Source organism: Choloepus didactylus, chromosome 2 (genome assembly GCF_015220235.1).
Source record: "Choloepus didactylus isolate mChoDid1 chromosome 2, mChoDid1.pri, whole genome shotgun sequence".
Classification (NCBI taxonomy): domain Eukaryota; kingdom Metazoa; phylum Chordata; class Mammalia; order Pilosa; family Megalonychidae; genus Choloepus; species Choloepus didactylus.
This window is the reverse complement of record NC_051308.1, coordinates 39,005,074-39,142,274: the sequence shown is the minus strand read 5'-3', so window position 1 is coordinate 39,142,274 and position 137,201 is coordinate 39,005,074. Positions and strand designations below refer to the sequence as shown.

The 137,201-nt window shown below is 42.2% G+C and overlaps 3 protein-coding genes and 1 pseudogene across 6 annotated transcripts; all 4 read left to right on the top strand.

Moving 5' to 3' along the window:
• The first annotated feature begins 15,723 nt into the window (after positions 1-15,723).
• On the top strand, positions 15,724-46,067 carry MTARC2 (mitochondrial amidoxime reducing component 2). Its single transcript, XM_037823450.1, has 8 exons — positions 15,724-16,148; positions 23,896-24,069; positions 30,064-30,226; positions 31,220-31,360; positions 39,828-39,889; positions 39,978-40,049; positions 41,287-41,429; positions 45,194-46,067. Exons 1-7 carry the CDS (start codon positions 15,868-15,870, stop codon positions 41,408-41,410), a joined length of 1,017 nt encoding a protein of 338 aa, XP_037679378.1. The 5' UTR covers positions 15,724-15,867; the 3' UTR covers positions 41,411-41,429; positions 45,194-46,067.
• Positions 46,068-47,812: 1,745 nt separating this feature from the next.
• On the top strand, positions 47,813-112,908 carry MTARC1 (mitochondrial amidoxime reducing component 1). Of its 4 annotated transcripts, none has more exons than XM_037823433.1 (8): positions 47,813-48,297; positions 50,907-51,080; positions 56,332-56,494; positions 57,342-57,482; positions 61,410-61,471; positions 61,552-61,623; positions 78,129-78,201; positions 111,951-112,908. In XM_037823433.1, the coding sequence occupies exons 1-7, from the start codon at positions 47,879-47,881 to the stop codon at positions 78,175-78,177; spliced, it is 1,080 nt and encodes a 359-aa protein (XP_037679361.1). In that variant the 5' UTR covers positions 47,813-47,878; the 3' UTR covers positions 78,178-78,201; positions 111,951-112,908. The 4 variants fall into 4 exon arrangements, with proteins under 4 accessions (XP_037679361.1, XP_037679364.1, XP_037679368.1 ...); XM_037823436.1 differs by lacking the exon at positions 111,951-112,908 and adding an exon at positions 109,533-109,876; XM_037823440.1 differs by lacking the exon at positions 111,951-112,908 and adding an exon at positions 78,323-78,520.
• Positions 112,909-120,818: 7,910 nt separating this feature from the next.
• Positions 120,819-123,044, top strand: LOC119524804 (annotated as a pseudogene).
• A 6,781-nt stretch (positions 123,045-129,825) lies between these two features.
• Positions 129,826-136,332, top strand: HLX (H2.0 like homeobox). Its single transcript, XM_037823426.1, has 5 exons — positions 129,826-130,799; positions 131,556-131,735; positions 132,521-132,705; positions 134,551-135,392; positions 136,185-136,332. The coding sequence occupies exons 1-4, from the start codon at positions 130,190-130,192 to the stop codon at positions 135,067-135,069; spliced, it is 1,494 nt and encodes a 497-aa protein (XP_037679354.1). The 5' UTR covers positions 129,826-130,189; the 3' UTR covers positions 135,070-135,392; positions 136,185-136,332.
• Positions 136,333-137,201: the final 869 nt, after the last annotated feature.

Below are 137,201 nucleotides of genomic sequence, written 5' to 3'. Positions count from 1 at the left end.
ATGTCCATAAGAATATATTTCAACTCTCTAGGAAAGAAATTCATAATCCTTGGTACAATGTGAAAAGTCTTCACAAGTTGGCCTCACCCTTCCTGTTAGCCTTTTCTCCTGCAATTTCCTATAATGCCCTGCTTATTTTCCTCCAGGAACATTTCAGGCCTGTTTAGGACATTCTATTCTCTATTGCCTTTTCTCTCAAATTTTTTAAGCTCCTATGCAATCTTCAAAACCCAGTTTACATGTTACCTCCTCTGTAATGTTTTCTACCAGCCTTCAGGCATAGTGAGCTGCTCAGCCCCCAACCTGTGTTGTCGAAGTTCTATCTCTAGTAGAGCCTCTATTATATATTTTACAATAGAATTATTTGTTTACACACTTTTTGACATTGGGAATCTACCCAAAGCTGTGCTCTGTCTCTGGCAGACCACAGAGCTTTTAAAACACCTTGTAGATGGGAAGCTGGTAAGGTAGGTGTACTAGTAGTCGGAGTTCTCCAGAGAAACAGTACTTACAGCAGATATATAAAATACATATATAAGATTTATTATAGGAATTGGCTCACACAACCATGGGGCTTGGCAAATCCAAATTCCATAGGGCAAGCCTTAAGCTGGAAATTCTGATGAAGGTGAAGTTGAATTCCCCAGGAGAAGCTAGCTAGCTGAAGTAGAGGCAGAAATTCTTCTTTCTGACTCATGAAATCTTCAGTTCTGATTTAAGACCTCCAACTGGTTGGATGAGGAATCTCTCCACATTGCTGAGGGCAACCAGCCATAGATGCAATCCACAAGTGTGGATACAAATCCTTGTATGAAATACTCTCACAGTAATAATCAAGCCAGTGCTTTCTTGACCAAACAAGCAGATGGCATAACTTAGCTAAATTGACATCACAGTAGGTTTGCTGTCTGTCTTGTTCACCCAGAACCTAAGATATCAGCAGACTCATTGTAGGTAATAAATTAAAAGTATATACTTTTAAAAATAATTTTATTTTTAATTTTTTTCGAAAAGGACTGATGTTCATGATTCAAGATTCAAAAGGTATAAAAATGTGTACAAGTGAAAAGTCTCCATCCCTTTCATATTTCCAGATACCAGTAACCCAGTTTCTCTCTTGACTGGTAAAAAATGTTACTCATGTTTTATCTGTCCTCTGGGTAAAGTCCACATTCCTTTACACACCGTGTAATGCTTTCTGCCATCTGGACTTGTTTACCTCCCCAGCCTTCTCTCTCCCTACTCCTAGCCTTTGCCCTCTGCTTTCCTGCCCACATTAAACCTAGTTCCTCAAAATGCCATGCTGTCTGTCACCCTCTCCAACTACCCTTCCATCATTTAGCAAATTGTTTCTCATCACACAGGCCTTAGCTTCCCCGTTGGGGCCCCCGTCGTCCAGGGGACTGCTGCAGCCCCCTGCCTCCACCTCCCCTAGCCCTTCCACACTGTAAAATGATTGCCTGTTTACTGTTGTGTATCCCCTGCCTAGTAGCTACCAAGAGCTGAGACTCTGTTTCTCCATCATTACTAAAGTACTGGAGCAGGGCTTAAAAGACAATTGCTTACCCTGTAAACAGCAATCGACCGTTGTCCTAGTTACGCACCTGCCTGCCAAGCTCTCAGTCATGGAAGTTCTGGGACTTGGAGCAGGACAGCTGAAGCATTACCTCCTTGGGATCTCAATCACAAACCCCAACTCTTAAGATAATCGGAATGTGTGTCTCCCGCGTGCAGCCTAAAGGAGGCGGCTGACTAGCACACAAAGAACCCCCTTGAGCAGGTTTGTTCCTCCACCCTCATCCCCCACCATGCAATTCTCACTGCAGGAAGAGAAAGCGCCTGTTACAGTGATGTGTGGGCATGGGGGTCCAGAGATATTTCCCATCAGAATGAATAAAATGGCATGGATGTTTTGATTACCAGTCTCTTGTGACCTTATTAGCAAAGATTAATGTCCCTGAGCCTAATCAACTCTTGGACACTGAACTGACAAGTTAGACTTTGTACCTTACAAGGCTGAGAGGTAGTACCCTGAACTGTGGCGAATTTACAGTGGTCAGTGCCTCTCCATGGGACCTTATGGGTGGACACCCATCCTCTTTCTCCTGGTGAAATTACTGTGTAAATTGTAAAATGCAGGGTGTTATTATCATTACCATTATTATAATTTAAACCCAGATTCTTCCTGACAACCGTAATTTATATATACTACAGTGATCCTGAAGTGACACAAAAGCCCACCATAGTTCTGTTTGTACAAGAACTCAAAGGCCCTAAAGAGGCTACTTTGGCTTTTTAAAAATTGGAATTTTACTTACTAAAGATTCAAATTCAAAAATCTCCTTAAAGTTGTAAGCTCATTTTACATGATTTATTATTCCCTCTTTCTTTTAATAATTATGTTTTTAAGGGGCCCTTTGATTAATGTTTGGCCTTAAAGACTTTTGAATTGCAATTATAAATTTAATACATTTGATTTTCTTTTTTAAGTACTTAAATGTTTTGACTAATAAACAGACCTTTCCATGTATTTCAATAACCCCATATAATCTAATTATTAACCTAATAAATATGGAAATTCTTAAGTTCTTTTACATTTTGCAATACTGTCTAGAAACCTAGAACATTATTTGGTCCTTTAAACATAAATAGTCACAAAATTTTTTTTGTGAGCAACAGCATAATTTAAGTTGCAATCTTAAGGTTAATCTTTTAGATATTCTAATATTCCCCACTGTTGTCTAAAATATTAAACTCTCTTAATTGTTGTAAGGATTTAAAATACCAAAATATACAAAGATCATTTCCATACTTATATATGTTAATATATAATGCCTTTTACTTATTTCCTCATTATCTCTATAGTTAATTGTAAATCTTGTTATGTCAATGAGTAATTTTGGGTCTGGAGATAATAGCTCCAGGTGGATGAGATTATAAATTGACAAAGATTTTGATTGAGTGAGGGGTCTGAGGCTACAGACATCTGAAGTCTAAATACCCCAGACTACAAGGCTGAGTCCTTTTAGAAACTATTATGCCACTAGGGAGCTTCAAGTCCATGTCCTACAAATAAAGTGGCCTTTAACCCATGGGATTAAAGGTACATACTAGTTGATTATCACTATTAATGGATATCCATCCCAGCCACAGCACTTGATTGAGTTCAGATAATCATTTACTGCTTGATTCCACTTTGTATTCTTTTCAAATTCTTCCTCACTAGCAGGACCACAACTCTTACTGATATTTTAAATGGTACCCCTCTTTTCTATGTAATTTATGCATGTGCTTCATTCTGATGTTACAGTTTTGATGTCATTCTATGACAACAGGCACAAGATCCAAACCAACTCTGCCCTGTTCCCCATCACCCCCACACACACCAAATTCAAAGGAAGTCAGGAAACCCACCTGAGATAAGTGTCAGAACATGTCATGGAAGGGGAGTGGCAGGTACCCTCTCTCCCTAATCATTCTCCAATTGTCTAGAGGAAAAACATTATAAATATAGAAAAATGAAACACCATTTTCCCTATTAAGATTGAAACTACTACCCCATCTATTGCACCCCCTAATTTAATTTTTCATCAAACTATGGGGATGGGGAATAAGTGCTCATAGTTCTGTTCAAGATGCAAAGCTGGCTAATGAAAAGCAGCTGTTAAAGCAGTACGGCAAGCACTGTTCTAAAGGATTTCTAGGTACAAGCTGGAAGGATTTATTCCATGGCCTCAGTTGAAGGGTAAGTCTGAAACATCAAGGCTACCTTCTGTGACAAGAAAAGTCTTAAAACCCAGAGAAGAAAGCTTTAGAGGTTGTGGATTCAGGTGTGAGAGCATCATGATGGTGGGATACAGGTAACGACAGGCCAAGTTGTAACAATGTCAATGTAATATTATCATGCAATAATACCTAGATGCTAGGTGGGGAGGAGACTGTGGGTTTCATATCTAATGGAATGGCCTGGGAGAGTTTAGGGATTGAGGTGGGTGTGGAACAGGTAATCTGTCCTGGGGCTTAGCTCAAACGTAACTGTGACCGGGAACCTACCATTTGTTTCTCAATAGTAGTTGAGACTTGGGAAACAAGGGCATGTCACTACTGTTATTGGACAAAATAAAAAAAATAGAATTTCTACAGTGACATTCAGAGAATGTCCAGCTTCTCCCTCTCCAGTATTAAATGCTAAGCAGCATAGGTTAACTGCAAGTTTGAGTGCTGTGAGGACCCAGGAGATGGTCATTACTAGGTACCCAGCTCCAGCATTCGCTGGGGTCATCAGCAGTGTTCTCAGAGGCCCAGGACCATTCCAGTCAGATACCCACAGCTATGGAAACATGGGAGCCAGAACAATAGGCACTCAATAAATATTTGGTGCTCCTGATCCTGAATGTCCATAACTATTTTACCCAGGTAACTGGAACAAACTGTAGCAGTTTTCTTGAAGGGAAAAATCAGCTTCATCAGTTTCTGATGTCTGAAAGTGACAACAAACAGGTCTGGACCATTTGTTTAAAAGTTTACAGATAAGCAAGGGAAGGAAGCTGGAATGATTCTTGTGGTAATAGATTAGCGTTGGAGACAGTAATATAAACTTGTTTTTAGCTTAATATAGATGCCGATGGCTGCATACAGAAATATTTATAGACATGTGTATATATGGGTTAGTACACACACATCTGTTTCCTTGCTCTACCAGCTGAGAAGGTCTAGAAAAATTAAGACCCAAGTAGCAAGAGTACATCCAGCCCCAGATCTTGGTTTCTAATACCATTCATTCTTCAATAAAAGGAATCAGAACTCCTTGAAGAAACAGCTAATGCTAGGACTGGGACAGGAAATATACAAGATGAGCCTTGAGCATCTGTGGAGCCATAAAGTAAGGAAGTACTCTTAACAAAACATACCAAAAAAAACAAAAACAAAAAAAACAAAAAAAACCCCAACCCACATTGATGGAGTATGTCAAAAGGACAGAAGAGCCAACTGAAAGAACTTCTGGTGGTCAAAGCTGGGACAATTTGAGCAAAAGTAAAGTCGCACTGACTATAACCTAAAGTGTAAAATAAATATCCGTAGGTCCATACTGTCATAAAGGAATAATTGAATAAGTGAATAAATGAGGAAGAAGAGATGAATCTTCCCTGCAGAAGGATTCCAGATAATCTATACAGGTACTCTACCTTCAAGAAGGTGGAGTCTAACTCCTCCCTCCTTAAGTGCAGGCTCTGCATAATAACTTCCTTCCAAAGAATTCTATGTGGAAAGGGGATTGGAGGGAGAGTAACTTTATGGTGGAGAAATTTGATAAACACTTTCTCAGCCAGCTGATCAAGATCATCATCAACAGTGATAAGTCATGTTGAAGTCTGAGAAACTGTCACAGCCAAGAAAAGCCTAAGGATACAGGACAACTAAATGTAATATGATATCCTGGATGGAATCTTGGAACAGAAAAAGGACGTTAGGTAAAAACTAAGGAAATCTGAATAAAGTATGGCCTTTAGTTAGTAATGTGTATTATTGGTTCATTAATATTAACAAATGTATCATAATAATGTAACATGTTAATAATAGGGGAAACTGGGTGTGGGGTATATGGAACCCTTGACACTTATCTTTGCAATTTTCCTGTAAATCTAAAATTGTTCTAGTGGGGTGCTGAGATGCAAATACCAAACATATTGGAACAGTTTTTGGTAACAACAAGTGGGGTGCTGCCATATGCAAATATCAAAAATGCTAGAATGGCTTTATAAATGGATAATGGGAAGATTCTGGAAGAACTGTAAAGTACTTGATAGAAAAAGCCTCGATTGCTTTGAAGAGACTGTTGGTAGAAATATGGATGTCAAAGGTACTTCCAATGAGGCCTTAAGCAGAAATGATGAATATACCATTGCAAACTGGAAGAAAGGTGACCCTCATGTAAAGTGGCAGAGAATTTGGCAAACTGGTGTCAGATGGAAGACAGAATTTGAAAGTGACAAGCCTGGATATCTTGCTGAGGAAATTTCCAAACTGAATGTGGAAAATGCAGCTTGGCTTCTCCTTGCAGCTTATAGTAAAATGTGAGAGGATAGGAATAAGCTGAGAACTTAACTCTTGAGTACAAAGAATCCAGAAATTGATAGTTTGGAAAATTCTGAGCTTTCAGAAAATGAGTCCTCAGAGAATAATGTCCCATGTGATTTATCCAAGCATGGAACCAGCCAGCCATTTCAGTACAAGTCAGTATTGTAAATGCAGCTATCCAGAAAGGATTTGTGGAAAGTCCTATTGTCTGATGGTTGGGAGCCCTGTATGCTAGATGCAAAACTGACAAGATTTTTGCAAGATCTGTACGAAGTGAACTACTGCCAGCTTGGACTAAAAGGGACAAAAAAAAAAAAAAAAAAGGACAGATTGAAGGAAAAATGACTTCAGTGGCAGAACCATGGAAGCCAAGGTCTAGAACCAAGAAACCTTGGACCAGGAGAGCAGACCTACTTCTGCACGTGGAAAGGGTGAGATTCCCCCAGAGTTTGCAGAGGGTGGGCTTTCTCCTCATCATTCAGGAAGAATGCTGCTGTCCCGGGCTTCAGAGAGGGTACAGCACATTCCCTGGGGATTGAGGAAAGTCTGGTTGCCACCCCACTTTTCTGAGGGTTTGGGACCTGTGCCCTGGAGATGGAAGACAGTCTGGCTGCCACCCAGATGCATGAGGAGGTTGGGGCCGAGAACATGGTCATCTCCCCAATGTTTGGAGAGGTTGGAGCCCTCACCCCAGTGTTTGGAGAGAGCAGAGCTGTTGCACAAGCCCTCGGAAGGGTGAGACTGCTGCTCTCTCAAGCCCTGAGGACAAAATGTTATTCTATAGATGACTTTCAGATCTGGAAATCTAACGAAGTATGCCCTGCAGGTTTTCAGAACTATGCGGGATTTTGACCCTTTTCCTTCCAATTTCTCCCTATGGAAATGGGAACATTTATCCTATGACTGTCCCTTCTTTGTATATTGGAAGCAGATAACTTGTTCTAAGTTTCACAGGCTCACATCCAGAGGAGAATTTTGCCTTAGGACAGACCATGCCTATAACTGATTTTGATGAGACTTTGTATTTAATATTGTTGCTGAAATTATTTAAGGCTTTTGTGATATTGAGATGGAATGAATGTATTTTGCATATGGAAAGAACATGTCTTTTGGGGGTCCAGAGGGTTGAATGTGATGGTTTGAAGCTGCTAGTTACCCCAGAAAAAGGCCATGTTTTTTTTTAACTCCATTCCTGTGGGTGTAGATCTATTGTGGGGGGATGCTTTTGATTAGGTTGTTTCAATTGAGATATGACTCACCCAATTCAAGATGGGTCTTAATCCTTTACTGAAGGCTTTTATGAGGACAAAAACCAGAAAAAGCCAATAGAGCTCAGAGAGAAACCCAGAGAAGTTTGGAAAGAGCCTAGAGGGAGAAAAGTCCTGGAGATGCCAAGAGAAGACCCACAGAAGCTCAGAGAGGAGGCCACTGGAACCAGGAGCTGAAAGCAACAAAACCTAGGAGCAAAGGACAAGCAGACACTGGGCATGTGCCTTGCTATCTGACAGAGGAACCCTGAATGTCAGTGGACTTTCTTCAGAGAAGGTATCTTCCTCTTGATGCCTTAATCGGGACATTTTCATGGCCTTAGAACTGTAAATTTGCAAACTAGTAAATCCCCATTGTAAAAGCAAACCCATTTCTGGTATATTGCATTGCAGCAGCTTTAGCAAACCAAAACAGCTTACTTAAAGAAAACTTTGCCTTTGGAAATTAGCACACATCTAGATATTGGTTCTAGAAGGAAATTATTGCTAATTTTTAAATTGTGATATGGTAAGTATGATTATATTTATAAAAAGAGTCCTTAGCTTTTAGAGATATAATGACTTAATTCATTTTGAGTTGATAATTGTTGAAGCTGGATGATGGGTACAGGGAAATAGGAAGGCAGGTCATTTACTAAGAGTGAAAGGAGTGACAGGAGTTGGGTTTAAGCAGAGTGGGAAGTAATGGACCTGGGAAATTACTGATAAGAAAACATGGGTTTGCTGTTAATTGCCCAGGGACCCTCCTTTCCTGTGTGCATCTATCATTTTAGTTTCTTAGATCTAATTGGGACTCTGTCACAATTCAATGGATTTCTCTTACTTGGTAAAGTTTAGGGTCAAGTCATTTCATAGATGGTTGGCCCCCTTATTCTATTACCTCTGGTCCTGTGGCCAGGGTAGTAAAAATGGATTCATTCAGCCTCCAAGGCAAATATAATTGCACATTTACACAGAAATAATAAGCCCACAGAGGCTTTTCTCAGAAGGATGCTGTGGGTGTGACATCAGCAGTGGTAGAGTTTGCTAGCATTATAAAGTTTCAAACTCCCCTTTTCTTCCTAAGGGCACAGGTAGATGCTATTTTCCAGACCCAGCTCCTTCCCTTACAGATAGATGTACTGTGTGACTGGGTTCTGGAGAATGGAATATCAGTGGAAAGAATATGCACCAATTCTACGACCACCCTAATATAAGATCTCCCACACGAGCCCGTCTAGAGTTCTCCTTTCACTGACTGAATGGAGAGGTCTCCCAGTGTCTAGAAGAAGGAAGAACAACCATCTAGAAAAAGCCTGAGTTCTTGAATGACTGTATGGAGCCGGGTTTCATTGCAGTCTGCACTGCACTGGAATGGGAATGAGAATGAGAAGTAAACATTTTTTGTTAGGTCATAGGGATTTTGAGGCTGTTAGAAAATTTTAGCCTACTCTGACTCAAATGGTTTGTTATATGGGTCAAAAGTTGATGTTCTAGTTTGCTAATGCTGCCAGCAGGCAAAACACCAGAAGTGGATTGGCTTTTATAAAAGGGGGTTTATTTGGTTACCAAGTTACAGTCTTAAGGCCATAAAGTGTCCATCAACAAAGGGTACCTTCACTGGAGGATGGCCAATGGTGTCCGGAAAACTTCTCTTAGCTGGGAAGGCATGTGGCTGGCATCTGCTCCAAAGTTCTGGTTTCATAATAGCTTTCTCCCAGGACGTTCCTCTCTAGGCTGCAGTTCCTCAAAAATGTCACTCTTAGTTGCACTTGGGGTATTTGTCCTCTCTTAGCTTCTCTGGAGCAAGAGTCTGCTTTCAATGGCTGTCTTCAAACTGTCTCTGTAAGCTGAAGCTCCTCTCTCAGTTCCAGTGTGTTCTTTAAAGTGTCCCTCTTGGCTGTAGCAAGCTTGCTCCTTCTGTCTGATCTTATATTGTGCTCCAGTAATTTAATTCATACCCACCCTAAATGGGCAGGGCCACACCTCCATGGAAATTATCCAATCAGAGTCATCAACCACAGTTGGGTGGGGCACAAAGAATTACAATCTAATTAACACTGATAGGTCTGCCCACACAAGATTGCATCAAAGATAATGGTGTTTGGGGGGACATAATACATTCAAACTGGCACAGTTGATTATCATCAGACTCTGATAATCTGATTTGTTCATCTCCACAGGAGAGAGATACTGCTGAGTGGCCCTAATTAATTTGTCTGATGGCTGCCGGGCACACTTTCTCCTGGTGTTTGGCCAGGCAAGGACAATATTTGCTTTTTTAGATTCTTTTGCCCTCTGCTTCCTTGGTTGACATTCTAATTGCCAGAGTTGAATTTAGACACATATATATATGTCTAGGCAGGCAATGATGTCTTATTGGTCAGAAAGAGAGATCCTTTCTTTATAAGCAGAGGTTGCCAAAAATGACTAATTAGGGGGAAAAAATTAACAACTCTGAAACACATATGATAAAAGACTGATTTTCTTATAAAAAGCTCTTGCAAATCAAGGGAAACAAATAGATGAGTCCATCTTTCAAATGTAAAGGGAAAAGAAAAGCAAATAGCCAATAACATCCTCAACCTCCCATCACCCCTGAAGGCTTCTACAAACGAAGATGCTAGGGTTGCTAATATACACACTATTGATGAGGATTTTTCCTGTTCCCCTGAAATCATCCCCTCCCCAGCATTGGTGAAATGGCAATCACGGCAGGCCCGGTGATGAGTAATGGTGGGTGAGGATGGCAAGTCCTTGGCATTCACTGGGGCAAAGTTCCATCCTTGTTTGGCTGCTGGAGCCTTATGCCTCTGTGAATTTAGGCAACACAGAATTTAGAGCTGATACCTTAGAGATCAATCCCCATCATTTTACAGATGAGGAGATGGTGGTACAGAAAGGTTAAGTTACCTGTCCAGGGAACTATTTCTTCCTTGATGCCCCACAAATACCTCACACTCAATGTCCACAAAAGAGCAATTTGTCTTTCTCCCCAGACTAGCTTCTCCTCTTAAAATCTTTATCTGAGAGAATGGCACCACCCCTCACTAAGACATCTATGCCAGAGAGCTGGGAGTCACCCTGGACTCCTCTCCTTCAACCTCAGTGTGCCATCCATCACCATCTCTTCCTCTTTCAACTTCATCTCCAGCCTGAACTAGGGCAGTCACCTCTCCTCAGTGCTTTCCTTCCCAGAGCAGCCAGGGTGACCTTCCTAACACCCTCACTGAGGTTCAGAATTCTGCAGTGTCTCCAAATTGCCTCCCTGGTTAAGTTGAGACAAGGGGCATCTGGATCTGGCCCCTGACCACCCATCGTGCCTCAACTCCAGCCACCTGTCCTGTATACGTGTACATTCTAGTGAAGCTGAATTATTGGTGGTTGTCCAATTTCTTACTTCTTCCATTTCTCCAGGTCTTTGCATGTGCTGCTTCTTTTGCCCAAAACCCCCTCTTCTGCCTCCTCCTATCCCTCTTTATCTTCAGGTCTCAGCTCAAATGTTCCCCCCTCTGAAAACACAACTGTTCTCAGATTTAGTTGCCCTTTCTTCCACAGCATCTTGAATATACTTCCTATTATCCTATGGGCCTACAGGTGTGGCCTCAGTCTCCTACCTGCTCAGTAAGCTCCTCGACCTAGGGGTAGCATCTTCTAAGGTTTAAATCCCCAGTGGCAATCTAGGACAAAACCTGGTGAATGATCAATAAACATTTTTTGAAAGGATAAAAGTAAAAAGGTGTTTTCCCTGTCTGGTTGAACACCTCGCTCTGATAGCAGGCTTTTGTGGAGGGAGAGAATTAGCACAATTTTACACACCCCTCATTCAAGACAGCTTAAGAAAGTAATCCAAAAGTCTTGGTTGCTGAGCTTAATGAGGATTTGTGGGTATTGAAGAGGTTGATTCCACCTGGCCAGGATTACAAACAGGATCTGTTCTAGTGGAAATTCTGGTCCAGTTTTGACTTTCATATCTCAAGGAAACAGCTCCTCCGATTTCCCTGCTTCCCTCCTCCAAATCTCTTCTCAAACTCTGGAGGTGTGGGGTTCCTCCAAAGGATGAACATGCGAGTGCCCCGTTGGTTGCCTCCTTAAGCTCTCCTAGAACAGAGCCACAATTTAAGATATGATCTTTTGGAAAGATAAACGAAGGCCCTTTAATCTTAACTAGCATGTCTACGAAAAACCCAGTTGTCACAGCCCAAGAGGGCCATGCCAGTCCAGAGGCCAAAGAAGACCACAGCATTTTCTGATACATGAACTTTTATTCAGGGCTTACTTACAGGGTGAGAAGTTGTGGAGAGATCATGACGGCTCTCTCAGGCCGGGGAGGGATCGGGTTCACAGGGAAGATGACGGAGCTATACAAAGAGGACAGACAGCCTTTTATAAGGGTTTAAGACAAAGACCTTCCTAAGGGTGGGGGGAGCATAGATGTGGGAACAGATCATTCTGACCTGAGAGGTGGTGCAGGAAGGACTAGAATAACACTTGAACAATTACATTTTGCTCTTTTTGTGAGACTAAGAGCCTCTCACTTCCTGCCTGCTTGCATAAAGTTACATTTTAAGGTCAATTTACCCTTTTTCTCTTGACTGGCTTAAAAAGACAATAGGTTAAACGTTTAGCTACCTAGGTCATGCAGACTGCTGTGCACCAAAGATCTGCAGGCCTGTTTTGCTCAGGCCACAGGTTGCCACAATCCACCCCTGCACAACAGTTTGCACTGACCATAGGACAGACTTTACATCCATAATTCACAACAACAATACAATAAACAACATAGTAATAATATACTGGTACAGAAAGATAATAAATCTATTAGCAAGTGGTGCTATGGCCAGGTTAATGAGTTCTTAAGCATTTCACAACATATTATTACTAGTAACATTACACTTGTTAGAATGCTAAATACTCAAAACATTTAAGTTAATGCATTACTGAAAAAGTACATATTTTTTTTTAACAAGAATAAACAACACATGTAAGCATTAAATTGGACACCTGAGTGGTTTAACAATATATATATAAACTGAGTCTTCATAGTAGATAGAAGGGTTCCAAATGAGGGGGTTTTAAATACCATGTTTCCTCCACCTGCAGGGAGTCCTTCAGTGTCAGAACTACAGTTTGTTTCCTACGTAATTCTAATACCCATGGGCTTAGGATTCTCAACCAGCGTGGCTGCATGGGCCAGGACCAGAGCCAATTGACCTTATTTTCCCCAATTTCTAGTGTTTGCGGCACAGGCAAGAGAAAGTTATTATCATGACCCCATTGTGACTTGAAGGCAGCCAGCCTCTTTATCTGGAGTTAATGCTGATACAGTCCTCAAGTTATTGTTTCTATCATTCTTTAAGTGTTTAGCCGTATCCACAGCAGTGGAGGCATATTTTGTCCCTTTGGACAGAGGAAAGGGGCCAATATAGTTTACTTGCCACCAGGTGACAGGAATCTGGTGTCCTTGGTGCCCAGTCTTCTGGCACAGCCATTCAGCCACTTCATGCATCACTGGTGTTAGGCTGTGGAATTTCACCAGGGCGTCCAGTTCTATGTTACCTGGTAATGAATTGGTGTTGTGGGCAGAGACACCAAAAACGATTACCTTGTATTTGTGGCAGGCAGTCCAGATGTCTTCCCACCAGATAGTATCAGTACTGGGCTGGACAGTCATGACTGTCCAGGTAGCAGGTTGCCCATGTGCCAATCCATGCAGAGTCAGGTGTATTTCCTTGTCTGTCAGTGGTGGGCATGGGAGGAGCCACCTCAGGAGGATCAACAGGAAACAAGGCATGCTGCTCTTTCAATAGGAGGCCAGTCCTAAAATTTCATGCCTCTGTGTACTTAAAGAGCCATTGTTAAAAATGCCACATCATAGGAGGTAGACTTTCCATTCTGTCAGTGTGCTCACCTGAGCACTCCCCAAGTGGGGCTTATTTATAGTGTCCCATATCTGCATATCTATGTGCGTATGGTCTTCTGTAAGGTCACTGGGCATCTGAGATAGACCTTCAACACTTCCAACAGAGGATTACCAACTGCACAACTGCTCTTTTAAAGGGCTATATCTGAGTTCTGTGCCCTTCTATAGTTGGGACCGGAATCTAATAGGTACACATTTAGCTTGTTGCCTTTGTCACAAACCCCACCCAAAGCCAATATTGGCACTGGCCACATTCAAATCACAGGGTTTATTGGGGTTCACCCCCCCTTAAAGCCTGTGCTTGCAAAATAGTTCACTTAGTCTTTTTAAACACAGCCTGCTATGGAAAATCCCATTCCTACACTTTTCTTTTTCTAATTAGGGTATACAAAGGTTTTAAAATTTGTACTAAATAGAGTATAAACACTATCCAATAACTTAACAAACCAAGAAAAGCCATCAGCTGTTCAGAAGTAAGCAATGTGGGATAACTTTGCATTTTAACAACAACTGAAGGAATAGCCTTAGTTTTACCCAACCAGACAATACCCAAGAACTTGTTCGAGTTGTCAGGCTCTTCTGGAGATTTTCACATTTGAAGATATCCTTGTGGACGCACAGCAAATGTCCATTGTTGTTTTTCTCACATGAAGCCTAACACAGGTTGACTGGAAATAATCTAAAAATATTCTAAATAACATATTAGCAAGGTTTAATACAAAGTTAAACAGGAGCAACCAGTTCGCTAATGGCTCCCTAGGTTTTTGTCAATATTTGTTACTAATATCTCCTAATTCCCCTGGGGAAAACTCCCAGGATGAAATGAGCACCCTCCGATCAGAAGCTGCTGCTACTGCCCCACCTTCCTCCCTCCCTGGGAGATCAGGGTGCTGAACTTCCTCTGCTTTAAACCTTTGTTGGAACAAAGGTCGAGTACCCCTACTTTCCTTAGTATCGATTTCCCAGTCAGACAGGGGCTCATCACCTTTTGATGAGGAATCAACAGGGTCCCACACTTTACGGTTCCAGTCAGGGGAATCCAGGATATGCCTAACTTGCCCTTTGGGCAGCTTATGCCCTCTTACTCTAGTGGGCTGGTGTGCCAATATTTCTAAACATTCATCCAGAGCATCTTTCAATCCCGCTTGTGCTAGGTTCATATCTTTTTCCTAGCTTTAATTTACCTCCCAGGTGGCTTACAGCTACCTTTGCTGCTAAAGCTCCCTCAGTAGCGGCGCATACAGCCTCTAACAATGGCCAACCCACCGCAGCTGCAATCTGGCGGCCCTTTTTTTCTTTCTGAATCCCCAGTGGTCCTGTGGCCTGATACAGGATGGCTATTTGTCCAGCCAGAGAGTTACAAACATTTCCATACTCCCTCTGCAGATTCCACTCATCTAGGAGGGTAGCCAGCCCTCCCCCATAGACATCCATTCCTCTGGGAGGGGGGACAGCCCTTCCCACATAGACGTCACAGGCCTCCCCAGTATCCCGCCCAGGGCCTTCTCCTTTCCGCTCCCCAAGTTCATGTCATCAGTGACCGGGATCTCCTTAGTCTCCAGCTGGCGGCTATTTAATTCCCAGGCTGGCTCTGCCAATTGTCACAGCCCGAGAAGGCCATGCCATTCCAGAGGCCAAAGAAGACCACGAGCATTTTCTGATACATGAACTTTTATTCAGGGCTTACTTACAGGGTGAGAAGCCAGGGAGAAAGCATGACGGCTCTTTCAGGCCGGGCAGGCATCACATTCGCAGGGAAGACAACGCAGCCATGCAAAGAGGACAGAAAGCCTTTTATAAGGGTTTAAGACAAAGGCCTTCCTAAGGGTGGGGGGAGCACAGATGCGGGAACAGATCACTCTAACCTGGGGGATGGTGCAGGAAGGACTAGAATAACACTTGAACAATTACATTTTGCTCTTTTTGTGAGACTAAGAGCCTCTCACTTCCTGCCTGCTTGCATAAAGTTACATTTTAAGGTCAATTTACCCTTTTTCTCTTGACTGGCTTAAAAAGCAATAGGTTAAACATTTAGCTACCTAGGTCATGCAGACTGCTGTGCACCGAAGTTCTGCAGGCCTGTTTTACTCAGGCCACAGGTTGCCACATCAACGTTAGCCAAACAGTTTGATCCGAGTGACCTGCCAGAAAAAGTAGCTCCTGGACGTTTTAAAATCTTCAGTTATGCAGGGCTCTTTGTGCTCCTATCAAACAACTAAGCGCCCGGTATTATAACAGAGCTATGGGGGTGCGCAGGGGGGTGGAAGGTTACATAGCGTGGGTGACCATCGCGTTGCAGGGGACTGAGAAGAGGACGAAGTAAAGCGAAAGTGACCGCTCTAGGCGGTTATTCGAGTGCATTAGAGCCGTCAGGATCGCCTCCCGGAGGCACCCAGTGTAGCACATCCCTCCCCACCCCCCATCACTGTGTTACCCCTAGTACCGCCTTTAGGCACTCCCTCCATTTGTGCAGCTGGTCCTGCCACCTAGGCGGGGAAAGGGTGTCGGGGCCGACAGCGGAGCCAGCTCTGATCCCTCCCACCCTCCGGGAGGCTTAAGCACTTCCGCGCGCTTCCCGGCTGGGACTTTGTTAGGCCAGAGCCCGGCAATCGCTGGGCCATGGGCGCCTCAGGCTCGTCGGCGCCGGCCCGCCTCGGCCTCCCCGCGCAGCCCCGGCCCGGGTGGCTCGGGGTCGCCGCGCTGGGACTGGCCGCGGTGGCGCTGGGGGCCGTCGCCTGGCGCGGCGCGCGATCTTGGCGGCGCTGGCGGCGCCGGCGGCTGCAGCAGGTGGGCACCGTGGCGCAGCTCTGGATCTACCCGATCAAGTCCTGCAAGGGGGTGCCGGTGAGCGCGGCCGAGTGCACGGCCATGGGGCTGCGCATAGGCAATGTGCGGGACAGGTACGCGGAGCCCGGGCCGCGAGATCAGCGCCCGCCTGACCCAGGAGGGCGGGGGATGGGGTCTGCCCGGGGAAGGAGAATGGAGGTTTGCTACCTGGGTTTGTCCGTGGACCCTCTCTGCCTTTGATCCTTTAGCTGGGGAGCTCTAGTTCGTGCCCGATTCCGATTTTGGAAAAGTAGACAGGGCCCTACCCTGCCCCTCTTTGGATAAGAGTTTCTTCTTCCATAAAAGGAGGGGTCCTGACCTGGTTATTTCCAAAGCTCGTTAGTTCTAAAGATTCTGATATTTATCTTAGAGTAGCACAGTGGTAAAAAAATAAAATGCCAGTGGCGTTAATGGCTGGTCGGGAGCAATGTGGAAACCCAGTGTGATTTAGGGACACTGGCCCTTGCTGGGGCTAGTTCCTCACATTCCCCTATCCTGGTCTGGGTCTGGGAGACCTGACCCACTTGAATGAAGTCTTTGGGGGGAGTTGGGGGAGGGGGGCGGCAGGGGGACTGTGAGCAAGAAGTGCCAGAGTGGTGATACTGGCCATTAAGGGAATAATGTATCCCAGAGGCAGAGTAGTTGCTAGCAAAGTATTTTGGGTACAGTGTCTCACCCAGCCCAGGGCCTGGCCCATAGAAATTTCATTCTTCTCTCCTCCAGAAAAGAAAAGGCACCATGCCATTTAACTCAACTTTTAGTTGAGAATGCATGCACATACTCACTGACACAGAATTATGCAGCTAGATATCAGGAAGGCTAAGTCCTAGGAAGAATAATCAAAGAAGGACTGGATCTCCTTCCTTGGTGCCTTAGAATTAAGATTCATTCTTTTCTACCTGGGATGCTTTAGCTGTTGTCCTGTGTTTAAGGGGGATGGAGATTTGCAAGTTGCCCATTAAGGACCCTCCTAGCAGAGGGCCACCTGTTGTCCTGAGTTCACTCCAGGACCTGTGCATGCCCTGTCCTCTGAAGACTGTCATACTCTCAAGGAAGTGTAGGTTTCTCATTGCATTGGAAAATGAATCTCAACTTGTTTTAGAGAGGTGTTGTGTATGCAGACCGTGTAACTCACGGAGAATTTTCCATTTTCCCCTTCCAGATTTCTAATTGTGGAAAGCTTTTTAAAGGTATAGTTTCCTGAGATTTCCATCTCAGACCTGTTGAATCAGAATTGCCAAGAGTGGAGCTTGCTATTGTATGGTGTTTAAAGCTCCCAAGGTGATTCTGATCCTGTATTTTTAGGGTTTTTTCCTGGGATCATTAAGAAGAACAGGGTGTTTAGAGCTTACTCAAGTGTGAAGGATTTAAAAGGCCTTATTGCTGGAAGGCACAGCAGTACTGGACAGCTTCCAAAAACCAGGAGAAGCAAATTCTAACAGTGCACTTACAGAGAAAATGGATTCGTGCTACTTTCTTCCTCACTTGAAAGACTGAAGTTATTTCACAGATAAATTTCTAGTTCTTATCTGTGATTCTTCTAATTAGCTGGATAACTGTTGCTTCCCCATTTGTCAGTGCCATTGTTTTGCTGTGACTTTTGCTTCCCTGGAAAGAAAACATTTGTCCTTTGCCTGTGCTTCTGTGCCTCTGTGGGGATCCTAAATTAAATGGAACTGTGTCACCTTTCCCTTGTTTTGAACAGTAAATGCTTGGGTTGGATTGGGGTGGAGTGGAGACTGGAGAGGAGGGAAAAGCAATGGAAGTAACATTTATTCACTGCTTTATAAGTAGCAAATGCTGTGCTAAATAATTCTGTATAGATTATCTTAATTAAGCCTTATAATAATCTTGTGGTCTAGATATTGTTTTTGCATTTTACAAGTAAGGAGACAGTATGAGAAGGGATGAGTATCTCACCCAAGATCACAGTACCCATATATGCTGGAAGGATTTGGGCTCAGGTCTGTGTGAGCCTAGCACTCATGATCTTTCTATGAAACCAGTGCATGAAATAGGAGGATCGGGATGTTCTGAGGGTCTCTGAGCCTCATCTTTCTCATTGCAAAAAAGAGTTTGTAATGATGTCTAAGACCCCTGTTCTAGTTTGCTAATGCTGCTGGAATGTAAAACACCAAGATGGATTGGCTTTTATAAAAAGGGTTTATTTGGTTACACAGTTACAGTTTTAAGGCCATAAAGTGTCCAAGGTAAACATATCAGCAATCGGGTACCTTCACTGGAGGATGGCCAGTGGTGTCCGGAAGACCTCTGTTAGCTGGGAAGGCATGTGGCTGGTGTCTGCTCTAAAGTTCCGGTTTCAAAATGGCTTTTCTCCCTCTCTAGGCTGCAGTTACTCAAAAATATCACTCATAGTTGCTCTTGGGTTGTTTATCCTCTCTTAGCTTCTCTGGAGCAAGAGTCTGCTTTCAACGGCCATCTTCAAACTGTCTCTCATCTGCAGCTCCTATGCTTTCTTCAAAGTGTCCCTCTTGGCTGTAGCTCCTCTTCAAAATGTCACTCACAGCTGCACTGAGTTCCTTTTGTTATGTCAGCTCATTTATACGGCTCCACTGATCAACTTAGACCCACCCTGAATGGGCGGAGCAACACCTCCATGGGAATTATCCAATCAGAGTCATCAACCACAGCTGGGTGGGGCACATTCCAAAGAAACACCCAAAGAATTACAATCTAATCAACACTGATAACATCTGCCCACACAAGATTACATCAAAGATAATGGCGTTTGGGGAACACAATATATTCAAACTGCACAACCCCATCTAACCTAGATTTTATTTATCAAAGGATAATTGAAACTTGAAGTTTGCTGGAAAGAGCTGTGCTGAATGACTCCTGTTCTCCCACCTTGAGATAACAATAATGAAACTACAGTTCCTAGAATGCAGAAGTCCTCTTTTATTTGATTCCATTCTGCTCCTGTGTCTTTGGAACTGTACTTTGGAAACTGGGATCTTCCTCTGTAAGTGCTCCATGCCTCACATTTCTGGAGGTATTTTGTTCAACGCTTTCTACATATTTGTGAGTGCTTTGCTGGAGAACCCTGCGCATGGAGGGTGTTTAAAGTCCACCCAGCAGAATGCTGGCATTGCCTGGCTTGGATCAGGCCTGGGGAGGGCATGAGTGCCTCCCTGACCTTGTAAATCCTTGCTTTCCTTAGCAAGTGGTTATGACTCTGTCATTTATAAATTTGTCAGACTTTTTTTTCTTAAACTTTTATTTTGAAGTAATTTCAAAATGACGGAGCAGTTGCAGAAATCGTACCAAACCCATACAGAAAATTCCAATATACCCCACCCAGAAATAGTATTAAACCCATACAGACAATTCTGACATATCCCACCCATATCCACCAGTTATAACATTTTGCCACATTTACTTTGTGTCAGATTTTTTTGAAGCCAACTTTTATTTCTTCTGCACTTTGTATTATCTCTTCAGGAAATGAACTCCCTAAGTTTATTATGAGGCATATAATTTGCTGTCCAATTCCTTTTGCCTGTCCCCTCCCACTCCCTCAGTGATGGGGACCTCTGCTCTCCCCGCTTTTAGACTCTGTCTTTCCTGCTTCCCAGGCCAACTTGTAATTTGAGAAATGAGAATCCTAAGCTGTCCTGGGTTCCTCTTTCCCATCACTGTTGGTCTCTTAGGATGCTGTTTGTTATATATTTGGGGAATGTGAGTTCCAGGCTCCCCCCAAACTGATCCCCACACCACATACTCATGTATTATGTGTAAAATCAAGGAACTGGCTTTTAGTATTACACACTAGGTTGTGATAATTTGGTCACAAAAAAAAATCCATACCCCAGACTTTTCCTTTCTTTCAGAACTGAAACAAAAGGCTAATTATTACTTCACTGCACATTGTTCGTGTGCAAGAGGTAAAAAATCACTACCTAGGTTGACAGGGATTTCAGAGGATAGTTGGTTTATGTTACTTCTACCTTTTTTCATTCATCCTTTGTCTCAGTGTTGAATTCCCTGCAAGTTGCCACTTCCCATTTCATTTGCAGTTATTAGCACAAAATCTTTGGCTACCACCTCCCACTGTTAACTCCCAGGAGTGCACTCCCATGTGATTATACAACAGGCTGGAGCTAAAGGCAGGAATTGTAAGCTAGGGTGCAGGAGGATGAATGGGAGATGAGAGCACTAAGCCAAAAGAGGGACTGACTGTAAAAAAATTGATGTGCAAACAGTGGTGTCACTTCTGTCTGGATGTGTATATGGTCATGAGCAGATCTCAGAGGGAGTCTTGCCTGGAGATGGGGCATATTGGAAGTTAAGGGTGCAGGCTTTGGTGGAGTTGATCAGAGCAGTGGCATCCAGACTCCGCACCCAAGGATGAGGCTGGAAACAGGGAACAGGCAGGAATTCCCAAGGTTACAGAACCCACCCCAGAGGTGATTGGGTCAGAGAACACTGGGAACCCAAAACACCTAGGAAGAAAAAGGAAGCCTCTTCAGAGAGTCAGGGGCCTGGTATTCCCCAGCATCACCAGCTCCTGGGAAGGTAGTAGCCAAGACAATTTCTAAAATGCCTTTACACTGTTGCAGCACCACAGCCACACCTTCACACCAACACACATGCCAGTTAGCAGGATACAGGCTGCCAGTTATCGTCTGCTGTCTTTGTGGCAGGGAAGGGACAGATTAGCCACCACTGCCTATTCCAGATGTGTAACTATATACTAGGGTCAGGAAAGGGCAGAGACTGAGCTTCCTGTGCTCTCGGATTAGATATTCTTGTAAGGTTAGCTCATACATTCCCACTTGGTTGCAGTCATATCTTGAAATGTCTCCCTGGCAGGGGCTGCCCCTTTTTCCAGAAGGAACTGTCCTTACCCTGCTCACACTTGGAGGGCTTTGAATGCTCTGGCTTTCAGTTGCTGTTCACTCATCAATGCTGCAAAATTCCTTACCCACTTGGCAAATTCTATATTCTGTCTAAAATGGTGATACTGAAACATACTTTCCCTAGGGGTAGAACACTTTTCTTTTGGCAGCCAAATCCTATGTGTAGCTGTGGTGGATTGAATTGTGTACCCTAGTTTGGACATGTTCTTGGTCTTTGTCTGCCTTCTGGTGGGTATAGAGCCATTGTAATTAGGATCTCTTGAAGATGTTACTTCAGTTAAGGTGTGGCTCAGCTGAATCAGGTGAGACTTTCATCTGGATTACAGTAGTGCTTTATAAGCAGAATGAAATTCAGACGTGGAGAAAGCCACAGGAAGAAGTCAGAAGTCAATGGAACCTAGAGGAGAAAGAAGACATGGCCATATGTATTACCATGTAACAGAAAAGCCAAGTACCAAAGATCACCGGCAGCCAGCCCCAGAACACCAGTCTTTGGAGAGAAAGCATCGCCTTTTTGCTGCCTCAGTTTTGGACTTCTAACCTCAAAACCATGAGCCAATAAATCCCCATTGTTTAAGCCAATCGATTATACAGTATTTGTTTTAGCAGCTGGGAAACAGATATTGTTTTTGGTATCAGAAAGTGGGGTGCTGCCTTGACAAATACCTGAAAATGTGGAAACAGCTTTGGAATTGGGTAATAGGAAGAGGCTGGAAGACTTATGAGGTACTTGATAGAAAAAGCCTAGATTGCTTTGAGACTGTTGTAGAAATATGGGTGTACGAGGTACTCTACTGAGGCCTCAGAAGGAAATGGTGAATGTGTTACTGGAAACTAGAGGAAAGGTGATCCTTGTTATAAAATGGCAGATAACTTGGGAAAGTTGTGTTCTGATGTGGGATGGAAGGCAAAACTTGAAAACAGTGAACTTGGATATTTAGCTGAGAAGATTTCCAAGATAAGTGTGGAAGGCACAGCCTGGTATCTCCTTACAGCTTATAGCAAAATGTGAGAGAAAAGGGATAAGCTGAGAATTAAACTCTTTAGCAAAAAGGAATCTGAAATAGATGATTTTGAAAACTTTCAGTCTATCCGGATAGTGTGCTCTGAGACTAGGGCCAGAAACGGCTCTCAGGGACCTCCCTGAGCTTCTGGAGAGCGAGTCCCCAGAGAACAGGGCTCCAAGTGAGGGTTTAACTGAATGATCCTTTGCTAAAGAGAGTGGGCAAACATGGATCCAGTCAGACATTTCAGTGGAAGTCAGATTGGAAATGCAGCTATCCAGAAAAGATGTGTGGAAAGTCCTTTTGTGTGATGGTTTGGACCCCCTCAAACTGCATGCAAAGCTGACAAGGTTTTTACAAAATTTGTATGAGCAGAACCACTCAGCCTGGATTTAAAGAGAGAGAGAAGAGACAGATTGAAGGAAGAATAACTTCAAGGATAAAAACATGGAGGCAAAGATCTGGACCAGAAAGGTCTCTTCGGCCCAAGAAGGCAAGCTCACCACATGTGTGGAAAAGGTGGTACATCCCTGGCTTGGAGGAGGCAGGCCTTGGGTTGTTTTGTTCTGGGAGAGTGCTGCCACCCCAGTTCTCAGAGATGGTGAGGTCTGGGCTCCAGTGTTCATTGAAAGCCTGGTGCCTTTCCGATGCTGGGAGAGGATGGATCCTATACCCTAGTGTTTGGGGGAGAGCATAGCCGCAGGGCAGGCACCTGAAAAGGGTGAGACTGCTGCTCCAGCAGGTTCAAGTACGAAACATCAATCCACAGATGACTCTCAGACCTTGAGATCTAATGGAGTTTGCCCTGTTGGGTTTCAGACTTGTTTGGGACCCATGATCCCTGTTTTCCTTCCAATTTCTCCCTTCTGGAATGGGAACATTTATTCTATGCCTATTTCACTATTGTATATTGGAACCAGATAACTTGTTTTCTAGGTTTCACAGGTCCACAGACAGAGGAATTTTGCCCCAGGACAGACCACACCCAGAACTGATTTTGATGAGATTTTGTACTTAAATTTCTTAGCATCACCTTGCTGATGCGTTGATTTTGGCTTCTCCTGGCCTCAGAAGTGTGGACCAGTAATTTCCCATTGTTTAAGCCAACCCATTGTATGGTATTTGTTTTAGCAGCTGGGAACCTAAGACAGCAGTGTAACCCAAATCTATGCTGTAGATAAAAGCATAACTGACCTGGCCAGTTCAACCTCCCTCCCAACTCTTCATCTCATCCCAGGCTACCCAGTGGGAATAGAAAGTTGTGAAGCAAGCCTAGAAGAGTAGAGTTTCTGGGAGATAAGTGGAGTTCTTATCTAACACATGGGTTCCATGGAGTTTTGTTTCCTAAATCAGAAAGTGTGCATGAAGAGGAAAGTGTGTTTATAGAGTCTGCTGATGAAGGATCTGCATACCCCAGCGAGTTAAATAGAGTAGAGGCTGGCGTGGATCCTGTTGGAGTCAAGAACATTACAAGACCTTTGTCTAAGGGTCCATTTTATTTAGGGCAGTTGTTGTTGTTTCATGTTGTTCCACAACAAAAATACCCAGAAGACATCTTGCTTCTCCCAGGGGTTCAGAGAGATTTTTAAGATGCCTGGGGACATTTCTGACTAAGGTTGACAGCCCAGGCAGTAAGTTAAGGTCCCCAAACTAGCCTTGTTTTCTGGGTTTTCTGGACTGTGCATTTTTAAACATTGGCCAGACTGTCTTTCTCAAGGCTGTTTTTGTCAAAGATTCTCCTTTAGTGGGGGGAGCACCAACTTTTAGACCCAAGGAATTTGGCCATTCTTGGATAATTGTCTAGAAAAAAAGATTGTTGGGTCCTGAGGTGGGGAGGGTGGAGAGTTTTGATGAATTAGAAAGCTGGAGGGAAGCTCTTGAGGGGATGGAAGAAGATTTCCTAAGTATGCCCTTGTATTTTTTCCTCTCTTCAGGTTTTGGCTAGTAATTAAGGAAGATGGACATATGGTCACTGCCCGGCAGGAGCCTCGCCTGGTGCTGGTTTCCATCGCCAATGAGAACGATCACCTGATCCTCAGTGCTCCAGGCATGGACCAGCTCATCTTGCCTAGCAAGCTGCCTTCTTCAAACATACTCCACGACTGCAGGTCCTCTGCTTGGGGTCTTCCAGGGACTTGCAGTAGACCTGCTTTTCTTTGAGGCTCTTTCCTGCATTCTGTCTTGCTAAGTTTGTACAGTAGAAGGTAAAATTGATAAAGAAAATATTTAAGAGAAGTCTAATCTGGGTTTGGGGTCAAGCAGTGGTCAGGTGTGAGTGGGTGGATAATGTAGAGTATACAGGGGGTACAAAGTGCTTATCTTTGGGGCTTGTCTCCTTCATTCAAGTTGGATGGACATTTATTCTGAATTGTCAGTGGTGTTAAGTGAAGTCTGTTTACCAGCTGTATCTCAGCACTGGTTGATAAGGATACTGGGGCTTTTCAAGGTGACTGCAGCATCTGAGGTCTTGGGCTTGGGACCAAGTTGCCTCTAAGAGGAGCAGGTATAAGAAACCAGTGGTAACTGGCCCAGAGACATGCCTCAGGTCTTACCTTCCTTTCAGTCTATAGGCCTTCCTGTAGGATGTCATGTTCCATGGCTGCTCTGGTTTTTCCCTGTGCTCTCAGTAAGTCTTAGAGGCTTAAATGCTTGTCATCAGATGCTTTGTATTCCTTTATAACCAACTGAGCTTTTTACATGTGAAAAATGTGTTGTACAAAAGTCCCAGTGGTCAGAGGAGAGCCTTAGATCGATCTCTGGGCCCTGTGCTTACGCTTTTTGAAACAAAGTGTCTTAGCCAAAGTCTAACACTCAAGGTTCTGAATTCTCAAAACACTAAAGCAATAATTTACTGAATATAATGTGTCTGTTAATTATCTTAACAATCTTATGAGGTGGATATTGTTAATTCCATTTTATAAATGAGGAAGCCAAGACTTAGTTCCATTGCACACAAAGGCAGTGCAGGGATTTGAATCCAACTGCACCCTGGGCTTTTGCCCTTAGCTCATATGCACGGGGAGAGGAAAAGCTTTTCCACCAATTACAGGTTTGGGGCAAGTAAATTCACCGAAGAGAAAAACTGTAGCCATCTTAATTTGATTGAAGAACATTCTAAGCTTATGGGTAAATGCTTAACTGTCATGTGTCCAGTGACAGATATAGATGTTGCCTGCAGACTCACTTTGTCATTGACAGTAAACAAGTTTTCCCTCAAGACTCTTTATCTTGCTAAACCGGCAGAATTCCAGGGACACACAAACCCTCCCTGGAAGGAAAGAGGAGGACCCAGTGGGGGAGCTGCACCAGGTCTGACAAGGACACCCGAATGAAACCCATTCTTGTATCAATTCCACTCCACATGTTAATTGTATTCCTGATTGAGGTGGGAATAGGGGGCCTAGAACCCTGGAAGTTGGGAGAAACCAGCCACAGGGAGCTGCACATTGGGATTGACAGAAAGGAAGGGGATATAATCAGCATATCACTCTCTCCAACTAGTGAGTTGTGCTATAACTAGTGTGTGCTGTATTTATAAGCTATTTGTAATGCATTTGTTGCCATGGAGGCTTTAAAAATTGAAAAAATGATATAAAGTAGATGGAAAGTGACAAACAGGTTACCATAGCAAGCTCACCAGAGCCTAAACTAAACTAAACTAAACAATAACTTCAGGTCAGAAAAAAAAGGAAAAGAAATGCCTTCTAAGATTGTTTAAATTTTGTCTTTTTCATTTAAGTCTTTATTGATTCTGAAGTTTAAATTTTGTATATGGTTTGAGGTAGCAATCCAATATAATTTTTATATGCATTAACAATTGTTCCAGTAATTTATTGAAGAATCCATGTGTTTACCATAGCCCTATAATGCCACCTCCATCCTATATCAAGTTTCTTAGGAGGTGTCAGTCTGTTTCTGAGCTCCCATTCAGTTGCACTGGTCTATTTATCAATTCCTGTTCCTGTGCTACACTGCCTTACTACTCTAAATTTATATCTTGGTATCTAGTAGGAAAACTCTTCCCACCCTGTTCTTATTCTTCAAGAATGTCTTTTAATTATTCTTGGGCCTTTGCATTTCCATACATTTCAGTATCAGCTTGCCGAGTTCCACGTAAAATCTTCTTGGGGTGCTTATTGGAATTGCATTGAAATTGTGGCTCAATATGGAGAAAAATTACATGAGTAGAGATAGATAGATTATGGAACATTTTGTGTCAAAATGGGGAAGAAAGTAAATTGTGCACAAAATTCTGGAAAAATTGAAGAAAGTGGAAAAACAGAAGGATATATGGAGCAAGTTGCTACACAGTAGCATCATAGAAACACAGGCTCATCATAACAGAAACCTTCAGCAAATGACTGCTTTATTACATATACAGCACGAAGGGTCCAAAAGAGCAGGGGAAGAGATTCAGTTGTAGCCGGTCTCCCAGAGAGGCCAACTCTCAGGTCAGTGTTGGTGGATGGCAGCTCTGCACACTATACTTTGTATTGGAGAGGAGAGACCCTGTGCTGTTTGAGTGTTGAGTATTTATCCACCCCAGGGGGAGGGGGCTCTGCCGCTGATAGTTTCTGCCATGAGAAGCAACTGGAATTGCTTGTTTTCCAGTTTCCAGGTTTAAGGTATGGTTAGGCTGCTCCGTAGATCTAACATCTCCCTTGGGCTGTGGAATGGAAATGTTGAAATATCTGCACACAATAGAAAAGGTAGGAGTAGGGGAGGGCTGGGAGATGGTCTGTAAGTTTGTCTTTGACTTCACCTTCAGGATAGATACTGTCGCTTTCATTGATGGGAGACTGAAAGATTAATGGAAAAATAATTTTCAGCAGTGGAAAAGGGCACTTAGAATAATTACCGTCTTAGTTTCCTGGGACTGCCGAATAACCACAAATTGAATGGCTAAAAACATCAGAGATTTGTCTCAAAGTTATGAGGCTAGAAGTCTGACATCAGTAGGGGAAAATCTTTCCTGGCCTCTTCCTAGTTTCTGGTGGTTTGTTGGCAATCCTTGGGCTTCTATCTCGGCCTTGGTCATCACATGGCATTCTCCCCTTATCTCTCTTTCTGTCCAAATTTCCTTTTCTTATGGGACACCAGTTACATTGGTTCAGGGCCCACCCTCATCCAGTTTGGCATCATTTTGTGAAAAAACATCTTCAAAGACCCTATTTCCAAATGAGGTCACATTCACAGGACTCGAACATGTCTTTTTAGGAGACATGATTGAACCCATAACGATTGGCATCCAGTCTGTTTGCAGCAGTAGACAAGTTGCCTGCATGTGCATTTCAGGGGAGAGGGTGAAGGCCAGGAGAGGACCATGAGATGTCTGTCGTCCCAAGAATTAACCGGAGGCTAAACCATGGCCCCAACACAAGGGTTTAGAGGGAAGGAAAGGCCCAAGAAATGTTAAAAGAACAGCGTCAAGATTTGACAATAGATGGGATAGGAGGTCAGAGAATGAGGAGTCTCTAACCATGAGACCAGGATGAGGGGTTGTGGAGGGCACAGGGTTTCAGCTAACCATGAGCACTACGTGTGTTCACACTGGGTTCCTTTACCTGTGTCACCTCGGGAGTCTCCCAACTGGGAGAAGCATCCACATGGGGGGGTGCAAACAGCTCCCGTGGTGTATGTAGGGGAGACTTTAAGGGAATCAACTTCCAGATCCTCCAATTCCATAGGTTCTCTTTCCTAGAGTTGATCAGAAACTCACTTGCAACTGGCAAGTTCATCTTTCCCACCTCGCCTTTTTACAAACAGAAGGCTTGCCTCTTCCTACCCGATATCCTACTAGGGAGTATTGCCCTGGGAGGAAAAAAACCTATGAAATTCCAAATGATTAAAAATTCTGGTGTTGATAGAGAGAATGACTTGAACGACAGAGTAAAACCCTTCTACGTGTTGGTATTTCCAATTCTCTGCCTTGTGCTAAAATGAAGGAGCCTCTAATCAAATTGTTACTGATAAATTATTACAAATACTGTTTGATGATGGATTAGTTTGTGGCAGATTTCATAGAAGGGGTTCAAAGAATGAGTGATACTACTATAACTAAGCTTTTTCCATTCCTGTCTACTTAGTTATGTGAAAAAGTTTCTCAGGAATTACTTTTGTAAAAAAGAAATAAAATTGCTGCTGAGCTCTGTCTTATTCCACCAACAAGGAAGATTCACTCCGAGATACATGGATACTCTATAGGGACCTTTAAGAAATCAATTTTTTAAATAAAATTTTACTTGTTATGTTTAGTAATTGTCTATAAAAATTTAGAACGTACTTACTTTGTTGTGATCGACTGGGTAGAAGTTAAAATTGTGATCACTCAATCCAGAAAAACAAATTCTCCACACTTGGAAACTTAAGAAATAAAGGAAATTAGATTTCAATTTATATTCATGTTTTGGTTAAAAAGAAATATAAGTACTCAATCATGATAAAAATGTATTAAGATAAAATTATGTAAGGATGTGGAACAAACATTTGAGTTTAAGAATTAAAAAAAGGAATTATGTAAAATTGGGGACTGTTAAAGATCTTATTCATATATTTTTAAAATGGATAGGGATAGGTATCAAATTGTAACAAAGAAGTTAGGATTTAAGGACTGCTTATGGATATTGAATCATTATATAGATATTCCTTTTTAATTTCTGGTATATTACAGTAGACAGAGGGAAATACCTGAAACCTGAACTGTAATCCAGCTGTCTTGGTCTCTGATAATGATGGTGTAGCTTCTATCTTGTGCCCTTGTGATTGTAAGAACTTTGTGACTAACTTTCACTTGTACCCATTTATCCAGTTTTTCGACTTTAAAGGATCACTAAAGACAGCCCCTAATGTTTATTAATGAAGGGTCTTGCGTCACCTTAGAACGAACCCACCCCAAATCCAAAGTTATCCTGATAACCAAAACTGGATCTAACCAAAATGGGCCGCCTGGCATGCACAGTAGCTTAAACTTTAACCTACAAGTCACCTATTCCTCATTGTAATACTAAAAATCATGCCCATCATCATATTAAGGCCGCCATTTCCTTACATACATTCTGTGACTAAGCATGTAGTCAGTGTGCACATACTCAATAATTAGATCACTTCTAATTACATCATCTGGAGTCGTACTCATTATCCTAAAACTGGCCCATCTTTTGATGCTATAAAACTATCAGAATTACTGCAGTTATGGGAGACAGATTTTGGATCCATAGGCTATGTGTTCTCCTGCTTTGCACCTAGCAATAAAACTCTTTCTCTCTTTGAAACCCCGGCGTCTCAGGAATTGGTCATTTGAACGCATCAGGCAAAAGAATACACTGCCTTAGTCCGGTAACAAAACCACTATGGTATTAAGAGTCCATGGCATAATTTTAAAAACCATAATGTAATCAATTTCATTTTAATTGTCAATACTTACAACTCAATGGAAATTATATCCGTTGCAACTAATTAAACATAATAAAAGATTTTACATATCAACTTACAATTCTGTGAGGGGAATAGCTTTTAAACATTCCTTTAGGGGTACTCAAGCAAAAAAAACTTCAAAACCCCTGTGTTATCTAAAGTAATCTCTGCCCACCATGTGGGCTAGGTACTATATTATTATCTCCAGTTGCCAACTGGAGACTGAAGGTCAGGTTAAATGATTTACTTAAGTTTATAGGACTAGAGAAATTGGAAAGTTCCAATTTGAATGGTATATTTGCCTCACCGCAGTCCCTCCCCACTTAGGAAAGTTTCTAGATCCTTAAAAGTGCAGTCCAGGGACCAGCAGACTGTTAGAAAATCTGGTGAGCTTGTTAGAAATGCAGCCTCTCAGGCTCCAGCCAAGATCTGCTGAACCAGACTCTGCATTTTAACCACATCCCCAGGTGATTCACACGCACAATAACTAACATTTGAGAGGCACCTGCCTAGAGCACATTCGTCTCCCTTCCTGCCTTCCCCCTTTGCTTTCTCTTCTGCCTAAAGATCTCTTAATAGCGCTCTGGGATAGCCAGTCAGGTTCCAGCCATCCAGCTGTTCCAGCTTTGACACTGCCTCTCTCAGGGTGTTGATGTAAGTAACACTGATTTCTCTTGTGATCCTTCCAGGTTATTTGGCCTTGACGTTAAGGGCAGGGACTGTGGCAATGAGGCAGCCCAGTGGTTCACCACCTTCTTGAAAACAGAAGCTTTCAGGCTGGTTCAGTTTGAGACAAACATGAAAGGAAGACCATCGAGGAAAATTTTGCCTCCTTTTGTACAGAATTACCAGGTGAGTTTAGAAAGTGTTTCCCTTCACTTCTACTGGTCAGCACCCTTTTCTTTCTGGCTTTATCAGAGTCTTTCTTGGAAGAACTGATAGGAAAGTGCTGTAGTGGCTCACATGAGTGGTAATGAGGGCACAACCTGGGCAGAGACACTGGTTATGGAGGGGAAGTGGGTACGAGAGATGTTTCCAAGGCAGGAACCCTAGGGTGTGTGGGAGATATTGTGGAGAGAGGAGCTGAGGGTGACTCCCAGGTTTCCATCTTGAGCATCCAAGTGGATGAGAACTCAGGAGAAAACTGGTTGGAGAGGTGAAGGTGAGAAGTTTGTTTGGGACCAAATCCAGGTTTCCTAAAACTACAGAACCAGAATTTCTTCAGGTCCTCTCTTCACAGTCAGCTACAATATGGTGATTTCAGCTATTGGGAAGTTATGCTTCCTAAAGAAAACTGCCTTTTGTGTCATCTAGGGCCCAAAGACAAAAGCCTTTGATTCTGAGGTGAGATAGGGTTAAAGTACACATACCTCAGGGAGTTTCTCTCCTTGGCCCTGGTTTTCTCTGCTTTGTTCACTGTTGTTTCCCCACCTAGAACAGTGCTTGACACATGATAGTTGCTCAACAAATACTTACTGAGTGAATGGGAGTTGTTGGTATAAATAATTACTAGAGTATAGCTGATTGGCAGCAGATCAGTGATGCAGTAGTGGGGCCCCTGCTGGGAATGACAAGAATGATGGGCCTGGAATGCGTCCTTGACCAGAGCCCTGGCTGCTGCCTTGGGTTGTGTGTGCACAAGGAAGGCCCTGACCGAGCCCTGGCTGGCAGGAAGAGTGCTCCAGCACACACATGGCTGTTCCAGTCCACAGTTTCCCCTCTCCCTCCTGAACACCACTCTCCTCTTTCCTTAATGGTTTTGCATCTGGACTTTGCCTAGTTTGGCAGTTGGTCTAAGAAATTTCATGGGGCATGAGACCTAATTGGGCTGTGTTCTTGGCACAGGTAGCCTACCCGGACTGCAGTCCGATTTTGATTCTCTCAGAAGCCTCCTTGGCAGATTTGAATACCAGACTGGAGAAGAAAGTGACAATGGACTATTTCAGGCCAAATATTATAGTGACGGGCTGCGATGCTTTTGAGGAGGTAAGCGGCCCACTGCGTTTGTGCATCATGCTCTCTTGTGCTGTTCGAGACACTAAGGGAGCTGCAATCTCCTTTAGTGAGTGCAAGCTCACATCCTCCAAGGTTGGCAGTGATGGGGGAGACTATCCCCAAGATTCACCTTAACTTGTGGAGGTGTTCCTTAGTGCTGATGCCACCACCTCACTGGGCCTCAGGGGGGCATTGCTCCCCCTTGAGTGCTCTGACCCCAAAGCAAATGGTTAACTCCAAGTTACGGCAAGTCGGAGATGAGTCTAAACCATATCATCAAAGCTCAGGCATAACTCAAGGGAAAGGAGCATGATGTAAACATGAAACCCAATAGCCTTACAGGAGGTAGGGCTTATTCATCTCCCCCTTTCCTGTACCACTCGGGAGTGTTCTCAAAAAGTTGAGACTCCTGGAAGCACTAGACCCCAAAGTGGAGGCCAAGAGGGTAGAGGAGTTCCCACTGTGAACACTTATTCCCCAGGGTTAGCCCATGCAGTGACCCGAGTCCTCTCCCAGGGGACACATTCTCTCCTATGTGATTGACACCAGAAGTTTCTATTCTTCAGGGACACAACCCTGTGGCTTTAAAGGGACAACATCAAAACCCAGTGCTGACCCTGATCCATACATGAAATACATATAGGTGGGTGTTGCTTTTTTATAAGCATCAGCTGTCATATTAACATTGGAGGTGAGCTAAACTTTCTGAGCCCTGAAGTAACATCAGCAAATGCCATTTATTGGGCATTTACTGGGTGCCAGGCAATGAATTAACTGCTTCATCTAAACTATTTTATTTGATCCTCAAGACAACCCTGTGAAGTCTGTGTTATTATCCCCTTTTGGTAAGGAAACTGAGGCTCAGAGGAGATAAATGAGTTGCCCAACATTTAAATAGTGAAGCTGGCATTAGGACTCAAGACCTGGAAGTCCACCTTTTTTGGTATTAAGGTAATTGTTCCAATTTAGGGTTTGAAGCAGTCAATTCTGGGGGCAGAGTCTGTCTTCACTCCCTTGGGTGACTACATTCCTTTTAGTAAAATATGCCCTTCTTTGCTAGTAAGTGTGGTCCTTTAGGATAAAGCTTTGCATAGGGGCCTAGTACAAACCATAGCATATGTAGTCATTTCATATTATTTGATAATTTGAAAAAAAGAACACTGTAGGTAAATAGCAATGTAGACAGAAACTGTCTACCTGTTAATGTTATCCTGCCATGTTATCTAGTTTCTTTAATTGCTTTTCACATTAGTTAAAAAAATTTTTTTTCATTGATCATCTATTATGGGCCAGACCCTGTGTCTGGAAGCCCTGGATACAGGGAAGAAAAGATGTGGATCATACCCTTAGGAATTTCCCAATATGGTGAGAGCACTCCCCATGAACAGTGCCACCCAGCTCCACAGTGCACATACTTGGAAGGTGCCGGGGCTGCCTAAAAGTGGGGATGCCCAACTCTGCCTGGAGAAGGAGAATCTGGGGGTGGGGAGGGATCAGATCAAGCTACACGGAAGCAAGTGGTTTCACCTAACCCCTGGGAGAAGGGCTGTGTGTGTGTGTGTGTGTGTGTGTGTGTGCACTGTGTGTAGTGAGGGTGAACGGAGGGCGGTGGTGGGTAAGGAGACAGCCAGTGGAAGACCTGGGAGCACATGAGGCCATGACATCATGGGGTGCTTGTGGGTATTTCATAATCACTGGAACAGAATTACTGGACTGGAGCTAGTTGGAGACCACCATGCTAAGGCGTTTGGGTTTTATTTGGCAGATATTGAGGAGCAGTAATGATTTTGAACAAGCAATTAATTATGATTTGCATTCATCCAACAAATGCCTACCGAGTGCCTATATTGTGTCAGACATAGGATGACTTGGTGAAAGGGAGGGAAACCTGAGGCAGAAATACTTGTGCTGTGCTTAATCACCAAAGGGTCTTTTTTTAAAAATATGCAGAATCCTTGGCGATAAGGCCTGTGACGGTGTGTGTAGCTTTCTTCCCTGGTGAATCTCATGCAAATGGTGCTGGAGACCACTGAGCTAGGAGGGTGTTGGGATGGTGGAGGTAAGAGATGCGGAGAGATGGGACTCTCTTTTTCTCCCCAGGAATGGATCCAGATTTCAAAGGACCTGAAGTTTATACAATTTATGGTACCCTCTTTAAGAAAAAAGAAAATAGCAAAATTAGGTGCAGGACCTCGACGGGGCAGACGCAGGTGAGGGTCCCTGATGCTTTAAGCCTCCTTAGCTTTCCGGGAAACCTGCCTGTTTCCCCTGTGTTGTAGGTCCCCATGTTGTCTGGTAGAGGTGCACAAATGTAAGGAGTCATTAAATGCTTATTAAACACCGAATGAAATTAGTGCTGTGTTCATAATGCATTGTACTAAAGATTGGATTAGAAATTAGTCCATAAAGCAGAAGTTCTTCCAAGAGAGTCCTGAAATCTGTCCATTATTTTCTGAGAGACTTTCTTGTAGGGAATAAAATTTCTCTTGGTTTGCCTCTACTGAAGGGTAAATTGTTTCAGTATTAATTCTAGTTTAAGATTTTGATCCAGGGAAATAATAAGAAAAGATTTTCTCATTCCTGGCTGAAGAATTTTTGTTCTCTATAACTTGCCAAACTTAACCTAAGGCAAACATAAGCCTAGTATCTCTCAGGCTACTTGAATGGGTAGAGTCTTGTCTTTCTCTTTTTTTTAAATAATAATTTAAATGACTTTATGCACCCATAGGCAGTGCATTTGTTGTTTTAGTTTTGTTTATCCCTGCATTGTGCTGGGTTTACACAGTGTACACGGTGCCCTTATTTTTCTGGAAGCTGCTTCTGGCCATGCACATTTTAAAAAAAACCCTCACTATACAATGATGCTAAAGTTACTGACTTATTCTCCCCTTAAATTCGGAAGCCCAGTAGTTAAGGGCCTGATGGTAGCATGAACTGTCTACCTCGTGCCATTGGACAACTATAATCCTTTCAGTTAGTGAGGCCCTGTTAAATATTAATATAAAATGATAATGGCCATAAATATTTAATAGATCTACTAATAAAAAATAGCAAGACTAAACATGATGCAAAAGTTCAGGCTATTATTTATTGCAAATTTACGGAGCAATGGGAGAACGCCTTGTGCAATATTTACTCTTTGTGACTCAAAGTCCTTTGTACTTTTTCCATGTACTTTAGAATATTAGGCAAATTAAAAAATTTGCTTCACTTGGGCCAGTATGGTATGTGTGAGTTCTGGGAATGCAGAACAGTGAAGTTTAAAAATAAAAAAATTAACCAATTATTCTTATCTCTGTTGTTAGCTTGCTGTGGAGGCAGTATTTCCTGAACTTTTGGTTGCTGTCTCATCTTTTAATAAGCAGGACTTGACTTTTTAATGTCTTGTTTATTTCAGTCCTCACTCCACATTACAAAAGAATTTTGGAAAGGCTTACAGCAAATTCATGTGTGTGTGTGTCCCTCAGGAAATCCTTCTCAAAGAAGCTTCTAGAGAGGCAGTAGATTTTGAAGCCAGATAGTTAGTTGTGGTTTGCTCATTAACTTCTGAGAAAATGGGTCTTCCTAGTACTATCTTTTCCAGCTGCTGAATAACAAAAAGTTTTGCAAATCACCATAACCAGATGGTTTTGTCCCTAATTATCTGAGTCAGCATGAGATAGGATTTTATTTGGATTCTTGGATAAGAAGCTTCTATCCCAGTGTAAGAGCAGCAATCTCTGCCTGGCTTCAGGAATTCTGAAGTAGCAATAATAATAACAACAATATATGAAACAAAAGAAGCTATGAAACTATAAACAAAAAACAAAAATAACAGTAACAGTCCTCACAATTATTGGAGGCTTACTATGTAGCAAGCATTGTATTGGCTAAGTACGGTACATGCATTTCTTCTCTCTTTTTTTTTAATTAGAGAAGTTGTAGGTTTACAGAAAAATCATACATAAAATATGGAGTTCCCATGTCCCATCCTGTTATTAACACTTTGTATTAGTACGGTACATTTGTTACAATTCATGAAAACATTTTTATAATTGTTCTGTTAATTTAACCATAATTTACAGTTGGATTCACTGTGTTGTAGTTACTCTTTCCAGACTGTGGGTCACAACCCATTACTGAGTTACAGTATTGGTTTAGTGGGTCATGACCAGCATGAAAATAAAATAAAATAGAATAGAATAAAAGATATCAGAGTAAACTACATGTGGAAAGGTTAAGTAGTGTTTGGCAAAACTTTTGTTTACGTTATATAAGTGGTGTGTGCACATGTGTGACAGTATTAGGAAATAGTATAAAATTTATTGTTTATGGTGGGTCATGGTGAAAAAATACTGATAACCGCTGAAGCAGGTAGTGCTTCATTCCTCTTTTACAGATGAGGACACTGAGGCTGACCTCAGGTCACGCAGATCGCGTGGGGCAAAATGAGGACTTGTGTCGCTCAGACCATCAAAAGTCCACGAGTCTAAGCCGTCTACACAACTCTGCCTCCTTTAAGCCACTGCCAGTCATTTAGCAAAACTGCACTGGGCCCTGTTCCATCCCAGCTTAGCCCTAAGACCCAAGAACACAACAGGCACGGAAGTGGATGTGGATTTATTTGGACTTAACTTACAGATGATGATCTCACGGTTGCAGCCCTGGAAAGTGAGCTTCACGAGAAAGAGGGAGGAGTCTCAAGGGGGGCGGGGCTTATAAAGGTTTGTGACAACGGAGTTTCTTGGAGAGTTGGATACTAACAGTGATTAGGGGAGGAAAGTTTTAATGCCTGGTCATGTAGGCGGCTGTGTGTACCTCATGATGGAGGAGGGGGTCCTGGGTCCTCACAGGTCCCCACTGTCTGTGGTGGGTCAGGGGGATCTCGTCCTGCCCTCTGACTTGACAGTTGAGGTCAGTTAAAAAATGGTGAGGAGAAGCAGGAATTGGCTTTGGCATGATGAAGATGAGCCCAAAATTCATGTTTATTGATTGTCTGAAGCAAGTCTTCAGAAATGAAAGCATCTTAAAGCTCCTTTCATCTCTGAATTAGTGGAAAGAACCAAGAAGGGTCTGGGGGTGCATGTGGTGAACTTCAGGAGCTCGTGGCTTTCTGAGCTTGCTATAATCATGTAGGGTCATTGATACCAAACAGAAAAACTGCTAAGGATTTAAAAACAATTTTGTTTATCCACTTATTACTTCTCATTTTATCCCTAACTAGTTTAAAATTGCTTCTAACAATTCTATTTACAAAACAACATCATAAACTTACGAGTAGCAATTAGAAAAACTAGGTTCAGGGAAAGGGAAAGCCCCAATTTTGTGACTGAGGTTAGGGAGGATAAAGGGCTCAGCTGGCTGGAGATCAGGCAGGGCCCAAGGAATATGTTCCCAAAGGCTCTCTGCTTGTTGACCTGAAGTGAATTGCTGATCTGATCTGTGCTCTCCAAGATAAATTCCATTTACAGCCCATTGCCACGACTTTCTTGAGGTCACTTGGGCTTTTGCCGTCTGTCTTTCCATCTTAACTCGTAGATGTCTTCTTGTCGTTCTGTGGGCTACTTGGTTTTTAAGAGCTCACCTTGGCCTCCATTCTTGCCTGATGCTCCCTCCCCTCCCCACTCTCCATTTATTTATTTTTTCATACATTTAATTTTTGCTTGGAAGCTGCAGATATGGTTTCTAGCAATGGTCTCAAATAAACAAACATGCTCATCTGTGCTTCCTTAAAACCCTGTTTGACTTCTTTCTTTGGGTGTTGCTTGTTAAAGAAAACCAGTAGTCTTAATTTAATGTTCATTGGATGAGCATGCAAATTCAGAGCAAATTCACAGGATTGTTCCATAGAGATGGGCCTGTTATATATAGTTCGTCCCCCTTTCTCCCTGCCTCTCTCTCCTTTTTTTAATTCTTCCACTTCAAAACGTCCAAGATTTTTATGTAAATGTCATAGGGCCTGGATTTTGCCAGTCTTCAGAGAGGTTGCTCACCAGCAGGGGGACAGTTAGCTCCTCCAGGTGTTTTTGTGTATCGGGAAGACACACTGAGACTTTGCTAAATAATGTATTTCACCAAGTTGTGTATGTCTAGTAGAATGTAAATGGAAATTTTGATTTCATAAATTAATAATTCTAATTTTTTTAAATAATTTAACATTACTATTTTCCTCTAGTAACTGAATTATTAGTTACATTTAAACTCCATTAGCTCAGCTTTATTTTACTGCAGAAAAATGATTGGATTAGGATGGGTGAAATTTTATTTTTTCTCTATTTTACATATTTTCTATTAGATAATTTTAATGAAAAATTTTAAAGAAAAAAATATGAACCAAAAATAATATATTTTAAAAGCCAAACATTGATTTTATCTATAACATTCATCCAAAAATATCCTGACTCATTTCACACTTAACTGATTTAGGAATCTTTCTCTTTTTTCAAAGGGAAAATTTACTTTGATAACTATGAAGTCCTTAATATTTTAGGAGATAATTAAAGCTAGCATTTGAGGGGCTGAAGACACAAGGAGGATCTTATGAGTTCATACAATTTGTTATTCGAAATTGGGTGCTGCAGTTAGTGTAAGAGCAGATCACTTAAATCTGTGTTGTTGAACTAGAGAACCTAACTGAACTTTTCAGACTTCTCTGCTTCATATCATAGTTGTGATGAGGCGTTTCTGCAGATGTGTGGCTTTAAATTCATCGTCACTTATGAAAAGGACATTGAAGGGGAGGAGCCTGGAGAAGTGGGCTTGGGCACTTGGCTGCCTGACCCGCACACATTACTGCAGCCGCTGCGCCCTCGTGTGGTAAAATTTGTCCAACCTTTTTGACCGCCTTTAGGGCAGGGCTTTCCCATCACCCATCACACCCCAGTACACCAGCTGTGTTCCTCGGGCATACGCCAACAGATGTCAAATCCCTCCAGGTGGTTAGCCACGTGCTGTGGTTGTCCTGCAGGTTCGTTGTTTGAACAGTGCTTGTAATAAGCCCTGGTGAGGATATGGAAATTCCATTTGTTACACAGTGTGTCCTTGATTTTTTCAAGGGTTACATAGTTCAAGTTCGTGGGTCAGCTGGTTGTTTAGAATGGGGAGTTTGTTTCCTTACAAAAACAGTTTCAAAAATGATGGTTGGGTTCCCAAAGTATTCACAGAGACCTCTTTACCCCAATTTGTAGCTGGGTTCATCTGATATCACATTTCTGAGTTGGAAAGGCCAAGTTAGGTGTTGGAGTACACTTTTGTTTTTTTGCAATGTCATCTCTACAGGCTCTGGAGAACAGAGTATGCTTGGAGGCAGCTCTGCAGCGTTACTGCGTTAGCCCTACCCCCTGCTGTACTCTTCTTGCCCCCTGAGGAGGAATGAGGCAACCACGTTAGCAAGAAGAGGCGCCCCATATCCTGACTCATAGAATCATTCTCTTGGCTGGAGATCAGGAGACTGTTTTTAAAGGGATGTCTCATTATAGATACTGCTGTTGAATTGTGGCATCTGTAATGATGCCCCATTGGCCAATGCCTGGACAAAGAATTGTCTTGTGAACTTCAACCTGTCAAATCAGCAGGTTTTGGCAGAGACAGCCATGGGCACCTTAAAGATGAACAGTGGCAGATGGCTTCCAGATTAGCTAGAGAGGCCATAACCTCCCTATGGCTCTGCATAACCCCTCTCTCATATATATTATGTTTTACTATATTAGTTCTATGTGATGGTATATTTATTTTGTAAAATCTTTATATAATCTCCATATATATTGAATATATAGCTGGATAGTTAAAACCCCTGCCTTCAGAATCAGAAAGATGATTTTCAAACCTAGCTGCCCTACATCTTCCTGGTGAGACCTTGGTAAAATTTTGTAATCTCTCTAGGCCTCCAGTTCTTTGTGTAAATGGGGATCATCCTAGTACTCATCCCAAAGTTGGGAGGATTGATTGAACCACTGAGGCAAACGTTGGCGGTGCCCATTGTTCAAGGGTGGGAAGTCAGGGTCGGTGGCTGTGGAATACCAGGATCCCTCTGGTAGGCTGCCTCTCTGCGGAGGTAGAAGGGTTAATATGCAAATCTTAAAACTGATTTCCCTTGGGCGATATCATGCTCATCAAAGAACCCTCAGATTTTAATTTGGTTCTGCTGTGGCTTACCCATAAGGAAAGAGTGGGCTTGTCTTGCAAACTGTACGTTTCTCATTCTGGCTAATTTATGATTTCGTGGCAAACTGCCTTCCTACAGAAGGTCTGTTCTTGCCGTGCTGACAGAATTAGCTTTCTGAAACTGTGAGTGGAGAGGCAGATCCTGGACTCACCAACATACTGCCTCCCTTTAAGCCCTTTTGGGAGGTACTTCTTGGCATCTAATATTCTGTGTTTTTTTAGCTAGTTTCGTCGTTAGAACCAGCCAAAGAATAAACTGCTATAAAGATGAATGAATGAAGCCTCGAGTCAAAGGAAATTTTTCCTTTTCTCCTAGGATACCTGGGATGAACTATTAATTGGCAGTGTAGAAATGAAAAAGGTTTTGTCCTGCCCCAGGTAAGGATTTCCACCACACTCGGCCTTTGGGGCATGGCCTGTCTGTAGGCTCTTGACCATCATTTAACCCTCGGTTATTGTGTGACAGGTGCATTATGACCACTGTGGATCCAGACACCGGAGTCATAGACAGGAAGGAGCCTCTGGAAACCCTGAAGAGGTAGAACACCCGTGTGTCCAGTGTTTTTTTCATTATATCCCCATCCTAGAACTACCTCTGGGCTTAGGTGCTATGTCTGGAGCTATTTAAGGTACATATGTCCTTCCTACTGGGAGCACCTTCTTCTCTGCCTTCTGGATGGATTATGCTTATGGGTTATTGTAGGTGGGTACTTGTTGCTTCCTTTTTTTTCCCTGGATGATCGTCTAGTGCTTCTGATAAATTTAATGGTATAATACTATATTTTGGAATTTTAATCTCTCAGATTCATTTTTAATAACATTTACATGTGCATTTCCAAATAAAGAGCTCAAATACTTTAGTTTTATTCAACTCAGATTTCTTCTTTAGAACCAGTATCAAGAAAAATGAGAGCAATTAAAGTTGTATGATGAAGTTTTAGAAAAATATGGACTGTAGCAAGTTGTCAGAGGTTGTTTATTTGGGAGCTTCTTTTATGCCAGGGTTTTTGGTTTTGTTTTATTATTTAAAGTATTTGGGCTCATACTTTAGTTCTTAATGTAGGTGTACTTTTAGGTTAAGTTATCATTTGTTTGGAGCTGTGTTCTGTTTTGATTCCCTTTCCTCTGTCTCTCTCTCTTGCTCTCTCTCTCTCTGTTTATTTCCAGTGGGGTTAGGTTAGAGAAGAATTTATTTCTTGAGCCCTTCAAATTTACAGTTCTGTTTTGTTTGTAAAGATGCAGTGATGTTGATATTTTTTTCCTTCAGGCTAAAAAAATTAATTCCAGTGATAGTCCAGATCCACCTACCAACAGCATCTCTGTGTTAATTTTTGCTCACTGAAGAACCCCCTCTTTGGGCTTATAGGCTTGGAAGATGTGGAAAGCATTGTGCTTAAATGCATTAAATGGAAATGTGTAGAGGGTTCTAGGGCAGTTCCATATTGAGATTCCATGAGCATTTGGTTCAATGAGTTGTGAAGTTGTAGGTACACATGTAAACAATGTATTAATTTTAAGTAATACATGTAAGTTTTTTCTTATTGGCCTCAAACTGAAGCCATGGGAAAATTGTTTAGACTCTTAGGATACTACTAGAAAATCTAAGATTATTAGCGGTTTCATTGATTGCCCACAGATTTCTCTGTCAGTGTTTTGTAGAAGGCTTGCTATTTATTTATAAATAACGTGAAAATAAAAGGCTTGAATTCTGTTAAGAGAGTACTTGGATTGTTATTTCTTTTTTGTGCCTGATGGTGAATTTTTGCTTCTTTTAGCTACCGCCTGTGTGATCCTTCTGAGAAGCAAATATACAAGTCATCCCCACTTTTTGGGGTCTATTATTCAGTGGAAAAAATTGGAAGCCTGAGAGTTGGTGATCCTGTGTATCGGATGTTGTAGTGACGGATCCAGTGACATGGTAAGAGGTCAGCTTTGCCTCTGGGATGCAGTCCCTTGAAGCCACTGCTGCATATTGTTTTGTTGAGACATTTTGCTGCTTTAACTCTTGGGAGAATAAACAGTTGGTGTTCTGATCTTTGTTGTTGGAAAATACCCCTTATTTCTATTTCCTCTCAGTAACCTGCATACTTCCATTCAGCTTTCTCCATCCCACCTGCCCATTCAATTCTAAAATACTGATGCAGGAGTCTCAACAGAAAGACAGATATATGTTTCCAGTTCATTAAGGAATATCTTTGAAATACAGGGAAGTGATGCTCGGGAGTTATCTATTTTTTCTACCCCTGATAGAAAAATAAGGGGGAAATGTGTAAATTATTCAAAATCAGCTTGGGAAAAATGCTAAATAAATGTTTTTATCAAATGTATTTTTTAAATGTAATTTAAAGTTTGGAAAAAAAATGAGTGCATCAAAGTGACTGGATCCTGAATCATGAAGTAGAAAATGTCCTCACACTGATTTTATTGGGTTAAATAAAATCCCAACTCCTTGAGGCATAATACCTAACCCCAAATTATAGTACTAAGGAAGTCATTTGGGAGACTTCAAATGGAAGTTTTTAAGTAATTCTCCTCATCCTTAAGGACAAGGTAGGAAAGTGGTTAAGATTAGATCTGGTTAGATCTATACCTAGATGCTTGGGTTCATAATCCTAGCATCTCCGTTTCCTAATTTGGTTGAGTTATTTAGTCTCTCTGAGTCTCAGTATACCTATCTGTAAAAAGGGAATAATAGTATTTCCCACCAATTAAAGTTATTTTGAGGAATAATTCATATGAAACATGCAGCATTGCAACAGAAACATCGAAAATGCTCAGTACATGTTATCCGTGATTTTACTCTCATCATTGCAACAACTACTACGTATAGGGCACAGTCTTGGGTGCTATAGTGGATATAAGTTGGAACAGGCTTTGTCCTTGAATAAACTTCTATTGGGTACCTCTTATGACAAGGTGGTTACATAAACATAATCGTATATCATTGGTTCTATGATGCCTATTTGTCCTAGAGTTTAACATCTCTGAAATCAGAGAAATAATCAGATGCCTTTTTTCCCCTTCAGTGATGCATAAGATAATGGTGTATCATATAATAAATGTATCTTGGATTTGATGAAATAGCATAAGTACTAGTGAGAAATCTGTGAGATTCGTCAGTGCCTACCGTTTCTAAAAGTCCCATCTGGAGAAAACAGGCCCAAGCCTGAGCCTGTAAATTGAATGGAACTGATCCTGCTCTGGCTACAGCTGACTGTACCAGGATCAGTACTTGAGCCAAGGGCTTTCATATGTGGTCTGCTTTTGAAGGACTTTTATGCCCTCTGAGGTACCTTAACAGTTAGGGGTCTTCTGTAGGGCTCAGTCATAATCTGATCATAATCTGATCCAACCACAAACCTGTTTTTCAATGAATGGAGGCAAGGAGCACCCTCTGGTTCACTTAGGCTCGGGCTGTTTCCAGTGTCTCAGCTATCTAGGAAGCCCTGAAATATTTAGAGAGCCTAAGTTAACATGTAATCTCTTGTACTCCTTCTAGGATCTCTGTGAGATAGATTTGACAGTCAGCATTTTCATAGATGGGAAACAAAGGCTCAGATAGGTCAACTGATCTAGGGCCACAGAACTGGTAAGAGGTAGAACTAGGATGCCAAAGCCCAAACTCTCTGCACAATGTTATGCCATGTCCTACAGACCTTTAGTCCATACAGCAGGAAAGAAGAGTAAACAAATAGCCACAACTCTGGGCACGGACATGGTGCTTCTTCAGAGGGAGAAGAATCCTTTCCCAATGTGGTGATGGAAGGCTGAGGAAGGAAGGGCAAGGGGGTGCTCCAGGGGTCAAGTGTGGTGGAGGCTCCTAAAAGGGCAGGCTCAGTGCAGGGAGGATTCTGAGGGAGGAGAGAAGAAATGAGGATGAAAAGAAAAAGAAAAGAGAGGATTGAAGCCAGAGGTTATAGGTTCTTGAAAGTTAGGTTGCAGGTGACAGGTAGCTGTGGAAAATTTTAAGCCCCAAACCCTGATCAAAACTGTGCTTTTGGAAGATTGTCTTTAAAGCAATGTGTGGATGGTGTTGTAGTTTCAAGGCTGCTAAAACAACTACCTTACAATGGGTTCATTTAATGATAGGAATTTATTGGCTCACATTTATGGTTTCAGCAGCTAGAAGGCTTGCTTCCTCCCAGGGTTGGTATCTTCTGGCTGCCTGGCAATCTTTGCGGTTCCTTGGCAATACAGCATGGCAGTATTTTCTTCCGCTTAAGCATTCCATTGACTTCCAGCTTCTGGATTCTCCCCGTGGCTTCCTTTCTGTATTCAGTTCTTTTGCTTACAAGGACTTCTCCTATATTGGATTAAGGCCCACCCTCATTCAGTTTGGGCACACCTTAACCCATAACAGCTTCAAAGGCCGTATTTACAAATGGTTCCCACCCATAGGACCAGGGGTTGGAATCCGAACATGCCTTTTGTGGGGACATGACTCAATCCCCAACAGATGGATTGGAGGTATGTGAGAGGAGAGGCTGGAAGGCCAGGCAGGAAGAGCAGCATGTGATTTAACTGTAGGATGGAGAGGGAGGTTTGGAATGCCCAGATTGCTCAGCACAGCATCTGGTCCTGTAGCTTCAAGCCCCTCTTCTAACTTTATTATCTGCCACTCCCTGATATAACCCCTGGGCATTTCCCAGCTGCTGCTCTCTTCTGCTTCTCTGCTCTGAACCTGCTTCTCTGTGCGCAGCCACCCCTCAAGTCCCTCCTGGTGGACTTTGTAGAAAGCCTTCTCTGCTCTACCCTGCTGCCACCCCCAAGAATCTTCCAGAGGCTTCCTCTCTGGTTATGCACTTCTTTTGGGACTTTAAAAAGAACAGCAATGTTACTGATCTATTTTAAATGTGAGCCTATTATGGTTTCTGCAGTTTAGAGGACTTCCTTTATATCAAAGGTTGATTAAAGCCTATTTTTAAAATATCAGTTAATACTTCCACCATGGTTACTTGAGCTATTATTTATCCATTTAAAACTTAATTATACAAAAATATATCTGTCCTCCTATAAATGCAATAAATGTTCACCATAGCAAATTTAGAAAATACTAGAAAAATAGAAGAAAGGAAGCATTCACCCATTGTCACTGTTTATAAATGTCATTCTGGTTGTTTTTTAGTTTGTTTGACATAGCTGTGCTCTGTTTGGTATACCTATACAGACCTTTGTATCATAAGCACTTTTATAGTCTCTAGTCTATTCAGACATTATTTTTGATGGCCTCATAACATTCCATTGTGTAAATGTATGATACATTTTAAAAACCATTTTTATAGTATTTGACAGACTATATCCAATTTTTGTTATAAATAATATTGTAGAGTATATTTTTATTCAAAGCATTTTAAAATTTAGGACTTCCCATGAGTTAGATTCTTAGAAGTGGAATCATTGGCCCATGGGGTGGAGGCATATTTTTTTTTGCATCTTTACCAATTGCTTTCAAAGGGTTATTTCAGTTTGCAGTTCCACAATTCCTGTAAGAATGAGCCCTTGCTGGGACTGGTTGCATGACTCGATCTTGCTGCTTTACTCCGTTAAGGTAATTTGGGGAGAACAAAGTGCTTATTTCCTGCATTTTAACTTCCTTAAGTGACTGTTTTGTGGGTGTTTGAATTATTTGTGGGCAGGTAGGATAAATAACCAAATAATCAGGGACTCTTATCATTTATTCAGGTTTCAACATCCACAAGGCATTGATCAGGATTATAACAACCGTGGCGACAGCACCTCAGCAAATGTTCATACCCAGCCCTCGACCCTCATTATCCTGGAAATGAATCTCTATTTTTGACTCTGTGGTTATGTATGCTCTTAGTTAATGCAAGTGAAGGGTTAGGGGTGATTTGGGAACATGAAGGTATATAAATTTGAGATAATGAGGAATTTTTAAATAAATAGTGGAGTCTATAAAAGTATTTCAGATGTTTCTATTGCTCTTATTCCTCTCTAATCCTTGACTTTCGTATTGATGTGTAAAAAAAGTTTAAAGAATCAGCTAAAACGCTGCAAAAAATTAAAAATGGGTCCATTTCATTATCTGTAATTCGATGTTTTTAGGAGAAATGGGGAAAAAAACCAGGTCATTGTTTCCTGCTGTGCCTTTGCATATTAAGATTAATAGACTCACAAATCCTTATTTTTGATCTTTACATGGCTACTGAGTCCTAATGACTTTTCACTCGTGCTCCCCCACCCCACCATTATGTACTTGAGTTTGTGAATTTTTTTATAGGCTTGGTTTTTATAGTGTATTAATCCTCTACTAAGCCATATAGAAGTAAATTGTTAAGTGTCAGAAATACCACATGGAATGCCAAGTATGATGAAGAAGAGAATGAAATTTTAAAAATGAATTAAATTATGAGAGTAGGAGGAGGAGGAAGTTACACCTATATTTTTATAGGTGTAAACTTTTTTCATAACAAAGAGAAATGAACTATTTTGGTATAACTGAGCAAAACTACTCACTGAAGTAATATGTGAATGAATTAATCCATTTATAATTTTGTGGTTTCTTTATTAATAAATGTGAGCTTCCATTCTGCTTTTTATTTGGTATTTATGAGTCTGCTTCCAGCACTTTTCTTATTTTACATCAGAACTTTAGTCATTCTCATTCATTTTTCTTCACTCTTCCTGATTGTCTATCACAGTGCTTCCCTCCAAAGACACAATCTGATGCCACAAACATTACTTCCTGTTGTTGGTGGAGGGTGCAGGGATCATGAAATGTGGGCACGAAGATGGCATGGTGGCCAGTGATTTCTAGGATACTTTCCAGTGGTCAGTGAGAAGCTGCTGTTCCTTCCTTCTCCATTTTCTTTTGCTGGCTTCTGAGACTGACATTAACTTCCATTCTCAGCATCACGTGAGGTAAAAATGGTAAATCAGCTGTATCTCACAGTGAACTTTGGAAGTGATGAAACTAAAAATCAAGTTAATTTAAAAGCCAACCTAAGTAAAATAAAGGAAATTACTCCCTTTAAAATTCCAAAGAGAAATTGGGGAGGGAGATAAGCAGAAACACACAAATTTTAGTGCCTCTGTGCTGCCTTTTCCTGGGAGATCATGTGCTCTGGTCCTGCCTTGTGCCCAGCTGTGCTGCGCTGCACCCTTTCTCCAATGGCGCACAGCACCATTAACCAACATCTCTTCCAAGGGCACTAGATTTACCAAAGTCCCTTCTCCATTCCTGGAAAAGGGAAGATCATTGGTGTATTCCAGTGGCTGGAGCAACACTGACCTCTGTACTCTGAACACAATCCCTGTGTTTCCAGGAGTGAGGAGAGGGGGAGAGTGATCTGAGTGATCTGAGGTTGGAACACAGACGAGTTGGACAGATACCTGCTTAGGGCTAAACATTCATGGTGAAGAATTCTGATCAACAGATCTTCCCTGAGCACTCAAGGGCCCAGAAGTGTGTTGCCAGCTGGGGAAAGAGGGTTTACTAGCCTTTGGAGATCTTCTGATTCTCTGATACAAGACACCCTCCATCTGAGTGGATGATTCCCGCCTGGCTTTGCAATGTCCAGTATTCAGTCCTGCCCTGCCTGACCGAGCTGAGTTAGGCCCTGGCACTTCAAAGCGGTGCTTAAGGCAACACCTGACCTTGACCCTGGTGGCTGAAATTATTGTTTGAAACTTCACCTGATGTGTAAGTGGCAAGCGGCTGAAATCAGTGCTTACAAGACCTGGCCACATTCCCTTCTGCCTTAAAGAAGCCTCAGCAGGATCCAGTGCCAGTACCAACCTTTCTAGCTCGGTCTCCTGGGAACGCTGCCGAATTCTGAGATTCGGTGTCAGAAGTTGCGGACCGTGCCCAGGGCCCAGTAGAGGGCGCTCTCCGATGCCCACTGCGGCTCCAGGCTGCAGCCCGGCGGGTCCTCGCAGGCCTCGGCTCGCTTTCCCGAGGGCCTGGTTCCACGCCTCGCCCCCTCCAATTCTCCCGCATGAAAAGCTTCGCCGCCGCGCCGGCCAAGTGCAGCCGGACAATCCGCATAGGCCAGGCCGTGCCAATCCCCTCCCCACCATCCCCAAGAGAGGGATTTGCCCTCTACTCGATTTCTAACTTCGAAATCATTCTCCTTTGACCTGCAAATTTCGTATGTTTGTCTCTTTTAGTCCAAACAAACCACACAAATACCTAAATAAACAAGTTCTTCACTTGCAGCGATGAGGTCGTGAGAGGTCACATAGCCCTGCAGAGGCAGGCGGCGGGAGTGGGCGGGGGAGGGGTCAGCGGGGCGAAAACCGGGTTGAGGCTGAGCCCCCCAAGCTACGCCCCCAGGAAGAGGACTTGCTGCTTCCAGTCGGCCCGGAAAGGGTTCAGGAGCTGCGGTCCCTCTGGGCTCCGCGCCAATGGCCGCGCCTCCTCCTCCCCTCCGCCCTCCCCCGATGTCCCTGGGCCGCGGCCACGCTCGGGTCACGCCGCCGCCTCGCGCCCCATCAGCGCCAGGCCCGCTAGTGAGTCCCCGCCGCGCCCTCAGCCGCTCGGCCATGGGCGCCTCAGGCTCGTCGGCGCCGGCCCGCCTCGGCCTCCCCGCGCAGCCCCGGCCCGGGTGGCTCGGGGTCGCCGCGCTGGGACTGGCCGCGGTGGCGCTGGGGGCCGTCGCCTGGCGCGGCGCGCGATCTTGGCGGCGCTGGCGGCGCCGGCGGCTGCAGCAGGTGGGCACCGTGGCGCAGCTCTGGATCTACCCGATCAAGTCCTGCAAGGGGGTGCCGGTGAGCGCGGCCGAGTGCACGGCCATGGGGCTGCGCAGCGGCCACCTGCGGGACAGGTACGCGGAGCCCGGGAAGCGGATGGGGCCACGGCAGGTCGGCAGAGCCCGGCAAGGAAACTGGGAGCTGGGTGGGGCAAGGAAAGAGAGAAAAGGGTATCCCTCCCGCCAACAGCAGATCCCAGGGCTCCGGATCCTGAACGTCTGTCCCGACCCGTTTTCCGAAAGAGGTGTATTGCCACCTCCCAGGGACTCTTTCACATCTTGCCGCTGAGGTGTAATATCCTCCCCAAGTGTCTGTCAATACAAACTTCTCAAACTCCGTCTAGAGGCAGCGAGCTTAATAGACATTGACTGCGGTCACTTTATTTTTAGTGACTGTTTCCTGAAAACATGGGGAAACTTTGAACAGCAAAGACTAGCCCTCAGAGAGCACAGTACTGAGTACGTCATAACAAAGACAGCTTCTCACAGCTTAAAAAGTGCTGTTGTATCTATTATGTTCTCTAATTCTCTCAAGCACTTTTTTATGGATAAAGAAAATGAGATTCAGAGTCACACAGCAATGGAATCAGGGCTCTTGTTTTCTTTAGCACACTTATCTTCAGTAAATAGTGATTTTATTAATGCCTTATCTGGGTATTCACAAGTTGTGCAGGGATTCCTGGGGTTTGGGGAAGGTTGCAAAACCCCAGAGCCAAGGGCTTTGTCCTTTTCTGCGTCTGACTTCAGGCCAGCTCTCCTCCTAAGGCTGCACTCCAAATTCCTTTCTCCCAGACCAGCCCCTCAGTTTCAAGTCCTGCAATATCCGGGACTGGTGGGGGGCTGCATCTTTTCTCCTTCCAGCTCCCCAAAGAGCAGGCAATTCGTCACACAGTTGAAAGGTGAGCTATGTACCTTTGCTTCAGGAAGGAAGCCAAGAATGGTAGATAGTCCACGGTTTGTACAATGGACTCTCCAAGGTGATAGAACTTAATGAATTCACCTGTTTCTGTAGGCCCCAGAGGCAAAGGACATTGTAATCCAACTATATCGATTCAGCAAAAAATTTATTGCGCTCATATTGCAATAGATAATAGATTACAAGAGCTGGCCTCTGTACCACACACCATGCTGAATTCTTTATGTTCATCATCACATGCTACCAGAAAGTATGATGAAGGGAAGCAAACAAAGGCTTACAGTTCTATGTGAAACTGACTCAGTGGAGGAGGGAAGTGGCAGGGAGCTCAGAGAGAGTCCTGGATGCTGTACAAGGTGGTCAGAAACCCCTTCACAGAGGAAGTGGCAGCTTGAGTGAGACTTGGAAAATGATTACAAACTTTTGAGCAAGTAACTGGGGAGGCAAATCTTCTAGAGAAGGGAAAAGCTGGGGGAGGAGACTGGGCTTGAGAGAACAGGGTATGCTGGTGCAAGTCAGGCAGACTGGTATGTGATTGGTGAGAGGGGCTGTGAAAGCAGCTGGATGCAGAAGGGTCTTTCAGAGAAAGGAACCACGGAGGGATTTTGAATGAGGAGGTGACATGATCATATTTGCATTTTATAAAGATTAATCAGCCATTATTACTACTAGAAAGAACACTCGTGTGCTGGTACCAAGAATTTGGGGCAGGGCAGGACTCTGTGTGTCCAAGGTGAAGGGTTGATAACAAAGCAGTTAGAGAAAGGGCTTCCACTAACCTTGTTTTTTTTCATGAAGCTGAAGAATTCAACCATGGTGACCTGCTGGGAGTGAGGCAAGGCCTGTTTCTTTAAAGACCTCAAGTGTCTGCCATATATATACGTTTTTAATGTCTTTGTGGATCTCCAAAGCACAAGCTCATTTCTAGAATTTTGTAATCATTTCACCTAGATTAGATTGACATTACAAAAATGCCTTCACACATTTCACCCAGATTAGATTGACATTACAAAAATGCCTTCTTATTAGCTGAGATGTAACCTACATAAAAGCTTTGTTCTTTTTCTGGAAATTGTTTCTTATATTGCTCTCATTTCTCCATTTCTCTCTTTTTCATGAAAGTACCTCTAGACCAGGATTATGAAACCACAAAAAAAAATTGTCCAGATTAACAATAGACCTTTTAGGAAATTGCAGAATTCACATACCTGAACATTGAAAGAGTATTTTTAGAAAAGGGTGTATGCCTGAGATGATTTGGCAAGGTATAGGTGGTGTTTGTGTGCTGCTCAACCAAGCTCCATACTCTGTGAGTAACTGGAGGGACAGACTTGTTATTTCAGTCCATAGGAGCCCATTGCCTACAGCATACCAGCCACTGTGCTGCCTTGTGCCTTTAAAGTTTTTCTGCGAAGTAGATTACTGTCATCTCCTTGGGGCATGTTTAATAAAAGTGGTCAGGTTTTCTGGCAATAGAGATGAAAATATTAACATCTTTGATTTCTGTGCCATCAAGGAGCTCAAAATGTTCTGCAAATATTTTATGTCAGATGCTTGAGTGGTTATTGGACCCTTTGAAATTAAGTCACTCAGTCTTGCTGTGCTGCTGAGTTGATGTTTAGGAAAGACTCAGACAGACACACACACACACACGCACACCAGGCTTAAGGGAAGGAAATAAAAAAGGAGAGTGTTTAACTGAAGCCTCTGAAAAGACCAGATGCCTGTCATATTGGTCCACTTATATCTTCTGTTTTGGAAATGGCAGGTTCTGGCTTGTCATCAACAAGGAAGGGAACATGGTTACGGCTCGACAGGAACCCCGTCTGGTCTTGATTTCCCTGACCTGTGACGGTGAGTCCCTGACCCTCAGCGCAGCCTACACAAAGGACCTGCTGTTGCCCATCAAGACGCCCACCACGAATGCAGTACGCAAGTGCAGGTACAGAAGGGGTGGGCTTTTGCCTTAATTCATGTCGATATTTATTTCTAGAAAGCTTGAACTTTGGAGGGAATCCTGAGAAACATGATCAATAACTAGCCATTTTTTACAAGCAAATTCCATGTAGAGCCAAGTCCTCAGCATTATGCAGAAGATACCAAAGAGGGAGAAACAAGGAAGCAGCTTCAGAAGCTTGTTCTCTTGTGGAGATGAGAGACATAGCGTCACATGTGGAAAACAATGAGAACAGAAGCATATTGACGTGTGAGCAAGTGAAATATCATACCGCAAAAGGATAAAGCACAAAAATGGGGTGGGAGAGATTGGAGGAAGTGTCCTGGAAGAGGTGAGATTACTCGAGGTGCTACCAAGTGACTTTCCCAATTATGCCCGGAAGGACTGGGTACCTTCCAAATCTGAGTAAGGAAAGGAGTCCAGTGCCTGCTTGGCCCATGGTATTTAGTTCTAATGAAGGGGGCTCAGGAATAGAAACCAGGGGGGTGAGTGACCTGCAGATGCCCTGCCTCCAGGCCCTGGCGAGGGCAGAGTCAGCCCAGGAGGCCCCTTGACACAGAGGCTCTTTCCTCAACGTCAGAAGGGCCCTGAGGAAGCAGTTATTCTGGGAAGAATAAAGAAATCATGTTTAGATTTGGTTTTCATTCCATTATGGGAAAATTAAAGTTTGGTCTAATTATACTTTTATTAAGGTTTCCATGTTTTTAATTAAAATGCAATGTGAATGCTAAATATAACCTATAGCTTACCATAGAAAATAACACCACATCAAATGTAATTAGCTAGAAAATGTCTAAATACCCCCAAAAGTTCATAAGATGCAACACTAGTATAATTTCAGTGAAGGTTATAAAACCTCATAGCAGTAACTTTGTCTGGAATATCTTAGAATTTTAAACATGATAGTTATTATTTTAATTGGATGATTTTTCTAGCTATGAAAGTAATATGCACTCATTGTTTAAAAATTGGAAATATGAAACAAAGAGGAGGCGGCAAATAAAAAACATCTGAGATAACCATGATTAATATCTTAACATATTTTCTTTCAGTCTCTGTGGCTAATATTTTTAAATCCATTTGAAATAATATAAAAGACAGAGTTTTGAATACTTATTTTTAGCATACCGGTTGTTGATATCTTGAACATTTTGTCACATTGTTAAAAAATCTTCAAAAGTAACTTTTTTTTTTCAATCAGTGTATTATTAATTTATGTTCATTAGAGTAAAGTGGGATGACTGAGGGAAGATTTCAGAAAAGAGATGAGCTTTAAAACAAATATTTTTTCCCCATCTTCCTTCATGTTTTTTTTTTTAATGCATGTCTTTATTTTATTATTCATCTACCCATACACTAGAAAAAGGGGTGTAAGACACAAGGTTTTAACAGTCACATGGTCACAGGATGAAAGCTATACAGTTATACAATCATTATCAAAGATCAAAGCTACTAGATTACAGTTCAACAATTTCAGGTATTTCCTTCTAGCTATGCTATTACACTAGAAACTAAAAAGAAATGTCTGTATAAGGAATTGGTAGTCATAATTGCTTGTTAGATCCTAACTTCTAAGAAAAGTAACATTTTTAATGTTGGCATAATATATGATTCTGTGGGTGTCCTCTAATGTGTTTTAACATGCTCCTACGATTAAATATTTGAATTGTTTTCAAATTGTCCGGGTATGAAGAATGTGATGACTATCTTGGCATAAATCTTTGCTCATATATCTTATTTCTTCAGGGAAAAATTTCTAGCAGTAGGTTTGCTAAAAATAAGTATGGATTCTATAGACTTTTGATATATGTTAGTGATTTGTTTTGCAGAATGGTTATTCCATCTTATATAGCCATCAGCAGTTTATGAATGCATAATTGCATTAGGTTTAAAAGTATTTTGCCATTTTAGGGGGCAAAAATGGTAATTTTTGTTGATTTAATTTATGTGTTTGATCATGTGAGGGAAAATTTTTAATACACCTATTGGCAATTTGTATATCATGTTGGTATGTTTGTCATGGCTAGATAATTACCCACACTTTCTTATAGTTAAAATGTTTATTTTTCATTTAAGTTTTAGTTCATTTGGAATTGTGTGGAAATTTTTCTCATTTTTCACGGTCCCACATAGACTTTTTGGTTCATACCCCAAAGACTAAACAAGGGGATGTTTGGAAATTGCAAAATGAGAAGAAAGCTTAGACGAGTTCTGTAGTGCACAGACTTTCACAGCAAAAATCACAAGGACCATCTGGGATTCGGGTTTCCTTTAGCTGCCCAGACCATTCTCTAGTGAAGGAGTTGTAACCTCAGTCACACAGCCTCCTAAAGATTTCTGAGAGTTCTTGGGCCTCCCAGGTCACTCCAGAAGGTCATGATCACAGCCAGTCCACCTGTTTTCATGCTGGAGGCCGTTACTTGATTTTCTCACAAGTCAAGCCTGCCAGTAATGGGATAGAGAATTGGGGTCTTTATATGGCCTATTCAGGCAAACAGCCTCAAACCATGCCTGAATTGTCTTTCTCAAAGGTTTTAGGAGCATTTGGAGTTATTTATTTTTTTGCTTAGTCTCTTTGGGACAGTGTGTCGGCAGAGGGCTGGGTCCAAGGACACAGCTGATGTGGCTCAGAGCTCAGAAGTGTGAGGAGGAGTAAGAAGAAGAGAGAGAACACATTTTGCTCAAAGGCTTCAGGTTTCTGGTGTTTATGAACCCAGGACCTACGAATAGTGGTTGTAACGGAAATTATTGTCAGGATAAGAAGGCAGACATTTAAAAATGTTTTTAAATAATTCAAGAGAGATGCAAAAACCTTAACTCGGTAAAGATAATTATTGCCAGCTGAGGCCCTATGGAGTCTAAGCAGCCTTACTTTCCATCTCTTCTGCTGCCTGCCATCCCACTCTCCTGTAAAAGTAACTAAGGCAAAGCACATGGCAGACCCGGGAGGGGCCCTGGGGGCTGTTAGGGTTTGGCTCTGAGGAAATGAGGCTGACTTCTAAGACAGATACCAGCAGAGACCTCTAAAAAGGAGAGGACCTTCAACGTCTCTCCTTGCACAGATTTTGGAAATGCTGCTACTCCTCAAAATGCTTCAGAAATTAACATTTTAGACATCATACTACACACATACACACACACACATAAAACACATCCTCTCCCACAGACTCAATTTTAAAAACCTTCGTTCTCTTACAGTGGATTTGATTTTTTGAAAATGGAAAAATGTCATTTGGAGCTAAGTCTGGTGAATAAGGAGGAGATCAAGTTGTGTAGCATCATTTTTTTTTTTTTTTGGTTAAAAAAAGGAAGTTAGACTTATACATCATAAGACTCACTTCTTGTGAGCCTTCCAAGTTGGTTATTATTACTGTTAAAATGATCATGTTGCCTCCTAAGGTGACTACTTTGAAAGGTAATACCCATTTCTATGTATGACTTTTGGCACATTTTTATTTTTCATCTTGATCCAGAAAAGAGTAAGGCAGATGCTCCTGTGTTTGTTGATAAAAGGGCCTCCTTTCTCTGTAGGCATTGCCTATGTACTTGAGTTCTCTGACTCTTGGGAGGTCAATTTAGAGTGGGAGGGATGGAAGTGTGTGAAAATGCATCAGGTTGTCTACTTATGGCACTGTGCTTTTCTATATGAATATTATACTTCCATAAAAAGTTTTATAAAATTCATGAAAATTTTGAGTACAGCTAATCTCACTGCTTAATATGACTCAGACACTGTTAGTAATCATTTCTCATTTTATGTAAACAGCAATTAAATAAAATTAAGTAAAATATAGAATACTATATTCTTAATGTATTTAATAATATGATAATCATATTTGTGCATTATAATTAGAGAATGGATGCTTTTGTTTATATAAGTATTTGGTTTATGGAATATACAAAGATTACTTGAAGTAACCAGAAAAAAAAAAAGGAACTAGAGTTACCACTACCATCTACTAAGCATAAGTAACACACAAGAATTGTTTTGGGGACTTTGTATGTATTTTCCATATTGCTCATAGTACATTTGTGCTTCTTTCCATATTTTATAGATGAAGACTCTGACAATCAGGAAAATAAATATCCCCACAAAGCCACAGAGCTAGTTGCCTGTGGAAACAGGATGCACGCCCAAGTAGGCTTACCTGACTGCCTTGCTCTTTCCCAAACTTCAGGTTTTTTCGTAATCAGCCATGATTTACGTGCAATCACAAACCACTCTTTAATTGATTAAAAAAAAATCAATCCTGCTTTTTAAAAAAGAGTAATCACATTTATTTATAAAAGAAACCTAATATGGCTACGTATATAATTTCCTATGTGTAGAAGGTAACCAAAACAATAAATATGGTACACATAATAGGTTAACAAATTCTGGCCAGAAACTATCATCTGTAGCAGTCTCTGGACCTGAAGTCTGCTCTTTTTTTGTTGAAAGGGGTAATTACCAGATGTTGATAGACGTTAAAGATCTATTAGCACTAAATTGAGTTTTCCCCCCCATGAAGAGAGTCACTGTAACCCGTGCTGTGCCCAGCCGCCATCTGCAGTCATCTCGAATACCCTGTGGTATTTTTCCTACCCTTTGGGAAGCCCTGGCCTATCCTACAGCGTTTCTTTCCCTCTGCACAGTGGTAAAATACACATAATTCTCCAAAAGTCCTCCACACAGCTTTATGTGACTTGGAGTTGGGGGCACATCAAATCTGCAGTTATTACCAGTAATCATATCAATCACACTTCGATTATTATTGTTATCTGTGATACCTGAGGTTTTATGGAACACTTCTAGGTACATTAGCTACATTTATTATTACTATTATACTGGTAAAGTATAGCCTGGCCTGTTAATAGAGATTTCTGGGTGATATTCAGCTGTATGAACTAGATTATGCAGTAATTTTAGGTTTACTTTATACTGATACATTAGTTTTCTTTTGGAGAACGCCATACATTTTCAAATACATTATCTCATTTTATCCTCCCTGCATTCCTTCAAGGTGGGAAGGTACAGCCATACATCTTTTTTTAAAAATGTCAAAAGTCAGGCTTAAAAGGGTGCTTTCATTTAGGCTTATACAGTAGTCCAGGGTCAGGACTAAAACCATGCCTCCTGGTCATTAAGGAATTGCAACAGCATTGCATTGTGCAGCTTTTCTGATGTGTGGAGGACACATTAGGGTCCCAGGATTTTCAAAGTCCCATCGGTCCTTTGCTCTTGCCACCCCTGCAGAGTGCATGGCCTGGAGATCGAGGGCAGGGACTGCGGGGAAGATGCAGCCCAGTGGATAACCAGCTTCCTGAAGACACAGCCCTACCGCCTGGTGCGCTTTGAGCCTCACATGCGACCAAGAAATTCCCACCAAGTCATAGATGCGTTCCGGCCCACGGATCAGGTGAGAAGAAGTCCCTTGGCTATAGCCTGTGGGGTGTCCTGTGGAAGGAAGGCTTTCTCAGTGGGTGACGGGTAGTCAGCCTACAGCCCAGCAGCCCACAGGCCTCATCTCTGGGATGAGCACAGTTCTGTCGTTTTGCCAGACAGCTCAGCTGGGATGACAGTGGTGGGGTCATGAGCAATAGGCAGAAATAAAGTCCTTCCTATGCGAGTATTATTTGCATTTCTTGATATGGAGGTCTCTTGCATTTGTGCCCATGTGCACTGACCTACCTGTTTGTGTACATTCTGGTGCCAATGTGCCAATGTGGTTTCACTGTTCTATGTAGAATATCATTTTTAGTCTATTTTGTAATTGTGTATGGTGTGCAGACTTTTTTAAGGTTTGGTTTTAATTGTGTGTCAGATTACAGTTGTACAAATGGGTGTGAATATGGAGATGCATGTGCTTAAAATTAGACTCCCCACTACTTTTACGAAGGCCACTAAAAAAAATGTTGGTCAACATAGCTACTTAATATTTATTTGTGAGTTGCATAAAAAATAAGTATCCATGGAATTGGTGAACATTTTTATCAGACATAATGAGATTATTAAGTCTAGCCACCATAATAAAAAGTCAAGAAAACAGAGGTGAAGTGGTTTCCCTAAGGGCACTTGGATTTGAGGCCAAGTTCTTTTCATGCCACAATGCAATTTCTGTCATCTAAAAGGTTGTTTAAGATTTCTGAATCTCTGTGGGTTTTCTTTAAAAAGAACAGAAGAAATACTTAGATTATTTGTGCATGAAGGTTTCCTCTGAGAAGTTTGTGTGCCACCGATTATAACAATTTCTATTTCTTTTTCAGATTGCTTACCCAGATGCCAGCCCATTCTTGATTCTTTCTGAGGCATCTTTGGCAGATCTCAACTCCAGGCTAGAGAAGAAAGTTAAAGCAACCAACTTCAGGCCCAATATTATAATTTCAGGATGTGGAGTCTATGCAGAGGTAATGCTAGGTCTTACTTGCTCTTTACCTTGGATTTTATGTTTTGTTTTTTTTTTAAAGTATAGGAGTCTTAGGTATTGGATTAGATTATCCAGAAGGATGCATTATTTTTTAACACGTTACCACACAACAGTTCAGTTTTTAGGTTTACTGAGCACCTAGGAAGTGCAGGCCACTATTTGGAGGATTCAAATCTGGATAAGGCAAAGACACTGCCATCAAGGAGGCAAGTCAGGGTCTGGGCCTTCTAAGGAGAATTCCAAGTGAGCAGATTAGTTTTTGAGTCAGATTTACTTAGAATAGAATACATGATCTGTGCAGGTCATGGAATAAAGAAATGTGCATTCATGTCTTGTTAAAGATGGGCTTCCTGTTCAGTAGATGGCCCCCTTGGAGGAGACAGACATTTTATGCCATGGTTGCCAGGTTGGAAGGTTATTGCATGCAATCTGAGATGACAGTGACCTAAAGTACTTCCAATACCATCTTGAATCCAACTTCAGATGTCTACATAGTGGCAGGTAGGGTCCTGATGCTTGGCTTCCAATGTTCCACATGTTTCTGGAAGCAGATTTACCTTCCTAACTGTCTTTGGATATTTCATTAGATTCCCTTCTTAGTCCATAATTAAGGCAGAATTTGATGACCTTGAGGCTTGGCAGGTGGCATCCAGCTATGGGTAATCGACAGATGGACTAGACTCAGATGGAAATTCAGGAGATCTGATTGTGTCTCATTTGTATATGGGAAGGGAGAGGGAAAGGGGTCAAGAAAGTGATCCTTACCTCTGCCCATTTCCTGGTGTAACAGGGGAGAATAGAGTCCAAGCAATGAGTCCTAACCATTTATACTCAGGGGAACTAATTATGTTTTTTACTTTTGCCATGAGGGGCAACAAGATGTGCTGAATGAAAGAGAAGCAAACAGGGAATTTGATTGCCATAATCAACCCGGAGGATGTGAGGTCTTGTTTCAGCTCCATCACCAACTTCTCTGTGATTTTTGCAATCCTCTAAGTCTCCTTTAACTTGCCTGGCAAATGGTATGAAAGTTATTATTCCTATTTTACAGGCTTGAGGAAGTGAGACAGTTGCCCAAGATCACACTGCAGGAAGTAGGGGAGCTGAGTCTCCTCCACAGGCCAGAAGGAACCCCGAGGCTTCTAGGTAGTACGTTTGGGGTCAGGATACCTGGATTCTAATCCTCCCGCTTCAATATGTGGCTGTACAACCCTGGACAAGTCACTGCACTCCTTGAGGTTTTGGCTTTTTGAAGTCATAAAATGCAACAAATTTCAACTGCCCCCTTCCCTGACGGGAGTTGTGAGAATTAAGGGAGATGACTATTTGTGGAAAAGCTCTAAAGCATCTAGAGTACCATAGGAAGGCAGGGAATGGTTTCATTCTTGTAATCAGGGTAAAGCAGCTTGGCTCAGACAAAAGCTTTCTTACTGATTGATGTTCACGGCAAGCTTTTTTTCTCCCTGGTGTGAGTTGTGAGCTTCTTGCTGAAGCATCACCCCAGGTCTCAGTGAAGACAGTTCCCATTCCAAAGTTCTGAGAGGTAAGATGAGGCCCAAAATAGGATTTCAGATCCAGGAGATTTGTTTGAACTGAATCTAGCCCCAGGAGGCTTTTTCTCTCCAACTCTGAGTGTTTTAGAATCTGCATTGGGAACACTTTGTATTTTAGGTTGGTGTTGATACAACATGGTGGCTGAGTTGGCCTCAGTTTTTGGATATGGTTCAGTTATCACACAGTGAGTTAGTGCTCCTGTGTCCCGTGCACTGTGAATAGACATATGGGAAATGATAATCTAACAAGTCTAGTTGCTTTTCCTAAGGAGTTAACAGTCCAGGGTGATCAAACAGCTAATGGACCTTTAGAGCCCTGTGCAACAAGGGTTGGGAAGGTGCGAGCTCCGGTGTTAGGCGAGCATCCAGAGGGGCGCAAACACGGACAGCAGGGGGTGGCAGAGGGGCTTCTCAGGGCAGGGTGGTGCGAGCCTGGGCCAGAGCACCTGGGGCTGAGGCCTTGGACCCTTTCTTATCTCTGTTGTTCCAATTTGTTCCAGCTGCCAATATGCAAAATACCAGAAATGGATGGATTTTTTTAAAGGGGGTTTATTCGGTTACAAATTACAGTCCTAAGGACATAAAAGTGCCCAAATTAAGGCATCAACAAGATGATACCTTCACTGAAAGAAACCCAGTGAATAATATATGAATTTCCTAACCGGAATCCTGATTTTTCGTCTTTTGCGCCCCCTGTTGGAAAAATGTACTTAGAACAGGTTGTGACTGCTCTAACCTGTGCCCAGCTTTTTGGGCTGTCTTGCAAAAGCGTGCAATTGAGAGGCCTTCTTTATGATTAGAAAAACAAAAACAAATAAACAAAACCCTACAATACATATATCAAGAAAAATACATACTCTTAGAAATAAAATTCTGAGTTTGCAACTGTGTCTTCAGCTAGTGATCAAAGAACTCAGATCTTCACCTTCAAACCTCACGCGGCACCACTTCCCTCTGAAGGACAGAAGAATTCAAGACTATATTCAGATGTCTGCGGTCGGGGTTACTGCTTCTGGGGGGAGGGGCGGCCGGTAGCCGAGCCCTCAGCTCTCGGGGCTGCTTAAAGGGTACCGGCGGCGGGGGCTCTTTCCCGGAGGCGAGGGCGAGGCGGAGGACTTGGCCGGGTCCTCGGCGAGAGGCGTGCAAGGTGTGGAGGGCGGCGATAAGGACAAGACACTCTTCATCCAGTAGGAGTATGCGCCAAAGAGGCTTTATTCAGGGGTGATCACAGGTTATATAGGCTGGTAAGAAGGGCAGGGCTGGAAAGGAGGTGAAGTAGCCTTAAATGGCAATATTGAAGGGAGAGGGGCTAGGATTGGTTCTGAGAGGACGCAGGAGCCGTTGCAGCGGGCGGGGGTTGTTCTGGCCACGGTGCATGCGCGCTGGCGGTGGCAGGAGTGGCCTTGGCACCAGGGAGTGAGTGGGTAAGATAAGGAAGTGGGGAAAGGGCAGTTGGGAGAAAGGCGGTTTCCTCCGGCAAGCCTCCCCTGCCAGTGGCATTTTGGGTGAGGAAAAGGGAGCTGCCCTGACCTCGCTCCCCAGGCTCGGGGGGGCTGCAGAGGGCACTCACGCCCGTACCTACTACCCTCCCCAGGGGGTGATATCAGGTCCCCTGGCCCAGGCCTGGCAAGCCGAGGTACAAGCTCAGCTACCCGCAGATGTCCTTTATCTTTTCAGTGCCCTCCAATTGCTGCTTCCTATGCTGAAAATCTCCTTACCCTTCTTTTGTGTCTCTCAAAATCTCCAACCTTGAAGAACCTGTTCAGATTTCAGCTGTTCCATGAAAACCTCCCTCTGACCAATCTGAAGATTTTGTTCCTCTAACAGTTAAACCAACACATGGCATGCCAGCTTCTAGTGGTTTCCTAGTTTTTTTTTCTGGAAACTTAAAAAAGTTTATTGATCTTTCACACACACACACACACACACACACACATCTGTCTCCCCTGCTAGAATTGAGGGGCTCAGTTCATTAATTTGATTTGTCTTGGAAAGTGGGCACCACTCACCTAGCCCATAGGCAAATGTCTGGAGCATAGGCAAATGCTCCAGAGAAGATGCAAAAGAAATAATGCTATTGGTCCCTGCTCTTGATGTGCTCATATTTAACCAGGGGAGACACAAAATACATATATGCAGTGACTTTTGGGTCTTAACACACATGGCCTAGGCACACACAAAGAGATCTGTTGCGATCTGGTGTGCTTGCCCAGCTCAGGTATCATGGGATTAATCAGGGAGGCTTCCTGAAGGAGGTGAGTTTTGAGTTTCAATCAACTCATGTGAAGTCCCTACCCACGTGTGTCAGGATAAGGGCCAGAAGTGCTCAGGTGCGTCTGTGCTTCATCCCCTAGGATTCTTGGAAGGAGCTTCTTATTGGTGACGTGGAATTGAAAAGGGTGATAGCTTGTTCCAGGTAAGGCCCTTCCATCCTTCAGGGGGCTGGGGGAGGGCCATTGCACTGCAGCCTTTGTATGATGCTCTGTATGTGTCCAGGTGCATTTTAACCACAGTGGACCCGGACACTGGTGTCATGAGCAGGAAGGAGCCCCTGGAAACCTTGAAGAGGTATGACTGGTGGGTGGGGTCTCATCCTTGAATTTATGTGCCTGGGACAGAAGCAGCTTAGTATTTGTAAGAGGGAGCAGGGGAAATACCCCACCAAGAGGGTCTTGAAGCTAAGTCCTAATGACTGGGTAATTTGGGAAGCTCTGGTCACTAGGATCTCTGTTTACACAGATAATTTTATTGTTCACTTTGAATCCATTATTCAAAAAGCCAATCAAAAAAGAAAACAACATTGTTTAGACACATTTTGGCAGTATAGACTGAGTATTGGATGGTACCAAGAAATGTTATTAGGTCTGATTAATAGCATTGTGGTTATACAAGAATGCCTACACATTTTAGAGATATGTATTGAAGAATATAGGGGTGAAGTGGCATGTTGCTGGGATTGGCTCTAAATTATGTTAGCACAAATAAATAAATAAACAAAAGAAAATGTTCAAAAATATTGTTAATTATTGAATCTGGGTAATAATTATGTGGTGGTTCATTACCTTATTCTTGCTACTTTTATGTTTACTTTAAAATTTTTATGACAAAAATTTTAATTGAAAGACACAATTACAGAGATAATTTTAAATTGTGTGGAATAGTCAAGGTATAGTAATTTTTGAAAAGCTGATTGCAAAATATCATGTAGTAGTGTTTATTTTTGTTTTTGTTTATTTGAGTTTCAAAATATATAAACACTCATGAATAGATAAATAGCTGGAAGGCTGTTAACCAAATGTTGGTGCATTACTTCTGCTTAAAAATTAAAAAAAATTCACGATCCATGCACTGCAGTGATGTCCTGGGCCCAGGATGTTGCTGGAACTCTGAGATGGAGCATGTTAATTGGATCCTCTCCCACACTGAATGCAGGGGCACAGGCAGGTGTCAGGTCTCTGCAGCTCAGAGACCCTTGGCTTTGATTGTGATGTGGCATCCTCGAGTGTCACCGTAGAGAGGAGAAGGATGGCAGGGAGGGTGGTGACATTTGCTTTGGGCAAAGCCCAGGAGGACTGGGAAAGTCATGCAGTTGAGGGGGTGGCCATCGCCGTCTTGCGATACCACCATCAAGAAAGAGCAAATTGAGAGGAGGCTGTGCTTGGGGGTTTGTGGGCAGGACCCACTTCCCCTGGCGTGTGAGTCCTGCCACCTCCCCTTCCTTCCACCTCTCACCAAGCTCTTGGTCTTTTCCTAGGCCGACAATTTAGTCTCTTTGATTAGCATCAGTCCCTTCTTGCCAATTTTGCTGTCCCAGGAACTTCTGTGCGTCCCCATCCCTGGGAAGGCTGAAGCCCGGGGTTGTATGCTGTTGTCCACCTCTGGGCCTGATGTCTCCGGTCAGCATTTGTAGTCCATGGAGACAGGTGTCCTAAGATGAGGTTAGGAAGGTAGGCGGCTGGGAACCAGGGGCCGTGCCACATGGCTGGTAGAGGGAGATCAGAGTGAAGTCTGACAAGGGAGATTGAGGGGAGTTAAGGTGATGGGGGTGGGGTGGAACTCAAGGAATTCTTGAAATGAAGAGCTAATGGCTGTTTTGGATGTGGCACCGAGCACTGAGTGTGGGTCTGCAGGATCATTCAGAGAGGGAGCTACAGGCCAGCCTCAAGGCAATGTCACCATTTTGACAGATGTTGCATATCTCTTATGCTCAAGATAACACTAATGAACATTTCCTCAAAAAGTTAATATGATGGTATACTTAACATTTGTACATTTCACTCTATGTAAATTCTACTTTAAAAAAAAGAGTAAGTAAATTTGAACTCCAGGTGATGGTATGCAAAGTGTTCTGTTTAGGGTTCAAATGTACTGATGTCTTGTGGCTTACTTGAAATGCAAAAGAAAAAAAAAAACAACAGAAAACCATGATAGACTGATGGATAAAAATGTGATCAAAGAAATATAGAAAAATGTTGAGTGCAGAATTCAAGTGGTTGCCACATAAGTGTTTGCTGTTAATTTCTTTTAACTAGTTTGTACATTTGAAATTTTTCGTAATAAAATTTTGGAGTAAGGAGGTGGGGAGTTATAATATATTTGGCTGACACTTTGGTGAGAGGAGCAGAGTTTTGAGCAGTTGCAGTGACGGACTCTAGCTCTCCTCGAAATGCACCCAGCCGCTCACCACCAGGGCCAGCCAGGGCTTCAGTCTTCCTAATTTCCAGTGGCCACAGCTACAAGGGGGAGAAAGGCAGGGAGGGGTAGTGGGAAGAGCCCTGGAGCGGGGGCCGGGAGATCTCTCTCTGATGCAGACCAACCGCTGGATCATCAGCAAATTGTCACTCACTCAGGCCCTGGGTGTTCTTCCTGATAAAATAAGGGGGACCAAGCAGGACTAGAGAGCTGTACATGTAAATCAGCAAAGCAATTTTGGGAATTGGCTGGCATTCTTTGTCACCCTCTTGTTCTCTCTCCCTGTTGTGTGTTGCTTCGTGTCTGACATCTTTTGCCTCTGAATTTAGAAAGTGCTCGCAGAAACGGCCTCCTCAAAGCACTTCGTGTGTTTGGGCTTGTTCTCTGCGTTTTCAGCCCCTCCTCCGTTTGGAAGCCTGTGTTTATAGAAGAAGGATAATTGACCCCAAACACAGAGCGAGGGCAGAGAGGCGGGTAACTGGGAGCCCGCGCCTCTCCTGATCGTCTGCAGGCTTTATGCCGCCCAAGCCTCCAGCCCTAATTGCTTCTAATGCCCCGGGAGACAGTGCAGCCAGCCTAGGTGTCTTCTCCTATCTCTTACTGAGATTTAAATTGCCATAGATGTAGTAATTTATGTTCTCCCCAGGACAGGCGGTCATAAATTGGGAAGACAAAGGCCCAGTCGCATCCCATAAATCACAGAAAGCGAAGCGAACGGTGCTGTCGACAACAGCCTGTCTGCTCCTGGGCAGGATGCTCGGAGCCCCACTGCTTTCTGTCTTTCTGTTTTTCTGTCCTTCTGTCTGCTTACAGTGCCCAAGGGCTTCTGCTGCTGCTGGAATCCAAGTTCTCTGCAGTGACACCTCCGGTGTCCGAATCTTACCTGCTGCTGTTGGTTGCCCACAGGCAGAGCTCAGGGTGGCAAAGCGATGAGAGAAAAAGAAATACCACCAGCACTGAGGGACAGCTGTAGGGTACGGGGGAAAGGCACCGTGGAGCCTTTGTCTGTCAAATACCCACAACGGGCCTTTCTGGTGATGGGAAAATGTGAAGATGGAATTCCCCTCTTCTCTCTGAAGGGACAGTGACTTACACACTCATCCCCCCGCTTGAGAAGTGGCTGGAGCCTATTGTTACTTCCGTAGCACCTTGCTCCTTTTAGAAATTAATATGGCACATTTACTTCATAATTCTCAAAAGTAAATTTTGTTGGATGCAGGAAGGACACTTTGCTACTAGCCCCTTGTGTAACTCTGTGCTGGGCTGAGCTGAGGCAGAAGGGGATAGCAGTGGGAGGGGACAGGACCCCTCTGGCTCTGTCACCCTCCAGATGTGTGACACTGTCAAGTCACTTAGCTTCTTGGAGGCTTGTTTTCTTTATTTACAAAAACTGGATAAATAATACCTCTCCTGGTATATTCTCCTGATTGATGGAAATAAGGCAACAAATATTATTTTATGTAAATGATATAACACTATTCTCAATGACTATGTATACTATGGTCATCAGTAGTCCCAGTTTATAAACTTTACTTCTTTGGACAAAAGGCGAACCCTGAGGATACTTTTCTCCACTGTGTAAGACTAGTAAATGAAACCAAACCCACGTCTGCTCAGTGGCCACCTTCTGTGGTTGTGGCATCGACATGGCACCTCTCCTTGGAGTTTTACAATGCCATCTAATTCTTAACTTGATCATAGTGATAGTATCTCTTGAGGCCTCAGAACTGGCCAGCACCCTGGGTGACTGTTGCCTCATGATCTCTAGTGGAGCAGAGGAGCAGTGATGGGAGATCCTGTCTCTGCTGGTGGCCTGGACATTGACTAGTAAATGAGTACGCCAGGCAGGGTCAACAGTGAGCAGCCCTCCCTCATTTGTGCATACCACTTTAGAGTTAGCACAGTGTTTCCACTGGCAGTGTACCCTTTTTAAGAATGGGCACTTCTTTCTAAGCTAAATGAAATGCCTTAGGCCTTCTTCACATTACAGTAGCTGAAATTTATTCATTCCAACATAATTTTTGTTTTTTAATCACAGAAGATCTTTGTATGAGACAATATTTTGTTTTCTGTCAGTAGAACAATGCTGGGTGTGCCTGAATTCAGAGGCCATTTGCAATACCTCTTCACTTCCACCAGGGGTCACTAACGCTCTCATTTAGTCTTCCCACCAACCTGGAGGGCCCCGTTAGTGGGAGCTGGAGGTGCTGCAGGAAGTTGGTGAGGGCTGGTGGGGCAAACCTGCAGCGTAGACCCTGGGCCTGGGGGGAAGCCTGATGGGCTGGGCCAGCCAAGAACCACTTCTCCAAGCTTCTGGCTCTTCCTGTCTCTACTCCCAGACAGCAAACTGCTTTTACTACTTCCCTCTCGCCTTTCACCCCCCTCAATTTAAAAGGGTTGGCTGGTTGGGGGAGGAGGGGGGTGAGTGTTTATATGTGTGGTTGATGGCAAGGATCAGGGGAAACCTATGAGGGGCTAAATCTTTTGCAGATGAATACATTACGAAATCCCCCAATTCTTCCCAAGCCTGTGCTTTGCCCCAAGTCATTTTCATGTACTCAAGAGATATATAAATGGCCAGGGATTACATTACGGGTGGCAAGAGCCTTGACCATCGAGGCAGCCAGAGCTGAGTTCTGGCCCCACCCTGTTCACTTATGAGATTTGTGATCTTGGGCAAGTCAGAGTTACTCCTGAGACCTACCAGTAAAATGGAGGTAATGCAGATTTCCACATTAGCTTGCATGCAAAGATTTTTAAAAACTTTCAAGAGCTATGGAAATGTTTGATGCACAGAATGCCAACTCTCAAAGAGCTGCGGACCCTAGGCTTGGCAGCAACAAGAAATCCCAAGCCATAAAAGTAGAGGCCACCTCCTACAGACACAGAATCAACGTGTCCTGGTACTGCATGCTGACAGAGGAGAAGGCAGCCAGGAGGGATGTGTGGGCCCTCCGCATCCAAGGTCGTTGCAGAGACCTGAATATGGACCCAGGGAGTGCTCTTGGCAAGGCTGGGCAGCCTGGATCAGCAGCTTGTTTTCACTCATTTGTTTCTTTACTCATTCATTGTTCATCCAAGACTTTTTGAGTGGCTGCAATGTGCCAGGCCGTGGAAATACAGCAGTGAACCCAACAGACATGGGACCTGCCCACAGGGGGCCTTACGGTCTTGGGGAGGAGCGGAGAGTCTCCAGAAGAAGGTGCTAGATTTGACTCTCCCTTTTCTCATGATCAATTTCTAACAAAATTAGAATCAAGTTGTTGCAATAGCTTTTTTTTTTTTTAAAGCAAGGTGGAATGAAATTAATGCTTTCTATAAAAATTTTTAAATGTAGAAATGATACAAAATTGGGGTTAGCTTAAATGAGAAACTGAAGAAAAACTTTCTTCTGGGGAGGGGGGTGGGTAGTGGTGGATCTTACCATGTAATTCCCATACAGGTGCTCAAATGCACTCCTCCTGGGGTTTCTTGTGCTTTCTGCCTGGGAGTGTTTTACTCACCCATGCCTTCATACGTTCAACAAACATTTGTGGTCACCAGTTACATAGAAGTCTGTGTTGGGGGTGAGCAGCACGAGGGAGTTAGATATAGTTCCTGCTCTCCAGGGACTCCTCATCTTGTATAACAGATACAACTTGTGCCCCGACACCACAGGACAGAATGTGAATGTTCAAGGGGCCGAGAGAATTGCGGAGGGGGAAATTACTCCTGGCTGGGGGATCCAGGGCTTCCTTCCTGGGAGATGTAGCATTTGAGTTGGGCCTTGAGGAAAAGGTAGAAGTTTAATGCTTGGAGAACTGGAGGAGGAGCATTCCACAGGAACCACAGAGGAATCTCAGGGCCAATAAAACACAAAGTGAGGTGAACACACTTTGAGGATCAGTGGAGTGCTGCATAATTTCATATAAGGAGCAGAGGGTGACAGGTTTGGAAAAGCTAGTTAGGGCCAAGCAGAGGGCCTCGCACGCCAGGCTGAAGAGTTGGAATGTTATTGTCCAGGTGCTTGGGAGCCACTGAAGGTGTCTGAGCCTAGCAATGGTAAGACCACAGCAAAATTAAGAAAGTAACAGTGTAGTGAAAACGATGAATTGAAAAGGGGAGAGAATGAGGAAGAGAGATTGGTTCGGTTAGAATACTCTGAGCATATTTGAAGCAAGATTCACGTGGGAATTTGCTAATTTGCTAATTCAAAAGATGTTGTGCAGGAAGAACCTCAGGACTTGGCAACTAATTAGCTATGGAAGGTGAAGAAAAAGATGTAAATTATGACCGTAGGGCTCCAAGCCTGTGTGACTGGTGGGACCATAGTTTTAATGACAGAAATGGAGTCAGGGGAAAAGATGCCAAGGAAAAGGGAGGTGATAAGGTATAACTAAACGCATTGAGTTCCTAAGGCAGAAAAGGAGCATTAACAGAGAGAAAAGCTATGGGCACATGACCACTGGTTACCGATCTGCAGTTCGTGCACTGGGCAGGCTGTTCACTGTGTAACTCCAGGAGATGCGGTTCTCTCAGACTTTGATGGCAATGGCACTCTCAGGACTGCAGCATGGCAGCCCTGTGTGGGGTGAATATTTACGTCAACCAAGAAGAAACTAAATGCTGTTTGAGCTCTTGCTTCTGTTTGGCTGCAGCTCACCATGATCTTTCTCTTATTGCAGTTATCGCCTGTGTGACCCTTCTGAACGAAAGAAATATGGAAAATCACCTCTCTTTGGACAGTATTTTGTTCTGGAAAACCCAGGGACAATCAAAGTGGGAGACCCTGTGTACCTGTTGGCCCAGTAATGGGAACCCTATCTCATGGAATATCAGCCTTTTAAAAATGTCCTCAAAAATAACACTTGAAGCAGTGTTTGGACCTGACACCTCAGCATTTTCTTTAGATCTGTGATTTCCAAGTTTTCCCTCTTTTGGACTTCCTCAGGTCTCAGTGCTTCTGGTGCCCCAGTGCACAAAGTAAAGCAATATAGTATCGATAACTTAGTAGGACTTCAGTAAGTCACTTAGATAAGACAGGATTCCAAAAAACAAAAACAAAAAACCCTGCTTAATTATGACTGCAGAATAATTAATTCTCCTTTTTTTTCCAATCACTTACCCCTTAGGGAAAGAGAAAGAGTGAGAGGGACAGAAGAATATTCGGAAATGTTTTATAACTCCTCTGCATGGTACATGCAGTGGAAGTTAATCAGCTCCCCGGATGGGGCTGGAGTGACATTTTACTTTTTTCTATCACTCATCAAGCCCCGTGATAGTTTTTGAAAAGGAACAAAGAGCTGACAGTCCAGAAGCGTTCCGATGTTACTTTCTCCTAGATCTTGGATTAGGCACTATTGTTTCTCAGGCAGTGTCCATCAGGATTTGAGAGCATGCAGCACCTCTGGGCTGAAATTTTAGGGTTGACAGTCAACCCAGGAGAACAGTATTGCTGCCAGACTCTGATCTGGATTGTGTGAGAAGCAAGACCAACCAGCAAAAACTTGCTTGCCATGAAGCAAAATATCAAAAATATTCCACTTTTGGTTATAAACTTTTCCAAAAATGTGAGAGTGAACATGGCACCTGGGAGGGAAGGGCCTCTGATCTGATGCTGTCTGAGATGTCATTTGATGTTTCCCAAGGACATATTGGTGGCCTAGTTAATACCAGGGCAAAAAGAAATGGTCTAAAAAAAGAAGTTGCTACCTACTGGTGCTGAGTGACGTCACAGCCCATGCTGACGGAAGATTGAAAAACACCTGTTTTAATTTTCTATCCTAGAATTGTTTTAAAAGGAAGTAGGATGACCTCCAGGTGCTCAGTGCTTCTCTGTCATAGGTATTTTCTTTCCTGCAAGCTCTCGTGAAGGTGGCTGTGCCGTCATGGTGTCCCCTGGATTCTTGCTGGTCCTATCAACCCATGACTGGGTGCTCCTGCTCATATTTAGGGTGAAAAGTTCTGAAGTCTGGATGAGAAGAAATGTGATTGTGTGATTTGAAATAAATCACAGGATTTTTTAAAGGAGAAAAGGAAAGCATGTGTCTGTTCCTTTACAATCTAAGTTTTCTACTACTTGTAACTCCAAAATATGATGGAATATATCTTCCATTGACATTTTATCCTTTGATTGTATTAGGAAGTGGGCTAAATCATTCAAAAATATTTCAAAAACTGGAAATAAACAGAAGCTACTTTGACTGGTTTCAGATCTTACTGACTTCTTTGTAAAAAGTCAGACTTTGAAAGCTGACTGAGGCAAACGGGACAAAACCAATAATCCTGATATCTAACTGGATCTGGGTCTCCTGCAAAGGGAACCCTCTTACATATAGTATCCCCAGGTGCACACCCTTCTTTGTAGAGGTCAAGTAAACTTGCTTTTTTCCCCAAAACTGCGTTTTCACTGTGGTTTAAATAAAAGGGATCAGTAATCATTGGAACCTAGCTTAGCTCTGAGGCAAAGTTACAGGTTAAGAAGTGTGTGTGTATGTTTTCTGGCTGATGAATTATTGCAATTTGCTTTCTGCAAACTTTGCTTGAAGTGGAGAAGTAAAATAATTATCCAAGTGATCTGTAGATTCCCAGTAGATCTACTTTATGCCAAAAGTATAGATAAATTGAGACAAAAATAAGTAGTGTGGCATCACAAATGGGGTTGAATTCACATAGGCTTTAGTAAATGAAGTGAGTGTTGGCTCTCTGAGACCAGCCAGTCCTTAGGGACTGGTCAGAAACCCAAGATCTTGTTCAGTCCTGTTCCTGGGTATTTGTTATGAGTGAAAGCTGAATACCTTAGACCTGAAGTTCTACCTCTCACTAGAAGTAATGTCCACTTCCCCAGTGAGACAACTCCATGCAGACCCTGTCATTCTCTGTGGCCTCGGGACACCTGGCATTGCAGGACAACCCCCAGTGGAAGGGGTACCGGGACACCCTCCTCAATTGGCTGGTGGCCTCCCTCTGCTTGTCACAGTGTTAGGAAGATTCCTGTTTGAAGGGAGAGTTTCCAGTGACCTCTAGGCTCTTGGAATCATTGCTAAGCTTTCTGTCATTGGGGTTTAAAAGCCATTTACTTGTGTTTATTTTATATTTAATGAGTTGGTTATGCCAATGGCAGGGGCGATGTCCCATTTATTTTGGATGCTGAACATGTGCACACAGCTAAACTTGAAATACAGGATCAGGAACTTAGGCCATCACAGACACTCAGAAAGATCTGCTAACAGTAGTGTGTGATGAACATTCTGGGTCAGGCCAAAATATCTCCCCTCCATGGGCATTTCATTCTGGGTGGCAGCTTTGCGCTACAATCACAGTAGCGTATTCCAAAACCAGAGCTGGAGATCTGGAAAACAATAACATGGGAAAGATTCTGGGCAGGCTGCCGTAAGGGCTTGCTTTCACGACCATTCCACAGAGAAAGAAAGACAAAACGAGATGAAAGCAGCAACTTATACCCACAAGGAAAGAAAGAAATCAGGGTGAGCTTAATGAGTGTTAGGCAGTTGTCCCACAAGGGGGATTGCGCTCTCTCTCCTCCTAACCTTAGTGATATGCGGGCAGCATGAGGAGATGCGCTTGCGGGAGGGCTGCCGATTTGGTAGGAGAGTGTGTGGAGGCCAGGCAAGCTTGACCAGCCAAATGTGACTTTGGGAAACCACCTTTGAGGCTGTCACCAACAGTGATGATAGACTGGAGTGTCAGAACACCAAGAGTTCAACAAATTAAAGCAGCCCACCATGACTGAGAGCAGATAGGCCAAACACGTGAATGTGGAGGGCAGCTCTTGAGACAGGTTGGTCAGTGGTGAAGGTGCCACATGCCAACACTGCATTTCCCGAAGTTTTATTGGTTCATGGAATTCTGAAAGTTTTCCTGGGCGGGGGGGTGGTTTGCTCCTGAAAACAGTGTTCCATGGGCCAATAAGTCTGGGAAGTCCTGTGTATCTCACTCCTCGTCAAAGGCAGAGCAGCGTGTGGAAGGCTGTGGGGAGACCTGCCGTAAATAAATCTGCTTGTCTGTGTTTAATTCAACCCCTTCCCAGAGGTCTGTTTTTGACCTTTTGAGAAACACTGCTCTGATTTCATCCAGGAGTGAGGAATCCTGATTAGCAGGTGGTGTATGCAGGGGAAGATGGAGGAGGTTGAAAGCAGCCCTGTCACAGGGAGGAGGCCTCTCTTTGGATGTCCCATCTTGTCTCCTTCCTCTCCCCTCTGAGCTGTGGGAGGGTGGGCCTGGGGCTTAAAAGAGTAAAGGAGGCTGGAGAGGGTGTCTTAGATCAACTCTCCTGTTGTGGGCATTAGGGAGAAACAGCCTTTCTTTAGGCTCATTTTTCAAACCTCCATTCATGGATGGATAGAGTGGATCAGGGCGAGAGGGGAGAACCCAGGCTGTCTCCAATCCCAGCTTTACAACCATGCCACATGATGGAAGTGCCCCAGGATGCTCCATGCACCAGGGAGGTGTTCAATATTTCCATCTGCTAGCCTTCCCTTTCCACTGTAACTCCTCCCTTGTAGAGTTTCTCCCAGCCCATTAAGCAGAATTAACCTGACCATACATATGTAAGCATGTATACTATGATCTCTTATCAGCTGGACAGGCATTGTTTACTTCTGCCGCTTTCTTTGAAATGAATGAGTGAGTTATGATAACATCTAAGGTTACCCAATTTCAAGCAAGGGGAAGACTCTGGCTCAGTACCACAAATGTTCTTGAAACTGGGATAATAAAAATGTATCTGAGGTATCTCTCTGTTGGCTCTCACTGCACTGTCTGTAGAGGAAGCAGCCCAGACCATAATAGCTTTTACCATGATCCTGCCCTCCCTCAAAACACAGCGGTGTGGGGACCAGTGGGGCCACCTGCTCTGGTCCCTTGCTCTGTGGCCTCGCTTAGAAAGAGGAGTTGCCTTAAGCACATAATTTGTCTTCCCAGACAGGCTGTAGGTTGTGTTAAGCAACAGAAAGTGCTGAGAAGTGGCATCCCATCCAGCTTGTTCTCCCAAGGCTAATTTTGATGGGTGGGTCAAGTTCACCCGCATTTGGCTATGGACCAATCTCTTTCACTCTTGGTGGTCCACAGCTCTGTTCCCTTACCTTCCTGGGGCACTCTGGACTGCTCTTCCTTCTAACTCCTGCATGAGGCCCACAGCCCCTGATTCTTTCCTTCTTTCTCTTCTCTTACACCCTTGTACCAATCCTGACCTGTATCTTCAGGAGTCCGGACTCCAGTTCTGGTAGTGCTCCTGGTGATCTAATTCAAGTTTGACTTCTGTCTTGCTCTCTAGGATTTGCCAGGAGTACTGTAAATAAACTGTTGTTGTCATAATTATTTCTGATGAACGTTTTTGCACCTAATGAAGGCTCTGAGAGATTGGGCCTACTTGGTTTAGGGGAGGGGCACTTTCTAGATGACTTTCCTAACAATTAGAGTGGCTTGTTAGTCTGAGGCCAGGACGGCCAAGGACAGCTGGAGAGCTCTTCTTTGCAAGCAGCTCTGGTTAACATCAACCAGGAAAGCTCTTTGTAAACACATGAATAATTGATCGTCCAGCGCTCACATAGCTACCGCGGATCTGAGCCCATATGACTCATTTGCGAGCCATTCCTGTCGTCTGGATGCCATAACATTGGAGGAATGATGATCGTTTCTTGGAGGTTCTTCTGTGGCCAGACTTGCCAAGACCAAGGCTGTAATGGTTTGTTATGATGACCTTTGTTATTCCATTAGGGCTCAATTGCTTTAAAAAATGATGTGTGCATACTTCAGGAACGTTTTTACCCTTTACGTTGACCTGACATCATAGTTTATATTACAAAATGTATTAATGACAGAGGAGTGTTTTCATGTCCCAGGGACAAATTTTAACAACCATAATCTGCCCTTAGTCATCATAAATATAAATGTATTGGTCAAACAGATCTTGTTAATGTGGCCAAGATAAATGCAAGTCTATATTTTAAGGCAGTTGAAGTCCTAGAGAATATATTTGGAGCTTTTTGTGAGGCTAAGAGATCTTGTAAGCGCGCTATCAAAAGTCTGAGAAAATTCACGTTTCCCCTCTGGTTTTGAGTTGGACAGATACAAACGTCTTGGGGATGTTGAGTAAGATTTTTTACATAGTTTGCTGGACTCCATTAATGACTGATGGGGTGAATCTTAGTTCTTAAAGCCGTATTCTTCTCTTGTGCTCACAGGGCTTTTGAAAAGAAATAAAATAAAGATTTCAAGTCTGAGCAATGTGCTGCTTAACCAACATTTTCATGAGTTATCCTGTGTCTTACAATTCTTATTTTATTATTCCTGCCTTCCAACCCCAACAACATCTTGCTTCCCTAAGGGACGAGAATCCCTTTTCTGCAGATGTGTGTCTGACATTTTGCATCATTCCAGTTGGCAATACATATGTCCACAGACCGTGTTTTAGACATGAGCTGTAAGATGGGGTGACAATTAGTTTTCTGTCCATTGTGCTGCACTCTGAGAAGTGTTGACCTCTATTGGTGGTGTCCATGTTTTAAGCTTCTTGGGTAGAAAATAAACACTTGGTTAGGGAATCCTTTTTTTTAGAGAAGTTGTAGGTTTACAGAAGAATCATGCAGGACAGAGTTCCCATTTACCCCCCTCACATACACAGTTTTCCCTAACTATTAACACTTTGTATTAGCATGGTACTTTTGTTACAATTGATGAAACAATATTATTATAATTATGTTATTAACTATAGTCCATAGTCTACATTAGGGTTCACTGTGCTGTACAGTCCCATGGTTTTTAAAAATTTTTATGGTAACATAAACAACCTAAAATTTCCTATTTTAACCACTTTCAAATATACATTTCAGTGTTGTTAATTACATTCACGATGTTGCGCTACAATCACCATCATCCATTACCAAAACTTTTCCATCAGCCCAAACAGAAACTCTGTATCCATCTAGCAATAATCCCCAATCCACCCTTCCCATTCCCTGGTAAACTGTATTTTAGTTTCTGACTCTATTAATTTGCTTATTCTAATTATCTCATATCAATGAGGTTATACAATATTTATCCTTTTGTGTCTGGCTTATTTCAATCAACATGATGTCCTAAAGATTCATCCCATGTTGTCACATGTATCAGAACTTCATTCCTTTATATGGCTGAATAATATTCCATTGTCTGTGCATACTACATTTTGTTTAGCCATTCATCTGTTGGTGAACACTTGGGTTACTTCCACCTTTTGACTATTGTGGATAATGCTGCTATGAACAATGGTGTATCTGTTCAAATTTCTGTTTTCAATTATTTGGGGTATATACCTAAAACTGGAATTGGCAGGTCATATGGTAATTTTATGTTTAACTTTCTGAGGAACCACCAAACTGCACCATTTTACATTCCCAGCAGCATTAGGGTTCTTATTTCTTGGCATCCTTGCAAACACTCTTTATTTCCATTTTTTTTTTTTTTTTTTTTTTTAATAATAGCCATTCTAGTGGGCATGAAGTGGTATCTCATTGTGGTTTCAATTTGTATTTCCCTGATGGCTGATGATGTTGAACATCTGTTCGTGTGCTTACTGGCCATTAGTATATCTTCTTTGGAGAAATATCTATTCAAGTCTTTGCCATTTTAAAAATTGGGTTGTTTTTCTTTTCTTAAGTTGTTTAACAGTGTTTTATTTTGACCCATGAAATTGTGATTAAAGCATGAATGTCTCAAATGCTACTCTCTAAGAGAGCAGACTATTTATGGAGGTGAGTTCATTTCCCCTAGATATGATAAGCATCAGGTCAAAATTCACTCCACATCCATTACGGTCACCCAGCAATGACAGCTGAGCACCTGATTTAAAACAATTTGTCCTTCTTCCCTCAGAACCCACTGAATCTTCTGTGATCTTTGGCAACACCAAGTATTTGGTGTTAGGAACAGGATTTTGCCTGGGATAACTCCTTTGGGGCTGGGGATTTATTTATTTTCTAAATATGATAGTGTGAAGACAGTGCTGTGGTAATCTCCATGTTGTTTTAGCTTTTTGAGCTTTTAAAAAGTGAGGCACATCAGAGACTTGGAGTTGAATTAATGCAAAATCTAAGCCCCTCCCTGGAAAGACATCCCAGGTTGCAGCTGCTGAAAGAGCCCCAACCCCACCTGCTTATCTAGAACCCCCACCTCACCCAGGCTGCCAAGACCCCAATCCCATTCAGGTTATTAAGAACTCCAATTCCACTGAGAACATCAAGAACTCCAACCCCATCCAGGCCAAAAAGAAACCCAGTCCTACCCAGGTCATCCAGAATTCCAACTCTATCCAGACCATTAAAAACCCTTCTTGCTGAGACTAAAGATAATAAGAAATTGAACTTTAATGCCTTTGAACATTCCTCTGCATGTGTATGAGACAATTAACTTCAGACTTTAATTTCTTACTTTAACCTCTTGAGACTTTAAATTGTAGAGGAATTTATCTTTGGGAGTTTAGTTTTGAATATTGGGAGGGTGCTTATATAAAAATGTAGAACATCATATTGTTGGTATTTCATTATTGGAGTGCATTTGCAATATTGTTTGACTTCATTCTAATAGGTTATAGAGGTCAATGTGGCTGGAAATAATTTGAGAAGGAAAATAGAACAGAACATGCATTTTCTCTCTTGACTATAGAAAGGCTGTGAAGAACATAATGTACTGTACTGACCCATTTTAGAACTTTCTGGAGCAAAAGTCTACACCACCTGCCAGTGGTCCCTGAGGATCTGCAAAGGAGCAGTAGCTGGTTAGGGGTGGAAGCAGTCCTGTTCTGACAGTGTGTTGATTGCCTCTCTGAAGTTGTCCCCATTTCCAGTTGACCGTAGGCATAAAGGTTAAGCACAATGGGATCAAAGAACAAAAAACTGGGAAATTTGGGAGTGGAGGGGAGCACCCTTCTTTTCCCTGGTCTCATGTATCCAAATGAAGATTAATTAATTAGCCTTGGTCCCTCTCTGCCTTCTCTCATCTTCTCCTTTAGGAGAGCTCTGATTGGTAAATTTGGGAGTAGCAATTAGGCTCTGCTCTTTCTCCTTCCCCTTTATCCTTAGGTTCTGCCTGCCTCCAGTATGATGGGACTCTGGTTCTTTTGGGCCACTTGGCAAAAAGACTCTTCCCTAGTTGGAAGAGGCCTGCAATTGTCCAGTGCTGTATAAGGCTGCATTGATAAATTCAGTATTGGGATTCAGTATTAGACTTTCCATTGCCTCTTTATTCCTAAAGTTTATCAGTGATATCAGATAATAGAGCAGATATTTCAATCTTAAAAATAATCCCCCAAAACAAAACAATAGGATTTTTATCTAAAACTATGTCTACATCCTAATTGTGCATTCATAGCATACCATAAAGTCTGCAAAGCACTTTCATCCACTATATGCTATTTGATCTTCCTGACAATCCAGTGAGGTAGGATGGATGTGAAAGCCTTTTGTAAGCTGTTTCAGTATTATAATCACGCTTACCCCTAATGCAGAACTAATGTCACTGAAGTTCAAAAAGGTTAAGTAATTTGTCCACATAGTATGTGATCAGCTAGAATTAGAACTCAAGGCTTTTGCCCCTTGGTAACTTGCTGCTGAAAAATAAATTGGCAAGAATTAATTCAAAGAGTCATGCTATCTTTAACTGGAAACTGGTATGACCCTACAATCTTGTTTCCAAGCATTTGTTTATGACTTAATGGGAAATTTATAGACAGATCTGTCTTGAGCTTTCATGACTATTGGAATCCCCTAGAGACCTCATTTAAAGTGGATATTCCTTGTCTGACTTCCAAATATCTCTATTTGGTGGATCTGCAGTGAGACCTACAAATCTTCACTTTTATAAGGAAGCCAAAACCATTCTAAACTTTTACCTGATTTGCTGTAGACCAAGTTCCCACTCACTACTTCTCACCCCACAATAATGTTGACTTTTTTGATGTTGTGTTAAGGAATACTGGAGCAACAAATCCTGGCTTTCTTAGAACAATAGAACACACTAGAATACATCACTCTTAAGCATGGATTTGCCCATTTTGGGCGATGGGTTCACACTGATCCAAATACACCTCCTCTAGCCCTCAGGGGGCTGTAGGCCCCAACTGTGTCTGCACTGGAGAACCATTGTGCCCTGAAAAAAGAGCAAACCTTTGAAGACACTGAACCTACAACCTGAGTTAACTAAGCTCAGACTTTTAACTAATCCTCAATTAGTTAACCAAGGAAGAGAAATGCTTGGGGCTTAAACATTGTACCCTTCTGCCTCATATAGATCTTGTTTGTGTGTGTGTGTGGGGGGGGTGGGGGGTGGGAGTGAGGGTGGGGGATGGGGGTAAATGAGAAAGTTATAATTTTAAAGAATATTTGCTTCTCTTTTTAATTCATCAGTGACTTAACAAATTTACATATAAGAAGGAGGCCCCAAATACAGCACTAATGGTTTGAAGAGCATGGAGCCAAGGTATGTTATCATTTGTTTGTTTATTTTAGACAAGGTAAGAATTGGGAATGCTGATGAACTATTGTCACATTCTCTGAGAGCCTAGTGGGCCAACTGGTTTTCCTCTCTTTCTACCTCCCAGCCACGCTTCAGAGGGAACTCTTTCCATAAGAACTGGAAAAGATCAATTTCAAGCTTCATTGAGGGCTTTAAAACCTTAAACTCTTTTGAAAGTAACCTGCCTCTTAGGAATCTTAGGGCCCAACGCATTGTAGAGATTTTCCCTGGTCTGTGGAATGGCTCCATTATTAACTATGATTACTTAAGTCTCTGAATAGAAGGATGTAATAAATACGAAAGTATTTGTTCTTGTGTGTGACTAAGCAAAACTGTATAACATTAAATCAGATGTTGTTATAAACATAAGAAATGGCACATCTTTTTCCAACTTGGGGCATCATGGCATGAAGCTTCTGGGAATCTGAAAAAGATGTTTTTACATTCTTGCATACCACATCTGGTTTCTGCTAGATTTTCTTCCTTCTTAGCATAAATGCTAAAAAAAAAGTGTTTCTATTCAGCACTCTGGGTTTTCCTATAATTTACGAAGGCTAAGTAGAGATGTTTTTCCTATACCTCTGCATGCTATGCTATGGAGACCTTGGCTTTGTGTGTGTATGTGTGTGTTGGGTAGATAAGATGAATGGCATCCTAGCATCATGGAATGTTTGGGTGGGAAGGGATCTTAGACACCAGCTAGTTAACCAACCTCCATTACCCAAGTCATATTTTCAAGCTCAGGTTTAAATATGTGAAAGCAGTAAAGCCATGAAGCTACGGAAATTGGAAGGAAGTTGGAAAGGGCAGTGACTTTATCCCTTGCCTTCACTCCTCTTCTATCTGAGACCTCAAGAAAAATGTCATTTTCCCTCCTTTTAAAGACTTCTTTGGGGAGAAAGGGACTTTCCATCTGCATCCCCAACAAGTACCAGGAAGCCGTAGGGGGAACGTGCACAACACTGTCGATAAGTCCACTCAGGAGTGAATGTTGGACAAGCATGAATGTCTGACCATTCTGGCTTTGCCTTCCTAGTCTGGCCATGATTCCACTTACCACAAAGAAATGACCTTCAGCACCCCCTAAAACTACCTGGGCAGCTTCCCATGATGTCAGGCTGTGAGTTCAAGTTTCTAGGTTAGGCCTCTGCGATCCTCTGCTCTGCTTGAGAATTGCTGGTGGCCATCAGGCCACCTGGACCCTGTGGCTGTCCTCAGGGGTCAGCTGCCTGGCCCTGGGCACTTTGGGCCCTTTTTGAAATTGTATGTTGGCCTCTGTGTAAGTGGCCACGTAGGACTTCAGTTTTTTAACTCAATATGGTGGTGCTACCTCTCTTTGATGCACACAATAACAAGGAAAGAACTACAAAGAAATAATAGCACACTATGTGTTAAAACGTGATTTTAGTCTTTCTTGTGTTGGGGTTTTGGGTATATTTTATGTGTTTTCCAAAAATATTATTTTTTTACACTGAAGAAAATAATTTTATCTTAAAAACAAAACTGTAGCCTTAGAACCTTTGTGTATTTGATAATCACCTTTTAAAAAGGATGACTTAGGATACTGATCTAGCTTTCTCTGAATTGTATTGGACACTTGGTGGCTAGAGAGCATTTGAAAGGTGGCTGGTCTATTCTAAGATGTGCTGTAAGTGAAAAATACACACCAGCTTTCAAAGACTTTAAACAAACAAGAGTGTAAAAGATCTCATGAACCATTTATATAATGATTGCATGTTGAAGTGGTAATAGTTTTCATATATTGGGTTAAATAAAATGTATTGCTAAAATTAATTTCACCTGTTTCCTTTTACTTTTTTTTGTGCTGCTACTAGAAAGTTTAAATTTACATATGTGGCTCATATTATAGCTGTTATCGTTTAATGCTTATTTAGAGTAAAGAGGTAGGGGTGTGGTTTTGCTTAAAATAGTATCTCTGGATATGGGGGGGGGTGGGTAGTGAAAAGTAGCAGGGATGGACTGAAGACTGCTGGAAGAGGTTGGAACTCTTTTCTCTCTCCCTTTGGTAAAAATATCAGCATGTATTTAAGTTTCCTGCTATCTACACAGACCATCCCTGGAGGCCTTGGCCTCTTGCAAGCTTCTTTCTCTTTACAATGGCTTCATCTTGTTTATCTCAATTCACTTTTCCTCCACACTTGGCATTCTGCCCACTGATATGTTTCTCACTGAGATAACTCTTTTCCTAAAATCCCTCACAGTTTATGTGGTGTTAAGGAGCTAGGGATCTTAGCAGTTGAATGTAAAGTAGAACACTAGGATCAAGCTCAGTAAGGCCACTCCAAGATATTTTTGATGCAGAAAAATTAAAGTCTTTTCTGTGCAGCTCTGGAATCCAGCTTCTTAAAAGTAAACTCTGTGAGGCAAAGCTGATTTATGCTGTTAGTAGTCAGAATAGTGGTTGCCCTGGGCTGGGGCTGGGAAGGGGTGGATAGTGACTGGGTTGGGGCGTATTCCTCTATTCTGGGTGCTGATTAACTGGGTTATGTTCACTTTGTGAAAATTAGATTGAGTTTGTGATGTGTATACTTTTGTGTACTTTTCTGAATGTGTGTTATACTTTGATAAAATTTAAAACAAAGCAAAGCGTAACAAAAACACCCTGCGAGGTGCATATTTTGGAGTGGAAAGCTGACAGTCCCGAGTGAGTGACCGCGGTGGGGTGGCCCCTGTTTGGTGAGAATGGCTACCAAGAGGGGCTGAATCCCCTTCCCGTGTGGACCTGGGCTCACAAGGCCTGTCGCAGGGTGGGGCCAGGTGGCCCCTGCAGGTAGCTTCCCACAATCATTGTGCTGGAGATTTGTGAGTTACCCACCTCAGAAAATTCACTTTAGTGTCTTATCTCTTATCTCTCCTCTTAGGGCATCCATCAACATAGAGACCAGGACCAGAACAGACCCACGTTTTTCTATTTTAATTTTTATTTTGCTTTTATTTTAAGGCCTCAAACCTCAGATTTCAAGGGGGAGAGATGTGAGAGCAGACTGTTGCTTACCAGAAGTCCTCTTCAGTTGTGAGGTGTGGGAAAGTCACACTCTTGGGAGGACTTGGAACTCTGTTTGCTGTCAGTAGACACCCTCAAGGAGGGGAGAGATGGCTCCCAGGTGACCAGGCCTGGCAGTTAAAATCTACAGGAATCCCCTGTGATGGTGAATCCCCTCTTAGCAAAGGCTGGGGAAGAGACTGCTGGGAGCAGAAGGGGGCTGGGAATGCTAATGCGGGAGGTTATTAGCCAGACGGTGGCTGGGAAACCAGAGCTGGGGGCAAGGGGAGAGGTTGGAGGAGCATAAGGGGAAATGAGTGAGGAAAATAAATAAATGAGATAAGCAACTTCATTTACTTCCTCCCTTACTACCCTTTTGGTTTGTGTCAGGGACTGTGGTCTCCTCCAGGATCTCCTCTTCAGGGGACAACAGCCTGGAGACTGATTTTGAAAACCAGGCCTGGAAAGGAAGTTGGCAGATGGTAGAAAGAAAGCCTGGTTCACACCCCAGCTCTGGCACTGCTGTATGTCTGCAGGCAGATTTCTTAATCTTTGTGAACCTCCACTTTCACATCCATATAATAGGATGATGATGATACTTACATATGATGTTATTGTGAGGAACTAATAGCATAATGCGTGTGAAACACACTTTGCAAGCCACGAAGTGCCTATTAGTTGTTTGGTTTTCAGCCAATGTGAACGAGACATGGCTCTGAGGTGTGTGGAAAGGAAATTGTTACCAATAACTCAAAGAAATCAAATTTACAGATGGCTCACTTTTACTTTAGAGCATCTTTAAAGGAGAAATGTTACCATGATTAAATTAATTAACCCCTACCACTCCCCTAACAGTTCACGTTGCCACTGTCCAAGAGAGAAGCACCTCAACAGAAAGCCAGGTCATGCAATTCCAAGTACCTGTCCTTGTGATATCAATTTTCAGCTCGAATCTGAGGTCAATTTCTTCTTAGTCCACACATGGGGCATTTCTATCCTACTCGGCCGTAACCCCATCCACACCAGTGAGGACACAGGGAAGGCTGCACCAGACTCATTTATTCCATAGCAGTCAATGCCTTCATGAGTTATTCTTAAATTGCTTGTTTAAACCCAGGGCAATGAATTTAACCTCTGTCAGACCTGCCTCTTCAAAAGCACTCCTTGCTTTGAAGATGTGATGTATCAGGGCGGCATGGGAGGGAGGAGTGGCCTGGAACAGCCTTGCTGAAAGTCTCTTTACTGCTCACTTTCCCTCTGGATGATCTCCACATGGTCTCTATGTAGATCATGAGCTATAAGAGGGCAAAGGTAGCATCTTAATGCCGTCTGCAAAGTCCTCACTGAGCACGGACTGGGGCCAGGCACCATGCTAATCATAAGCAATAGAGACACTGGCACTGCCTTCACTGATGATGGAGCTCACGATGCGTGCGGTGGGAAGACTGGCATTATGCAACTAACTACGTACATCATTAACTACCAGTGTGATGAGCATTGTGAAAGAGACATGCATGGCTCCTGGGGAACATTTCCGCGGATCCCTGAAGGACCACCCCCACAGTCCCAGGAAGGGTGTAGGGTGGTTAGGGTCAGATGTGGGGAGAGAATCCCAGGCAAAGGGAAGAGCATATATGAATGCCCTACCTGGAGAGAACATGATGCCACATACATGCTGCCTATCCTCAATCCACTCTCACGTCCTCATTCCGCCTCTTTCCTCTGGGACTCGGTCAATATAGTTTCTTGACTAGATCCAGAGAGGCTATGCCTAATTATGAAACCACCCCAATTTGTACATTTTCTTATTATACTCCAAAAATGTGCCCACATCCTTTTTTAACTCAATTTTGTTGAGATATATTTATACATCATATAATCCATCTAAAGTATACAATCAGTAGCTTACAGTGCATTCGTTGCCATGATCAGTTTAGAACATTTTCATCACTCCAGAAAAAGAAATAAAAATAAAAAAGAAAACTCAAAACATCCCATATCACTTATCCCCTCCATTCTTTTTGTTTGTTTGTTTGAAGTTGTATTCATACCCCATACAATCCATCCTAAATGTACAATCAGTGGCTCTTGGTAGAATCACATAGCTATGCATTTACCATGACTGTCAATATGAGAATATTCTCATTTCTTAAGGAAAAAAAAAAAACCTATGCCCCTTATATCCCCTAATTATTGACATTTAGCTTTGGTATAGTGCTTTTATTACGATTAATGAAAGAATATTACAATTTTACTGTTAACTATAGACCTTAGTTTGCATTAATTATATTTTTCCCATATACCACCCTATTATTAACACCTTGTATAGTGAGGTACATTTGTTCTAGTTCATGTAAGAACTTTCTTATATTTCTACAATTAACCCCCATCAATTTATAGGATATGTATTTCTACAATTAACCACATTCATTGTCCACTCCAGGTTTTGCTAAGTTATACAGTCCCGTTTTTATCCTCTACTTTTCATTCTGGTGACATACACGACTGTAGCCTTCCTCTTTCAACATACTCACACTCAGCATTGTTAATTACACTTACAGTATTGTGCTACCATCACACAGTATTGTGCTATCCTTTTCCAAACATTTACAATCAACCTTAATAAACATTCTGTACTCCTTAAGCATTGATTGCCCAATCTCTGCTGTCTTTCTATCGCCTGATAACCTATGCTTTCACATTTAACTCTCAGAATTTGCTCATTATAGTTAGTGTATATTTTTGAGACCATACAACATTTGTTCTTTTGTTTCTGGCTTATTTCACTCAACATAATGTCCTCAGGGTTCATTCATGTTGTTGCATGCGTCATGATTTCTCTCCTTCCTGCAGCTGCACAATATTCCATTGTATGTATACACCACGGTTTGCCATTCCACTCATCAGTGGATGGCCCCTTGGGCTGCCTCCATCCATTTTGCCTATGTCTTTTTGCCGTCCCCTCTCCACCCCTTATGCAAGTGGCCAAAAGAGAAGCCCTAAGAAAACACACACTTCCAGAGTTTATTATAGTCATTATGACTCAGTCCCCTTTTGAGGACTAGAATGTAACAGAGCTTCTCCTAAGATTCCTTGGGGACTTGAAGGACTTTTTCCCACCAGCTATGGAAGTGAGATTATAAAAATCCATCTCTTTCTTAAAAGAAAGGAAGAAGAAACCCTCTGAATTCAAAGTTCTGATTATTCAAAAGACAGAGCACTTGCTCCACATTTTCATCTTCTCTCCCCACACCTGCCTTTTCTCCCTCATTCCCTTTTTCTTTATTTCTCTGAAGTAGTAATAAGCAAAATAGAGAAGTTGGTTTTAGTCTTGACTCTGGTGACCTGGCTTGTGGTCTTGGCCAAGGAACTTCCCCTCTCTCTGCCTCAGTTTCTTCAAATGCAAAATGAGAAGTTGGCTCACAGGTATCTGGTTTCCTTGAAGCACTAACATTCTTTGGTTCTCATAGGAGAACCTCAACAAATAAGCTACTCATGTGGCAGCTCCAAGTCCAACATGAAAAGCCAGGGTCAACTGAAAATCTCCCTTCTCAGGAGAGAAACTGGGGGCAAGGCCCTCCTCCTCCTCATGGATAACATTGGCATCAGCAGAGGGTCTCTCGTCTTCTGGCCAGCTCGGCTCCCTCCCACTTTTGCCTACACTGCACTTCTTCTGTCTTTAGAATTCCTCTCTAGAAATCCCTCCCTTCTAGAAACACCTTCCGTTCCCCAGCTGAGTCCCCACTCCAATGAAAGACGAACGTGCAGACTGCGACTCACACCTCAAATGCCCCCTCCTCCAGGGTACAAGTTGGCAGCACAAATGAGACAGAGGTCAAGTGAGGTGCCCAGGCTTGTGCAGGGTGCCAGGGAGGGCCATGGGCTCTCGCTTCAGCTCAGGGGCAGCTTCCACTCAGCGCCAGCCTATCACTGTCATTCTGGAATAAGTGAGCAGGGTTACTAGATAGCCTGATCTTTCAAGAGAAGCCAGAAATTAGTATTTTTAAGTCAGTTGTGGCTCAATTTTTACAAAACACTACATGGACCAAACACAAAACTCTGTGGATCAGACTCCATCTAAGGCTACAGGTTTGCTACCTGTGGGCACAGGCAAAGTATTGGGTCCTTTATACATCTGCACTGTATTTGCAAAACATATTATACTATCTGTGTATTCATTCATTTAGCAATTATTTGTCACTTGCCATCTGATGGCAGTATGTAGGGTGCTATGGTGACACAGACTCATAAAAAAGGAATGACAGTGTGATGTGCTCAATGCCCAGCTGGGTTAGGTGTTTCTCGTCTGTGCTCCCACAGCACCTGCACACACTGTTGTCATGGCATGTAACACCTGGCTGGAAATTCACGATTTGTCTGGCTGTGTCTTCCCAGCTGCCTGAGGACTGGAACCATATATTTTAGATCAGTACTTCCGGTATATAACAGAGCTGACACATAATAGTGGCTCCAGAAAAGCATATTAACTGACAACTGACTGCAAACCCACTGATTGGGTTTCAAATGAGTGTTTCTCTTTGCTTTTCTTTTAATAACCCTTCCTCAACCCAAGTTTTATAAATCCTTTTGCTAAAAAAAATCTGAAAAATAAAAATTTTAAAAAAGCTAATGCTAACTCTTCCAATTAAGCTATTTTATTTCTATCCTAAAACCCCCAGCAAAAAAAGAAGAAGAAGAAAAAAAAAACATTTGAGGAAGCAAATCCTCAGAAATAAATAGAAATAAAAGCATTATTTCTGCCTGTGACTTCTCTAATGAAAAATAAATATTTATGTGAAATTTCCGTAATAAAAAGTTTAAAAAAAACATTATCTCTGAAAGCCAAAGTCACTCATTCATTCAAAAAATGTCAAGATGAGTAACATTACCCCCATTTAACAGAAGAGAGCCCTATGGGACAGATTTTTTAAATCCATATTAATGTGAAATCTCAGTGTAGTGGAAGAATCATTGCTTTAGGAGTCAGATCACCTGGGTTCTAGTCCACCATTGCAACTCTGAGATCTTGAGTACACTAGTGAACACATCTGGGCCTCAGTTTCCCTTACAGTAAAAGGAGAGGTGATTAGAGGCTCTCTAGAGGGACTTGTGCCTTTCATGGTGTGTAATTCCAGGCAACCAGCTGGCTCTTCTGAAACCACCTTGCCCAGCAGGAAGAAAAACAGAAGGAACTATGTGAGCATCTTGCCTCTCTTGACAGGTATGTCCACAGCTCTGCTTGCCACAGGAAAACATAGTGAGTAATGGTGTGCAAATCTCACCTCCTTCCCACTTCCTCAAGGATGAAAGGAATGTTTTAAACATATTGAAACACAATGTAACGCACAAGCAGACAATACCAGAGTCCATTTAACAGCACTTTGATGCTTGACATATTTATCTGGATTTCAATTTTTTAGGCTGAAACCCTGTGCCTCCCCATTCACTCTGCAGCATTCTCTTGCTGGGACTTTGGAGGCATCCATTAGGAAAGCGAGCACAAGGGCAAGACAAGTTTTGGATGAAAACTGAGGAATCCTCCCTCAGGGGAGGGGGAAATCTGGCACTATCAATAACATTAAGTCTATAAAATTGTTTTCCTCTGAGATTAAAAGCTGGCTCATTGTACTATATTTATCACTCAGCAAATCCCATTAATTGTCTTATTCAAAATTTCCATTGCCTACCAGTGACTTCTTTGGCCCATGACCTGTCATATTTCTTATATTGTTGGTATACTGAATTTCCACTACTAGCACTCATTTATTAAAAACAAAACACAACAAAACAAGCAAAACTTGGTAAATAGCAAGCCCCTATTTTCTTCTTAAACTTCCTTAAGAACTGTGAAGTGTTAAGAAAGTTGTTAATGAGGCCTTTCCACCTTTTTTAGAAATGTCTTACAGCAATCCCGCAATTAGGGGTTTCCTAAAAAAAAGTCGAAAATAGATGCTGTGAAAGCTTTGAGTTATATAAAAGGTGGTGAACGAGCACAGAATACTGGCTTCCTCTCCAGACCCCAATCTTGAATATGTGAGCGGGATCTGGTGGACCCTGGAACCTAAGAGAAAAACTCTAAGGATTTAGGGAGACTGGGAAACAGCAAGGTAGAGTGGAAGAGAGAAAAGTTTCACAGACAGTGGGTGTGCCTGGAAAGTACTTTCCAGTCTGGTCCTCATCCCTCCTACATATTGTCTTGGGTGGGCGCTGACCACCCCATGAATGCTATAGGGCAGGAAATAACGAGGCAGCAGAGTACCCTAGATCCTGACAGGGGTGGCCAGGAGAGGCTGTGGTGAGCAGCCCCACACCAAAAGACCCTGCCGATGCTTTGGCTTCAATTACCACAGAGAAAGACAGACTTGAATAAAGAGCAGTGCCAGGGTAGAGGTTCTGGGAGTTTCCTTGAGGGTCAGGGTTAAATAGGTTGAATGTGACTATAGCCAAATTTCAACATCACCCTGAAGTGAGGCATTCCCCCTCTCCCAACTCACTTTGAGGCCATAAAGTCTAGGATATAGGCTTTTAACCCTCCTCCAAGGTATGTAGTACCAGTAATGGAAACTTTAGTGAATATGAGTTCAGAAGGAAAAAAATGAGACTTCTAAAGAACACAAACATTCTGAAAGAAAGGCCACAAGCTGGAAATATATATCAAAAGAAGAAGAATTAATGGACTGGACAGAACAAGAATGTTAAATAAGCATAATAAACTTTCCTAAGAAAAGATATTGGAAACATGACACAGGAACAATAACTTATGAATAAGAACCAAATGGAAACATTGAAATATAATAGTTAAAATAAAGAACTCAGTGGTTAGGTTGAATAGCAGAATAGATACAGATTAAAGGACAGATGAATAAGAAGATCAGGTCAAGGGAATCTCCCAGAAAGCTCTGCAAGAGATAAGGAAGTGGGAAAGAATGAAAGAAAAGTTAAAAGATGTGTAGGATAAAAGCAGAAGCATCCACATTGACGATAGGAACCCTAGAAGAAGAGAAAAAGAAAGTAAATGGGAGAGAGAAATATTAAAAAATACAAATAAGAATTTCCCAGAAATAAGAAAAATAAGAACCTCAGGTTGAAAGACCCATAGAATCCTAAGAGAAAGAAAAACTGGACATCTTAATAATCTAATTTATATTTTAGTTTAACTTAAGACTATCAAAGAAAAGAGAAAAATTCTAAACACTTCCAGGGAGAAAAGGCTAAACATCTACAAAGAAACAAGAATCAAATTGGCAACAGAATTCTCAACGGCAACACTCTGCACAAGAAAACAATGCAATAAAATTTTCAAAGCATTGAAGGAAATGAACTTTGAACCTAGAATTTTATATTCTGCTAAACTATTTCTTAAATGTGAACATGAAAAAAATGTGTTCTCAGGCATACAAGGCCATAGAAAATTTAATGCCAAAAGTACTCCAACCAGAAGAAAAAGAATTCCAGGAGGAAGCGCTGAGATAGGGCAAACAGGTAAATGAATAACATAGTGAAGTTTATTGTTGCCTATGTAACAGGTGAAAAACTCAGAAAACACTGAATTAAAGCTCTATGATAACAATATTAAGGGAAATGGGGAAAGACCAGAGGGAACAAAGAATATGTAAACGTCTGTCCTATTTGGGAGAAGATGATGTTATCAATACCCTTAAGAAATAGAGGCAAAAATGAATATAGGCTCTTAATAAGTTGGAAGTAAAACCACAAAAATATAAGTAGAATGTAAAACTTTCAAATCAGCTGCAAAAAATAATTTAATCTAATGAATGGAAGACATTATAAGGGAAGAAAGCATAGACATAATTAGAAAGCATGAAATACTACTGTTTAGCTGCTGGGGGGTACCTGCAAGCAGGTGTGATGACAACAGAAGCCAAAAGAAGCTGGAGCTGAACCCACCTGTGACATGCTTGGGTGAAGAGCCGTTGCTGGGGCAAGCCACAGGAGCAGCAAGTAAATGGGGAAAAGAAAATTTCTTTTCCCCTTCTGTTTTCTAATCTTCTTCTAGTGCCACCTACTGCAAGACTGGCTGAAATCCAGCTGGCCAGTAATAAATGTGGTTTGCAGAGTCCCAACCACAGATTTACAAAGCAGAGTATCGAACGCTGTGTTGAGAGACAATAGCCCTATAACCAGCATAGCCATCTACCAAAATCCTAAAGTAAACATCACACCTAGTGAGGAAACTCTAGAAACTTACCCTTTGAAAATCAATAGTTATACTATTAGAAATAAAAAGAGAGCTCAACAAAGTTGCCAATACAAGACGAACATTAAAAATGTCAACTGTGTTTCTCAGCATCGTGATAACCAACAAGATATTATTCTCAGTCGCAGCAAAATTGATATTGCATCTAATAATTAATCTAATAAAGAGTGCATAAGATATTTATGCAGAGAAAAATTTTAAACTCTAATAAAGACATATAAGATGACATAAAATATGGAGAGAATTACCGATTCATAGATGGCATAAGAATAATATTATATTGTGCTTTCCATTTGTTCTAAGATGTTTACACATTTTAGCTTATTCAATCCCCATTATGTAGTATGTGGTGGTTGAGAAACTAAGAAGCAAAGAGGTCAAGCAACCTGCCAATGTTGCAGACAAGCCATTTAATTTGAACCTAGACTCCAGACTTGCTGTTAGACTGTTGGAGTCACCTGTTGGAACTGCAGGTTAGAGTCCCTGCTCTTCGTCACAACTTCACACGAACTTCTCTTATACTGGACAACTAAAGATTGTAAAAGCTGAGCCTTTTCTCCAAATCAAGCTATAAATTTAATGAAATGTCATCATAATTCCAGTAGAATTCTTTGGGAGAAATCTTTTAAAAGTTAACTTAAAATTAATGTGTAAGTATAAAAATCCATGAATGGCCATAGCAATTTTGATTTTAAAAAATGAGGATCATTCCCATCAGATAAATTAGATATGCAAAATGCCAAGTACCTCAGATAGGCTGAACATAAAACAATGGATAATGGTACACAATACAAACAATAAAAATAAAATAGCAAAAATAGCAATAAAAATAGCAATAAAAACAGAGGAATGCTGACTCAGAACAGAGAAATAAACCAAGGGAAAGAATAGACATGGCAGAAACAACTGACATGTGGAAAATAGGCTCATGACATAGTTTATTTATGAAGAATCAGAAATACTGAAAGGGAGAAGACAGTGTAACAGCATCTTTAAATGACTCACAGAAAAAAAAACCTGTTAACTCAGAATTCTATATTTGGTGAAAAATTTCTTCATAAATGAAGGCAAAATAAAGACATTTTCAAATAAGATAAAATTTTCCTCAGTAGACCTGCACAACAAGAAATACCAAAGGAAGTTCTTCAGGTTCAAGGGAAATGACACCAGATGGAAACATGAATATCCAGGAAGGAATGATAAATTTGTGGGTAAAATAAAAGACAATTCTCTTTTTCTTCTTTTCATTTTTTTAAAAAACTGTTTAAAGCAAAAATTATAGCACTGTAATTTGGTTTTATAATGTAATTGTGTGTGTGTGTGTGTGTGTGTGTGTGTGTGTGTGTATAACATTAGCACAAAGGCCAAGAGTGGGGTAAATAGATCTATACTGTTGCAGTGTTCTTAATTTCATACAATATTAACTCTAAGTGATAAAATGCATATGTAATCCCTAGGACAATTACTGAATAGAAAATGCAAAGAGGTACAGCTTAAAAGCCAGTAGAGGAGGTAAGATGGGATGCTAAAAAATATTCAGTCAACCCAAAAGAAGGCAGAAAAGTAAGAACAGAGAAATAAAAAAATCAAATGGGAGAAATACAAAACAAAGAGCAAAATGGTAAATCTGAATCCAACATATCAATGACTACACTCAATGTATACTAAATTACACTTCATGTAAACCCTCCAATTAATAGACAGAGTTTGTCAGAGTGGATGAAAAAGCAAAACCCAACCATATGTTGTCTGCAAGAGAAGTGTCTTAAATATAAGGAATTAGATGTGCTGAACATAAAAGAATGGATAATGATACACAATGCAAACAATAAATATAAGGAGCTTGAATGGCTATATTGCTATTAGGCAAAATAAACATCAAAGCAAGAGACGGTGCCAGAGATGAGAGATATTTCATTATAATAAAAGGGTCATTTCACCAGGAAAGCATAACAACCCTAAACAAGTATGTGTCTAATAGCAGAGGTGCAAAATATGTGAAGCAAAAATTGATAGAACTAAAGAGAGATATAAACAATTCCACAATCATAATTGAAGACATTTTTAGCATCTCTCTCAGAACTAGACAAAAATTCAGTAAGGATACAGAAGATCTGAACAATATTATTAACCCACCTTGATATAAATGACATTTAAGGAACACTATAACCAATATCTGTAGATTACAAATTCTTTTCAAGTGCGTATGAAACATTTACTAAGATAGACCATATGGTGCAATATAAAATAAGACTGAAAACATTTCAAAAGTTTGAAACTATTCAGAGTATGCTCTCTACCATGATGGAATTAGATTGGAAATCATTAACAATAAAAAATATTATATATTGGTATGTATGGTTTTATATTGTATTGGGAAACATATATTTATATATGTACACACATGCATATTATATTGGGAAAAGACCTAATATTAAACCTAAGTTTCCACTTTATGAAACTAGAAAAAAAAGAGCAAATTATACCCAAAGTAATAGAAGGAAAGAAATAATTAAGATATAAGAATAAAAATGACATTGAAAATAGAAAAACAACAAAAATCATTAAATGAAATTTTTAAAAAATTACTGAAATGAAAATGTATGCCCACAAAAGTATCTGCAAGAAGCTTTACTCATAGTAGCCATCAACTGAAAACAATTCAATTGCCTATGAACAGATAAATCAATTGTGATATATTCACACAAAGGAATACTAGCTAACAATAAAATGGGAAGAATGGCTAGGCATGCAACAACATGGATGAATCTCAGACATGTTGAATATGAGAAGCCAAATATAAGGGAGTACATGTTATCTGAATCCATTTGTTGAGGTCAGAAGCAGGCAAATAGACAAAAATCTAGGGTGGAAAAAAAAACTAAAAATGGTTGTTTCTGGTGAGAGAGCAGTTGATGAAGGAACTTTGTGGAGTGAAAGAAATGTTTTATATTTTGATAGTGAGTTGTTTGGGTGAAATGGGTGTATTTGTTTGCCACAACTCATCAAATAATATACACTTAAGGTTTATGTATTTCACTCCTGAAAATTTTATGTCAAAAAAGGTAAAAAATGTTAAACTAGTTAGTAGGTTTGCTTATTGAAGTGATACAGGGTTAGCAAAAGAGAAAATACTTTGAGGATAGTGGGAGCTAGGTTGCTCAGTGTTGGAGAAGGAGGGTACAAATACAGCAAGGAGGAAGAGTAGAAGGTACCTTGTGTTGTTGGATGAGATACGAGGTATCAGTGTGAGCTCAAGGATTCATATAAGTCATGTATATTTCCTGTCCTGTGTCCTCTGAGAGGACCCAGAAGCCATTGCTATACCAGGGGCAATGATCCCATTTCATGTCCAGATCTCCCAGATTTTGGTTTCTAAATACCATTTTCCATGAAAGCAAATCAGGGATTTTGGGAGAAAAGGTTTATTCCAGGCTGGGGCAGAAAAAAGTAGAAGATGAGCCTGGAACATCTTGTTGTGCCAGAAATTCAGGAAAGCGCAGTCAATAATGTACATATGTAAAAAGGCTACTGGATTTAGTTTGAAGTGGCTGTCACTTGCCAAATCTGTGACAATTTTGTAATCAACATAAGTAATAATAGTAATGGATTATAACTCATTAAATAATATGAGAATCTATAAATCATACTATATTAATAAATGAATAAATAAATAAGTGTGGGTAAAGGGCAAGCTCTTCCTTACAATAGAAAAATCAATGGATACTAAAAGTAATGAATAAATGTGTGATGAATAACAATTTTACATAGTTTCAAAGTATCATCCAATGTATTACTTATTATTTACAAGGGAAAAAATGAAAGGAGATTAAAGAGACATGATAGCACAATGCAATGCATGGTCCTGGATTGGATACTGGATTGGGAAAGCAAAATAGCTATAAAGGACATTATCGGAACAATTGACAAAATTTGAATATACAATCTGGATTAGATAATCATATTGTATCAATGTTAAATAATCTGATTTTGTTCATGAAAGAGAATGTTCTTGTTCTCAAGGAAGTAAACACTGAAATATTTAAGGATAAAGGGGCCTGATAATATCTCCAACTTACTCTTCAATAATGAAAAAAAATGCACATGCATAAATTAGATAGTTGATAGAGAACAATAAAGAAAATGGAACAAAATTAAACAAGTGGCAAATCTCAATAAAGAGCATATATTAGTTCCTTTGCAGTGTTATTTCAACTTTTTCTGTAAATTTGAAATTGTTTCAAAATAAGTTGCCAAGAAAATCAATGGGGAAAGCATTGATTGTCTAATGTGGGCATAGTGGGGAATTAAAGACAACCATGTCTGTTCCTAAGGAAATGGATTAGTGTAAGATGGTATAGGCAAATAATGGCATATAAGGCAGTAGTCAGAAGTATATATATATATCTCAACATGAATATATCTTTGAAATATACCACCACATGATAAAAATAAGAAATAGAATGAGATCTATAGCCCAATACTATCTGTGTAAATTTGGCACACACAGGTGCATGCATAACTAAAGAACTTACATTAGTCACTCTGGGACGGGTGCTTATGGAGAAGAGGAAAATGGGAGTCAGACTAGAGGAATAAGGGGAGGAAATAATAAAGTAAAATAAAATAATAAAGGAATCTTGAGAGAACTGATGATAGCATGACATGGACCAAGAAATATGATTAATTTAGCTATTTGCCACTGGTGCCAGAAAAAAAGAGGTGGGGGGGAGTGATGGAAGAAAGGAAAGAAATGCTGAGTCCCTTTCAAGATGCCTCCTGAACTCAGACTTTTATCCATTGGTTCACTCATAAAACACAGACTGTGTACCAGACACCTTGCTCAATGCTGGGTAAGTGGTTTGGACAAGACAGGAGCAGTCCCTGCCCTCACTAGGTTTATAGTTCAGGAAACTAACGCAGAGTGAGTGGTAATCATGTGCAATAGAGAAGGCTATGGATGATGTTTGGTTTGACAGGAACAGAGTTCAGAATAACCATTTGTTCTGAGTTTTCCCTTGGCTCCATTAGTCCTGCTTATAAGAATGGGTGACAAGAAGCCACTTTACCGTTTCCCCTCAGTTTGTACTTCCTTGCCATTTGCAGTATTTCCTCTTAAATCCTGGTGTCTGTAATGTCCCACCAGTTTTGTTTTATTTGGATCCACTTGATATGTTAAACTAATCCTGTGTACTGCTAAGTCATAGAATTGTGATGCCCGAGTTGGGAGACTCCTCAGTGGATTTGAATTGGACTCTCATTGCCCCTACCATTGATCTGGCGCTTCTGTCTTTGCTACAGTGCTGGTGGACGTGTCTCCTCCTTCCTGTGCGAGTGTAAGGTCTTTCCACTATCCTCAGGCCCACCATGATACTCTGAATATATTAAACTTAAATAATTTGAATTAATAAGTAAATGAAGACTTGCTAAAATTATGTTTGGAATAATTTAGTTGTGACCTCCTGATCCTTGGTTTCTACTGATGCCTACAGTGAGATGTAATCAGTGCTATTGTAGGCTGCACAGAAGGAAAAAATTTAAAGCACTTTTACAAATCTTAGCGTGAGCTTTGTCAGCCGTCAGCAGCTCAGAATCCAACTAATAAGAAATATATTTTCCCACAGACAGTGGAAGGCAAAACACATTGTTCATACTTTTGAAAAAAAAAAAAGAAAGAAAGAAACAATAAAAATAAGATATTGTGAGGGCTTTGAAGTGCTTGAGGCACAATGGCAGGTTCCTTTGTAGAACAGCGGATTTTCCTAATGCCACTCAGCCAGATTCTTATCAAACATTTCTGAGCAGGAGACAATAAAAATGACCCAACATGAATAAAGGAACAGATGAGAAATGTGCCGTGGTAAAAGCTGAAAAGAAGGCAGGCAAGTGCCTGGGTCCTCGTTGAAAACAAATAGCCCTAGGTGGGGACAGAGGCACGCTTACCGTCAGCATGCTTTTTATAGCTCTGATCCGGAATTGTTTTCCCTTGAAAATGAATGGTGTGCCGGGGAAAGCTGCTTGCCTTTGTACTCTGGCCTTTTCACTGCACCACACAGCTGTTTTAATGAGTTATTTCTCATAGTTGCCCTACAAGGCCATCATCAATATCCCTACCTTGGAGGCAGGGCTCGAGGGGAGCAAAGGCTGAGAAGTGACTCAGTAACGGGACTTAAATATGTGAGGGTCACGTGACTGTGGGTGGCAGGCTGCTGTCCTCAGGGGTCTTTCCCCAGTTCGAGTTCAAATTCGGAGGAGAGGGTGTGAGCAGAGCTGCATCGGGGATGGGAGTGACATTAGAGCCAAAAAAGAGTTCATGGCTTATGGAAAGAATGCTCCCTGCAATGTCGTGAAGCTCTCTGAGGGCAAGAATCTGATTTCTGCCTTTTGGTTTGTAACCAGCCCAGAACCTACCAGATAGACATGCTCCCAGAAAATAAAGGCCTGATTGGTTGACTAGTGGATGTTATGGAAAACTCTTTATGTAGGGATCTTTCAACCAAAGCTGGAGATTCAGTGATCTGGGCTGATTTGATCCACCAGGAAGAAAGGACCAAATGATTCCACAAGGTCACTGCCAGTTCTTGGGTTCCAAAATTAGCTTCAATCTGATGTTGCCTCTGTTCATTTCAAAATGAAGCCAAGTCGACACTTCTTGATCATCTACTATGTGAAAGGCTAGGCGCTGGGTAAACTGCAGAAATAAATTAGTCGTGGCTCCAGCCCTCAAAAAGCCAAAGCTGGAATTCCAGGGAGAGAGACATATCTATAACTCCTTACAATACAGGTATTTGAGAACATAGGAAGTGCTACCTTGAAATCCAATCCAAAGTTCATGAGACCGTGGAAGAGGAAGTGATGAATTCCAGTTGGGAAATTGGTGGTGGAGGGATAATGATAACACGAACTATGCACCATGCAGATGAAAGAATTTTGCTTGGGTTATTTGATTTAATCCTTACAACAACCTTATACAAAAGTACTAACGTTTTCATTTTACTCATGATAATATCAAAACACAGAGAAGTTAAGGAACTTACCCAAAGTCACACAGGGAGCAAGCAGCAGAGGCAGGATTGAATCCCGCAAGTCTGACAGAGTTTAAGTTAAATAAAGGAAATTAATGTATTTAGCACAGACTATTTTCTAGTCTCTTGATCAGGTGTATATTATTCATTTATTTCTCAAGATAACTCTGGATATATATATATGTAATCATCCCCACTTTACAAATCTGAGAATCAAAGAGATAAGTAACCTGACCAAGTTACATGACTAATAAATATGTCATTTCCACTATGCACAATGCTGCCTCCAGAAGAAAATGGTCAGTGGTCCCTCAGTGTCTCAGGAACCCCAGGCAGCCAGAGAGCTCCAGCTGAAGGCAGTTGAAAGATCTCAGGCATGGACACGGGAAAATCTCCAGCCCCAAAGATGAACTGCCACCCGAAAACCTGCCGCAACAGCAGTTTGCAGGCAGAGCTTCCATAGGGTGGTTGTATTAGTTTTTTACAAATCACCACAAATTTAGCAGCTTAAAACCACACAGATTTACAATTTCACAGTTTCTATGAGTCAGGAGTCTGGGCACAGCCTAGCTAGGTCCTCTGCTCAGGGTCTCACAAGGCTTCAGTTAAGGTATCGGCCGGCTGCGATCTCATCTGAAGCACAGGACCCGTGTCCAAGTTCATTCAGGATGTTGGCAGAATTCAGTTCCTTGTGGTTGCAGGATAGAGGCCTCAGCTCCTAAACACTGCCCCTCTCCTTAGGCAGTTCACAATATGGCTGTTTGCTTCTGCAAGGACAACAGGAGAGTGAATCTCCCCTGAGGAAGGACCCAGTCCCTCTGTTAAGGGATTTCACCTGATAAAGTCAGGCCCACCCAAGTTAATCTCCCATGGGATTAACTCAGAATCAACTGATTTGCAACCTCAATTGCATCTGTAAAAACCCTTATCTTTGCTATATAATCTAACTTGATCATAGGAGTGATATCCTTTCATATTCACAGGTCCCACCTGCACTCAAGGGGAATGGGTTACATAGGGTGTGTACACAGGGGGTGAGAATTTGGGGGCCGTCTTAGAATTCTGCCCACTGCAATGGGCCTATCCTAGTGCTGTGGAGACCATGGCCTCCTTCTGGCTATAACAAGACCCCATTATCTAGGCAGGGCCAGAGCAGAGTCTGTTTATGAATCAAGGGTTCTTTGGAATTCCCTTTCTCCGTTGCCCCTTATAAAGGGCTTGCACAGCACCCATCAGTGAGTTTTGACAATGGGTCAGCATTTCTGATGAAACATTTCATGGGAAAAGGGTGACATTTATGTCTAAATGTTGATTTGGTGGTTAGCTCTGGTGATTATCTTTTAATTATCTTTGCTTCCCCTCTCCTCCATTGTTGTCAGCAGTCCAGACTTAGATATACAAATTATTTGTTGAAAGAGCTAAAAAGGAAAAGGCCAAGGTTAACATCTAATAATTGAAAGGATATGAAGCAACAAATATGGAGACATCTTAATGTCAATTGATGGGATTGGCTTCTAAAATTGAAGATTAAGTCTTTAAGCAGACTTGAGAAATAGTATTTCAGTTCAACCAAGGAACTCTTATAAATGCAATGTGATTGCTTTCTCTAGGGTCATCTATTAGGATCCAGTCATAGGTTATTTTTGTTTGGTTTGATTTACTATTTACACAGGCACACACACACTTAGTCCAAAAGGAGTTGGGCAATTAAAGGACAAGCCTGTGACTCTACGCAAATTTGAAAGTAAATTAGGTATTTCAATCTCATTCAAAAGTGTTCAACATTTCAAAATCCTGAGACAGTTTATGCAATAGTAATGCCAAAATAGAAGCAGTCTTTGCTCCAAAGTCAACTCGGATGGTGAGTCAGTTTTACTGAACAAAAAAACACTATTAGGGTATCCTTAGAATGCAGAGGAGTTTGTTCCTAGCAGCCTCCAGTCTTTGAGTTATTAACTCTGATCAGAACACTGAATCTCTCAGAGGCTCATCTCCTAGAGCTGGGTGAGAAAGGTTTTGACTAGGGAGAAGGATAGAGGGATTTGGGGGTCTTGACATCTGGGGCCCAGCCTGGGACTAGTGTGGGCCTGGAAAATTCTTTCAGTCCTTCTCTTTTCCTAACCTCCCAACCATTCCAAACTGCCTCCACCTCGAAGGCCGTGATCCCTTTAAATATCTTCCTGGGTCTGTAATGAAGATGCTTATAAATATAACAAGAAATTTATCACTTCAGTGTGAAATTCCCTGATACCAGCAGGGAGTTTTTAAACACAACTGGCAACAAAAAGCATATGGCCAGAGATTCGAGTTACTGGTGGTTTTTTTTTTTTTTTTTTTTTTTAATTGTCTGCCAAGGACAATATATTTTTTTCCCTTCTTCAAAATAAACATTGCGCAGGAATGTGCCTCAGCAAATGGCTGGGGCTCTATTATATTTCATGCAGCTTTCTAAACAATTTCCAGCCCTGGGCTGGCCTGGTGTCAAACAGAAGGCAACCAACAATAGCAAAATCCCATTAAAGCTGAGAAGGTTCCTTCCTGAGGTGAGCCTGGCCAGAAATAGTCATCTTGGCTCATTCTCCAATTTGGCACCGGGGACTAATAATGCACCGTCTCCTAATGGAAATTATCTAATTTCATCCAAGAGCTCCTCTGAGAGGGCCGGGCTGACGCACTAGCAGTCAATATAACAACATTCTTCTTGAAGTGCTGAACAATGGCTCTTTGGAGAGACTGTGATAAACCACGTCACACTCTGGACAAACACGAGAGTAAAAATAGGCCTCAGGGGCATGACACAGCCACCTAATTTCTCAGGAGACAGGCCCACAGAGGAGGGTTTGCTCAGTGTGCTTGCTGGGAATACTCCATCAGATATGGTGGGAGAAGGACAGTGGAGAAAGAACGGAAAAGGGAGTTGGAGAGAGAGAAAGAAAAGATAGAACAAGATCAAGAGTTGGAAAAATTTTTTAAGAAAATAATAAAGAAAGAGAGGAGTTCATTCTCCATGTGTGGTACAAAGTATTGAGTAACTGCATGTGCTAAGTGAATATCCCTCATGCTTTGGGTGTGGTTTTCATTAATATCAAGTGGCTGTTTTTCAAATGCTTTATGCAAGAAATAGCTAGAAGGAAAAAATTCTCTGTTTAAGGATGTGTGTGTGTGTGTGTGTGTGTGTGTGTGTGTGTGTGTGTCTGTAAAATGGAGTGCTGTGAAGTATCCCAATAGCACTTTTCTAAGATAAGCAGGATCATCCTGAGGCATACACTTGGTGTCGCACCTGGTTTTCTCTTGTCTTATGTTAATTACTTGTTTCATGACAATTTAGCCCTTCTGAATTTTAAGCTCCCCCAGGGTAGGTACTGCCTGCATCTATTATAGCTATCCACAAGGAACATCAGTCAAAATTGTTTGAATGATTGACTAATTGAACTCAATAGTCTTGAAATGCCAGAAAGTCCCTCATTTGAGACATTTCAAGAAATAAAAACTGGAAATCTTAATGTTGGGTTAGCTTGCAGCTCAAATCCATGTCAACGTTGCCTCATTTCACACTTAATGACCTCTTGTTTCCTCCTTCCAACTTCCCACTTTCAAGAAGCTAAACAACGGGCTAGATCCTAGAATATGGAAGGGCTTCCCTAGAACACAGGCCCTGAGTTTGACAAAACACAAAAAATACTCTTTGGGCCTAATATGAGAATTTGCAACTCTATGCTGTTGCAAGAGAATGTATTCTAGCTGCATTCACACCACTGAAATATTCGGAGATCGATTCAAGATGGCAGCTTTGCATATGTGACTTTGCTTCTCCTAGCCATCCTCAAATCCAGATGTCGCCAGAGGTTGAAGGATGTGAATATAACATTATTTGAAATTTTAAAATTAAATTTTGAAAATCTAGTGTGAGTATTAATATGAGATAAAATGGAATTCAAGGCCAAAAGCACCAAGAGGATAAAAGAAACATTCGTATTTATTAAAAGCATAGTCCATCAAGAAGCCATTAAGCTCACATATCTAGGAGCTTCAAAATATACAGAACAAAATCAATAGAAATATAAGGAGAACCTGATAAAGATACACAAAAAAGATCAAATATGTAAAAAGTAAGAACAGTCATAGAATTTGAATAACATCAGCAAGCTTTATCTAATAGATTTATGGAAACCTTGGTATTCAACAGAGACAACACATATCATTTTCTAAAACATACAGAAATTCACAGAATTTGACCATATGTTGAGATAAAATATCAACAAGCTTTAAAATGCATGAAACCATAAATTTTAGTGCAATACAATAAAAAATATAAATTGACAAAAATGATAGCCACATACACACACATGTGTATTTCTCTCCACTTAGAAATTTTTAAATATCGTTCCAAGTTATTTAGTTAAAAAGCAAATAAATACTGCTTATCAAAACAAATGGGATATGGCCAAAGCCATATTCAAAGGAAAATCTGCAGTTTTAAAATGAGCTTTTTAGAAAATGAAAGATTAAAAAGTATTCAATTCAATAAAAATAACACTATCAAACAAAATATTAATGAAGCTAAAATAATAAAATAGAAAATTATTAATATGCATACATATTCAACCATTTTAAGAAGAAACATTATTTTTTTATTTCTTCTGAAGAATATGTTAAACTGGACATTGCCAAATATCTACTTAAAGAAAGTATTAGTAAAGATGATTTCTGATGTGTTCTGCTTAAAATCTTGCTGGATTAAATGATGTAATGCATGCAAAGCACTTGGTGTAGTGCCTGGCACAAGAATATGTACAATTTCACTGCTGTTGTTATTACCATTAAATATTTTTTTGTGACAAAGAAACCACAATGAAAATTGCTTTAATGCTTCTTTTTGAAAAATAACTTTAATTTACTCTATGGAAATCTGCTTTCAGACTACCTTTCTCTTAGTTCTATTAATGGTTGCTTCTACTCCCTTTCCCCACTCCCCAATCTGAAAAGCCGTAATCAGTTTACTACACTCTTTTATAACAGGACCCTTTTCCAAAATATATGGTCAAATAAGATGGCTATCATTCCTGTGTGTAGTTTACACTTCTCTTATCAGACTAAACATGCCCAACTGTTTATTTTTTCCTATATGAGGTGGAATCCTGGTTCTTCACGTTCTAAGTTATTTCTACAGCTTATTTTCTGTTGTCCTTTTGTGTGTGGGGGGAAATCAGGTATGGTCAGTGGAGAGTCCCTGAACCTATTTCTTCACCTGGTATTTTTTAATACATTCAGCTGGTTTCTTGGTTTGTTTTGTTTATTATTATATAATCATTATTCATCATTTTAGTAGGACTGGTGGCTTGATGAGTCATTGAAGAACTTTTTCTGAGCATCCACTGTCTGCCCGTACACGTGCTAGGCCTGGAGGATACAGAGTGAATAAGAGAGTTTCTGCCCAGAAAGGACTCATAACCAGAGAGTAGTGTGTAGGGGCGATTATAATGTAACATGCCAAGGATGTGATCGAGAGAAACACAGATTGCCCTGGGACTCCAGAGGAAAGTTCCCAGCATAGATCAAATAAAGAGTGGAAATGAGGTCAGGGAGGGCTTCTTGGAGGAGATGTCACATGAGATCAGCTTTGAAAGCAAGTAAGAGCTAGTCAAGATCATGGAGTGCAGGGTGGGGTGGAGGGTGCTCCAGACAGAGAATGCCACCATATGTGCAAGGGCAACAGAATGAGGGGAAGCTTTCAGAGGTATCATGGTTTCAGGATATCAAGCAATTGGCTCACAGAATTTCCTCACATGAACTACTGCTGAAGCAAATAGCCCTAATTTGTACTTGTGCAAGTGGCTTTTTAAAGCTGAAATGTAAGCCTCACCTTTTTAATTTAAATAACAGCTTTTTTGAGATTTTATTTACATACCATAAAATTAAGCCCCTTAAAGTGTACAATTCAGTGGTTTTTAGTATATCCACAAAATTGTTCAACCATCAATGCAATTTTATACACTTTCATCACTCCTAAAACAAAACTTGTTCCCATTGCCCTCTCCTCTCAGCCCCTGGCAACCACTAAACTACTTTCTGTCACAATGAGTTTGCCTATTCTGAACATTTCACATACATGAAATCGTACAGAATACAGTCTTTTCTGACTTGCTTCTTTCACTTAGCGCAGTGGTTTCAAAGTTTATCCATGTTGCTGTATGCATAAGTACTTCATTCCTTGTTATTACTGAATAGTGTTCCATTGTATGGATATGCCACATTTTGTTTAACTGTTCATCAGTTGATGGACATTTGGGGTGTTTCCTTTTTTTAGCAATTATGAATAATGTTTCTATGAACATTATGTACATGTATTTTGTAGACATATGTATTCAGTGCTTTGGGGTATATACATAAGAGTGGAAATACTGGGTCATATGGTAACTCAAGGTTTTACATATTGACTAACTGTCAGACTGTTTCCAAAGTGGCTGCACCATTTGACAATCCCACCGGCACTGTGTGAGGGTTCCATTTCTCCACATCTCAACACTTATTATTGTCTATTTTTTTTATTTTATTTTAACAGTTCTAGCAGGTATGAAGTGACATTTCACTATGCTTTCAATGTACATCTTCTTAATTGCTAATGATGCTGAGCATATTTTCATGTGCTTTTGGTCATATATCTTCAGAGAAATGTCTATTCAAATCCTTTGCCCATTTTTAAATTGGGTTGTTTATCTTTTAATTTTTGAGTTTTAAGAGCTCTTTAGATACTCTTGATACAAATCCCTCATCTGATATATGATTTGCAAATATTTTCTCCCATTACATGGGTTTTCTTTCACTTTGCTACAGGTGTCCTGTGAAGAACAAAAGTTTTTAGTTTTTGATGAAGTCCGATTGTCTGTTTTTCCTTTTGTTGATTGTGCCTTTGATGTCATATTTAAGAAACCATTGTTTAAGACAAGGTCACAAAGATTTACTGCTATGTTTTCTCCTAAGAGTTTTATGGTTTCTACTCCTGTATTTAGGTCAACGATCCATTTTGTTAATTTTTGTATATGGCATGAGATCAGGGACTAGCTGTCCCACGCCAATTGTGAGAATATTCTTTCCCTGATGAACTGATTTGCAACCTTGTCACAAATCTATTGATAACAAATGTAAGGGCTTATTTCTGGACTCTCAATCCTATTTCACTGATCTGTATGTCTAGCCTTATGGCAGTACCACACTGTCTTGATTACTGTAGATCTGTAGTAAGATTTGAAATCTGGATTTGTGATTCTTCCAGTTCTGTTTTGCTTTTTAAAGGCTGCTTGCTTATGAGATAATCATGTGGTTTTCTCCTTTATTCTATTAATATGGTGTATTATACTGTTTGATTTTTTATGTTGTACCAAGTTTACAGTCCTGGGACAAATCCTACTTGGTGATGGTGTATAATCCTGTGTAGATGTTACTAGATTCAGTTTACTAGTATTTGGTTGAGGATTTTTGCATCCAAATCTATAAGGGATATTGAATTGAATTCTTGTGGTGTATTTGTCTAATTTTGATAACAGTGTAATATGGGCCTCATACAATGAGTTGGGAAGTATTACTTCTTTTATTTTTTGGAAGAATTTGTGGAGGGCTGGTATTAATTCTTCTATAAACATTTAGTCAAGTTCACCAATGAAGCCATCTAGGCCTGGACTTTGGGGAAACTTTCTTTTTGATTTTTTGATTACTAATTCAACCCTTATTCATTTCATGTCTATTCAAATTTTCTGTTTCCCCCTCACTCAATTTTGGTAGTTAATGTCTTTCTTGGAATCCATCCATTTCATCTAGGTTATCTAATTTGTTGACATACAAGTGTTTCAGAGTTTCTTTATAATCCTTTTATTTCTGTAGATAGGTAGTAATATCCCTCTATCAATTCTGATTTTGGTGATTTGAGTCTTACTCTTTTTTCTTGGTCATTCTAGCTAAAGGTTTGTCAATTTTTTCCAACCTTTTCAAGGTAAAACTTTTTGGTTTGGTTGATTTTCTCTTTTATTTTTCTCTTCTCTTATTTATTTCTGCTCTGATCCTTATTATTTCCTTGCTTCTGCTTGCTTTGGATTTGGTTGCTCTTCTTTTTCCAGTGTCTTAAGGTGGATGCTTTGATATTTTTCTTTTTTTTTTTCCTTTTTTAAAAAATATTGGCTTTTACATGTATAAATTTCCCTCTAAGCACTGCTTTAGCTGCATCCCACAAATTTTTGGTATTTTGTGTTTTCATTTTCTCTCATCTCAAACTATTTTCTAATTCCCCTGTGATTACTTCCCTGACCTATTTCTTAATCAGAAGTGCTTTTTTAATTTCTACATGTTAGAATTTTCCAAAGTTCTTCAGGTACTGATTTCTAATTTAATTCCATTGTGGTTGGAAACATTATTACTTATTACTTCAATCCTTTCAATTTATTGGGACTTGTTTTATTGCCTATCATGTGGTTTATCCTGGAGAATTTGTTCAGATCTTCTCTTTTCTTCTTGACCTTCAGTCTAGTTGTTCTACCCTTTGTTGAGAGTGGGTATGGATGTCTCCAACTATTACTATTGAACTGTCTATTTGTCCCTTCTATTCAGTCAGTTTTTGCTTCATGCATTTTAGGGCTCTGCTGTTAAGTTCATTTATGATTATAATTGTTGTGTCTTCTTGATGGATTGGCCCTTTTATGGTTATAAAATGTCATTTTTGTCTCTAGTAACAATTTTTGTCTTAAAGTCTATTATGTCTGGTATTAGTATACCACCACATCTCTCTTTTGGTTACTGTTTGCCTGATATATCTTTTTCCATCTTTTTACTTTTAATCTCTTTGTATCTTTGAATCTAAAGCATGTCTCTTATAAATGGCACAGTTGAATCCTGTTTTTAAACTTAATTTTAACACTCTACCCACCAAGCAAAAACTCCCTTTTACCCCTCCCCACACCCCCTGGTAACTTTTAAGCCATTTTCTGTCTCTGAGAATTTGCTATTTCTAGATGGCTCATGTAAGTGACATCATACAGTATTTTTCTTTACATGCTTGCATATTTCATGCAGCATAATGTTTTCAAGGTTCATCCGTGTTACATGTCTCAGAACTTCATTGCTTCTTATAGCCAAGTAATATTCCATTGTGTGTATGCACCACATTTCATTTATTCATTTGTTGATGAACACTTGGGTTTTCACCTTTTGGCTGTTATGAATAATGCTACTATGAACATTGGTGTACAAATATCCATTTGAGATTCTGTTTTCACTCTCTTTAGACATAAAACCAGGAGTAGAATTTCTAGAGATTCTGTTTTCACTCTCTTTAGACATAAAACCAGGAGTAGAATTTCTAGATCATATGGTAATTCTACATTTAAACATTTTAGGAATTGCCATATTGCTGTCCACGGTGCTGCACCATGTTACATTCCCACCAACAAGGCACTAGAGTTCCTATTTCCCTATTTCTCCACATCCTCTCCAACACTTGTTATTTTCCATTTTTAAATAATAGCCATCCTAGTGGGTGTGAAATGGTATCTGATTGTGGTTTAGATTTGCATTTCTCTAAAGGCTAATGATGTTGAGCATCTTTTCATATGCGTATTGGCCATTTGTATACTCTCTTTGGAAAAATGTCTGTTCAAGTCCTTTGCCCATCTTTTAATTGGTTGTTTGTCTTTTGAGAAAGTTCTTTACATATTTTTGATATATGGTTTGTTAATATAGTCTCCCATTCTGTAGGCTGTCTTTTCCTTTTCTTGATAAGTCCTCTGATGCTCCAAAGTTTTTAATTTTGATGAAGCTGAATTTATTGATTCCTTCTTTTGTTGTTCGTGCTTTGGGTTTCATATCTGAGTATCCATTGCCAAACCCAGATCATGAAGATTTCACCCTATGTTATTTTCTGGGAATTTTATTGGTTTGACTATTAAATTTGAGTCCTCAATCCATTTTGAGTTTTGTGGGGTTTTTTGTTTTTTTGGGTTTTTTTTGTATATGGTGTAAGGTAGGGGTCCATTTTTATTCTTTTACATGTGGATATTCAGTTTCCCAAACCCATTTGTTGAAGAGACTATTTCTCCATTGCATGTACTGGCACCTTGTCAAAATCAATTGTCCATAGATGTGTAAATCTGTTACTGGACTTTCAATTCTATTCCTTTGTTCTATTTGTCTACCCTTATGCTTTCTCATATTTTCAAATTGGGAGGTGTGAGCCTTCCAACTTTATTCTTCTTCTTCAAAATTGTTTTGGCTATTCTGGACCCCTTGTAGTTGCATATGAATCTGAGGATTGGCTTTTCTGTGTTTGAAAAAGGGGCTTCCAGAGTTTTGATAGAGATTGCATTGAATCTGTAGATCACTTTGGATAGTACTGACATGTTAACACTGTTACATTTTCCAACCCAGGAATATGGGTTGTCTTGCCATTTATTTAGGTCTTCTTTCATTTCTTGCAGCAATATTATGTAGTTTTTAATGTACAAATTTAATCTCCTTGGTTGAATGTATTCCTAGATATTGTATTCTTTTAGATGCTTTTGTAAATAGAAGTGTTTTCTTCATTTCCATTTTAAGTTGTTCATTGCTAGTGTATAAAAACATAACTGATTTTTCCTGTTAAGCTCATACCCTGAAACTTTTCTGAATTTATTTGTGAGCTCTAATAGTTTTCTTGTGGATTCTTGGATATTTTCTATACAAAGGATCATGTCCTGCAAATAGAGATGGTTTTACTTCTTTCTTTCCAAATTGGATGCCTTTTCTTTCTTTTTCAAGACTAATTGTTCTGGCTAGAACTTTTGGTACAATATTGAGCAGTAGCAGTGAAAGTGAGCATCCGTATTTGGTTTCTGATCTTAGGGTGGAAACTTTCAGTCTTTCACTATTGAGTATGATGTTAGCTGTAGGTTTTTCATAAATGGACTTTATCATGTTGAGGAACTTACCTTCTATTCCCAGTTTTTAAAAATGTGCTTATCAAGAAAGGATGCTGAATTTTTTCCAATGCCTTTTTGGTGTCTATTGAGAAAATCATGTGATTCACCTCCCCCTGCCCCCAATCATTCTATTTATGTAGAGGACCACATTGATTGATTTTCATATGTAGAACCACCCTTGCATTCTTGGGATAAACCCCACTTGGTCATAGTGTATAAACTTTTAAATATGCTTTTGGATTTTGTTGAGGATTTTTGAATCTATATTTATAAAGGAAATTGATCTATAATTTTCTTTTCTTGTGAAATCTTTATCAGGCTTTGGTATCAGGACATTACTACCTTCATGGAATGCATTAAAAATGTTCTCTCCACTTAAGCTCTTTGGAAGAGTTTGAGACAGATTGTTGTTAAATTTTCTTTAAATATTTGGTAGAACTCACTAGTGATGCCATATGTTCCTAGACTTTTCTTTGGTAGAAATTTTTTGGTTATGATTTAATCTTTGTACTTGTTATAGTTCTGTTGAGGGTTTCTATTTCTTCTTGTGCCAATTTGTGTATTCCTAGGAATTTATCTGTTTCATCAAGTTTATCTAATTTATTGGTGTACAATTGTTCATAATAACCTCTTATAGTCCTTTTTTATTTCTGTAAGGTCACTAGAAATGTCACCATTTTCATTTCTTATTTTACTTATTTTCATCTTTTCTTCTTTTTCATTTCTTATTTTACTTATTTCCATCTTTTCTCTATTTTTCTTTGTCAGCCTAGCTAAAGGTCTGTCAATTTTATTGATTTCTTCAAAGAACCAACTTTTGGTTTTTGTTGATTCTCTCATGTTTTTATAATCTGTATTTCATTTGTCTCCTCTCTAATCTGAATTATTTCCTTCCTTCTGTTAACTTTGGTCTTAATTTGCTCTTTTTCTATATCTTCAAGAGGTCAAATTAAGTTATTGATTTTAGATCTTTCTTCTTTTTTAATATAGTCATTCATAGCTATAAATTTCTCTCTGAGCTCTGCCTTTGGTGTATTCCATAAGTTTTGGCATGTTGTTTATGGTTACATTGAGTTATGTATCCCAGAAAGAAAACACATTCTTGATCTTAACCCTATTCCTGTGGAGGTAAATTCATTGTCATAGGACATTTTGAAGATGTTATTTTTAGTTAAGGTGTGACCAACTGAATCAGGTGGGTTTTAATCCTAACACTGGAGGCATTACCAAGAGAAATACACAGGGAGGAGGAAGAATCCATGTGACAAGAAAGCCAAGGGACCCAAGGATTTCCAGCCAATAAGAATGCTACTGACCTGAGGAAGAAGTTAGGTTTCCAGCCTCTGAGCCCATGACACAGTAAATTCCCATTGTTTAAGCCAATCCATTGTGTGGTATTTGTAATAGCATCCTGGAAACTAAGGCATTGTGTTTTCATTTTCATTCACCTCTAAGTATTTTCTAATTTCCCTTGTGATTTATTCTTTGATCATTTGTTGTTTGAATGAGTTTTTAAATTTCTACGTATTTGTAAATTTTCCAGTTTTCCTCCTGTTGTGGATTTCTAGCTTCATTCCATTGTGGTTTGAGAAGTTACTTTATATGACTTCAATATTTTTAAATTTATCAGGACCTGTCTTATGCTCTTAAATATGGTATATTCTGGAGAATAATCCATATGCACTTGTAAAGAATGCATATTTTGTTGTTGTTGTTGGGTGGAGTAATCTATATATGACTGTTGACCTAGTTGGCTTGTACTATGTCAAGTCCTCTATTTCCTTGTTGATCTTCTATCTAGATGCTCTATCCAGTATTAAAAGCAGTACATTGAAACCTCTAACTATTATTGTAGATGTGGAGGTTTGAAGCTGTATGTACCCCAGAAAAACATGTTCTTAAATCTAATCCATTCCTGTGGGTGTGAACCCATTGTAAGTAGGACCTTTTGATGAGGCTGCTTCAGTTAAGGTGTGACCCACCTCATTCCGGATGGGTCTTAATCCTATTTCTGGAGTCCTTTATAAACAGAATGAATCTATCTATGTATCTGTGTATCTATGTATCTATCTATCTATCTATATATATATATATTTATGTATTCAAAGAAGCTACAGAAGCAAGAAGACAAAAGTCTCAAAACTCAGTAGAGAAGGGAGAGACCAGCAGACACTGCCATGAGCCTTGCCAGATGACAGAGGAGCCAAGGATCATTGGCAGCCAGTCTTTGGGAAGAAAGCATCACCATGATGACGCCTTGATTTGGACATTTTCCCAGACTTTAACCATGAGTGAATAAATTCCCCTTGTTTAAGCAGAACCATTTCATGCTATTTTCTGGAGTAGCCTAGGAAATTAAAACAGTAGGACTGCCTATTTCTCCCTTCAATCCTGTTAATGTTTGCTTCGTATACTTTGGAGTCTATATGTTAAGTGCATATATATTTATAATTATTTTATCTTCTTGTTGAGTTGACCCTTTTATCAATAAATAATGTCCTTCTTTGTCTCTTTTAGTAGTTTTTGACTTAAAAGTCTATTTTTTTTTCTGATATTATGATAGCCACCTCCACTGTCTTTCGATTGCTCTTGCGTACAATATTTTTTTCATCCTTTCACTTTCAACCTATTTATGTCTTCGAATCCAAGATGAGCATATTTATAACAGCTGATCTAAAGTCTTTGTCTAGTAAGTACAATATCTGGATTTCCTTTGGGACAGTTTCTATGACTCCATTCTTGTGCTTGACTATGAGATATACTTTCCTGTTTCTTTGCATGTCTTGTAATTGCTTTTTTAAACTGGACATTTTAAATCATATAATGTAGTAACTCTGGAAATCAAATTCCACACACACATTAGTGTTTGTTTAGTGACTTTCCTTAACTAATCTGTAGAGAATCTATTCTTTATTATGTGTAGCCACAAAAGTCTCAGTGAGCTTAATTGTCAACTAATGATAATACGGCTTGCACCAATATGTCTCTCAGCCTTTGCCAAAAGACTGTGTATATATGTTGGAGCACATTTTTAATGCTTGTTTACAAGTATACCTTAGCCTTTACTTCCTGAAGTTGCAGAGCCTCAAACCAAGAGAGCGAGAGATTAGCGCCTCCTCAGGTTTTCTTGGACATGTGCACAACCCTACATAAGCGTATGGCGTTCTGGATTCCCGGGACTATGCCAAAGCTTTTCAAAGCCCCCTATGGACTTTTCATTTCCCATATTCTCATGTTAAGTTTTTTGGTCAGATTCTTATTTGCCTCAACTGTTATCACCGTTTCAGGCAGCTGTGATGTTGAACAATTGTTACTGATTGTTTTGACAAATGTCCCAAGGAAAAGGCTCTGCTCACTAAATGAGATCTGAGAAAGGTCTATATAGATCAGCCACAAGAGTAGGGATTTCCAGAAACCTGCCAGAGAGGTCAAATAGTGAACAACTCTGGGAATGGAGCTTTTGGGGAGCTCCAAACCTATTCTTCTCACCCAAGTACCTGATGCTGGTTTTCTTGGGTGTGTGTTGAGTATGAAGCTGTTTATTTTCAAGGCTACTGTAGAGAAGGAAAGAGGAAGAGTATAGAAACAGGGCAAATTAAAACACAACACTTGCTTTTCTTATCAAGATTCAGCCATTTGTTTGAATAAACACTTTTCAGACTCCTGCAAGCTTTTTGTTAATTTTTAGAGTTTGAAGAATTGATTTTGACAATTTCTTCTAGTGTTCTGGTTGCTTTTATAGAGAGGTGGATTTTCAGAAGCCCTTGCATCATAATTCTGTCCTTTCTTCTTTTTATCTATCGGTTTTGTTCCATCATTCTTCATAGCTTTGTTGCACAGTATGTTTGGTAAGGTGCTTTCAATATGACCACCTAAATCACAGATACCAGTGTTAATCAGGACTGGGGAAAAATGATCACTGGCATGTTCCTCAACCAACCCCTCCATGTCCATGTTAATTACTGGGTTCAATCAGCTACATCACCAAGTCCACATTTCATCTTGTTTTAAAGTGTATTATACAGCCTCTGTCTAATGTTTTGCTTATATCAAATGAAGTTTTTCCGTGCTGTTCCTCTTAATTTTTATCCCCTTATCCAGTTTTATTTTTCTCAACAGCATTTATCATTATTAATATATGATTTATCCATTTATTTTTTGCCTGCCTCATCAATAGAATATATATTATTTGAAAGCAAGGCTTTATCAGTTTTGTTCTTCTAGATTGCCAATATCTAAAAGAATTCCTGGCATATAGTTCTTGGCTCAATAAATATGTGTTGAATGAAATGAATGAATTACTCTATCAACTTAAGAAGCCTTTCAGAGAAAAGAAATGTTATTAGTTTGGTATGACTTTTTCATAGAAATCTACATTGCTTCGCTGAAATTCTACATGCTTTTCAGATAGTAGACGTATTATCTGCTTAATACTTCATTCCAGAATTTTTTCAGGGAATAATATCATACTTACTAGTCTGATGTTTAAAACCCATTTAAAATTTGGTCTTTTTCTTTTTTTCTAGGTTTTTGTACCCTTCCCATTCCTCACAAATTGTCAAAGATATTGTTAACAATGACTTTAAGATCTTAGCGGGATGCTTTCTAGTACTATGGAATAAAATGAAGCTGAGCTTAAGGAACTGAACTAAAGCAAACTTTTTTTTAGTACCTTCAAGGAAGAGGAGATAGAAGAGGAGTATTTTGGATTGGAACTCCAAACTTACATTATTTGTTATATGAGTGATTTGCAATTTGAAAACCATTCCCCTTGAAAGAGAAGACTTAAGCATAATTAGACTTGAATCACTGACTTTGTCATCAACTATCACACCATTTTCACTGAAGCCTGGTGCTTCTTCATCCATCTCTTTTTGGACATAGATTTAAATGCCCTGTTTGTTGACAATCTCATATTTTCAAGCTCTGATTTCATTGTGGGTTCTAGCCATTCTGAAACTACACTTAGAGCTTCTTACCACTCTTTTGGACTGGGCTTGGTAAATTCCAGCTTTGGTACATGGTTTTGTGTGTGTGTGTGTGTGTGTGCTTTTTGTTTGTTTGTTTGTTTAAATGGGAGCCTGATGAATACCCCCTGCACAGCCATGTTGCCTTCTTCAGATGCCTCCCCTTCTTATTCCACTAGGATTATGTGTGCTTGTTATGTCTGGAGTTTGGTTTTAGAATCTTCCATCCCCTTGGAGACATATTCTGTTACAGTCTCTGTCCACAGGATTAAAATTACCTGTTCATATGATAATTCTATAAACACCCAAATTTTCTCTAGTTCTTAGGTAATGTTCAAATGAACAAAAGTATTGAGGTATTTCTGCTTCAAACAAACAAAACAGCTCTCATAATGGAACCTTTATGTTGTGAGCTTTGCAAAGAGGAATTTCTTCGAAACAGTTCAGTAAAGAAAAGAACATTGCAACCAAATTTACTAAACAATTATATTACACATATTAAACATTTCAAAACAAACTATATAATGATGAGTTGAGACTACAAATGTCTACTTATCATAGAATTAGCCATAGAGTTTTGGTTGGGGGTAAGTTAAGTGTCACGGCCCCATCCCCTTTTTAACACTTTGTGACACGTTCAGCCTTGAGAGATTTAACTGGGAAGAGCTGAAACCCAAACTAAGCAGAGTAAAGAGTTAGCTGCCCAGAAACCTGGGTAAGCAGGTAGACACAGCAGACTGTTGCTACACACACAAGCTGTGAACTCAGACTATCAGTGGTAGCACAGGAAAGCAGATGGCACTGGAGAGGTCTAATAAGGAGTGAGGACATTGTCCTAAAAGTGCAGGGAGCATAATAATGGCTATTAGGAGGCCATCACCCAATGTGCAGCCACACCTTGTGCTCTCAGGGGGAGTTTAGGGACAGAGCCAGAGCAAGGCAAGGCAAATCACAAACTGGGAGAAAGCGAATATGACAGAGTCATGACATACCTTTGATATATAAAAGTTCACAGCTATTAATAAAAAAATATATCAAAATACTATCAGAATAGGGAGGTGGGGCAAGATGGCAGCATAGAGAGGAGTGGAAGCTAAGTAGTCCCCCTGGAACAACTACAAAAAACCAGAAACAACTAGTAAATAATCCAGAATAACTGCGGGGGGACAAACGAGACCATCCACTCATCATACACCAACCTGAATTGGGAGGAATGCCCGAGAATACAGCATAAAATCTGTAAGTAAAATCTGCGGATCCAAGTCGTGAGACACCCTCCCCCATAGCCCGAGCTGCAAAGCCTCCTGGTGCCAGAGAGAAGCTCTCTCCCAGCAAGTAAATATAGCTCAGCTGAGCTCCAACTGGGGTTTTAAGTAGTGAGTGTAAACTGCTCACTACAGGTACGCATCCCCAAAAAACAGACAGAGGCTTTGGGTGACGACTGACCTTGGAGAGCTGGAGGGTCGCCTTGGACTGGGTCTGAAGGAGACTATCTGTTTCTTTTTCGGCTCAGTGGAGAAAGCCCCAGTCATTTCCAGTTTCCAGGGCTGTGACTCGGGGAAGGGTGGAGACAGCACAAGCAGAGAGCAAGACCATTGAAATGCTAACGGCCTCCACCTGGGGGGTCTGTCTACTCTAGGAGGAAAGGGGTGGGGCCCTTTCCATTCAGAACCAGACCCCAGAGCCTGGGGGAACATGGCCATACCTCCTCACACCAGTCAAGAATTATAGGCTAACAGGCATCACCTGCTGGGCAGAAAAGCACAGTGACCTGAGGCATCAAAGGGTGGAGCAATTTTCTAAGACACACCCGCAGGGAAACCAGATACTGAATACTTTTTCCCTCTGGGACCTGAGCCTGTTCTGGTCTGGGAAAACCTGATTTGGATAACCAAGAAAACCATGCCTAGACAACAGAAAATTACAACCTACACTAAGAAAAAAAAAGTTATGGCACAGTCAAAGGAACAAACATACACTTCAACTGAGATACAGGAATTTAAACTAATGCTAAATCAAATAAAAAAGTTTAGAGAAGATATTGCAAAAGAGATAGAGGCTGTAAAGGAAACACTGGGCATATATACGGCAGAAATCAAAAGTTCAAAAAAACAACTAGTAGAATCTATGGAAATGAAAGGCACAACACAAGAGATGAAAGACACAATGGAAACATACAACAGCAGATCTCAAGAGGCAGAAGAAAACACTCAGGAACTGGAGAACAAAACACCTGAAAGCCTACACGCAAAGGAGCAGATGGAGAAAAGAATGAAAAAATATGAGCAACGTCTCCAGGAACTTAAGGACGAAACAAAGTACAAGAGTGTACATATCATTTGTGTCCCAGAAGGAGAAGAGAAGGGAAAAGGGGCAGAAGCAATAATAGAGGAAATAATTAATGAAAATTTCCCATCTCTTATGAAAGACTTAAAATTACAGATCCCAGAAGCGCAGCGTACTCCAAACAGAAGAGATATGAATAGGCCTACGCCAAGACACTTAATAATCAGATTATCAAATGTCAAAGACAAAGAGAGAATCCTGAAAGCAGCAAGAGAAAAGTGATCCATTACATACAAAGGATGCTTAATAAGACTATGTGCGGATCTCTCAGCAGAAACCATGGAGGCAAGAAGGAAGTGGTGTGATATATTTAAGATACTGAAAGAGAAAAACCGCCAACCAAGAATCCTATATCCAGCAAAGCTGTCCTTCAAATATGAGGGAGAGCTCAAAATATTTTCTGACAAACAGACAATGAGAGACTTTGTGAACAAGACACCTGCCCTACAGGAAATACTAAAGGGAGCACTACAGGGTGATAGAAGACAGGAGTGCGTGGTTTGGAACACAATTTTGGGAGATGGTAGCACAACAATGTAAGTACACTGAACAACGGTAACTATGAATACGGTTGAGAGAGGAAGGTGGGGAGCATGTGAGACACCACAAGAAAGGAGGAAAGATAAAGACTGGGACTGTGTAACTTGGTGAAATCTAGAGTATTCAACAATTGTGATAAAATGTACAAATATGTTCTTTTATGAGGGAGAACAAGTAAATGTCAACCTTGCAAGGTGTTAAAAATGGGGAAGCATTGGGGGAGGGATGCAATCAGCATAAACTAGAGACTGTAACTAATAAAAAAAAAAAGAATGTAAAAAAAAAATGCTATCAGAATAAAAATAAGTGAAGACCAAGAAAGGACAATTTAGATAAAATGAAACCAAATAGAACTAAAGCCATGTGAAAATGTCATTCTTATCAAAACTCACATATGGAATTAAAATGGTGACCTTGAGAAACATTTTAGCCTAATAAGGCTTGTTATTTATTACACAGCATAAGAAATTATTACACCTTAAGTTCAAGGCAAACCCCAAGTAGATTCTGGGCACCTATAGAAAGAAAACCAGATCTGACTTTCATTAATTACATTTTATTATCTAATGAATGACCTCTCCAAATTGAAAAACATACTAAGCTCTATAAATTGATTGCTCTGTCTCCACTGATTAAGTTCTGTGTAACCATTTTTTCCTCATTCTCAGCTTTGTGGACTGTACTTAAAATTTCTTCCAGGAAATGCTAGGAGTTCGTTTAAATATTGAATATGTATCAGTAAAATAATAGAGCAGGTAAGAGGAGCACAGCTTTCTCTCCCACTGTGTTGCTCTCCCAGTACACTCATTTAGAAGTTGAAATCACACACCATTGGCCCTGGTTATGATGCAGAACTAATGGCACCTGGGCCTTTTGCATTTCATAAATATCTTCTACTAGGAACTGAGAATCATGGACTTTATAAAATATAGGGGCAGGAGAGAGCCTTTGAGATCATCTAATATCCCATTACCCTCAATTTTCAAATAAAGGACTGAGGCCTACAGCATTATGTAGAATTTGGATTCAAAGCCATGGCCAAAGTGCTTTAATGACTTCATCTATATTTTCCTTTTAAACTATCTAGTACATTTCATCTTCTTGAAATATTCAAGAAAGAGCACCTGTAAGAAATAGGGTGAAGACTTTTTCTCAAACAGTGTCACATATGGAATGGAATCAGAAAAGTGACATGTGAGGAAAGTGGCAAACAAGAATGAAAGAGTTTCTATAGAATTTTAGAAAAGAAGTCATGGAACATGTAACAGGTATGGTACTGATCAAGGTGATTTTTCATAGCAGAAGTGTGCTCTGTTTGGCTTGCAAAAGCAATGTTGGATGTAGATTTGGGAGCATAGAATTATTTCAGAAGAGATGACAGAATGAGCAAAACATTAACATGCATTTTGGTTATCAGTCAACTGATAAATGTTAATTGTGCCCAGTGCTGTTTACTTTTTACTACTTGTCTGGTGCTGTTTTGAGGCAATAGAATGGTGATCCTGCAGATAAAGTCTTGTTCTCATGGGCTTTAGAGTCTAGTGGGGATAGACAGATAGTAAACCTGTGTACAGTAAATAAGGTAGTTTAAGGTATTTATAAATGCTGTGGAAAAAATAAAATAGAGCAGGGTTATAGAGAGTGAGAAGTGGATTTCAGGGATGGCCTCCTTGATGGTGCAAAACTCTAGGGAAGGGTGTACAGAGAAGGAGGAGCAAGTGCAAATCACTGAGCTTAGCATGTTGCAAGGACAGAAAGAAGGCCTGAAGCATAACCAATGAGAGGGAAAATGAAGGGAGATGAAGTCAGACGGCCAGATTCTGTGTGCCAAAGGATCCCCAGGCAGGAGGGAGTGGAACAGAAAACAGATTTGATTGGGTAGAAGGAGAGGGGCTGAGTCAGTAGAGATGGAGGATTCCAATACAATGGGCCAGAGAAGTTTCTTGAACAGGGTACTACTCAAAGGCAATGGTGTCTGAGAGAGAAAATTCCAGTCCACTATTTATAGAAAAAAAAAAATAAAGAGAGAGAGGCTAGGGAAGAAATGGGCAAGGAGTCTAGTGGGCAGAAAAGCAGACTTTTCTGTTCACCACTTATAGACTGTGACTGTAGGCAAGTTACTTAACTATTCTAAGCCTCCATCTCTCCAAGTAAAATGGAAATACTAATAATAACTATTTCCTAGGCCATGTTTTTAGAATCAAACGAAATAATGTTTGTAGAGTGTTTAGCAGAGTGCTTGGGCCTAGCACTCACTGTTATTATCTGTCTGAGCATGAAGTAATAAGATTCTGAACCAGAGAGATAAGCAGTAGGTTTGGAGAATCCTAAGAGAAATTTCAGAAAATTTTACATGACTTCTATGACTATCTGTATATGTATGGAGAAGGGAAAAGAAGAGTAAAGGAAGAGAGGGTAGCTGAAACCCTCTCACTTTACCTAGCAGATTGGGATAGCGGCCCTGTCGTGTTTGCATTGAGGCCGCTTGCTAGCAAGAATGCTCGCTTCAGAGAGTCTGTAGAAACCTCTTAAAATCCACCCCCTGGCATCTTGGGCTCCTGCCCGGTGGGCACCTCAGGTCCCATTTCATGTGGAATTCTCCATTGCACGTGGTTGCTGTGGGAAGAAGGATGGGATGTGGAGAGGAGAGGTGAGTACTAGAGAGATGTGACAAAATGTTTGAGGCCGAGAGACATTCTCAGAGCCAGAAGTTCGTGGAATTCAAAAAGGGCTTTTCCAGCACTTAAAATAGACTCCACCCCCAAGATGCAATGGAAAAAAGTTAACTTGGATGTTATGATTGAGGGCAGGGTGAAAGGTGAGGTGGTTTGGAGAAACGCCTTCCTGGCCCTGATTTCCAAACTGTCCCTAGTTGGGCTGATAGCATTTTAAATACTCAGGATGATTCACTCCAATAATTAGAAGGACAACTGAATATAAATGGAGGGGATTTCTTGTCATTAGCAGATGAAAACTGGACACAGTGTGGTGCCACTCATTGACTTCTGACCATTGGCAGCCTGATTGCAAAGGTGTGAGGCACGGATGTGTGCATGTTTGCCGCTGGAGAGAATAGGGGTGTCAGGCTCCTGTGGAGGGATGGTGGAGTTTCGGATTCCCCTTGACCAGGCTGTGTTGAAAGCAAGGGGCACTTGAAGAGTTTTTGTGGTTTTACCAATCAGAAAGGCAAAAGTTAAAGACCACAAACATCCACTACATGAGGGAATAGGAGAATTGGGCACTTTCACCGTGGTCAGGGAAATGCAAATTAAAATAATGAGATATCGAGTTATATCCATCAGACTGGCAGAAAGTAAAAGTACCAATAACAACTGCTGGCAGGAATGTGGGGAAAAATAAGACTGTTGTAATTGCCAGTGAAAATGTGATTAGTTGTAACCTTTTTGGAAAGTAATCTGTCAATGTCTACTTAATAAACGTATATAAATATACTCTTTAACCCAGAAACTCTGCTTTGGGGAATGTGTTTTGTAGAAATCGAGTCACCAGTATAAAAGGACTTGCATCCAAGAGGGTTTATTGCAGAATTGATCATAGGGAAAAAACTTAGAAACCTAGTAAATGCCCATCAAGTAGGGAAATGGTTGATTACATTTTCATATATGTACATAATGGAATTGTTATACTGATAAAAAGAAATAAGCAATGAAGGAAAGATTAAATTAAAGTTTAAGATTTTCAACTGGGAATAAATAATAGAATAATAGAAAAATTTACAAAGGGAGGCTGTGAGCCTCAGCAGCACGTGGGCACATCACAAATGGACATGGAGAGAGACAAGAGCAAGGTCAGGCATGGCTTGGATTGACATCAGGACTCCCTCTCTCTCTCAGTTCTTCTTGTCTTTTCTCCTCTGCAGCTAGATGGGTGGGCATCCAAGCTTGCATTTTCCTCAGAGCTAGTAATTCCAGAGAAAGAGAGAGCTCTTCTCTCTCCCAGCATCCACATCAATCCAGAAAAGGTGTCTGACTGGTCCCATTTCAGTCACATGCCAAACCTTGAACCAGTCACTGTTGGCAGCCGTCAGAATTTGTATTGGCCAACCTGTTACATGTCTGTGGTATGCTTGTCCTTTGCAGAGTCATATAAGACCACCATCAGCTTTTGGGATGAGGGTAGGCAGATTGAAAATGTAACAGATACCCACTGCAATTTCCATCCAACTTTTTCTCTATGCGTATGTATGTATAAATACAGGTCAGATTGTATTGTTAATAAAAAGATTTTGACATTTAAAGCATTTTCCTTTATTATTAAAAATTCTTCATAACTTTCATTTTTTAATGGTACTTATTTCAAAGAAGGAAATGGACTCTATCTTTTGCCTTTTATTTATCTGCTTTATATTGACACTATTGCATAAAGTCAGACATTTTGGGCAAGGGGAAGGCCTGTGGGTGAAATAGCAGGTTCTTGCACTAAAAAAAAAAAAAAGTGAAAGTCACATTCAGTGGTAAGAAGTGAGGGTACTGTCAAGTTGCAAGTAGAAGGAGTAGAGAAAGCCTTGTTCTCTCCCTCTCTGTCTCTACACTTCTCTGTCTATTGTTTTAGTTCCTTCTCATAGCAAGAGAAGATAAACAAGAGAATATGTGGGTGTTTAAGTTTCCTCATTGCTAAAGCAAATACCATGCAATGGGTTGGCTTACACAGTAGTAATTTATTGGCTCATGGTTTTGAGGCTAGGAGAATTCCAAATCAAGGCGTCATAAAGACAATGCTTTCTTCCCAAAGACTGATGTTCTGGAGCTGGCTGCCTGTGATCTTGTTTGGGGCCTCCTCTGTCACATGGCAGTGCATGTCGTGGCCTCTCCTGGTCTCTCTTTTCTCTTCCAGATTCCATTGACTTTCAGCTTCTGGCTTCTCCATCTGTGGCTTTCTCTCTCTGTGACCTTCCTTGTAAGGAACTCAGTAATAGATTAAGACCCTTCCTGGACCATACCTTATCTGAAGTAAGCTTATGAAAATGTCCTATTTAAAAGGGTTCACACCCACAGGAAACGATTAAGTTTAAGAAGATGTTTTTCTGGGGCACATAGCTCTGAACCAACACAAGTGTCATGAGATGGGAGAGTTAAAAACAAATAACCTAGATATGAAAACAATGAGTGAATTATGTCAGCTATCATTTAGTCCACAAATGTTTCTTGAACACCTAATATGTATCTGGTATTTGGCTAGATTCAAGGGATATATATAGCAGGAAACACGACAAACACAGCCTCTGTCTTCACAGAGTTTAGGATTTGTTGAAGATAGATAGAAGACAGTAATAATTGATGCAAATGTGATTGAAGAAGTATTTAGCACTGCAGGAGAAAACAAAGAGGAGGACCTAGTTTAGCTGGAGAATCAAAGGTATCTTACTCTGACAGCTGAAAGAGAGAAATGGGGGTTGGCTAGGCAAAGGGGGAGTGGGAAGGAAGGCTATTCTAAGGTCAGGAAACGGTGCCTGCCAAGGTCCTACAGAAGATGTGTTCACCAAATCTAGAGAAGGCCAACTCAGCTCTAGCATTAAAAAAAACAGGGAATAGAACGAAATGAGGGGGTGGGGGGGACAGGTGGACAGGAGCCTAATTGTGCAAGATTGTAGAAGGATTAGGGACTATACCTTAAGGGTACTTGGAAATCACTGTACTATTTCCTATTTCAAACAGAAACTTTATGAATTTTTAAAGATCACTTGGGTTGTAGAATGTGGGGAATGGGGGAAGCAAGAGTGGCTGCAAGGAGGATGGTTAGAAAGCTGCTGTAATAGCTCATGGGAGACATGATGGTGGCCTGGACTGAGGTGGTGGCAGTGAGGATAGGGAGAAGTGGCAGGATTTTGTGAGGCATTTGGGAGTTGGAAAATTGATTAGATGTGGGAAATGAGAGAAAAAGTGTCTAAGATGACTGTCAGGTTTGAGCTTGGAAAAACTGTGAGGCTTTCCCTTACCAAGAACCCCAGAGCAGAAAGGGTTGGGGAGGGAAATGATGAGCTCAATTTGGGACATGCTGAGTTTGAGATACAAATGAGACAAGTTGAAATTTTGAGTTGGTAGCTAGATATGCATGGAAAATTCAGGCAATCATCTCCACAATGCCAATCCAACTTTTTCTGGGAGTTTAAGCCTGAATACATGGATAACTGTCAGCCATTCACTCTCGTCCATGTGTGAAGAGTCAGCTGTGTGTGACAGCCTGTTTTGAGATGAGTGTCTCCTGCTCACACGATCTCCCAGCAAAGATGAGAAGTCATCATTCAGTTATTGAGCTCTCATTTGAAGTGTCAGTAGTTTTGCAACAGAATTTCTTTCCTTTGTGGAAACAATCAAATGAGGCTCATCAAAAGATGAAAACAGGGGGAAGCATTTGCCACCATCACTCGAGGTTTCTTTAGGCTTCAGGTTTCTCTGCCAACCTAGAGGAGTCCAGGGGTGAACAGTAAAGCCCAGGCAGCAATGGCCCACTTCTCCTATGCCTCTTCCAGCTCAAGATTGCCCCAGGGTCCTCTGGTCACTGTGCCATCAGTGCTGCCGTCCGGGTGGCTGGGTCACACCCTCCTTAGACAGTGACTTCATGCTCACCCTTCCAGCTGGTCAAAAGGAGTGTTCTTACCCACTCATGCCCTTGAAGCCCTCACTGAAGATGGAGTGCCAAGGTTTAGATGGAGCAGGATTAGATATTGATTTCCATCTTGGCTCTCTGGAAGACAAAACCTTAGTTTTTGAAAGAATATCAAATGGAGTTCACATGATAGACACTGAAGTTGGTGTCTACATGTTCTGCTTTGACAATACATTCAGCACCATTTTTGAGAAGGTGATTTTCTTTTAATTAATCCTGGATAATATGGGAAGACAGGAACAAGAAGAAGATGATTGGAAAAAATATATTACTGGCACAGATATGTTGGGTATGAAACTAGAAGACATCTTGGAATTCATCAACAGCATCAAGTCCAGACTAAGGTAAATGATCACATCCAAACTCTGCTTAGAGCACTTGAAGCTTGTGATCAAAATATACAAGAAAGCAACTTTGTTAGAGTCAATTTCTGATCTGTGGTTAGTTTAATGGTCATCATGAGGGTGTTGGCCATTCAAGTTTATATGCTGAAGAGTATATTGAAGGTAAGAGGAAAATTAGAACTTAAAACTCCAAATTAGAATACTTAACATTGGCAAAATACAATAAACTGTTACAGTGAAGGCCATTAACAATTTTTTTTCCAAAATATTTTCAGGCATTATCATGTGAAACAAGTACAATTTTACTGTGAAAGGAGTCTTCACTTTCCTCTGGGCGTGTAATCTTATTAACCCAGTTGTTTGTAAGTGTACAACAGAAATATTTTTAAGAGTATAGGTATAATTGATTGAAGAAACCGTATTACTAACTGTATTTTCCTAAGTCTGAAAAAATTCTACAGAGGCTATAGGTGTTATAAATAAATGAATGTTGGGCAGAAAGAAAGGCAGAGAGAAAGAAAGAAAAGAAAGAAAAGAAAAGAAAAGAAGGAACTGATGTCCTAAAATGGTAGTCTGTTTGTGTTGGTTTTCTTCTCCATCATCGAGAGATCTTACACATTCAAAGTGATGTGATGTCTCAACTTCCTGGTAAAGTGCTGTTAAAGCTAAGTGAAAATAATCCTTAAGGATTAAATGTATCCTTATTGTCTTTCATTTTCTACTAATCAAGTGTATTGTAGAAGAATTATGTTCCCAACCTTGCTAAAATATGCCAAAAGGCCAATGACCATCCCAAATCACCAAATTGTGCTTTTGTAAATACCTCCATTTTGAACTTAATGGTTCAAACACAATTGATCACTTTGAAGAATCATTCACATTTTGTTAGCATCCTCAGTGAAAGATGCAGCCACACAAGAAAAAGAGCAAACCATAAACTGGGTGTAAATTATCATCAGGTGCTCCACCCACAATTTGCTGATTGAATATGGTTATATACGTGTTCTAATATAATGTTCTCTAGCAGAGACTGTCTTGTTTAAAGATGAAATCACTGAGTACCCTGTAAATTCTACTTCCTAAACCTCACAAATCCTTTCCCTCATCTCCATCCACCTTTTAGTTTAGGCCATCCCCACCTCTCTCCTGGGAACAAGGTTTCTGGGATTAGACTTAGCTGCTCAGTATGTGGGCACTAGTTAGTAGGAGAGTCCCAGTTACACTAGAGCTTTCTGCAACCCTGGCTCTGCTTTTCTTCTTTTGATGACTCTGATTCTCTTTTGAGACCCACAAAAACAAACTATTATGGGCCTATGTGGTACCTAAAGCTCAGATATAATAGCCGCCAGCTAAAAATACCTTGGTGTATAACTGAACTTCAAAAGTGAAAGACTAGTCTTTTTGAACAGTTCAATAAGATTCTGAAATCCCACAAAACTACTTGGTGCTAAGGGGAAATGGAAGGCAGAGCTCCAGTGTCTGGATAACCACTGATAAAGAAATGAGTATAAGGACATAAACCAACACCAACATCACCTTTGTTTCCTAGAAGTTGCATTCATTTTTGTCACCAGGAAATCTTGGGAATGCTGCTGGGTGTAGAACATCTTTGCTGTATACTATTTAGAATTCTTGTGGACACAGACAGGAAAGATCCTACAAAACCCTTAAAATACCATCCTCCAACCTCCCTCTTTAGTGCCCTGTAAGGAGCCTTGCTCCAGGACTTCCACACTACACCCTGTGTTCCTTACAAAGTCCATCTCCTGGGTTGTACTTCATGCTCAGAACTTCCTTCTACCTGTCAAAACAGCTCCTTGCTCTTAGCTATTTGCATGATGAAAAGGGTCAGGTAGACTAATTCATCTCCAGAGAAGGAATCCTCTAAGGAGTAGAATTTCATATAGCCTGAAAGGAAGGGAAGCAAGTCCTGGGGCTTCCCAGGTCCCAGTCTGCCCTTGTTTTCACAGCAAGTGGCAGCCTCTTGGTTAGACACAGCTCTCTTCTCCGGCCGCTTACCTGAAACGGATGTCCATTCTGATTGAGGGCAGAGAGTTTTTCCTCTGAAGCAATCTGTGAAGAAATTGGCCAAGTTGATAGCCTCTGCCCCATACCACTAACTATGGAACCATGGGCAAGTCACTTAACCTTTCTAAGGATCAATTTCCTCAACTTAAATCAGGATAATAATACAATTGATTATCTTAAAGAACAAGTGAGATAAGTGTGAACTGGACTTGAGAGCTGCAAACTGTAAGGTATTGTCACTGAAGGATGACCCATTCTCTCTCCCTGTATGACGATTTTAAACACATAATACAATATCTTTTCATATTGTTAGCAAAGGAAACAGCTGCTGGTTGAAGCCAATTTTAGAAACCCACATATTCCGTAAAGGAAGAGTCAACTTTCATCCTATCATTGGCGCTGGCGCAAGAAGGCTTCCAGAAAACAATGTAGAGATGATCCAGCAGGTGTCACTAGAGAACCAATTTTCTGTATGAGGGTCTGACTGAGAAGATGCTGAGGTCTGGTGGGCTGGGACTAGGCTGGCGGGATTCTGCCATTAAGTCCAGAGCTCTACCTGTAGGGTAGGGGTGGGCAGGTTGGGGCTATCGAAATAGAGACAACACTTTGACTCTATCTAAAATGTCCCTCCCATGGCTCTAGGGTGCTCTCCCTTCAGAGGGTCCCTTCCCATTCCTGTCTCTTAATCTGCTCTAACTTTTTAAATGTCTCAAAGGACAGAAATGTTTCTTTTCTTTCTATTTTTTAGAAGAAAAATCACTTTGTAAGTGACCTTCCTCTCTCCCTCTCAACCCCAAGATTATTTTGAATATATGATTTTCAAGAACACTTCCTCTCCTATCTTAACATTTAACTCACCTACTAGAGGCAAAAAGTCAGTTGTTTGTATTCAACAATCCAGGCAATAAATCCAGTTCATACAAGGCATACACTAATAATATGTTCAGAATGGAAATGCTGTTTATAGTTTCCAAATAGACGCCTGCCTGTTGAACAAAGTATTTAATCTCTGACATGCTACAGATGGTCTCTCACATTTTACACTTATGGGGACATGATTTTACTAAGAATATACGAGTCTGTGTTTTTATGTGCTGTGTTGAAATGAGTTCCACTATAGGTTTTATGAGGTCTGTCGTCTTTCTTAGCTAGGTGTGTAGATGACTTGGAGAGGCAGAGAAGATGCTCTTGGCAACAGGAACAAACCCCTAATTGCCTTCCCTGCCCTCCTTCGAGTCTCTAAGATCGCCAGTGAGCATACGTGTGTGTGTGTGTGTGTGTGTGTGTGTGTGTGTGTGTGTGTGTGTGTCTAAGTGCATGCACATATTTGTGTAGGTGGGGGTTCCTAGAGTCCTAAACTCTAGTATCTAGCACCCACAAGGAACAGAATAGCCCTGCACCCACCACTAAATGTGAGTACTGGACCCAGTGATACATTAATCTCCAGCTGGCAGCATGACAGGCAGAGAATACAGAGATTTCTACATTGCCACAAATCCCTCAAATCCTTAGATAGCTAGGGAAGCTGTGTTTCCTTCTCTTTCTGATTGAATATTTAGTTTTTTCAGTTTCATTCTTTGGAACTAGTAGTTGTCATGTTTGAAAAATACTTAAAAAAAAGGGGAGGAGGGTGTTCCAAGGCCACAGAACAGCTGCTTTGCACGTTATTTTGCCCTGAGTCTACATGAAAAAACAAAAGCAGGTAACAACAGATCTGACCACTTTACGCCCTTGCAGAGTTATCCTGTAATAAACAAAGCTCAATATTGACTCTCATTGAGCTTTTATGCCTTGTGTCTGTGGATCTGTGCTTTAACATTTAGGACAAGAATTTGCATTGGTAATATAAGTGTAGAGGCTCTGAAGACAGGAAGAGCCAAAGGGTGATAGGACCTACCTCTTGCTTTGGTCATTGCATAAACCCTGATCCAGTCCCCTTCTTTCAATCCTAAATTCCCTTAAACTATATTGTTAAATTATAAAATGGACCTTCTCTGGCATTCTCCATTCCCAGTATGGTGAGATACTCTTTGGCTGTGTCTGCCCAGGAAAACCAAAGGGGAGAGTTGAAAACATTAAAAAGAGCTGTCAGAATCAATCAGAGCGCCCTGCCAATGTGTCATATTCCACAACAAACAAACAATAAAACAAACAAAACACACTATTTAGCCTTTCACGGTGTAAACAACTACCTCTACTGTCATTATAATTTGCTGCTGCAGCTAGACAACCTCAAGCAAAACCATCTTTTCCACTGGGTTTCCTTGATGGACTGTGCAGCCACACTTAGGGTCACGCCTGTGTAGCCCAAACTCAAGTTAATTCGGTTAGTCAGGTCCTTTTCTTTCCTGCTCAAGCCTCCAGGCTACCAAGCCCCTGGAGTCCTTGCTCTCTGCCTCTGGGGTCTTTGCACCACTCTCAACAGCTCTTGGCCAGTTCATTTCGCCACAACTCAGAGCCGCTCGGAAAACAAAGATTAAAGGGGAAAGTCGCAGCTGTATATTTATATTTTCATTGCTAGAGGGGAATTGATTTCCGTGCATTTATTTTGGTAGTTGTAATACACAGGGGCGGATTTGCGTCACCCGAGCAACTTGTCGGTGGAGATAAAGTTGCACAAATATTGAAAGGGGAAGTGCTAGGAGTCATTATAGAGTTTTTCTCCGGAAGAAATAAGGATTTTTGCAGTATCCTAAAATACTGAGGCCGCTTCTATTTTGAGACCAATCTCGCAGGCACATCCGCTCATTTAGTCCGAGTTTGAGCCCATCAAAAAACAGGAGATGACCTGAACTCCGGCAAGCCCAGGGTTTCCTGCTGCTTTCTTGGTTCTGAGGGGTGGGGGTTAAGAAGGATGGAAGCTTGTGGGCTCCGAATAGGGCTAGGGGCCCGCAGACGCGAGGCCTGGGCCTTGTGTTGGCTTATTAGGAGAGGCGGGGTGTTGGGAGAAGGCAGGTGGGGAGGGGGATCGCTGCAAATATTGCCTTTTTTTGTGTATCCATCAGGGAGCGCAGAGTAGGCCCGGGATGGCGCTGACTCCGTAAAAATGAAGCCGGGGGATGGGAGAGCAGAGGGGCGCGCCTGGCGGAGCAGGGGAGGAGATAGAAGTGGCAACTTGCCATGCAGCAGCCGGCCTCGCAGAGACAGAGGTGCGCCGCGGGGCCACAAGTTGGCGGGAGCACCCACCCTCCCGGGCTTCAAAGTCGCCCAGTCTGCTCCGCCCTTCTCCACCTCCAGCCTGGCCTTTGCACTGCAAATGCTCTTCGAAGGCGCCGCAGGGCACCCGGAAGACCCGCGTTCCCTACACCCTGCACCCTGCGCTTACCCCTGCGGGTCCCAAACCTTAGAAGGGGGTGAGAGGAGGTGGCACAGTCTATTTCCAGCGGAAGGGTGGGCGAGGGCACCACCTGGGGTGAGCCATAGATGACCCTCTTTCAGAACCACGGTCCCGCTTAGGTTATGAGGTCTAAATGTTTGTAGTCAAAGTGCAACTGCAACCAAATTGGAAGTGACACTAGAAAAGAGAGACGTGGAAGGCGCATGGCGGCCCTTTCACACACTGGCGCTATTACTTTCCGTGGGGGCTGTGAAGTTACAGAGAGGCTGCCTCCTCTTTGACCCTACCACCCGAGTCTCCAGAATTCACGTTCTTTGAGTGCGCAGCCTCCCCTCGGGCCCTTCAAGAAGGCAGGTCCAGATAGATGGTTTCCAAAGCCTGGGAAGTGGCCCTGTACTTATCACTCCTTTGTCTCCTGTTACATATAGTTAGGGCCGGCCTTTCTGCCTTTCTCGCCACAGGTGCCGCCACCCTCAGCCGACCAGATCCCTCCAACTCTGTGGAAATAGCATCTCTGCCCCTCGGTGAGGAGAGAGAGAGAGGGAGAGGGAGAGGGGGAGAGAGGAAAGGAGAGAGTGCTTTGTCTGTTGGCTCATGGGAAGTGATAGGTTAGTGATTGATTATTTCCAGGAGAAAGTCAACAGCCTAAAATGTCAGCATCTGCAACAAGGGGCTAGACACCACTAGAAATTAATTTACGTAGCACAAATCCTGAACACGAGATAAACATGACAAGTTCAGTTGCCTTCCTGGATTTATTTTGGTAAGACGTTTTTGTGCCGAAGGAGTAGGGGGTAGGGAGGATGGAATGCCACAGAAGCTCTGTGAAGAGATGCTTATTAGGACAATCGAAAACAAACAAACAAAAAATTCATGGTTTCCTTACTGTTATTATTTTATTTTCTTCCTGAAAATATGCAGGAACAGCTCATCTGGGTGGCCTGTGGTTTGTTTGGGAGCGGGGTTGGGAAATCCATTCCCACTATAATTTAAAGGAAAACGAATTCTTAAATTAGACATGTCGATGTTGCAGAAAACCCCTCAGTACACCCACCCTGCGTTCTGAAGACCCAAAAGGGAATGGAAGATACTGGCCACCACTGCAGTCACTCATGCGACCAGGCCCCAGGAGTTCTGGGAGCATCTGTCACTGAACTGAAAGTAGTATTTAACCTCAAGGATATCTGCTCTTGTGGACACTTTCAAAACAACGGACCCGACGAATCGGGGATGTGGTGAGGAGGGAGGGTGACATTTCATACAAGGTGCAGCAGAGGAGGGGACACACGAGCCGCTCTCCTGAGTTTCGGACGGCGGCCTATTCCACTGTCTCCGAGGCTCCGGGGAAAGGCTTGGCTGCGTCTAAGGGAGACGTTCGGAGCCATCCATCTTATTTTGTTTGAAAAGTCACTCGTTCAAGTTGTCACTGTGTGACAACTCGGAATAGAGCTAATTTGCAGCCGCCGCTCCTCCTTGCTTGTCTGAAGATCTCCCGGGAGGCAGTGAGGCACACGCGGTGCGAGTTGGGCCCGACTGCAGGGACCACAGCAGCGTCAGAGCCCGAGTGGCAGCAGGGGGAGGGGGAGATCCACGAGAAAGAGGAGGGCTTTGAAGAAAACACTGACTCTTGGGTTAAAAGCAGGGTGAAGGGAAATCAAGAGGGAATGAAGTAAAAAGCAGGAAACCTAGGGAGCCGCCAGCACGCTCCGATCTCCACCGGGAAGCGGGCTTTGCACCGGCGGTAAATTGCTGGAGTACCGATTCCCAGAGCGAGCGCTCCAGCAGATGTTCTGCGAACTCTTCTCAGCCGGTCCCAGACCAGAGCTGCAGAAGTTAGTGCAGAGTCATATTCCCCTCGAGCCGCCGCCCGAGTCCCTACGCAGCGGAGAAAGACTTGCCAGACCCGGTTCAGCCCACGCGGCCGCAGCAAACACTTTGGCGTGGCCAAGGCGGGGCCGGCTCTCGGGCACGCCTTCCATTTCCCAATTCCCCTTTACTCCGAGCTCCTATTGGTCACGAGAATGGCCAATGAGCGCTCGCATCGAGGTCCTACCCCGGGTCCGACTCTAAAGCTCCTGCCAAAACTTTGGGAGTTTTAGAGAGGAGTTTTTTTTTTTATTATTACTTTTTTTTTTTTTAACTAACGGATTATTATTGTTGTTGTTTTAAATTTAGTTCTTAGAGATTAGTTGTTCGGGATTTTCTGTAGGTGCCCGGCCCCTGTTTCCCCGGCTTCCCGCGCGTATGCAGAACTGCGGCCCCCGCCCGCCTCACGCAGTCTCCACTTCGCGGCTGCAGGGCCCCTCACCCGCCTCCAGCCCGCGGGGAGCTCGGGCGCCGCGCCGCTTTTAAAGTGAGGCCAGGGGCCCGGGCGGTGACCGGCCGGGATCTGGCCCTCGCCTCCTCCCTCGGTGGCGCAAGGGCTCGCGGGCCTCTCTTCAGTCCGGACGGAGAAGCGAAAGCGGATCATTGTCGGCTGGGCCTCCGCCTTCTCTACGGCTCAGCGCGCCCCTCCCGGCGCGCCCACCTACCCGGCCCGGCCAGGCAGCGGCGGCCGCGCGGCGCGCCCCGCCAGGATGTTCGCCGCCGGGCTGGCTCCTTTCTACGCCTCCAACTTCAGCCTGTGGTCGGCCGCTTACTGCTCCTCGGCCGGCCCGGGCGGCTGCTCCTTTCCCTTAGACCCCGCGGCGGTCAAGAAACCCTCCTTCTGCATCGCAGACATCCTGCACGCCGGCGTGGGGGAACCGGGAGGGGCCCCCGAGGGCCTGGCGGGGGCCTCGGCGGCAGCCCTAACCGCACACTTGGGCTCGGTTCACCCGCACGCCTCTTTCCAAGCTACTGCCAGATCCCCTCTTCGACCCACTCCGGTGGTGGCGCCCTCCGAAGTCCCGACTGGCTTCCCGCAGCGGCTGTCTCCGCTCTCAGCCGTCTACCACCACCATCATCCACAGCAACAACAGCCGCAGCAGCAACAGCCGCAGCAGCAACAGCCACAGCAGCCACAGCCTCCGCCTCCGCCCCGGGCCAGCGCCCTGCAGCCCCCTGGCTCCGGGGCGCGGGTGATCCCGAACCCTCACCATAGCGGCTCGGCCCCGGCCCCCTCCAGCAAGGACCTTAAATTTGGAATTGACCGCATTTTGTCTGCAGAATTTGATCCCAAAGTCAAGGAAGGCAACACTCTGAGAGGTAGGTCTTGGGCGGCAGGCTGCAAGCCTTTCTGACCACCTCCCCGTCCCCGGGCCGTTTGGAGGCCTTTGAGTGTTTTTACAATTGAGAACAAATTAGTAAAATGGTGGAGATAAAAACGAATTGATAAAGATAAAGAAGACTACGAGACAGAAAGTCTAAAACTCCCATGTTCTATGTAAAATAATAATAATAATAACATAAACTTCAGATATGCTTTAAAAGTACACATCATAGATTCAACATTCATAAAAATGGCTGACGTAAAGATTTGCTAAAATGACTATCATTTGTCTCTTTAATCACATATATAGATAGAGAACTATATTTTCTGGCAGGGAAAGCCCTTTGGGGGAGCATCTTCTTTTCCATGTATCCGCTTTCGAATAACATTCCACCCAGAGCATGTAGATGAAGCCGATCTGCTCCCCTCCCTCGAGGAGACAGCAGAGTGGGGTTCCCTGGGCGGAGGGTTTAGGTCTGTGGAATTTTTGGAAGCCACCTGAAAGTGACGTCGTTATGGCCATTTTATGTAAAGCCCTTCCTTGCTATCTGTACGGGCGTGGATGTGTGGGACACATACAGGAACATTTCGTCCATCGCCCCTTGGCGACTGTCGGGAGGGGGGACACAGATTGGAGAAAGATGAATCTTGTGACTTTGCTCCGGTAAAACCGAACCCAGGGCGAGGGAAATCAGCTGAGAAAGTGTGTGTTTGCTCAAGGTGTAACCAACTCTCGTTTTCTTCGTCCCCAGATCTGACCTCCCTGCTGACCGGCGGGCGGCCCGCGGGCATGCACCTCCCCGGCCTGCAGCCCTCCGCCGGCCAGTTCTTCGCGTCTCTAGATCCCATTAATGAGGCTTCTGCCATCCTGAGTCCCTTAAGCTCGAACCCGAGAAATTCAGTTCAGCATCAGTTTCAAGACACGTTTCCAGGTACAGAAACCCTCCCGAGTGACGGCCTAAGGGGCAGGCCGACTAACAGAGAAATCTCAGGACTGCTGTCTCACGCGGCGGCCGCGGTGTCGCAATCCCGAAGTGGGTACGGGAGGCTACCGGGTCAGAATAGAGAAACCGAAAGACTGCTCAGCGAACTAGCATACAATTCGAATGACTTCCTGGGGAAAGCTGTAGGGGTGTCTGGGGAGCCAAGAAAATGTGTGCGTGGGCGAGCGTGGTGTGGTGGTGGTGGTGGGCTTTCCCTGGTCATTTCACCGGAGAAGGCAGCCCAGCCTCAAGAGTTTGGAAATGCACCACCATAGGTGTTTATCATTAATATGCATACATGGAGGGGGGTGACCTCAAACACTTTTGCTGGGACAGCCAGCAAAAGTGTTTTCGTGGGAGGAGTACACACATACAGTAGAAGCTCGAGGTTGTCATCTATAGATCATTCAGGCCCGAGGGACATTGTCACTTATTCTTCACATGGCCGATGGCCATGCATTAGCTTTAAGTTTTCGCCCTGGAATTAACCGGCGAGCCGCCGAGCCTCACTACGCACTTGCTTTAAGCTCTCCCACCTTAAGAATGGTAAATCCTAACTAAGAGAAGCCTTATGGGTGAGCGTGCAGGCCTTCTGAATGATGGTGGGAGGAACCGCCTGCTAGCACAAAAAAGTTTTAAGCAGCACGTTTAGCTGCAGGCCTGCAGGCCGCGAGATTGGGCACTAAAGCGGCCCTGGTGTCTCTCTTCCCTCCGGATCCTCCGTCCGCCCGCAGGCCCCTACGCCGTGCTCACCAAGGACACCATGCCGCAGACTTACAAGAGGAAGCGCTCATGGTCGCGCGCTGTCTTCTCCAACCTGCAGAGGAAAGGCCTGGAGAAAAGATTTGAGATTCAGAAGTACGTGACCAAGCCGGACCGAAAGCAGCTGGCGGCGATGCTGGGCCTCACAGACGCACAGGTAGGCCAGCTCCGGGCTCCAGCGCACAGCGCCCTCGGGAGGGCGGCAGCGCGCGGCCTAGCCCTGCGGGCCCGCTCCACCCCGGCAGACTCCCCTCCAGCGGTCGAAACACAAGGTTTTGAATTTCAAGAGGCTCTGTGGACCTCGCAACTTGGGGCAGGAGAGAGGAAGGTAGGGGGAGAAAGACTGGAAGAATAGCCCATCCCCAAAGAGGTATGTCAGCTAGCGCTGCCTGTTTATTTTGGTTAACAGGGCGAAAGAACCGCGGAGAAAGCAAATAGGCGGCGTGAGATAATTATGTTCTGGGCTGTACAGCAATTCGCTGTTAGTAGACAGTTTATTTCAGGAGATAAAAACCCAAAGTCAAGAGATTGTTGTTGTTCTTTCTCCTGCCCTCCCTCCTCCTCCTCCTGCCGCTGCTGGGTTGTGAAATCCCTAGTTGTGAGGAAGTGAAAACATCATTTCAAACGGAATTACTTAGCTCCAGCAGGGTGAGGAGTCCGCTTGGAGCGGCCGCAGTCCGATTTTCTAACCGCATAGGCTCTGAAGAGAGACTCGGGTTGAGGGGGTGAGGGATGGTGAGAGGCAGAAGGAAAAGAAAAAAGATTTTCTTAGCTCGCCCAAGACCATTTCAGCAGGTTCCACTTTCCTGTTTTTATTTTTCAAGACAACAAGAAATCTGTTGTGCCTGATCTCAGTTTTTTTTCCCTCAAATTCAAGAAATGCACCCCCCCCTCCTTTTGAGCTTTGAGATAGAAGAGACACCATTGTTCCACACCCCACGCTCCCTCGGTGGCGGTGACCCTTGCTCCCTCAGTGCTCATTGCCCTGCGCAGCGCAGGAGCACAAAGCCAGCGGCTTTTCCTTAGCTCGCTGGTTCCCTGCCTTCTGTCTCTGTGTGTCTCTGTCCTCCATTACACAGCAGCCCTCCCCTACACGCACACCGGACCTGGAAGAGCCCAGCCGTTTTCCACCAGCTGTGGATGTTATTTTTAAAAGGGAAGCTGGAACTTGTGTGAACACATTGAGTCCCCCAGGGGATCGTATATATTTTTATAGATTCTCCGCCCCTTCACAACCCCCTTCCTCCACTTTGCACACGTTTTACTCCACTGTTTTCTGAGCCCCCAACAAAATTAGTTTATCCCAAGCAGGGGTGGGGGTCCTTATCAGCCCCTGAGTACAGACAAGCCAAGGAAATGCTCTTCTAAAGAAGGTCTAGTGGTGCCCATTACCCCACTGGTATTAACTCTTTGAACCCCTTTTCCCCTTTCTGCTTCCCAGAGTTCCTCCTTCTTAAGAAGAATTGCTATTGTAGGAACTTGCTTTGGGTAGTGCAGTAGAGGAGGGGGATAACTCAGATTAGGGATTCTTAACGTTGTTCACCAAACCCTTGAAATTGTGTGTGAAATTTTGGGTATATGTGCATTTTTCTGGGGCAGGGGTCATAACTTCAATCAAATTTCCTTTAATGAAGTTCCTGACTCAAGTAGGGTTAAGAAGCATCGATTTACAGTAGAGGTGTTCGTAATTGGGGGTAGGGTGCAGGAATTTGTCTTTCTAACAACACGCAGGCCATTTCAGGAGCGAGGTCAGAGGGCCATAATTTGAGAAACGGCCTAGTGGATTCCCTGGGCAGGATCCTTGGCGGTCTCGGCGTTCCGCTGGGCTATCTCTCGGCCCCTACGCCTAGGCCGATCCTGGCCTTGGGTAGGGGCGCTGGGGACGGTTACTGCTGCTTTCTGGCGTTAGGGGGCGGCTCCCCCGGCGCGCGCGATTTGGATCAGAGCGGGCCTGCGTCTCATCTGGGTGTCCCTTCTTGTCTTCTCCGGTGGCGCCCCGCAGGTGAAGGTGTGGTTCCAGAACCGGCGGATGAAGTGGCGGCACTCCAAGGAGGCTCAGGCCCAGAAGGACAAAGACAAGGAGGCGGTCGAGAAGCCGTCAAGTGGAGCCCCAACTGCCGACGGCGAGCAGGACGAGCGGAGCCCCAGCCGCTCCGAGGGCGAAGCCGAGAGCGAAAGCAGCGACTCCGAGTCTCTGGACATGGCCCCCAGTGACACGGAGCGAACTGAGGGAGCTGAGAGGTCTCTGCACCAAACGACCGTCATCAAGACCTCGGCCACTGGCGCCCTCATCTCCGCCTGCAGCGGTGGGAACGGTGGAAGTGGCGGCGGCGGCGGCAGTTTTAGTTTCAGCAGCGCCAGTAGCCTTAGCAGCTGCAGCAGCACTAGCGCGAGTACCGCCAGCAACCTCAGCAGCAGCAGCGGCGGCAGCTCGTCGGAACCGTTTTCCGAGCTCCAGCCCACCCTCAGCAGCGCTCCCCAAAGCCCCGAGTCCGCCCAAGCGCCCCTGGGCAGTTTATAGACTGGGAGAGGGCGGAAGGGGGCCTGGGGCGCGGCGTGTAGCAGTCTAGCCGCTGGCGGGATTTTTCTGCCCACTTTTGCTGGCGGAGCCTCCTGCTGTACGTTCGTTCACACCTGGTGCCTCCACTGCCCCCGCTGGCCGCAGCCCCATAACACTTAGAGCGGAGAGAAGTCTCAGTACCGCCAGCTCCAAAATCCCCCAGCGCCGGTCGAACCACGTCTCCCCAGAAACAAGCAGCTCGCACTGTGAAGTGTTTGAACTGTTCCTCTCCCCACCAGGGGTCGTGGCGCAAAGACGTGTTGCAGTGAGGACGCCTCAAACGTGTAAATAAAATGTTTACTACGGTTTGTAAAGGCCGCTTGGTTTGCTGGGGGTGATGCAGTCCTTAAGGTCCGGGGTCTCCGATCCGGATCCTAGTCCCCTGACAGTGGAGGACACAGCAGCTGGAGGTGGGGGTGGGGTGGGGGGAGGTGGTGAGGCTGGAACTTCGGGGGCACGTGGCGCAAACCTCGGGACCACTTTGCTGCAGAGGTCGGCATTAGGGTTTAGATGTTCCGTCTTGTCCAGTGGCCGCTACTCTGCACCAACTGCCACCGAATGCGAGCTCCCTGGCCTTGCGGGTGGCCTGGGAGCCGAGCTAGCTATAGAATCTTTAGGCCGGTCCCGCAGATGGCTTCCCCACCCGGATTCTGGACACAATGAGTGAGTGCGCACCGCTTTCCGCGGCTCTGAAGTACGCTGAGTTGGAGTGGAGAAGGTGGTGGTACCCGAAAGGGTCAGTCGATTCAACAGTCATACCTAATGGGTGGCTGCTCAGTGCCCAGCATGGAGACCCGGGGCTCTCCCAGCACAAACTGCTGGGGTAAGCTGTCTGGGCAGGTCTGTAGTATCACCTGCCCAGAAAAATAGGAAACCACGGAAGTTACAGCTGGAAGCCTGGGCCTTACAGCACTGGGGCTCTGGTTTTAAATATGCCAGAACAAATGCAGGGTTAGTAAGTGACTTGCCTAAGGTCAAGCTGACCTAGAGCCCAAACTAGAACCACGACCTCCTGGCCCACATTTGCCCACTGATGGATCTATAAAACTGCATTTCTCCCCCATGTTTCTTTGCAGTTGGATCCTTGGAGTTGAAAGGCAGTTTCCCCATCCCACAGCAGCTGGGAAAAAGTAAACTTACTTTGTCTTCATGATGCTACTGGGATGGGCCACTGGAATTTTTTGAAAAGGCTGACAGTCAACCCTCTGTTGGATCCTCCTTCCCTCCAAACTACAAATGAAATGTCCTGTGTTGGTAAAAGCCCTTTTTGGAGATTTTAAAACAAACTGACATCCTAAAAAACCCTGATCACTCTGGTCTGTTTGACTCTGAGCTCCAGGAGGGTCAAGGCCTCTTACAGTCCCATCCATGCCCAGGAGCCTGTTCTCAGGGAGAACACGCTGCAGAGAGTCAGAGCTCCCATAGGGATGCAGAAGTCAGAGTCCAGGATGCACCCCAGTTCCCTGGCTGGAGTGAGAAGTCTCTCCATGGCTCCCTGGTCTCATTCTGCGTCATCTTTTTGACCCATTCCCTTGAGCACATTCCGGGAGCCTTCTTTCTAGACTTCCTCAGCTGGAATGGAGGCCCCGGATTTAGCCGCCTCAGGTGGGGTGCAGCCAGACATCTGGCAGTTCAGGGATTCAAGCTTCCCCTATCCCCCAAACCCTGAAGTCAGATTAACCCCTTAGAAGAATGCACACAGTGGGAGAGGGGAGGGAGCCACCAGGGTGGTCCAGGATAAAGAGGAGAAAATAGAGGTAGAGAGCCCAAGAGAAACTCTAAGTTTAATGGAAATGTGAGCCATTAAACCCCTAGAAAGGCCCAGGAGAGCTGTTATATCTAATTTAGCCACAAAAGTTTAGAGGCATGGCAGCTTTCCCACCTGTCATGGGCTCCTGGCGGGGCTGGCTTCCTTTCTCCACATACACCATAGGCTATGCTACCGAGCTGCGGGATTCTTACTGTACTTCAGTCTTCCCGTCATTACTGAGAGTCGTTTTCTCCGACTCTTCAACTATTGAAATTTTATTACCAGGACGTTTCAAAAACATCGAATTTTGAGGCACGTAAATTCATTTCTAGATTTAAGAAAA

Bases quoted from the DNA above. Each gene is read 5' to 3' on its own strand.
- MTARC2 (XM_037823450.1), top strand. From the start codon at position 15,868: ATGGGCGCCTCAGGCTCGTCGGCGCCGGCCCGCCTCGGCCTCCCCGCG. The intron at 30,227-31,219 runs GTGAGTTTAGAA...TTCTTGGCACAG, and splicing joins CTTTTGTACAGAATTACCAG to GTAGCCTACCCGGACTGCAG. The intron at 40,050-41,286 runs GTAGAACACCCG...TGCTTCTTTTAG, and splicing joins CCTCTGGAAACCCTGAAGAG to CTACCGCCTGTGTGATCCTT.
- MTARC1 (XM_037823433.1), top strand. From the start codon at position 47,879: ATGGCCGCGCCTCCTCCTCCCCTCCGCCCTCCCCCGATGTCCCTGGGC. The intron at 56,495-57,341 runs GTGAGAAGAAGT...TTTCTTTTTCAG, and splicing joins CGTTCCGGCCCACGGATCAG to ATTGCTTACCCAGATGCCAG. The intron at 61,624-78,128 runs GTATGACTGGTG...TTAATTCATCAG, and splicing joins CCCCTGGAAACCTTGAAGAG to TGACTTAACAAATTTACATA.
- HLX (XM_037823426.1), top strand. From the start codon at position 130,190: ATGTTCGCCGCCGGGCTGGCTCCTTTCTACGCCTCCAACTTCAGCCTG. The intron at 130,800-131,555 runs GTAGGTCTTGGG...CTTCGTCCCCAG, and splicing joins GGAAGGCAACACTCTGAGAG to ATCTGACCTCCCTGCTGACC. The intron at 131,736-132,520 runs GTACAGAAACCC...GTCCGCCCGCAG, and splicing joins GTTTCAAGACACGTTTCCAG to GCCCCTACGCCGTGCTCACC.